This window comes from Diadema setosum, chromosome 21, assembly GCF_964275005.1.
Source record: "Diadema setosum chromosome 21, eeDiaSeto1, whole genome shotgun sequence".
Classification (NCBI taxonomy): domain Eukaryota; kingdom Metazoa; phylum Echinodermata; class Echinoidea; order Diadematoida; family Diadematidae; genus Diadema; species Diadema setosum.
Window position 1 is genome coordinate 19126750 of NC_092705.1, and position 109146 is coordinate 19235895.

Consider the following 109146-nt stretch of genomic DNA (forward strand, 5'->3'; position numbering starts at 1 on the left):
TTCATAAAATCATCAATACCTCCACAACCGAGTACTTTTATGAGTCGTATTATATATGAAATTAAAGCTGAAGAGTAAGGAAATAATGTCTTGTCCCCAATTTTTGGATAATTTTGTTATAGCAGGTCACATATGACAATGTTTTTACAAATTTATGTATTGGTATTGTAATGCTTTAAAAAAAAAAACTAAGTGATTAATAATTTGGTACACTTACAGAAATATGATTTGGGAAGCAGCACATGATGACATTGGAAAGAACTTTACAAATGACACACCAAAACTCCATCATCTTCATAGTAAGACTTATATCTCACTCAATACTGTTTTGAACCCCTTCAAAGGAACATTCAGTATGTTTCTTTCCCTACTCATCATCATTGTAATTGGCAAGATTTGAGGAGCAATGAGGCTTATGAATGATCTCATCACCAACTCAATAATGAGTGATAAATGATTCTGTTCAATCTCTAAAGTTAAATTTCACATTCATGATAGACAGACTATCAGAAGAAAGAAAAGTTTGTATTACCTGTCAAAGCATGGGGCATTAGAACCATATACATATTAACCTACTTTTAGCAATGGTTTCAACAACATACAAACCTTTTTTATGTTTCTTTTACTCTTTAAGTTCACACACGTGCACTATTGTTTCATATTTAGTCCGTATCAAGAAAGAAATGCACATAATCATTCCTAGGAACCAACTGGTAATTGGCACAAAGTCATCTGATTCATGGACCTTCAAACAAGGGACAGATAAATACAGTGAAACCGGTGGGTTGAATGAATTCACGATATGCAGATTACACGGACAAATGATTTATATATACATATATAAATATATGTGCCATTATATGTGGCCTACTGTGTATCCCAAAATTATTCAATGTATTGCTGTCCTGTGATATTTCCTTCCCATTTCCTTGCTCTGAACAGTGTGGTCTTTATTGCCAGTGATCTCTATCTTTTTTTTTCTAGTGCAGCACTAATACTTTGTGTGGTGATCGCTAAAATTATAACATGCTCATTTCAAATAAAGTATAGAGGACCGAATACATATGTTCTATATAACAGTATGTGTTAAATACCTAAATATCAAACGATAAATGGTAGATCTTGGGGTGAACTACGCAGATATTAGACCCAACAAATAGATTTTTACTTGTACATGTACTATATGCGAGTACATACATTGTAAACATGGATTTACATGGATTTACTACATGGATTTCTGTGAGGTTCTGACAATATGTAATCATCCATGATAAATATCATGACAGAATGAACTATGGCCACTAATACATAGTTCATTATCTTTATGAAATCCAATCAATATTGCCTACAAAAAATAGTTCATTGCATGTACATATACATGTCACATTTGCAATTTTGGCAGTGTAGTCATACATTTATGGCATGTACCTGGATTGACATTTGATGGGGTAAAAAATAGCTTTATTAGATACAGAAATGTTCAAAATATTGGGTATGTTTTTGGATCTTTTTTTTAAAATTCTGAAACAAGTCTATTGCCATGACATTGTAGTGTAAATGGTCTTCAGTGAGTTGGTGCAATCAATTCCCTGTGTTTTACTGGTTGGTCAAGATGTTGATTATCACTCATACAAAAGACTTTATTCTCATGTGCAAAGCCTCTACATGCAATACACACTACACTAGGTAGGCATATCAAATATTTCATTAGAAATGTGAAAAGACAAGCCTAACATCAATTGGTTATTCACTGAGCCATGTTACTCATACTCCACTTCAAGTAACAATTCATTACAAAACATGGAAAAATATCAAACACTGTAAAAAAACACATTTCTCATTCACTTCATCATCAACATAACAATGGTGTCCATTGTAACAAAACACATTTCCTTTTAATATGATATCCTGCTAAGATTTTTTTTCTTTTCATTTTGAAAACTCAGAAAGTGTTGATCATAATATTGGGTGGAATTATTCAGCTTTGTTCTATATTTGGAAATCTGAAGCCCTCCCCCTTTTTTTGTGAGTGTGTGTGTGTGTGTGTTGGGGGGGGGGGGGCAAGTAAACCATAGACAAACCTCTCAAGGCACCTGTTAGGGCAACATATATGAAGAAATTCTTCTGACACTAGCTCAACACCCGTAAGCACTGTCGTCTTGGCAACACAGTAATGCATAATAAACTTATTCATAACAAAAATGACAATATCATGGACTGCATGTTCTAATATGAAATGATGCTACAGTGAATCATGTGAAATAATCAATTCTGTCACTTTGGCACTCCAAGATGCACTGATAAATGCTTCTGTCACTGTCATCACACATCTAAAAAGTATTAACTCCAATATGTTAGAGAACATAACTACAAACTCACAAACAAGAAGTTGACTGTACCAATTACATGGAAGGAGGTGCTCTTTGAACTGTTTATTTTAAGCAAGGTGTAGAAGCTGTAAGATAGCATGAGAGCTAAAGAGGTTCATGTAACATACATACATACATGAATAGCTGACTGCTTACAGATTTACAAAAGCATGCTGACAAATATCAAAATATTTGCTCTCTGAACAAAGCATGCCACTAACAATCATTATTTCTGGTGTCTTTGAGCACCAAAGATAACAACTGAATTTCCAGCAAAACCTGATGAAGCCATCCAACAAAACTCATCACACATTTAACACCGACAAGGTTTAGTCACTTGAGAGACACAAAACATCACATTGTCTTGTTTTCCCTAACATACAATTACATCTTCAAATTAAAAAAAAAAGGGGGAGGTATGGAGAGGCTGACTTTTTAATCAGTATTACTACAACTAATTACTATAAAAAGCAAAGGCAAAATAAAAAGATGAAAGCCTCCATTCAACTTAATGAGTCAACCCAGTTTTAACTACGGTCAATGTGGTAAACTTCACACATTGTAATGTATGACTTATATTCTCTGTGTATTATATTCAATTGGCAAATTTGTAAAGAGCACATAAAATATTGGGGTCTGAGGGGAAGCAGTTCTGCATACAAGACGTGATGAAGTTCTGCCTACACACAAGAAATGGATTAGCAGGATCTATGTGCATTCATATTATTTTTCTTGAATATTAACTTTTTCCTCAAACCTTTGAGGAAGTCCAAATATATCTTTGACCATACAAAGACTAGAACATTTTATGCATGTCTTTCAAGAACTTTGCTCTTAAGCCTCAAATGAATAAGCATAAATTCTGTATTTGCCCTATGTATCTTACAATTTCCATTCATGTGAAAATGGACAAGAATTGATACAGTAAAATAAAGTATTATTCTGAGTAATCACGAAGTTCATTCTCATTTCAGGCCTGCTGATCTAAAACAACATTTTATACTTGATAGCACACTTGGCGGGGGGGGGGGGGGGGGGGGGGAATTATTAGAATATTAGCTGTTATGTTCTGCCCAAGATCTGCAAATGATTGGCAGGAGCACTAATACATTTCACAACCAATTAAATGTATCTTGACCTATTTGATAATCTGTACAATCTTATAAATATATGTCACATGGAATGTCGCAAATTTACTAAGAATTACATAGCATAAAGACATATATAGAGACAATCATCTCACACAAATTATACTAACATGAAACAACACATAGCCATTACCAGAACTTCTTGTGACCTCAGAACAACATTGAAGTAAACTTGATTTTGATCCATTGGCTCTCTGGAACAACCTTCTATCATCACATAGTGCTGCAAGAAGCAATTTTCCTTTTTGTCCATGTTTTTCTTTGAAGTTTTTTTTTTTTTTTTTCTATAGATCCAACCTCTGACCATAAAGCACCAAACCTTGCTATGGACCCTGCTCCACTCTCTGCCTGCACAAGTACCGGAGCTTTTCGATGGTTCCACGCTTTAATGGCTGAGAGTCTTCAAACACGTGCTGAGCAGTAGAGAAGAGGAAAAACAAATTAAGAAATGTTAAAGGTTTTACTCATCCCTAGCAATCTTTGTTACCCCAAACCATGAAATGCCAATAGATTTTGCTATACAGAACATAGTATGGATTTCACATAGTAGTACACTTTCCCAGGTAACTAACAATGCACTCACTGTGTACAGCCATACACCTGTATTTACACCAGTTTTTATATGTTATTCTACTAAATCTCAAATATGTAAAGCTGCTTTCCTTCTTCACCATCGTTGTCTCTTTATCTTGAACTATCTTTTTTAACACTCATAGTGTCATAGTCATAGTGAGTAATACCCACGTACAAATAAACCATAGAATTATGAAAGTATATTAATATGCTTGACTACTTTGGAATGTCCATTTTCATACAAGCTAACGTAAAATACTAATTATATGAAATTGCATGTAATTTCACTCTGTTCTGTATTGAACTGTGTTTTTGTGATGAGTTATGAGATGTGCCACATTTACATTGTATTGTACAGTGGTCTGTTGTCTATGTAGAGAGGAGAGTACTGTTGCAAAGCAGAAACTTCCCCTCAGGCCTTACTCTGTACTCACTTTCAGTTGGTTTATTGTAAAATAAGGAAGACATGAATTTAAGAAAATAACATCTAGAAGGGTTCATCAAAATGTTTCATAAAGAAACTACTTCTTGCCATGCTTTTCATCTTCTGCATTTATTCTTTTACACGAACCGAACTGAAGAAAAAAACTTCCCTCTGGCATACTAAATAGGTAGAAAAGTTTTTAACACTAACTGAGCGTCTTGAATTGTTGGCACATAATGGAGGAAGTGATGAAATCATACCAAAATACACGAATGAGACATTTCACTTCCACACCATTAACCCTTTAGCAATCAATGGCGAGTTAACTTGCCGGGCTCCGCACCGCATTCCAGCCCAATGGCAAGTTAACTTGCCGAAATGCACGCCTGTCTATGATCGTGAATAGAAGCTCTGTATACTGCCCTTGCGCGGTGAAAAATCTGCCATTTGCTTGTTCCCTGCATGTGCTTATATGTAGACACCAAATACGATAGGGGATACCATTGAAAATGATTGGGAAAATTGTTAACAAAACTCTCTATCCATTCTAAGGCATCCCTGTGCTTTGCGAGGGTAGCATACTGTATACGCCATGCATTTAGCGAGTCTGAGTTCCTGACAATTTCGCAAGTGGTTAACTTCGAGATTGTGAAGTACAGTGCATGAGGAAAGGAGAAAAATATGCATGGACGTCACATTCAATATGTTTTAAAATTCACAAATAGCACCCAACTCGTGAAATTCGAGAAAAATTCAGCATATACAGTAATTACATGTGAGTCTGTGGGAGCGCTGCAATATCTTAAGTTTAGCTAGTATCAATTCTCATTTGCTAGACCGAATATTTATTTTTCTGTCATCTCCAGAGTAAAATAAAGCTGATAGCATGAAAATATGACTATCGGAGAACATCTTTTATACAGGAACATTTCTCATTCGGTCAACAAAGCTCTCCTTCCACACAAATTCATTGCAAGTCTCGACTCGCTGTGCTTCACGAGTGTAGCGTAATTACGTGTGAGTCTATGGGAGTGCTGCAGTATCATTAAGTTTAGCTATCAATTCTAATTTTCTAGACTGAATATTCATTTTTCTATCATCTTCAGGGTAAGGCCCCAGTCACATATAAACACGGATCCTCAAGGATCTACACGATGATCCGGGGAGTTCCGGGATAGTTTCGACCTCGATGGAGCATCGACGAGCGTTGATATGACTGTACACACGATATCAACATGGCAGCTACACGGATAAGGCCGAAAGAGTGCGGCGTCTACATGGACCAACAAGGCATCTACACGGATCAACACGGCAGCTACACGGCAGCCACACGGACCCTCCCGGATTGCTCTGCCAACAAGGCAGTCCCCAGATGATGCCGGATGTTTTTGACTGTGACTGGGGCTTAAAATAAAGCTGACAAAACTAGGACTATCACTCAATGTGATTAATACCCCCACCTATAATACCGAGGAAGTCACACTGTAGCTCAACCAGCAATAACTTTGTATGCTCTTTACTAAAAAAAAAAAAAGTAGTTACCATGGCAAAGCACTGTTCCAACATTGAATGTATGTTTTGCTCACTGATAGTCACATGTGCCATATCTCAAGTCAGATGCTCAAAACGTGAGGGAGCAAGATAAGAAAATCTGCAATTTCAATGATTTTCATAAAAATGCTGTTACCATGGCAACACAATTTTTGACATGCTAACAAAAAATGAAGTTTGCACAACTTTATATCATAGCCATCACATGTGCCAAATTTTAAGACAAATGCTCAAAAGCTGAGGGAGTTAGCTGAATTCACATTATCGCATGATTTTCATTCAAAATATGCTGTTACCATGGCAACATATTTTTCAACAATGACAAAAGATAAATTTTGCACATCTGGGTAACATAGTGGTCACATGTGCCAAATTTGAAGCCAAATGCTCAAAAAACTGAGTTAGCCAAACCAAAATGTTAATATGATTTTCATTCAAAATAAACTGTTACCACGGCAACACATTGTTCAACAATGACGAATGATAAAGTTTGCACTTCTTCGTACTATAGCGGTCACGCGTGCCAAATTTCAGGCCAAATGCTTAAAGACTGAGGGAGTTAACTGAATCCACAGTATTTTTGTATGATTTTTAATCAAAATATGCTGTTACCATGGCAACACATTGTTCAACAATGACAATAAATTTGCACATGTATGTACTATAGCGGTCCCATGTGCCAAATTTCAAGCCAAATGCTCAGAAACTCAGGGAGTTAGCTAAATCCACAGTATTTTTGTATGAGTTTTCATTCAAAATATGCTGTTACCATGCCAACGCATAGTTCAACAATGACGCAAGATAAAGTTTGCACATCTATGTACTATAGCAGTCACATGTGCCAAATTTCAAGCTAAATGCTCAAAGACTGAGGGAGTTAACTGAATCCACAGTAATATTGGATGATTTTCAATCAAAATATACTGTTACCATGGCAACGTATTGTTCAACAATTACGAAAGAATAAGTATGCACATCTATGTACCATAGTGGTCACATGTGCCAAAATTCAAGCTAAATGCTGAAAGACTGAAGGAGTAAGCTGAATCCACAATATTTCTGTATGCGTTTTACTAAAAAAAAATGTTGTTACCATGGGAACACATTGTTGACAACGACAAAAGATTAAAGGCATAATTTACCATTTGCAGATGAAACAAAAACCGAGCATTAGTGCTTCAAAATAGTTCTAAAATGTGAGTTAGGGATAGAAACAACTAATGTAAAAATTTGAACCAGTATAATAGATCTATGTTAAGTATTGTAACAGTTAAATATACAAAATGTGAGCAATAGTTATAAAAAAAAAATGTATCCAGACTAAACCATCTAGAGTTATAGTTTAATGAAAAAAAAATAATGATATCTCCTTATATCTTAGGCTTTATTGCAAAAATTTTACATGGTAGGATGCTTTGTGATACAGCTGACCTACACATGCATCAAATGTGATATCTTGAACATTTTTTAAATCACTGCTCCCAAAGGTAAACAGGACCTTTAAGTTTGCACATCAACACACAATAGCTGTCACATGTGCCGAATTTCAAGCCAAATGCTCAAAGACTGAGGGAGATAACTGAATCCACAGTATTTTTGTATGATTTTAATCCAGAATATGCTGTTACCATGGCAACGCATTGTTCAACAATGACAAAAGATTAAGTTTGCACATCTACGTACCATAGCGGTAACATGTGCCAAATTTCAAGCCATAGACTGAGGGAGTTGGTTGAATCCACAATATTTTTGTATTCTTTTTTTGTGAAAAAATGCTGTTACCATGGTAATGCATTGTTCAACAACGACAGAAGATGTGTTCTGCACATCTACATACTGCAGTGGTCGCATGTGCTAAAACTCAAGTCAAATACTCAAAAACTCAGGGAGTTAGGCCAATTCACATATTTTTGCATGATTGGTATAAAAACTGCTGTTGCCATGGCAACAGATTTATTCACAAACAAAAAAAGGTGTCCTGCACAACTATACATTACGTGTACATTGATCGTATATCCCAAATTTCAACTGAATTGCTATAAAACTGAGATAGTTCAATCCACATTTTGTAATTTTAAAAAAGAATTTGCCGTTGCCATGGCAACACATGCAATGCTAACGAAAAAGGTGTTTTGCACATCTTCCTTTGATAGTGGTCACACATGCCAAATTTGGGGTTAATTGCTCAAAAAATGAGAGAGCAGTTCGATCAAAAAAGTTTTAGTGAAAATAGAAAGATTAAACGAGAACTGACCGTTCGAAGTTTGAGATTTATTTTAATGAGTAATTTGAGGGGAGGTATAATATGAGATCCCGCTCGCGCATGCACCAATAATATTCAAAGCAACAATGTGCCCACAGTCACAAGAATCAGGAGATAAAACTACGAGAACTTACTGAAGTTTGAGTAATCCCAGGGAGGGAATAGGGGGGCATATTATACCTCCCCTCAAATTACTCATTAAAATAAATCTCAAACTTCGAACGGTAAGTTCTCGTTTAATCTTTCTATTTCAATTTGTAATTCTCCGTATGGCATAATATGAGAATTCAAAGACACTGTGGGTACATTGACATGCAAAAAGATGTGTATCAACTGATACCATCAAAAGAAAGATTAGACACACTATAAAATCAAATCACCTGGTGTGGCTGTTAATCTGTTCAGTTCAACCAGCAGGTAAATGTCTTTACTCTCAGGTAGTGTGTACTGCATACTACATTGTACATCTGTTGGCATTCAGTGCCCTAACACAGCCATATCAAATGTTTGTCTTTCTAAGGGCTTGTTGTAATATTTGCAGAATGTTTTTTCCCCGAGACCAGCCGGCTTTGCTTAGAATCTCATCGACCGGAACCTCACTCCTCTTTGTGGCAGAGGTAGCTGCCGCTCTTGTTGAGTGAGGCTTGAAAGTGTCCGCGTCAATTCCAGCTGAGGACATCGTGGTACGGAGCCATCGCGAAATCGTTTGTCTTGTCATATGCTTGTGTGGTTTACGGTAGCTGGTGCAGATACCGAAGCACACACAAGCGCCTGTCAGCTGGATAGGCTTTCAATTTTATATGTCTGCAACAACTTTTATTTCTTGGCTGGTGTTGCTTTAGCAAAGTGTCAAAAGGAAAAACAATTACAGAAGTCTCTTTCAAAATCATGTTGTCCAGAGATAAAAGAGATAGAGATTGCACCCTTTGTGCAGTGACAAGCGCCATTAACATGACCACCTTTAGCGTCAGTAGCATAAGTGAAAGTGAGTTTGCTGGCGACATTTTTCGGAGATAGTTTAACACCACTTTAACATCCCAGATGTGACTGTATCTTGCTAATGGAGGTCTAAGCTGGAAAACTCCTTTGAAAAACTGGCATATCACGGGATGTGATCCCACTGTGTGAGAACAATCAAGCACCACCAGAGTAGATAGAGCACTTCTGGCTGTATTTAAACAACTGTAACTCGCTCCTTGTTGGTGAAACAACTCTGTGAAGAAATCCAAAACCAGGCTTGCGGTGGTGTGAATGAAGTCAACCCCTCTGCGTCTGCAGAAATCTTTCCATTTTTTGGTGTAGACTCCATATTGTGTCTTGGTTGAGGATCTCCAAGATGCTGAAATAATGTCAACTGTCTTGTCACTCAGGCCTCTGTTTTTGTACTGTCTCCACAAATCCTGCAACATAATAATTTAAGACGGTCATTAAGAGGATGTGGGGTATTGGAGACTGGCAGCTTTAACAGATCTCTGCTCTTTTTCAGGCAAAGGGGCTCCCCAACTATTAGCCCTTTAAGTCGTGGATACCAAGCTTGTGTAGGCCAATTGGGAACAACTACTAGCCCTGTTGCTTTATCTGCCTGTACCTTTTGTAAGCATTTTGCAATTAGACAGAAAGGCAGGAAGGCATAAAACTTCAGTGGACCCCAATCTGTTAGAAAAGCATTGACTGATTCTGCTTCTGGCTCTGGATATCATGAGATATATCGAGGTACTTGTGCATTCAATCTCGATGCAAAGAGATCAATTGTAGATCAAATGTAGAAATGATTTTCCCAATCACTCTGGCAACAATGCGGACTGATGGCTTATTCTGCCCAAGAAGGTCTGAACATGCCTCAATTATCTCTTCCTCCTTACTTTCTGGGAGTGAGATGGTCATTGCATGGGAGTCCAAAGTACTAAGAACTGAATTATTTGAGTTGGTTGAAGTACCGATTTCTCAGGGTGAACAAGGAAACCAAGCTGAGAAAATAAGCTTGAACTGCTTTATGAGTAAGCTCTGCATCTTTTCCTATTATGATGGTATCGTCCAAGTACCCGACAACCACATGCCCTTCCTGCCACAGGGAAGCAGAAACTGGTTTGAGGAGTTTAGTGAATAATCTAGGGGCTGTGCTCAGACCGTTTGGGAGGACCTTAAACTGAAACAACTGCGATTGCCATACAAACTTCAGGTATTTCTTATGGCTAGGGTGGATTGGGACAGAGTAATAGGCATCCTGTAGGTCGACTGAAGAGAGGAAACAATTAGACGAGATCAAATCCATGGCTATGTGAATACCATCCATTTTGAAATGTTGGTAACTCATGTACTTATTAAGATCAGACAGATTAAGAATTATTTTGAGGCTGCCATTTTTCTTAGGCCTTGTGAAAATGTTTGACACAAATTCTCCACTGCCATGTGTACATGGTATGGTTCAATCACGTTCTTAGCCACAAGTTTTTGTATTTCTTCCTGAATGGCTTCTCTTTCTTTGTAGTCTTTCTGATATTCAAAGATAGGTTAGGATCTCGATGGTGGTCCAAGTTCTGGGCCAAACTAAAGTTCATACCCCTTTTGTATAGCTGACAAAATGAACGGGTCGGATGTTATTTTACACCATTCATCATAAAATTGCTTCAGTCAACCTCCAACTTGAGCATTATGCATAGACTGAGAATTTGGATAACTTACCTCTTCAAGGCAAGCTCCTGTTAGACTCTTCTTGGAGCCTGGCCTGGCCCTGGCCTCTGCTGTGAGGGGTGGGGCGGCGGTCTGCTCTTCGTGGCTGGAGGTGCCGCTTGGCGTCTGTGCGTCTGCCCCTGAAAACGTGCCCCTGAAAAAGGCCGATTTGAGGTCCCTGACTGAGGCGTATCCCTGTGGGATGTCCAGCCTGCATCTAAATATATCTGTTGCGTGAATATGGGTGAAAACCGCGACACCCTCGGAAATCTCTGTACTGTCCCCGCATGACACCTGCGGTGGCCTTTTGTTGTTCTTGCAGGTCTTTAACTTGTTTGGGCAAGTCATCTCCAAACAGAAATTTCCCGATTGGTGTTGAGGGTTTGCACAAATGCGTGAATCGTGAATTCATGTCAGGGCGGATGAGGTGTTTTCTGATGCAGCTCAGCTCAAACGTAGCATTGCTGAGAAAAGCAAGAGCATCTTACTGCTGTTCTGAAATATCCGTGGAGTCAATCGTGCGCATGAAGGCAACCAGACCTCTGGAGAGAGAGTGCTGAACCCGCTGGAGTTTCAGGTCTCTGCTTTTTGTGCCCGATTTCAAGTTCTCCCAAATAGGAGGATTGACTCTAGGTACATCAAGCAGGCTGCAATTGTTTGGGGAGGGATATTTCTTGGCAGTCTCTTCCAGAGAGTTTTCTTCCAATTGATGAGTAAGCATGTACGTGACTGATTGTGCAACATTGTCATCAACAGCCTCCCCAACCTCACTTGGGCGTGCAAATTTTGCGGCGAGAGAGGGCACGCTTGCATCAGGATCCATCTCATGTTCATGTTCCCCTCTTCATCATACTGATCATCATAATCACTGTCATGTTCTCTTTCATAGTCATATGCACTTCCTTGATAGGCAGAGCAGTGGGCATCGTGGCCTGCAGAGGCTGACTGACGACGTGAGCTTGAAGCCGATCTGCCTCTAGGCGAAGGGGTAGACAGGAGATGGTCAATTACTTTTGCTAGCTAACCTTCCAGGTTCTGAAGTCTTTTCTCCATACTAGCAGTGTCCGAAGAACCCGCGGTAGCGGTAGAAACGCTCTTTCCTTTGCCAGATTTCTCTTTCCCTTTACTTCCACCAGCTTTTGCCATAGGCACTAACGAATGCGTCGCACTCGATTTGCTCTTTGTGCTGTCCGCGGCCGCGCCTGGCTTTGCCGGCGTCTGGGCCGAAGTTCCGCGGGCAGAGCGCGGCTGTGCTGGCCTCACCTCCGCTGCTGCATTCCCTTCCATGCGAGCTGATAAGTCTGAACAAATTGACAAATATTTTCCTCTAAACAGTAGGAATATAATCAAATCAGCTTCGCACAAAAACTACTAGCATCCAAACAAAAACGTAGGAGCTTAAAATAACGTCGATGTCAAGGGAATACGGTGATTGAACACGATTTAGAAAACTAGTCGGCGAGAGAGATTCTAGAACGGCGCCATATTGCGAGCGAATTGTTGGCGTATGCGAGAGCGGGATCTCATATCATGCCGTACGGAGAATTACAAATTAAAATATGCCGTTGCCATGGCAACGCATTATGTGATAATAACAAAAAAGGTGTCTTGCACATCTACCTTTGATAGCGGTCCACATGCCAATTTAGGGGTCAATTGCTAAGTAGAAATGTCGCTACAGCGACTGGTTATACCCCCGCCAAACAACATTTCATAAGCTTTGGTCAAAACAACATTTCATAAGCTTTGGTCAAAAAACTGAGGAAGTAGTTAAAGGGAAGATAAACCCCAAGAACAATGTGGATTGAGTGAAAGCAGCAACATTAGTAGAACACATCAGTGAAAGTTTGAAGAAAATCGGACAATCGATGCAAAAGTTATGAATTTTTAAAGTTTTGACGTTGGAACCGCTGGATGAGGAGACTACTAGAGGTTATGACGTATGAGTGGACTACAATATCAAGAAAATATAAAGAAAATACTACAAAAATCAATTTTTCATGAAAATTACAAATTCCATCAACTTGATATTGACATATGTTAAGGGTAGCAATTATTCCCCCTGCTTTCTGAAAGCGGTTGGTCCACTGCTCTTTCATAATTCTAGAAAAGTGAATTTTTGTTGAATATCCTTTGTATTTTCTTTGTATTGTTGTCCACTCATACGTCATATCCTCTAGTAGTCTCCTCATCCAGCGGTTCCAACACCAAAACTTTAAAAATTCATAACTTTTGCATCGATTGTCCGATTTTTCTCAAACTTTCACTGATGTGTTCTACTAATGTTGCTGCTTTCACTCAATCCACATTGCTCTTTGGGTTTACCTTCCCTTTAAATCCGCAAGATCTTTCCTTGATCTTCTGCCATTAATATGCCGTTACCATGGCAACGTACTTTCGGGTACTGTCGAAAAATGCGTCTTGCACATCTACAACCAAAGGCACACATCTGTACCAAGTTTCATGGAAATTGGGCAAAAACTGAGGAAGTAGTTTGCAACACAAAATTTTCCATCATTTTGGCTCATAATATGTGAGCTGTTACCATGGCAACATACTTTTTGTCACTGTCAAGAAATGTGTCATGCTGACCTATATCCTAAGACAAACATTCAATATGAAATTCCATGAGAATTGGAAGAACACTGATGAAGCAGTTTTGCCATGAAGCATTTTGCCCTATATTTTACCAATAACATGCCGTTACCATGGCAACGCACTTTTTGCCACTGCGGAAATATGTGTCTTGCACATTAACATATTCAGATGAACATCTGTACCTAATTTCATAAAAATTGATCAAAAACTGTGGGAGGAGTTCGCGACGCAAGATTTGTACCCATTTTTGCCCTAATATGCCGTTACCATGGCAACGTACTTTTGGGTACTGTCAAAAAATACGTCTTGCACATCTACAACCCAAGACACATCTGTGCCAAGTTTTATGGGAATCGGTTGAAAACTGAGGAAGTAGTTCGCGACGCAAGATTTGCAACGGACCGACCGCCCGACCGCCCGCCCGCTGATTCCTATATACCCCCTTCAAACTTCGTTTGGCGGGGGTATAAAAAAATGAGAGAGTAGTTAGATCCACAATTTTTAATGAAAATATGCCGTTGCCATGGCAATGCATTATGCGATTATCATACCAATGCAAAAGGTGTCTTGCACATCTACCTTTGATAGCGGTCTCATATGCCAAATTTGGGGTCAATTGCTCAAAAAATGAGAGAGTAGTTCGATCCACAAGATTTTGCAACCGACTGACCAACCGATCGACCGCCCGACTGACCAGCCATCCGACCTCAGACTGATTCCTATATACCCCCATACACACTATGTTTGGGTGGGGGTATAATAAGAATATAATTATCAGAGGACATCTTTTATACAGGAAGATTTCTCAGTCGGGGCTTGTGAAAAGATGTATTCTCAACTTGAAGAGCAGTTTGCATTGAGCACGCTGCTGCACAAATTTAAAGTGGTCCTGGCAGTGGGGTATGCAAAATAGAATGTGGTCGTGAAAGGGTTAAAGAGAGTGCCTAGCAGAATGGAAAGTTAATGTACATGCAGCGATTCCCTTCAAAAACTACCTCTATGAATGTATGGCAATTGATGTTAGCAGACTGGTTTGTTGCCCGCTTGAAGATGTCGACCAGAGCTGAGATGTTGCTGGCAGCAAGAATCTCCTCCCGATTCCTCAAAATGAGTGACAGGCAGACACGGAACAGAATTTTGGATCCCTCATAGAACAAGCAATCCCATATCCTCAAGGTGGTCTGATATCAATGAAACGAATATGAGCAAAGAGAAAAAGAGTCAAGGAGCATAAAACATAAAGTTGTGCACGCATAATGTACAAGAAGTATGAACAAGAACTCACAAGGCATGATACACAGGCCATCTACTGCTCCTAGTGGGGTCAATGGGCAACAACAAAAGGGCATAAATTCAAGTGTAGGGTACAGTCAAAACAAACAAAATTTTCTGTAGTTATCATTAATAAAAATACCTTGCTTTCTCAAAACTTAAGAGATCAATCAAAATGACACATATATAAACTAGAGCAATTTGCCTGCAACAGGTGGAAGAATTAGATGCCATGTCTTCTCAAGCATCTATATTTTCTACTATAAGTATATGGCCCTCGACCAGTTTACATTTTGAAAGAGTCCTGTGATCTTGATCATTGATCTGGAGGATTGCCCATCAGCCATTTTTGCCTAATACGTCACCTCATCAGTTGTGTGAGTATACTTCACGGAGGTTCAGCACAATATTGGAAGAAGATCTATTTCTATCAATCATATAAAATTACATTACCACTGAACAAAAGTAGAAAGTTTAATAACTCAATCACCTAATTTGGGAAATGCAAGTTCAAAATAAAAAACAATGCTAATATACAAAATATGATGACAATGTATGTACAGAATGGCAATAGTTAAATTAGCTTGACAAAATCTGAATTTGTTTCACAATACAAAATTTGGTAACAGTGAACTTTCAAGTACCTGTAGCATATGCACACAGGCAGCAACAAAAACATGATATTATGTACAGAGAGGTTACAGGCATGGCCTGTAGTTTGTTTGAGCACTAAAACACAAACCCATTTCTTAACATCCAATAACCTATGAGTCAAAGTTGACTTATATTTTGACAGTGTCATGTCCTGTGCTTGATTTTTCCAAATATCAGTGAGACTCAAGCTATCAAGAATTCCTTTCATCTTTTGAATCCAGGGCATGCTATGAGTGCCACTGAGCTTGTTTCTACTGAGCGATGAAAATTCAAAGCGATGCGAGATGATGCGCGGTGACACCTCGGAATTTTTCCTCAGTAGAAACAGATCGGGTAGTGGCCGATGCGCGGTGATGCGAGGTGCTCTGTTGTCCACCTTTTGAGGTGGTCGATTTGCGGTGATGCGAGGGACGATTCTCAGTAGAAACACACCGGGTAGCGAAATTCGCGGTGTACTGGAAGTCTCGAATTATTGGAAGCTTTTGCCCCATGCTTTTCAAATCGGTTCATCGCACACTCCGACACTTGTGTACACAGCGACCGTAGTTTCGCACATATCATGCCTTGTACCAACGGGCAATTCCACGGTAACTGACGTTACACGGAAGGATTTTCTTGAAATTGTTTAAGTTGTAGTTTTGTGAATGAAAGCACCTGGGGCTTGTAATTAGCATTGATGAATGAGTTCATGAGAATGAAGAAATAGCTGGAAAGTTTTTCTCTCAAACTGTATTTCTTATCACATAGCAAGTGAAAATGTGTCGGTAACTGACGTTACGGAAAAAGGACATGGGAAATTATGGTGTAGATTTAAAAGGAAATATCTCATGTCCCTGACTTCTAACCTTAATGTGTTTAATATGGCAATATGCCTAGGTTCTTAGGAAGAGGTGTGTAAAATCATGTGCGCTTTAGATATTTCCTTTCAGCACCATACCACTTTCAGTGAAGGCATGACGGTAACTGACGTTATGATTGGGAATAGTTTTGTGATATTTTATAATTCCGACCTTTCAGAGTGATTGGTTTGATATGGAATCATACCTTGGTTCATCAATTACAAATACACAAATGAAATGAAACATTAGTCCATTTTTTTTTTGTGTTCTATGAAAACTTAAAGGTAAACATGTCAGTAACTGACGTTACGTAACTGACATTACACATACTTTTGCTACAGGGTTTACAGAGAATTACATGTAATTTGTACAACAGGTTATCATACTGCTGCAATATACCAGTAACAATCCCCAGCATTTACTTAGCAACAAATTAAAACAAAATCTAAAGACACAAATGGGGTGGGGCCCTTATGGGGCAAGCTCCCCCCCCCCCTCCATGCCCTAGCACAGTCAGTTGAGCAAAAATAATGTAAATACTCTAAAGGATATTTCTTGACATTTGTCTTAAGATTGAATGCTTATTCAACAGTTATGATTACACAGAGCCATTTAGATTCAGCAGTTCCAAGTATAAATATTGACATAACCAAGGTTTGTTTTTTAAATGAACAGGAAAGTTTCTATCTAGAGTGCCCCACCCATAATATCCTGTAGTACTACACAAAACACAGATATTTTTGTGTGTGAAAAAAAAAATATAAATATCTTTCAGGTCATGGGGAAAAAACACATACAAATATCAACTCATATGTATGAAATCTACTGTGATATCTTCTTTTCTTTATTTTACTCCTTCTCCTTCAAGGCATTATTAGGGCCACAAATAAAAATTTGATCTCCATCATCAACTGATTTAAATGAATAGTGTTACACTTTTAATACTTTTTTTTCTGTGAAGAAGAAACCTTATGCTTTTTTGGTCAAAAGGGCATTATTGGTTTATTCCTTGCTTGAAGTAATATAATTGTTTTTCTTTTCCTCTTCACTGGTATATCAAGGCTTGCAAATACATCCCCAGATACCAAGAAATAGGACTTTGCAACAAAAGAATTCTAAGATCAATATAAACAAATCTTCCTGTTCATAATTATCATGTACATGGATATAAACGTACAGTAACCGACTGTCCAAGGTGACGGTCGTGTATGCATTGTTTCAAGTCTTGTGTGTTTACGTGTAGGATTATGGAAACTTGTGGGAGAGTGGTGACTACAGTAGCTTGTTTTTACCTCTACGGCGCAGATTGGCTTTGTAAAGAATGGATCGCGAGTCTACATGTCGAAAATCTAGACCTAGTAGACGCTCTAGTCATGCAGTGTTACGGTAAGTACGAACGACTCACTGTAATGAACGTTACTTAGGCCTTACGTTAGGCCTACTGGTTAGATCTTAAGTTACTGTCGTACTCGGTGCTATAGAATTAAACTCTTTATTTTCTGTATAGGCCTACTAAACTCTTAGTATCTATTGACGAACCAGCTCTACGTAGGCCTACGCACGTCAGAAATCACTGGCTTCCTCGCATATGGGTTCTTTGGCAAGATATGCATTGCACACAGACACGGTTCCATTTACTAGGTTACTTAGCGCTAGCGATGGCTTGATTGGCGGGCGGGCCGAAGCGCCGGGCGCGCAGGCTGGGATTGAGACTGCTGTCTAACCGTTAGGGTGTTTGCGTGCAGCAGTTGCGTAAGCAATGCGTGCCGATCGTGAATTTCGTGCAAGGAAAAGACCATAATTACATGAAAGAAACGCAACTACATGTTAGAGAAAGTGAGCAGCTAACAGACAAACATTTTTGACAAGACCCCAGCTAGACTAGGAAAGTGTGACAGTCATCTTTCTTCTGTAAATTGCCTCACAATTGAGTCTACCTAGACTGTCTCTACTTAGAGTTAATATTTTATCAACTATAAAGTTATCATGGATTTGGAGCGGTTGAGAAAACTTATATGTTGATTTGGGAGGAAGTTGGAGTTGATTTCAACTCTGGGTGTCTTGATAAAACGGACTTCAAGTGGATGTGGAAGTTAATCATAGATGAAGAGGACTTTGAGTTAATATGAGAAGTTAATCATAGATTATCTTGACTTAACGTTAAATTTATCTTTTGATAAAACGGGGCCCTGTCCTATTAAAAAAAAGAAGCAAAAATGTGAATATCTACCAGCTATGATACCACTTGTAAATTCATGGCATTGGACTATTCGGACTTTACGCAGATTTTACTGCACTAGTAAGTAACAATACAACTACGAATTCCTGGTATGATTACGATGAGAGTACAGGTGATGTGAGCGCCACAAAGATGTGGGTACGTGGGACTGTACCCCGTCTTTTCGTGTGCGAATGACTATGAAATTTCGTGCTTGGAACGAAGGTAGAAAGTGCACCTCTTTCGATTATTACCAGACATATCTGGACGCATGACTTCTCGAATGTGATATTTTAGAGTTCCATAAAGAAATACATACCTAGTAACATACTTGAAAGTTTTTTTGTTGTTCACGAAGTCAAAATGTGCAATTTTAGCAACGATTTCTGACAATTATTTTCTGTTTTGAGAGTTAAGTTATGCTCCATTTTGGAATATTTTATCGTCGCTATTTAAACAAGGTAGCATAATGGCAGGTTAAATGAGGTTTTTACTTTTCATAACCGTTTGGATTATCAAAGAATATGAATTAATAGTAAAGTTACAGCAGTTTTGCTGCGACACTTTCCTAGCGGTTTTCATGCGAAACCTGTTCATTCAAGAGGAAAGCGAGGTCATGTCAAAATGAAAACACCGAGTTAATTGCACCCGTCCGCTGCGACTTTGTTGCCCAGGTGACCACTCTACATGGAAATGGATTATATGTTGTGAAAATTCTCAGAAAACAAGGGGCTTAATCATTCACTTCTAGCCTAGAAAAGAAAGCATTTGTTGAAAATGATAAAGTACTCGTACTAGTAGTGGAAGTTTTAAATAGTCTATCCAAGATTGGATAACAGAGGATGATTCTATGCCAAGGATGACATCAATGCCAAATGAAAGAACTTTGCAGAAATGAAATAAACATACCTTATTTCTTTCAGCTGATAACACTACAAGTAATTTGATAATGGTACCAAACACTTTTGTGGTCCTGTTTCATTGCATAATAAATAATAATAATAATAACAAATTCTTATATAGCGCATTTCAGACTTGAAAAGAATTTCAATGTGCTTTACAACAAACAAATTATACCATAATACAAAATATAGCAACAAAAATTACAATTTACCAAACACGATATATTACTCTACAATAACTATTTCTCAAACATACATAAAAGGTCAGAGATGCCAGTACTACTGAGAAATGACTACAAATTTAACAATCATAGGCTACTTTGTATAAATAAGTTTTGAGTTTTTGTTTGAAATTGTCTATTGGCATCTGACTTCTCAGTGGGTCTGGCAGAGAATTCCATAGAGTAGGTGCGGCACAAGAAAAAACCCTCTCCCCATAAGACTTGCATATTGCATAAAAGTTGCTGCAATCCTGAGTGCATTTTAATGATGTTGTATTCAAATTTCTATTTTATACAGATATGGTTCGTTCTGTTTTCTTTGCCTATCCGCAGATATGGAGACATGGTCTTCTGTGTTGTACATGTACATGCCATTGTGGTACTCTGGGCATTGTACTCCATGTGCTTTAGAGTAGCTGTTAGATCACTGAAACCGGCAAAAAGACTTTTTTTATGTTTTGTTCAAGAACATAATGTAGTTAGCAGTGTGCAGTTATTTTAATCTTTTTAATTTGAAACAAAGGAGTGAAAATATGGTTCACTTTACTAAGGTGTCATGTCCATTACATTAGTGTATAATACTAAGTATCAAATATTGGGCCACAAAGAAAAAAAATCACCATAGTATAAGATAGTTATATGTCCTGTTTTGCTATGGTGGGTGTTAGTAACTGGATATTACTCAATAATTGTAGCTAGCTGGTGCAGGAGCGAATTTGTTTTATATTTGTTTGTTTTGTAAATATATAAAAAGACCAACCCCCCTAACATGATAAAAATATAAGAAATATTACATGATTGCAGTTATGATGTGTGTTCCTATGTTCTAACCTTACTATGTCAACAATTAAATATCTGCTATACCTTGTAATAAAAAAATTCTCATAGCTTACAAAAAGTGGACAAAACTGTCATGTCCATTACACTCAAAGTGTCATGTCCGTTACGCTATATTTTAAACTATTAAAAAAGAATGAACAGCAAAACTACTCTATAGTAGGATTTTATGAGTAAAGCATGACCTAAAGTTTTAATCAAGACCTAAACCAGCTACATCTTATCCAAAAATTCACAGGAATTTTCATAATGGTAAGTAGATCAAAATGCTTTGTCCATTTAGTGTCATGTCCGTTACACTCGCAAAAAATGCAATTTCTCGACAACCACTTGATAAATTTCCATGAAATTTTCTGTGTATGTTACATATATGTAAATGTGTCTGATAAACTCAATTAGAATCTTTTGGAGACTGCCAATTTCACTTTGTGATGGTTTGAATCGCAAAAAAAATGGTCTGAATGTCATGTCCGTTACGCTGGAATTGACCTACTTGTAAAGTGGATATACAGAGAGTAAGTTATGTGACAATACACTCTTTCCTTCTATTGAGTTATAGGCATATTTTGGCAGCCATTTTGAAAATCCAAATGGCCACTTTTATTGAAAAACATAATGATTCTTAAAACTTCAACTCAAGTATTGTCTGAAAATGTATGTTGTTTGAAAACAAATATCATTTTGTATTTTTGGCATCTGTGTCCTATATACCGTGGAATTGCCCCAACTCCTACTAAATACATGAGGCGGTACATGTGAATTGCGTGCATTCATCGTCTATTGTTTGCGTGCCCAGCAGCCTATTATACTATATACTCTGATTTTTACACTGCGTTTATTTTCCCATAATATCGTACCGAAGTTGTAGATTCCCTAATTCGTTTTCACTGGAATACTAACGTTAGTATGTTGGAGCTCTCTAGGAGCCCCTAGAGAGCATTTACTGGACCCTAGACCTGCAAGGATTCCTAATAACCAAGTGGTAGGAAATGTTAGTGAGGGGCATTTTTTACTGGAAACACTAAATGAAATTCAGTGGCCTACCACAAAATGGCAGTGCAGAGGCAGCATGATCCGATCTGTGACCTGAAAATACACGACTTTCGGATTCACCGCATTTTGCACGTCACCTCGCATCACCACATATTTTATTGCTCAGTAGAAACAGCTCGAGTGGTCGTAAAATACAAGGCGATGCAGGGGACAAAATTCGCGGTGATGTGAGGTGATGCGAGGTGCTCTCCGTAGAAACACGCTCATAAACAAACAATGAATAGTTAAAAAGAATACATTAAATGGGATAATTTACCCTCTTTCCGCTGGATGAGTCTGTACCAAAATGATAACATACTAGCAGCACCCGTGGAAATCCACAGGTCTGAAGGATCCATATTTTTAGATTTATATATATTTCTTTCGCCCCGTTTTATTAGTTGAAGCGAAAGAACTTCGTGTTTGTTTATGTTTTTTTTTTTTTATACACAAGTCCTCTCTGGCCCCCACAGACACACATCTTTTCTCTTCATTCGTAAGCTTGAAAGAAGCCTACATTGTATGTCATGATTCATACTTCTTTTACCACATTTTCATTAAAAAAATTATTTTCACTCCCAACGCAATCCCATCTAATAAGTTGTCGTCCGTTCCTAATGTTGATACACCTGTTTGATCGATCATTACACACACATAATAACACATACACACACACACACCTTTTCGGTTCAATAAAAAGATGCAAATGGGTTATATCATCATTTATATCCCTTTTCCGACGTTTTTATTTGAAAAACCCGTCTGTGCTCCTTCCACCCGATGGCAATCTCATCTGAGGGTTATGACTTGTTCCTGAAATGCACTTAAAAGGATCATTCATTGTTCCCCCTTCTCTCTCTCTCTCTCTCATTCTGATGTTCTTTAATTTCCTCTCGAGAACATGTGTCTATATAGACAAAGTCAGACTTTTCATTAAACCACCTATTCATGTGACTCGGATTTTGTGGTATTTTCTTACTTCATGTTTTATACATTTCATGTTTGTTTGTTTTCATCAAAAAATTGTGGTGTTTTGTGTTTATAGAATTGTCACTGGAAGTACGCTAAGTATTCCACTGCTCAGTTGTACAGGATATAAATAAGAGTGTGAGAGAGGGTGAGAGAGGGAGAGGAAGAGAGAGCTCGATAAATTTCCAGAGAATATTTTCTGTCCTCTTTCTCTTTGCCTTTTTTTTTTAATTGATAGCATTGTTTTTTCTCCCCCTTTTGAGAACACGTGTCTGCATCAACGAAATAAGGCCTTTCAGAAAATGACCTGACAATCTGACTCGGATTTTTGTTGTTTTTTGTTTTTGACTTCAAATAATTTTTTTTTCTATTTCCTTATTTTACTAATTTTCGTGTTTTGTTTGTATTGTTACTTTTTTTTTTCTGTTTTACCCCCTTTATGTGGAGGAATAGGATCGAGAGGGTCTGGATGTGCATAAAAATCAACAACACACACAAAAAAAAAAGAGAACAAAAGTATACTAAGGGACGAATGATTATTCTAGGGAAGGGAAGGAAAAAAAGTTCATTCGTCCATGACACATGTCCGAAGTCATTATGTTAATAAGTAGGCACCTGTTGGAATCCATGGGTCTCAGGGCCTCATATTTTTCTTTAATATTTCTTTTCCCACGTTATGGGGGGAAAGAAAAATATTTTTGTCTTCATCTGCTCCCTCTGTTTTATTTTCATCACCAAAACCAGGCTTGATGGACCATAAAGAACCACCCATTTTATTTCCACTTGTACGGTAATTTAAAAAATAGGCAGTCGGCAAAGCGAGGTTTTCCTCTACGTCCGCATATGTCGTATGAATATTCATGTTTACAGCAGCTATGACGTATGGACAGCGGCGCGTGTAATCTGAAATGGAAGGGCACGATCGGCAAGGATAAAAATTGAAGTGGATATTTAGCCGTCCTAAACAGTCTGACAATGATACCCGACGTGAGAGCAAACTAAATGACGTACCTGAGCTGCATAGTATCCTGTAGTTGTGCAAAATATAATAAAATAGCAGCATTCGCCGTTTTCATTTGGGCACGCCAATGGCGAACTGTACGTAAATGCCCTTGTATGACCGAGCCGTGTATATGAGAGCCAATATCACGTACGTGCATGCAGATAGTGTGTTTCGTGTAACCATCGTCAATATATACACAGGCGCAGGCTGTAATCTGATATGGAAAGGCACGATCGGCAAGCACAAAATTTAAGTGGATATTTAGCCGTCGACATCACTGCTAAACGGTCTGAGTACAATGATACCCGACTTGAGAGTAAACTGAATGACGTAGCTGAGCTGCAGAGGATCCTGCAGTTTTGGAAATAAAATACGGCATTCGTAGCTTCCCGTGTACCGAGAACGCATCATGATATGCAATGCAACACAGCGACTTATCAGGCTCAATGCATACACATATCTCTCTGCGATATATTGCCCGTACCCGGTACCCATAGTGTAAGTGTGTCATGTCTCCGCGAACGATCAGCTGGGCGAGCGAGAATGCTCACTGTGCTATGTACCACAGATTGTATAGAGTTCTGTGTGTGCGACCTGAGCCTGCGAGCTGGCGCGAGCTGTATATAACCCGTATACATCGTGTGCGTGTGTGTGTGTCCGCAAGAACGATGATAGAGCTTTCGCCACGCACTGACGCGGGATACCAGCGCGCAAACGCTGCATGTCGGTGTTTGTCTTTTGTTTTTCTTTGTTTTTTGTACCGCTCTCGACGTCGACATGGAGGAGGAGCGCGGACGAAACCCGAACGGGAAATAGAAGAGACCCTCCCGCTGCTGACGGCACCGGTCTCGGGGGCCCGGAGCCGGCGGCTTCGGAGGAGATAGCCGCACAAAATAAAGCACGGGAAGGCATGGGGCCGATCCTTACGCGATTAAGATATAGACAATTTACAATGATATATTCTAATTTATAAACCCCTAGTTCCCCATGAACATACAATTTGGAGTAAAACTCTTATGAACGCCTAATATGATTTTACAAAATTTCAAATAAAAAGACTCAATTTGAGATTTTCGAATCCCCATACCTCACACAGATACAACAAACCCAGTAATATGAATTGGCCAATCAACTTAAGTAACAGAAAGGCATAAATGATCAAGCTTCATTTTCATAGAATTAAAGGCACAGGTTGCCTGACAAACCTGTTTATCAAGGCTTTTTTTAAATATGTTTGTTATAATTGAATGTTATTCCCAAATATTGCTAATAGACACTAAGTTTATCTTCTCCAAAGACGAAAGTTCGAAGTTTCCTTACTTTACCCTTTGAAAAAAATACTACTTTCACCTTGTTAACAGTAAGATGGCATAAATGGCAATAACGAAATCTAAAGCTTTTTGTAGTTCTTGAGGGCTTTCCCCCAAACAATGGTATCATCTGCATCACACTGTAAGGGGGTCAACAGACTATGGCTAAGTTTATGCTTCCCTTTTCCAGGCCAGAATCAGCATTTGAAACATGATTAGTGCAAAATGTGGTTGCATCCTTGCTCATTTTGATATAAATACCATTTCAAAACATTTCAAAATGCATAAAAAGGTGCATTAACGATCTGACTACTCACGTTCCATGGGGAAGCATAAATGCAAAATCACATATACGCGTTTAAATGACGTCACCTCATCGCCTTTCCGGTTAATGTGAAAATGCGCGCGTCAGGCCAGTCGACCTTTCGATAACTGTAACTGGGCAATTCCGCAGTTACAGGGACATGACCCTAAAATTTCAATTTGTTTTTTTCCTTGATTTTTGTGTTTGACTTAAGAGAGGACACATTGATTATTCAGGAAAAACTATTTTTCAGGGTATTTTGATAGTTTTAGGTGGTGAATTCACCGATTTTGAACAAGTAACCTTTCAGAGAAATTTCATCAGCAAAATATCTATAATTGCAAAGAAGATGTCCTAGTCAAATCAAATGCCATTTTCTAACCCCAAATATCAAATTTGTAGAGGTAGTGTAGTGCTTTCATGGATAAATGAGGTAAAATTGACTTTACTGTCTTTAAAATGCAGAAATGTGTGCATATCCCAACCCTCAAAAATGCATGTAACGTTACTAACCAAAAAGTGAAATTATTTACCTCCAGAGAGTATAAAGTGCCTGTGAATGATAATATTTCATTTTTTCCTGCTGTGTCCAACGACTAATTGAAATATAAAAATAAGTATTACTAATCATGATAGAAGTTTGAAATAACAGCAGTCAAAATGTGTAACGTTACTAACCATGTAACGTTACTAACCAGCCTGTGTGTATTGTAACGTTACTAACCATGAAATAAGTGAATAAGACTCGAATGGACAGGTCCTAGTCAAGAAAAAAGTGAAAGTAAGACACTAGAGGGCAGTATTAAAACAATGGGGGGGGGGGGGAGGGGTAATTTTTGGAAACATGTGGTTGATGCATGCTCTATGTTGCAGTGACCAGTACACAGTAGGCTCTATGATGCACAGTGGTGGTTACAGTGGAGCGTACCACATGACCTGTATATCTAGTCAGTACAGAATTCTCCCATGTGGCATAAGTTTTTCGCAAGACCTTCTGCTCATTGTGATACTGAGAAGATCCTTGAGTTCCAGCAGATCAAAGACACATAGTAGGTAAGTACTCAATATTTCTTAATTGTCTTAATATTCAATATCAGTGATCAATTTACTTCCCTGTTGCCAAGTGAACCGTGTTTGCTGTTAAGCTAAATATTTGAAAGAGAAATGTTGTCTGTGATATGCATTCACTTTGTGGAAGACAATTGATACCTTAGTGATTAATTATTCAGTTTTATAAATAAACAATAGTTATGGCTTAATTTTTGGAATTTATGGATTGTTTATGACAGCATTTTGTAATGCAACTGCACATGGTGATTTCGTTTTTTTGTTACATTGCTTCCTAACAGTTCAACATGCCGAAGTTTTTGACAAACAAAGAAAAGCAGCAACGTTACATAGAAAACCTGAAGAGAACTGGTAGATATCAGGAATACCAGCATAAGAAAGCACTGGCCATGAAGAAAAGCCGAGAGAAAAAAAAAGAGCAGGAAAAAGGCCTGCCGAAGAGGGAGAAAAAAATGTTAGAAAAGGAAAGGAAGGAGGCTACTAGACAACGAGTTGCCAAGCACAGGAGAATGAAGAAAGAACAGGCACAAAAATCAGCAAGTGCAGGACCCTTCAACAGTGCTATGGCATTTGCAAAAGCCACTGCTAGAGCTCGTCGAATGCTGGATCCATCACTTCCCTCTACTCCCAGACGAAGAGTAGCTGTTTGTCGGAAGTTGTATGAAGCAGAATCGAGGCAGGGAGCTGATGTTCCATCAACTTCAGCAGAGAAAAACAAACCTGGCCCAGCACGACAACTAGGTGATGGTGATGTGAAAGTCATACATGAGTTCTACGAGAGGGATGACGTCAGCTATCAAGCACCTGGGAAAAAAGATGTGGTGACTATGTGGAATGATGGTGACAAGAAGAAGGTACAAGCAAGATACCTCACATCATCCGTCAAAGAGACTCACGCTTTCTTTCGCGAGGAACATCCAGACATCGAGGTTGGGTTTTCAAAATTTGCTGAATACTGCCCCAAACACATTCTTCTAAGCCACAAAATACCCCACAATGTGTGTTTGTGCAAAATTCATGAGAATGCAATCAATGTCTTCAGTGCATTGCACAAGAGTGTGCCTGCCTTTCCTCCTTATACTCGAGAACTACCAGCTTCCTTTCTCTGCACAGATCCATCAAGGGAGTGTTGGCTGAATGAGTGTGAAAAATGCCGAGAAGGAGCAGGATTTGAAAAAAACTTCAAAGCTGTCTTTGAGGAGTGCATGAACTCTCCAAGTTCATGGTCCCAATGGGAGTCAGGTGATGATGGGAGAATGAAGAAGATTCTGGAGGAAGGAACTGTTGGTGAACTTCTTCATCATGCCATGACCATTCTTCCACAGTTCCTGAAGCACTGCTACGTAAAACGTGAGCAGGCAGCAGTTTACAACGAGCACAGAAAGAAGGCCCCTGAATCTGATGTGCATCATGCAGTCCTTCAAGTCGACTTTTCTGAGAACTATACCTGCCAAGCTCAGGATGAGATCCAAAGTGCTCATTGGAACCAACACCAAGTGTCACTTTTCACTGCAGCACTCTGGCACTCTGGATCCCTTTTCTCCCATGTGCTGGCATCTGACAATTTATGCCACTCAAAGGACACCATTGTGGCATACCTGGATGTACTTCTGGATTTCCTTCCTGACCAAGTAACACATGTGTCAATATGGTCAGACGGTCCAGCATCTCAATTCAAAAATCGTTACATTGCTGCAGCATTCGCATCACTAGAGAAGGCACACAAGGTGCACATCGAGTGGAATTTTTTTGCCACTTCACATGGAAAGGGGCCCGTTGATGGAATCGGTGGGTCAGCCAAGCGTTTTGTGTGGGACAAGGTGAGAACACGGAAACACACAGTAACTGACGCAAAGACCTTTGCAGAAGCTGCAAGTACCATGAAGAATGTATCTGTTTGTGAGATCACTTCAAGTGAGATCACAAAGAGGAATGGCAAGCTGAACCTTAATGTCGTCTTCAGTGAAGCCAAGGCCATTCCTGGCATAGCGAAGATGCATTTCTTCACAGTGGTGAATGACGAGGTGGCAGCCTATGTCCTGAGCAGCGACAAGCATGATGAGGAAACCCAGAGCAGCAGTGAGACCATTGCAGCAGTGGGAGACTGGTTCATTGTTGAGTATGATGGAAAGCAGTTTCCCGGAGAAGTTCTTGCTGTGCGAGATGGAGAGTTCCAAGTGTCAGTAATGGGACGTGTCGGGAAGTACTGGAAATGGCCTTCAACAAGGGATGCTATTTTCTACATGAGACACCAGATGATTGCCCCGTTGGATGCACCAGAAGTAGTGAACAATCGAGGCCATTTCAAATTTTCTGCCCCAATTTGAAAATATCTCTAGAGGGTGATTTGTGAGATACAGTGAACAGACTTTTGTTTTCACAACAATGCAGACAGACACTCAAAATGGTCTAAAAGAAAAAAAAACATACATGTCTCTAGACTTGACTGAACATGAATTCAAATACTATGATGTGAACTACTTTCACAACAATATCAAACGTTGCATTATGCTGGATTCCTGCTTTTGCAATGACTACGCACATCACAATTGGCCATACACTACATACTGCATACTGGTACATTGGTTTTTGCTCTTTGATTTCTTTCCCTTTAAAGGTACTCTTGAATAAGAAACACATACTTGTATGTACTGTTTTGCTCATAATGAAATGGGCTTCTTTTGTGAATTACACTGAGTCATGATGAACTGTGATTTGCATAGTTATGGAACTGTAGATATCACACTGACCCATTCTTCAAAAGTGGTCCTTATTTGTAGTTTGTAATTCATGGAAACTTTTTCTTTTCTTTTTTTAACACATATAACATGTACAATTGTACAAGTACTGCATGAGTTTGATGATTGAAATTAGAGTTTCATGTCTTATTTGATGTTTTTTAGCTATAATTTTGTATTCTCTTGAGGAAGCATGTAATCATTTGAGTTAAAACACAATTCTGTAAGTCATTGCAATCACTGGACAAACTGTAACGTTACTAACCGTAACGTTACTAACCATGATTTTTGTTCCTAATTTTCAAAGAAAGTTAGAATGAGAAAGGATATTTTGGGTAGATACTGCCCTTAAAGCTAGAAATGAAAAAATAGTGTGGATATATTTCAAGCTATACCAGTTTTAGCAGACTTTTCATTCAAAGATGCTCATCAATTTTTCATGTCCTTTTTTTGTAACGTTACTAACCGGCATTAAAAGCAGTTCTTTCTTCTGAAATATTTCATGAAATGATTTCATTCTTTGCTCTGTTCTAGGTCTAGACTAGATTGATCTCTAGTGACATTAATGAGACTTCATATCAATGGATAGAGAAAATACTCTAATCTAAATCATGAGAATGTCCCCAAAATGTAACGTTACTAACCGCGGAATTGCCCAACTGCGCAATATACAATCTGCAGGTGTTGTGCTTTTTAGCTTGACCTCCCAGTTGGTACATTTGTATACTGTTCATACACAGACACGTTAATGCATGAAGAGCCCACAATACAATCCGATTTTGACAACAATTTTGTCGACAAAATAAATACTTGTATTGATGATTGTATCTGTTATGTCAAGCGCATAGAGAATTTTGTTAATTATTAAACGCTTTATAAATGTAATATTATTATTATCATTATTATTGTCTACAGTCCGTACATACATTAGTGAAATAATTGAAATGATATTATAATGTATTTTCGATATATGCTATTAAAACACGTAGCCAGTCGAAATATGAACTATGCACACACTCGAGCCAGAACTTCCGAAAAAGCATGCGCTCCAATTAGGTCAACAAAGCAATCGCAAACGCTCTTTCCAAGCTCGAGGAAAGTGCATATGAGCATGAACAGTGCTCCCATGAACAGCATTTTGAATTGGCATTTCAAAATGCTGATTCTGCCTTAACAAATTGAGCATAAACACACCCTAATAAAGGATGCAGTATCTCCTTGCCCTAACAAGTTGGAGTTGAACTCAGATGAGATGCCTTTCATACCACTATAGTCATTCTTGAAAAATCCTTGACAGTTGTTTAAAAACAGGGCAAACAAAATTTGTGAAAGGTTTTCACCCTGCCTGACACCAATATTACTACCAAAGAATATGGATTTCGGACCAATTGACCAATCTGATGTTTCATGTACATGACCAGAATCAAGAACTGAAATAAATAATTTATGATTAATTTGATTAAAACTGCAGAGCTAGCTTTCAGCCACTTGTTTAAAATCAAATCTATACCAGGAGCCGTATTTTTTCATTTCCAAGCTGATGTGAGGGTAGGAAAAGGATATTTTTAATTAAAAGATAATACAGAGACGTTTAACTAACCTTTTGTCTATCACTATCATCATATTTGTGCAAATACATTACCACTGGACAATCCCAGCTAGTAATGGCTAGATAGTTATCTTCTGACCTTGATCTTTCATTTTCAACCTGCAACATTAGTACTGTTTTCACTGTCTTCAAAGTAAAATATTATTTCAGGTCACAATCAGGATTGTAAACCCCAAATAAAAATTGTACAGTGAGAACAGAAATGTTCTGTTATTTTGCAACATTTGGGTCGTGATCCAAATCACAATACTTTGTGCTACTTTTTGCAAAAAGACGCGAAGTTGTGCATTGAGAACGGTGACAGTAGAAAATTTCAAAATTTTATATTCCACAATACACTGTGCGTGTCGCTCCCTGCTATTTTTACCAGGTAAAATTTCAAATATTGTTAAAGTTTGGCTATGATTTCTTTACATATCAAGCGATCATTTTTTTTCCCTAGGTCAAATGAAACAGTTACAGTGCTTAAGAGATGAAAAACATTAATTTATTTAAACAAGGCAACCGCTGTTAAGCAATCTCTCTTGGGTATTGGTCAGGTCAGATAAAGATATAAGAGACCCAGTGGGTCTGCATGCTCACCTCAGTATTGCTAATTGAACTTCCATGCATTCTTGTAGACTAACTACCTATCAAGAACATACAATTGTAGCAAACTTCAGGGCATTGGGGGCTTCCAAGGGAGCATGGTGTCCATTTGTACATCAAAATGGTGATAATACTTTCCAAGTTTGTAGAAAATTTGGCAATGCATTTTTAAAAAGAAGAACAAAATGTGAAAAGTGACCCCTGCCTGATTTGGTCCCTACCCCAAGGGGGTCACCCCTGGATCTGCCATAAACAAACTGAAAGTACACTCACTAGTGTATTCACTCAAAGCATTTCTCGTCCTATAGAAGATTTTGACAAGATTCTCTAATTTGGGGGCTCTGGGAGCCCCCTGAGCATGGTGTCCAATTTGACGATAAATTTGACCTACTGTACACCAACTGGAGCACTCCTGGATATGACGTGAACAAACTTGAAACTATACATTAAAAAACATACTTACTAATAGTATGTACTGTAGCATTATCACCTCTGGTTTTATAGAAGTTTTTTGTTTGTTTTTTTCCCCCAAAGGATTCTCTCATTTAGGGGTTCTGGGCCCAATGGGAGGTTCCAAGTGGGAAATGGTGCCCATTTGTACAGACATTACCTTTCTAGCGATAACACCTGCCAAGTTTGGTGAAAATTTGACCTTGCATTTTCAAGAAAAAAGATGAAAATGTGAACGTTGGCCCTCAATTTGCTTACTTCCACAGGGCCATTACGTCAGCACCTCTCCCCGCCCCCCCCCCCAATCCACCAGGAATTGAAACTACAGTCAGTAAATGATCAATACTCATTGCACAAACTCTATCACTTTTGAATCAGTGTACATTTTTTAACATTCCTTAAAGGTCCTGTTTACCTTTGGGAGCAGTGATTTAAAAAATGTTCAAGATATCACTTTTGATGCATATGTGTAGGTCAGTTGTATCACAAAACATCCTACCATATAACATTTTCGTAATAAAGCCTAAAATGTAAGGAGATATCACTATTTTTCTCATTAAACCATAACTGTAGACGGTTTAGTCTGGAAACATTTTTATTATATCTATTGTTCACATTTTGTATATTTAACAATACATAACATCGATTATACTGGTTCAAATTTTTACACTGGTTCTTTCTATCCCTAACTCACATTTTAGAACTATTTTGAAGCACTAATGCTGGGTTTTTGTTTCATCTGCAAATGGTAAATTATGCCTTTAATTTGGGGGCTTTGGCTTTGAGGCTTTGGCTCAGGTGAGCTAAAAGGAAATATTCTGAGCTACAATCAAAGTTAAATCTTTTAAATATGTTTAACATTTAAATGTCAAGTTTTTTCAATTCTACTCTTTATTTGCTGAACGGCATATCCAGTGATTTGCCTTTTTTGCCAATGGAGTAAAATGTAATGTGTATTCCTTCATATTCCTTTGTTATCACAATGGCCATAGATTGTCAGACTGCTAAAATGAATAGGTTATCTTATCTGATGCAGTTGAGTTCTGGATGAAATCAACTGCTCGCTAATGTAATAGCTTGGCAAGTTAGTGCTTTGTGTATGAGCATATTAAAGGTTACAAGACAACAAGCCCAACTAGGTTTAAGGGCCTTGTGTGGAGAGACATACATGATAGTACCTGTAATGTATATTAATTGCATGATGTTTTCTGATTCCTGAGTGGCCATACAGACAGTGGCTAAGACCTCACCTCAATGGGCAGAACATCAAGAAAGAGGCAGATGAACCACTTGGTAGTTGGAATAGACCATGGCACTTGCTCCTTTTCCATGTGCCTGGCAACATCAGGACACTTCTCCTTGATGAGCTCTCCCAGTACCTCCTGGTCTGTTTTCAACCCACTCATATGGGGGACATAGTAATCTGTGGGGACACATCAGGTTGCAAGTATTACTCAACAGGTTATATCATCCTTTATAGCCAACAAGTTCTTGGAAGGGGAGGAGTAGGGTCAGGCTCTCCTGCTAACATCCCTCAAATGCATCTCTCTCTCTCTCTCTCTTTCTCTCTCTCTGTCATAGTCTTTATATTAACCTCTCTCTTTAACATGTTACTTCAAAGAAGTCATGATAAATTGTATGCACAGGTCATGAATGCACTACAACAAATGTAGTCCTTAAAACCTGGTGTCCACTAGGGGCGGACAAGACACAGAAAGCAAATTTAGTAATTCCAAATTCATTCAGCAACCTCTCCATGTGTTCTTGAAAGAGTCTGTTCACCGTCTTTATCATTCCTAAACATGTCCCGGTGTTTCCGCACCTTTGGGAAAGACAAAAATTTTGCATCCAAATTTGATCGAGACCAAAATGTAGATGCGACAATGAACTTCCTGACACCTTCAGCAACTTGTTGTGAGGACATCATCAGGACATCCCACCTTTCCCTAACACTCCCTCCCCCTGCCCCCCCCCCCCCTTCTGCAAACGATCCTGAAAGAATCCTGCGGTGTGGCAGCTTCACAAATGAAAGCGGAAGACACCCGGAATGTTTTAGGACTGCATGATGTCAATGCAAATTTGAAAATGCAAGCGCGCAAAGCCGCTGCAGACATTTTGTGGTCAAGACACGAAAGAGTCAACAGGTTCCAACGAGTGAAAGGATTTTGAAAGTCAAAACATGAGTGCAGCATTATGCCTATGAAACACATAAAGACAAAGAAAGGGGGGGGGGGGGCGAGGACCCCATCCTAGCCCCTCAGTTGAACCTCTCTTCCTCTGACGAGGAATAGGTAAATGTCAGCATTTCTCAGGCCAAATGAAGAAGTCAAAACAGAAGGCAGTGGATACTTTGTCAACAGTAACTAGGATGAACTCCCCTCAACTCCTTCTAATTAGGTGATCCGAGTATCCTCTCGGGTCACCTTCTGTATCTGAACGGATTCTTTGTTCGGGTCTAGGGCAATTCCCCCCTGGGCAATTACCCCGGACCCTTCCCCTGTCCCTAATCCTAATCCTAATTCTGAAACTAATCTTAACCATAACACAAACTCCTAACACTAAACCCAACCCTAACCCTAATCTTAACTCTAACCTTACCACCAACCAGTATTTAGCCGGGGGGGGGGGGGGGGGGGGGGGTAATTGCCCTCGGGGGGTAATTGCGCGGATACGGTTGTTCTTCTTCTTTATTTCTTTCTTTATTTCTCCTCAAAAGTTGTGTTAGAGGTTAACTCAGAAAGTCCTCTGCCTATCAATTTCAAAATTATACCATATGTATCGTGTCCCAAAGATGACAGATCTAACAAGAGACCCGGGGTCACGCGCTCGCCTGAGTATCGCAATTTCAACTTCCATGCATTCTTGCACACTCATACCTGAGAACATTGGAAACTTAGGTCTGCATATATGGATCCCCCCTCCTCAACTCCAGGGTGGAGGGGGGGGGGGGGGCAGGCAGCCCTGGATCTGCAATGAACAAACTTGGAACTAAAGTCATCGATGTATAAACTCATGGTATTAACTTTATCATTTCTGGTTCTAGAGTAGAAGATTTTAAATATTCCTTAATGTGGAGGAGGGGGGGGGGGGTGGGCCCCCTAGGGGCCCCCAAGAGGGACATGGCGCCCATTTGAAGGAATTGAGATTCTATCCCCCTAGGGATGCTAACTGCTAAGTTTGGTCAAAATTCATCATGAGGTTTTCAAAAAGAAGATGAACATGTACAATTCAGGTCCCATTAGGACCCATCCCCATCCCCTCTCCTGGGTCCCAAAAGGGGGGGCACCCCTGATTCCGTGATCCCATGAACAAACTTAAAACTACAGTCATCAATGTACTAACTCATAGTATTATCTAAGCCCTGTCACTTCTGGTTCTAGAGAAGATTTTTAAAGATTCCTTAATTTTAGGGGGCTTGGGTCCCCTGGGGGCCCCCAGGTGGGCCATGGTGCCCATTTGAACAAATTGAGATCCTATCCCCCTCGGGATGCTACCTACCAAGTTTGGTGAAAATCAGACATGGGGATCTCAAAGTGAAGATGAAAATGTACAATTTAGGCCCCAATAGGACCCCTCCCAACCCCCCCTCCCCTGGGTCCCAAGGGGGCACCCCTGATTCCCCCATGAACAAACTTGAAACTACAGTCATCAATGTACTAACTCATTGTATTAACTAAGCCCTATCACTTCTGGTTCTAGAGAAGAAGATTTTTAAATATTCCTTAATTTTAGGGGGTTTGGGCCCGCCTGGGGCCCCCAGGTGGGCCATGGTTCCCATTTGAAGAAATTGAGATCCTATCCCCCTGCTACCTGCCAAGTTTGGTGAAAATCGGTCTTGGGGTTCTCAAGAAGAAGATGAAAATGTAAGAGGTTTACGCACGACGCACGACGCACGAAGGGCGATCGCAATAGCTCACTTGAGCCTTCGGCTCAGGTGAGCTAATAAAATCACTGTGATCAGTCGACCGTGACGTCACTATGACGTCATTATATGAAATCACATTTTCATTCATATCTCATTAATGGAATGGAATTTCTCAATGAAATTTACGTCTCATGTAGTTCAAGTCAAGCTCTTTCTACTCATATTCTCAAAATTCATCTCTACACTTAAAACGTACGCGTACGCACACGTTGAAATGTTGAATTGCTCCAATCGAGCTCAAATTTTTTTTTGCACACGTTTCAGATCATTTGGAGCATTTTTCAAAAAATTAAAAAAAATGGAGGGACGCTACACGCGCGCGCATATAAGCACACACAGTCATATGCAATAGAAGTTTTCTGTTTTTTCACACGGATCGGATGTCTGATATGTCAAGGAATAATTCTACCAAGTTTCAAGTCAATTGACTCAATATGACGTCACACGGGCCCATCAAAGTTGACATTCCGCACGCGCGTCAATGGCGATATACAGTGCAACTATGCCAAAAAACCGCCAATTTTAAATCCGATTTTACTCGTCAGGATGGACGGTGACCCCCCATTTTTTTTTTACATATTCTGAAAGCTGATGAGTTCTACATGTAATTCTATGTGTTGGCGATGCTGGAAAAATGATTAAAAGATATCAAATTTCTCAATGAATTAAAAAAGACAAATTTTCAAAATTACTTCATTAAATTTCAAGTTCACTCAAACGTATCTTACGTATCCTTGACCAATTTTCACCCAGATTTCAGTATGTTGTAGCTTATTAAATGGTCTTTCAGTAATATATTATCAAAATTTTGATTTGATGACGTCATCACCTCGTAAAAATGGATTGAAAGTAACCTTTTAAAGGACAAGTTCACCTTCATTAACATAAGGATTGTGAGAATGTAGCAATATTAGTAGAACACATCATTGAAAGTTTGAGGAAAATCAGACAATCCGTTCAAAAGTTATGAATTTTTGAAGTTTTTGTGCAGTCATCGTTGGATGAGAAGACTACTGCAGTGTATGATGTCACATGCGTACAACAATATAAGGAAAATATAAAGAGAATTTCACAAAATTTCATCTTTTGAAAAAAGTACACATTCCCTTGACTCGTTACTGACATATGTTGCGGGTAATATTATTCCCATTGCCTTTAGAAAGAGGCAAGTCAAGTGCTCTTTTATTATGCCAAAAAAGTGAAAATATGTTGAATTTTCTTTACATTTTCTTTATACTGTTATACTCGTATGACATCACGCGCCTTAGTAGTCTCCTCATCCGGCGATTCCAACACAAAAATTTTAAAAATTCATAACTTTTGCATCGATAGTCCAATTTTCCTCAAACTTTCACTGATGTGTTCTACTAATATTGCTGCATTCTCTCAATCCTTATGTTAATGAAGGTGAACTTGTCCTTTAAAATTTGACCAGTTTACGTGTTATCTCTGTGGGAATACAGTTTTTCTGGAAATGAAAATTGACATGACTGTCTTTATCGAGCACTAGCTCACTTATCCTTCGGTGAATTTCTCCCAGTTTTGAATATGTTGTAGCTGAGACTTTGGGCTATCTGTTTGCGTGCCCTCTGTTTTTCCATTGGACATCGGGATCACATCAAAAAACTTGGTTGAAATTGGCACTTGGCTTCGATGTAACATCATTTTGCTTAATACACAGAGCCTACGGGGATGAAATAGGTCAATGATTAGCGCGTCCGACTCTTAATCTAAAGGTCGCGGGTTCGAGGCTCACCCCTGCCAATTCTTTTTTTTTTTTTAACCCTTTTTTTCTTCTTTTTCTTTAGGGAGTCTTATTCTCCCTTCCTAACTTTATATTTTTCTGATTTCTTATGCTTCTCCTTCAAATTTCTATACAATACCTTAGCTTTTTCTTTATTTTTCTTCCTTTCTTCCACTTTCTGTGCAATAGATCAAGAACAAGAAGTCCTATCAACCCCATATTTTGCACGTGTATAGTTCATGTCACGAACATCACTTCATAACATAACAACTAGTTCCTCCGACACCATCTTGGGTAGGTAAATTAGGGTCAAAGGTCAAAAGTGTTTAATCCTGTATCTTGGTAAATACATGTCCACTCTTCCCCACATTTTGCACACGTAAGGACCATGTTGCAAGAATCATTTCACAAAATGACAACTTTTTGATGACATGCCATCTTGGCTGTATAAATCGGGGCCAAAGGTCAAATATACTTCATTCTGTATTCTTATTGGTGTATGGTATCACTGCCATATTTTGCACACACATGGGTCTTGATAAATGGACCATTTTGTAAAATAACGACGCTTCGGTCAGATGCCATTTTGGCTGTGCAAATGAGGTTCAAAGGTCCAATGTTCTTTATTTTGTATCTTGCTTACTAAATGCTCAATTGGGGCCAGATTTTGTACATACATGGAACATGTTACCTGGATCATTTCATTAACGACTTTTGACTCAGATGCCATCTACACATGGGCCTCGATAGACGGATCATTTTATAAAAAGATGACGCTTTGGTCAGACGCCATTTGGCTGTGCAATTGTGGTTCAAAGGTAAAATATTCTTTACAATCGGGGCCAGATTTTGTACATAAATTATATGGATCATGTTACCCGGATCATTTCATAAAACAACGACTTTTGGCTCAGATGCCATCTTGGGTGTGCAAAGTGGGGTCAAAGGTCAAATATACTTCATTTTGTATCTTCGTTAGTGTATACGGAATTCAGTACCAAAGATGGCAAGTCTGACTCCCTTTTCTAAATAAGAATCCAAACATCACACAGCCAATGTCACCTAAACACAAATGAAACCAGTATGGTCATGCCTATTGGGATCAGGACTCAAATCATTGATTTCCGAACAGATCGGATCACCTAATTTGTCAGTGTTGACAAATTCCAAATCTAGTGTTAATCTTCCCATTGTCATAAAAAAGTTCTTTCTCCTTAAATGTTGTGCAGAGGTTAACTCAAAAAGTCCTTTGAATATCAATTTTAAACTTATACCATATATGTATCATGTCCTAAGGACGACAGATCTAATACTTGTATCATTGTGAGCAGTCACTTGTGACGTCACCATGACGTCATTAGTGACGTCATTATCTAAAAACACGTTATAAATCATACCTTCGTAACGGAAGAGCATTTTGCACCGAAATTTACATGTGGTAAAGTTCAAGGCAATCTCAATCTATCCATTGTTTTCAAATTCATCTGTAGACGGTCAAAATTGTTTTGCACACGTTTCAAGCAATTTGGAGCATTTCATAAAAAATTGACGGACGCAGACGCGCGCGCACATGTATGGACACGCAGCTCATACGCCATGAAAATTTCCGTTTTTTTTTTACATGGATCGGATGTCTAAAATGTCAAGACCCCTCATTTTCCAAATCACCTCCTGAAATTAATTTAACATGTGTCTGAAATATTTCTAGTATACTAGTCTAAAGTACTAAGCTCTAAGCTTGACAAATTATTTAACTTGTTAGAATTGAACCATCCCTAACCCATTCAAACATTAATTGAAATAAAAGATTGGAGATGCAGTTTCATAGATTAAAAAAAAAAAAGAGAGAAAAGCAAATTTAAAGACGGGGATTGTTTTAATAGGCATGCTCTGCTGAAGCATCAAAGAAAACATGTATTTCACAGCGAAAGAAGCACATGTCCAAAAGAAAAAAAAATTTGGTCCAGATATTCTGCTAATATCTCAATTTTGGTTTTGTTTCAATTTTAACAGTAGGTAGATAAAAGATTACTCTGGCAGCAATTAAGACAAACTTTTAAAGTTTGAGTCATCACTTGAAATGACAGATTTTAGTCTATTGAGGGCCAGGACCAGTAGTAGCTGAGCGTATCTCTCATCTTGTATTTGAAGCAATAAGGCAAGGTGAATTCCGGCTGGTGTGACCTATGTGCTGGCTAGCAGTCATATGAGAAAAATCAAAAGTCAGCACCGAATTTATAACCTTGCATTTTTTTTTCTTTATATTGCTGCATAGCTATAATGTCGTCGGAAAGTCATCCTGATTGTCCTAGTTCATGATTTTACCACTCCTAGTGTGATCCTAGATATGTCCACGCTGTTCGGCTACAATCAGCATATTCCGAAGTATTTCGCGCCCTTCCTGAGTGATTCCTAGGACACTCCTAGTAATTTCTGCAGTCAGTAGAGATTCCTAGGAATGTCCCAGGACAAGCCAATTTGCACACTTTTTCCACATTTGACACAGAAAGAATACTGAAATGACAGAATTTGCTTCCACAACCCTTCCTAGTCTTGTCGGGGCTCTAGTGGATGTCAGCCCTAAGTGCTCCTTTCTAAAGTGCATCTCATTTCAAAGCTCCCAGTCTCTAAGCCACACATTACAAGGAAAAAGTGCCTCAGCAGTCTGAGACACTAATCCAAAGACAATCAATTACAAGATGTCAATAACAACTTGAATTTACACCTCAAGTAGCTGTCTTTTCAACAATTGCTATCATTCAACTTGTGTCACTTTAACACAATCATACAAGGTGAATCAAAATCAGCAGAAGCAACCATAATATCAACAAGAGCAGTATGATCACAGAGACAATCATTCACGAGAGAATCTATAACATGAACACTGATTTGCAAACAACTAACTTTCCATTTTCACATCAAACATGAAACAATGCCCCTTTGGGCTTAATGTTCATTTGAGCTTCATACTGAATTCAGAGGTGACCTGCATGATGTACCTCTTGATGGTATGTCTTTAAGTAATTGCAACTGCCTCTCCAGGGTCCTTGTAAACAAATCTACTATTTTCTACAAATGTACCTGGAGAATAACCTGCATTGTATACAATACAAATACCGTAAATAATGGAGTATTAACCATACTTTTTTTCCCCCCCCCACTGAAACGGGTCAAAATTCAGAGTGCGGTTTATATATCATTACAGCCAATACCTACTGCGTGTCTGCATAGTGTGCAGACAATGTTCACTAATGAGTAAAATTTACCATTTTCAGCTCACCTGAAGATGGTTAGGAGAGTTGAATGTTGAAATAAAGACACATCAGATACATTCTAATCATTCAAAATTTACTGGCGCATCACAGAATTGATGTTAGCAATACCGCTTGAAACATCCATAGCAAGCAATTCTGTCTACATAGAGCTTAAAAGAAGAAACATTGTACTGGTGGCATCAATTTTCTTTCATGCTCCCTACACTAACAGGAGCCTAGATAAAATCTCTTTTACATCAACTGTTTTCATTGCTTATTCATCACTACCAGGTATTCACCTCTATGCTAAAATGTTTTTTGGTTCCTTGCTTGTCAGCAGCTGATGACATCCAGCTTGATACACCCCTCAAACCTAAACCAGCATGACATCTCCTCTGTGCTATTCATAAAGTTAAAGCTTGCTTGTTATGTTAGGCCCTGGATGTGTTTAAATTCCTTAAAACTCAAAGGTGAAGAATCTCCATTTCTATGTATCAAATCCAGAGCACAAATGAGAAAAATTACTTACCCACACTGAAATTCAATGATGTCACTATCTCTCTCCATCAGAAACTTTTTGAAAACTTGGTGTTTTGTGTTAATAATGGATATTTGTATATTCACCTTTACTGGGTTCTCAACGAGCAGTGCAATACATAATTACAAGAAAAACTACTATCAACAAAAAGTACAACAAAAAGTTAAAGTAAATAAAGTAAAAAGGGTATAACAAAAACAGTGTCCATCATATAGATGGACTATTACTTTCTCATGCAGGTAGATCATGCCAAATATATGATCCAGCATGTGCAAAAGACCTGTCCCCCAAAAAAACAAAACAAAAAAACAAACCAAACAAACAAACAAACAAACAAAAAACTACAATCTAACACAAGTCAGGAAAATCAAAAGCTGACCAGATTTCATCATGAATTTTGTCTACTTCTCTTTAAAATGAATTTAATGGTAGTTTTTCCTGATCCAATTGGGCTGAGCTTTCGCTAATTACATTATTAGGCGTGGCGATTGAATGATCATTCTGCTAAATTATCCAACATTGATTCTGAGTAACCACTGCCCATGGATATGGATTTATACAGAACATCCTACATGCTCAAGCTAGATGAATGATCACAGAGAAAGAAATACATTGGTAAGGCATGCGAGAACAAAACAAAGAATGCCCCCTTTTTTAAAGAAAGTGATAGAACTTTTTAATGCACATCTTTTGCATTCAAACAAAGGTGACAGAAGAACCCAGTTGTGATTACTCTATACCTTTGCCTATGGATGCAAAATCATAGGGGAGGAGGGAAGGGTAGGGGGAGGTGGGGTGGTGCATACAATGTGCACACATGTACAACAACTAAGCACTTGTGTAGTATGTTTCATCGATGCCTTGAGTGTATGGTGTGTGCTCATTGCAAAATCTGGCACCCTGCTTAAAGGGGTCCTTTTTGCTACACCCAGCCTACCCTAATTTTAATATGTGGTGAGTACTGTACTTTTTGAATGTGTTTCCTATCCCTGTAGATAATTCCTGTTCATCTCGTCAGAATACAAATTTCCCTGAAGTTCCCCAGGCAGCTAAACTCTCCAGTTTAGCTGCCTGGGGAACTTCAGGGAAATTTGTATTCTGACGAAATTGTATTCTGAAATGCCATGAACAAATTTTACTTTTCTCTTGAATATATCTGCACACAATACAACTAAGGAATGGAAACTGTAAAACTGGAAATTTATGTGTTGTGGAAATTTGCACTCCTTTCGCTTGACAAAAAACTGGGGCGAAAATAAAAGCATGTGAATATTTTTGCTTGGTATATGCATCACTATTAAATGTCTTGATTCAACGGAATTAAAAACATGCAAAATTCATCTTACCCGACCGTGTGCAAAAACTACTCACACAAAAATATCCACCTTTACAGTACTGCTATACAACCTCTATCAGATGTGTAGTTTGTCAGTGCCTTGGAACAATTTGTTAAGCCCCTGCATGAGCCACTATCATTTGAGTTATTTTGGTTTCCCTGCCCCTTGGAATGACTCCTGCTAAGCATTGATAATATCTGATTGTGAAGTCTTTAGAAGATGTAAAGGTCAATGGTTTCACCCTTACCAACTTTCCAACCTTCTTCTGAATGAAATCTTAACCTGCCTCTTTCAAAGAAGATAAACATGTACACATAATAGGTTATGACCACAAACAACAGACAGATGACATAGGATATTCTTCTTTTCCATCACTTTAGAGGCTGGAAATATACTTTTCTTGTTGACTACTTATCGTTTTTAGAAAGGCAACACAGTACCTGGTAGAATTCTTGTTGTTAGGACCAAGAGCAGAAAGAAACAGTTTTCTTCATCTTGCAGGACAAGGAGCATGAGAGCAACAATGAAGTTGAGTCCTTGGCAGTAGCCAACCTCAGGACGGTAGTGGGCAAAGACTGACAGTACATTGGCCAATGATTTACGTTTGCTAAACTGAGCATCATTGCTGAAGTAGATGTTATCTGGAAATGTCCGGTGCAGATCTGTGGAGATAAAGAAGAGAAGAAATATTAAAAGTCATACTTGCATTTGATATGTATCTGTTTCGAATGAAATGCAAGCATCTATGCAATGGATTTAAATCAAATTTTGCTTGTTTAATTTCTGGCACATTTGCTTGATTTAAATTTTTTTTACTTTTTTGCAAACCAGGACTAAGAGAATGTAAACCAGCTTATTAAATGCCCTCCGCAATACTACATACATGTATTCACCCCACATTTGTGACCACCCAGCTCAAAACCCATAAAAAGTAGGCCAAAATGAATTCTCACTTTTCTACATAGTTTAAAGGGATATTCAAGCTCTAAGCAGGGAGGTGTTTGGGAAGGAGAAGAAACAAGAATCTCTCCTTTGTACCCATGCTCCATGCCACCAAGAAGTTATGTGCTCTATCACAGGTGTTAATAGATCGCTTTGACAAAAGACAACACTGCTGATTAAGTATGCATCATTCCTAAATTACAACATTTAGAATTTTAACATGTTCCAATCAAGCTAAAAATTGTTTTGCACACGTTTCAGATCATTTCAAACATTTGATAAAAAATTGACAGATGAGTACGACCGCGCATATATGCACGCACAGCTCATATGCAATAGAATTTTCCCATTTTTTTACATTGATCGGATGTCTAAGATGTCAAGGAATGATTATACCAATTTTCAAGTCAATCTGCCTCAATATGACGTCATACAGGCCTGTCAAAGTTGAAACTCTGCACGTGTGGCAATGGCGATGTACAGTCCAAATATGCCAAAAAACTGCTAATTTTAAATCCGTTTTAGCTCATCAGGATGGACGATGACCCCCCATTTTCTTTACATATATTCTGAAAGCTGATGAGTTGAAGATATTATTTCATGGGTTGCTGATGATTAAAAGGTATCAGATTCCTCCATGAAATAAAAAAGTACATTAAATTTGTTTCTATATTCAAAGCTCAACAAACTCTATCTGATTTAACATTACACAAATCACTTCAATTACACACACCACTTGCACTTTAAAGGAGAAGTCCGGACGATTTTGAATAAATTTCACCAAAATCTACACAAATCAAGGACCATAATGACTAAGTTTCATAGAAAAATACCCTCCCAACTCGTCACAATCGATTTTTTAGCATCACTAATTTTGAATCGTAACTGTTCGATTTCTGTACGCCGGCGAGAAAGATCACGTGACGGCGTGATGTATTAGCCCCACATTGCTTTTTGTTTGGAGCGTCAGCTGGTTCGGGGAGCCCTGCTTGAGCGACGGCGATACGGGCCGAGCAAGCGGTAGCGTACCGCATGGTTCCGGCCACGCAGCGGATGCACGCGGCATGATCTATTGCTTCACTTATAAAATGCCGATGTGTCAAGTGTTTGGGTGTTCTAATAAACCGGGCGATGGCCAGAAGAAGAGTTTTTTTTTTTACCATTCCGAACCCAGAAAATGAGCGGGAAAGGTGCGCAAGATGGCTCTCCAAAACAAGTTTGTCGTCAAAACTTACAAATACTACTCGATGCAGCCTCGTCATACTCCCCCATCGGCGGCGTAACTGCAACCAGCAGCTCCATACGCATATTGTAGCGTAGTGGGGCTGCGCACTGTAGCATTCAGAATCACGACAAGGTAGTATCGCGGATAAATATCAACTTAAAATTCGAAAAATTTCTTCAATTTGAAGACTCACAAGTAAAGTTGAAGTGTTGACGACAGGCTTCGGGCAACGCTTGGTTCTGCCAATAGTCCCTTTCTGTTCGAATTAATGACTTAATTTGACTCGGTCAAGAGGAACCCGGGAGAGCTACACTGAATTGACGGTCAGCGCATCTTATCTGGTCGTCAATTTGTGCGCGTGTGATGTGTGCGCCTGTGCTGGCCGTCAATAATTCAGTGTATCTCTCCAAGGTTCCTCTCGACTGAGTCACATTTAAGTCATCAATTTGAACAGAAAGGGACTATTGGCAGAACCAAACGCTGTCCGAAGCCTGTTTTCAATACTTTAACTTTAGTAGTAAGTCTTCTAAATTGAAGAAATATTTTGAATTTAAGTTGATATTTATCCGCGATACTACCTTATCATGATCCTGAATGCTACAGTACGCAGTCCCATTACGCTGTGCGTATTGGGCTGCTGGTCGCAGTTACTGGCGGCGGTACTACATAATGAAGCTGGCGCTGGCGTTTCTTCCGCGGTTCAAGTTACATGTATACTGTCGTAATTTACCACCATCAGACATACTCAACAGTCTCGGACAACAAGAGAGGCAATAATTCTGAAATTGACAGACTGATTTCAGATTGTTTACACTCAGAAGTCGAAAAAACGATCACGGATTGTGATAGCATTTGGCAGCAGCAGACGTAAATGTATGCCTGAGCAGCCTGATCACTCTGATGGCAACAATAGCCAATGAATTGTAAATGATGGGGTGGACACTAATAAGTACGGCAGTATTACAATACATAAATATTGCAATTAAATGAAAATGTTATAGCATTGCGACTATTTTACATTAATTTTTGACGGATATTATATAGATATATACCGAGGATAATCTGAATAAAGGAATACAGCATTTGGCAACAGCACTCCTAAATCGGTGTACGGTCTCCTGCGGTAGCGCCAACAAGGCACACCTACATGTAGGCAGGCATGCAGATACTGCGCCGCAGTCAGCAGTGCAATGGGAGATCGATGCGTAGCTGGGCTTCGCTCGCGGTGCTCTCAGCTGAGGAAACTGCGCCTGATACGTCACGCGCAATGCATCCTGGGACAGATAGTACGAAGGGCTGCTTGCGACGGATTCGAACATGAAGAATTACCTTATTTAAAAAAAAAATCATAGTAAATGTATCTGATGGTCTTTTCTAGTCGGGAAAAGGGTAATAGGTTCATGAAATATTGTTCTTTACACAGGAAATGGCTGATAATCGTCCAGACCTCCCCTTTAAATCTTGAAGTGACAGCAGCTAAAATATTTTGCATTTGTTGCATTCCTTAAACACATTTATAAATAAGGCTTGATGATTTAGCACAATATCCTAATACGGATGAACATCTTGCTCTTAAGTCAGGCTTCTCAGCATGTCTACACTACAACTCACATGAACAATTGTAGGTAATAAGATGTTTAGTTTTCAAACTGCTGGGTTACCAAGTATATCTAGGAAAGATTTACATTGCTACTGATTTGGGCAGAAGTTATGATTTTACATCACGACATTCCTCCAATACATATCCAGCAAAGTGATGGCATCAAGTACCCTACCCTGGTAAGTATTTTCTTGAATACAAATTATGATAATGGGAAAGGAATTTGACAAAATTCACACTAAATGCATCCTAGCACACACACTCAACTGCAGTTATAGAAAATGTATACTTCACTACAGAATAAATTAACACTCTTGCTATGCAGTAATATGCAGATGTGTGAACTCCACCTAAATTTGCATAATTTCACATTCATAGCTACTCCTTTTACAGTGGAACTCCTCTTAACACACATAATGACTGAATGCTGTTTGTCTATGAAATTTGATGTTGAAGAAATGAAATCACAAACAGAAAGTGAGCACAATGAATACAAAATATTAAACTTTCTTACCAATATTGATAACTTCTGCAATTTCAGGATCCTTTGGTTCTTCTAGAAGCCGTTGGTAGAGACCGATATTTTTCTTCTTCATCTTGGCTGCCCCACTGACATTCATCCACACCTGTCCCCTGTGCTCTGACGGAATGCCTTTCCTTACATAGCGCTTCACTGCAAAGACAACAAAAAATGTATCCAGAGCATATTGTTAATGCTACCTTTGCATATTTCCTGAACGCAGACATATGCAGTCATACCAAATAAAGCACAATTAAGCATGCTCACTACATGTATGCAATTTAGGCCTGCACTAGTCGTTCACTTGTTTTAAAATTTTCTGAACTATCGCATGCAATTGCAAGCCAAAACCACGTACGAGGGGATACAAGAGGCAATCAGTGAATGCAGGCAAGAGCAAGCAACTGTGAGCGAGAGCAAATAGCATCTATAGGTGTACACAATCATGACAAAATATATGGCCTAAATGAAAACAAAAACAATCACACTGAAAAAAAAAATCAAAGCTGATATATAGTTTATATTGAAATGGTACATAAACCTATATATATATATATATATATATATATATATATACTCCTAGATGGGTCATTTAGAAGACATTTCCATTTGTTTTATATGCAAATTTATTATTACATGTTCAATGGCAGTTTACGCAATGGAGACACGAAAATTGTCTCCTTAATGACCAGTTGTCTCCCTAATGAAGACACTTCCCCCCAATATGTCTCCCTAAGGTGCCAACTAGGGATATATATATATATATAAATGTGTTGTTTTTACTTCCATTTTCCACATCTCTCCTAATGAAAACAATGGTGACAGAAGAAACAACATAGACTTAGTGTAAGATGCTCTATTCACAGCTTATACATCAAGCACCACATTAAAGGCATCATTTACCATTTGCAGATGAAACAAAAACCCAGCATTAGTGCTTCAAATAGTTATAAAATGCGAGTTCTAAAGGGATAGAAACAACCAATGTAAAAATTTGAATCAGTATAATCGATGTTAGTATTGTTAAACATACAAAATGTAAACAATAGTTATAATAAAAGTGTTTTCAGACTAAACCATCTACAGTTATGGTTTCATGAGAAAAATAGTGATGTCTCCTTACATTTTAGCCTTTATAGCAAAAATTTTATATGGTAGGATGTTTTGTGATACAACTGACCTAAAATATGCATCAAAAGTGATATCTTGAACATTTTTTAAATCACTGTTCCCAAAGGTAAACAGGACCTTTAAGGCTGTGTTTATCTAACTTGAGAGAGAGAGAGAGAATCGTGTTTCAAACGCATTTGGAACGTTGTTTACAAACGTGGTTTGAAACGCGATTCTCAGGAAACCATGTTTATCTAACCATCATACAATCACGATTCGAGTGGTGTCACTGCACAGCTGCTTTGTGCCGTTTGACCCGGGAAGTACTGGTCAACTGCATACCATCAAACATACCTCATCAGTCACACACAAATAATGGGTAGAGAGCACAACCGGAAACAGCTGCAATTTGACCTAGAGATATAAACGCATTTCAAAACGGCATTGCGTTTATCCACTCACAGAACAGCGATCATGGTCTCAAACGTGTTTCAAAACGCCCTTTGAAAGGCGTTTCAAAATGATGTCTTTAAATGCGTTTGAAAACACGGTTGCGTTTATGTAACCCCTGAAAATGCCTTAAACGCGTTTAGGATCGTGATTCTGCCTCAGAAATTTTTTAGATAAATGCAGCCTAAGTCATTATGATTCATCACCACCAAAACATTTAATAAAACTAGAAATGTCACTTTGGTGACTGGTATGCCTCCGTCATAATGCATGGTTCTCCTTATAGGTCTATAGTACACTGTCTTGACAATGTGTGATGACTGTTTCACATAATAAGCAAAATGTTAAAATGACAGGTTTGTCACAAATGTGTTGAATGTTCACTTTACTTCAACTAGGTTTAATTGGATGAATTGCTATACTATTGTCTAAGAGTGCAGGTATATCAGGAATTTGAAGATTTTTACTTGACTTTTGACCCTTTTATAAGTTTATGCATTGAGTAATTTTCAAGGTATGGATAAAAAGTGCAACCTCAGTATTAGATAGTAAAATATTTGCATTTTAACCTGGCCTTTGACCCTTGACCTTTGATAACATGACCCTAAAATTCCCAAGAGAATCACTGTCAGGTAGAACATGCATAAATATGTACTAAGTTTCATGATGATACTTTGAGTCACTTTTGAAATATGGAGGAAAAAGTGAAATTTAGCACTGTCACCTTTGACCTTTGCTTGTTTGGCAAGACACTTCCCAGAGAATCTCTATTGTGTAATACATGTTTCCATATTAAATTAAGTTTCAAGAAAAATTCTACAGGCATTGTATAAATACGAGGGAAATAGTGAAATTTTAAGGAGTTGACCTTGACCTTTGAACCATGACCCTCCAATTCCCTAATCACTGCCAGTCAATACATGCATATATACCAAGTCTCCATGAAGGAACAATTGTACCTTAAACCATTTGTGTGATATGGAGAAAAAGGTGAAATTTTAACATCCACTTGACCTTTGACCTCATGACCCAAAACTCTCTCTCTTGAGAATCTTTATTTGGCAGTACAGGCATGCACTAAGTTTCAAGAAAATACCTTCAGGCACTACATAGATATGGGGGAAATAGTCAAATTTTGAGCATTTGACCTTTTGACCTTTAACCTTGAGCATGTGCACCCAAAAGTTGACAGGCACAACTTCACCCACTCATACATATGACATGCCAAATTTCATTAGGATGCTGTTTTTTTTTTTAGTTACACTGCCCACAAAATTGATTACGGACGGAAGGATGGATGGACGGACGACCCGAAAACATAATGCCTCCGGCGACACTTCGTGGTGGAGGCATAAAAATAATGACAAACAAAAGAAAAAAAGCGACACAAGCCGAGGCAGTTTAGGCAATTGCAACATAGTATGTGACTCGACATTGTCATCTCTAATCAAAAAGTGAAAGCTGTCACTCTGGTCAGGGGAAAAAAACCAGGAGTGACTTCTTATTAACTGCATTTGCTCACATTCAAGTTCAGATTAAATTAGATATTCAAAGAACAATACAGACAACACAGACCCCGTTTACAGTGAGTAAAAGGGCCGGGCTTGGCCGTGGCTGAGCCCGCCCTTCATTTCGCTGTAGACGCACAAAAGGCCAAATGCGGTACCAAAATCGGCCACGCATTTGGCCAAGCTCTGGAGGTAGTCTCGTCGGCCATGGCTGAGCCTGGCCTTTTCTCACTGTAAACGCAAACTGGGCCAAATGTGGTACCAAATTTAGTCTGGATTCCTGACCCTCTGCCCGTACTATTTCGCTATTCAAGATATTAATGCCCTCAACGTCGAAAACTAGTATAGTTTAAGGTGGTTTTGTCTTACAGAGGCCTTTGTCTTCAGCAAAGTTCGGCAAAGGCGGCGACTTTGTCGCCACGGAATCCAGTTGGCAAAGGGTCTGGAAACCAGACTATGCCACATTGAAAGGTTTGAATTAAAAGCCCAGGCCGAGCCCGGAACTGTAAATGGACAAAATTGCAGGGCCGAGTGTACCACAATTGAGGCTGGGCTCGGCCGCGGCTTGGCCGGCCCTGCACTGTAAACGGGGTCATAGTCAAACCTGCCTTAGCGGCCACCTGCCACATGCAACCACTGAAAAATAACCCGAGAGAAAAGCCATGTCAAAGACCCTGTGTACAGCTGCCACCTGTCTAACTCAGCCAGCAGCCATCAAATTTGTCTCACACTGTAGATTTTAACCTGTATATAGTGGCCACAGACCCATGCAGAGCCACAGCTAGCCGATTTCATAATTCATCATGTTTTTTTCTGCTCTGCAGCCATGCCAGTCATATGTGGCTAATGTTCAGTGATTGCCACTGCTGTATTCACCTGCCATTCAGCCACAGAAATGCACTAGTGAAACGCTTGCTTGATGTACACCTACTGTGCAACATCTTGATCAATGCTGGCATTGTTCAACGCATGAAACACACATTTGCATGTGCGCAGGTCTCCAAATTAGCAGTGGCCAGGTGGCCTGGGGCCACTAAAAATTAGTGTCAGGCCACCAAATTTTGGTGACCTAATCAGGTAACGAAGATTCCATATGGATTAATACATTTGCTTTTATTTCAGGCCACTACATATCTTTTTTGCACCACCAAAATTTTGCATTTAGATAATTTGGTAGCCCAAATGGGCCACCAGACAAAGAGGCATAAAGTGTCGAGCCCTGGCATACATAATGCATGTGCATGTACGTCCTTTTAACTACCATACGTTGTATGTATACAAATTACAATGATAATACATACTGTACATAGAGGTAATGCACACAAAATGTTGGATAACCTGCCTATTTATAGCGGTCATCTGTCTTTAAAGGCCACTCTTTCACCTCCCTTGGGTGGCCGCTACAGACAGGTTTGACTGTAGTTGTCAGATTTATTATCACAAAGAGTGATCACAATAGCTCACTTGAGCGTTCAGCTCAAGTGAGCTAAAAATGTATGGTCCTTTCCTTTTAGGCTCCTGTTTGATGAAAGTTTGGTTTCTTGCAGTGCAGCAACATTAATACCACACCCTTGAGCTTGTGACTGATGTCTTTCTTACATCCTCCAATCAACCAATAGGAGTGTAGATTTGAAGGCATTGCAACTCTTTACAAAATATGTGCAAAATCTATCAACAAGTGGAACCTGTCACACAACAAAACTGTTGCCTTTGACTCTACAAAAAGGCAAAACATGGAGATCAGCATCAATACAAACTACATAATGTATAGAGATTAGGAGTGTAGCATGATTGACCTGCATTATCAAAGCAAAACTAAACTATCACTCAATGTGATTAATACCCCCACCTAACACTGAGGGAGTTAGCTCAACTAGCAAATTTTACTTTGTATGCTTTTTATTGAAAACAAAAATTAGCATGGCAATGTATCGTTCAACATTGAATAAGTGTATATTTTGCTCACTGATAGTCACATGTGCCATAATAAAGGTAAGTGCTCAAAACATGAGGAAGCAAGATACTGTAAAACGAGGAATATTCGCATGCATTTTAATTTCACGTATTTCGCGAGCGCCAAGATTCGCGAAATTAAAATGCACATGAAAGTTCTTGTCTACACTAAATACAATGAATGCCAGTGGCAGTTCGCGAAAATTTTATGCCGCAAAAAAGGCCGTCAACTCCAATTCGCGAAAAATTCTTGCCGCGAAGAATAATGTTTTACAGTATGTAAATTGGCAATTTCTATGATTTTCATTAAAAAATGCTGTTACCATGGCAACACAATGTTTGACATAAACAAAAAATGAAGTTTTCACAACTACATATCATAGCCATCACATGTGCCAACTTTCAAGTCAAATGCTCAAAAGCTGAGTAGAGGGAGTTAGCTGAAATCACATTATTGCACGATTTTCACTCAAAATATGCTGTTACCATGGCAACACATTTTTCAACAATGAAAAAAGATAAAGTTTGCACATCTTCATACTATAGCGGTCACATGTGCCAAATTTCAAGCCAAAGGCTCAAAGACTTGGGGAGTTAACTGAATCCACAGTATTTTTGTATGATTTTTCATTCAAAATATGCTGTTACCATGGCAACACATTGTTCACCAATGATGAAAGAATAAGTTTGCACATCTTTGTACTATAGTGGTCACATATCAATGCCAAATTTCAAGCCAAATGCTCAGACTTAGGGAGTTAACTGAATCCACAGTATTTTTTTATGATTTTCAATCAAAACATGCTGTTACCACAGCAACGCATTGTTCAACAATGACGAATGATAAGTTTTAACATCTATGTACTATAGCGGTCACATGTGCCAAACTTCAAGCTAAATTCTTAAAGACTGAGGGAGTTAACTGAATCCACAGTATTTTTGTATGATTTTTCATTCAAAATATGCTGTTACCATGGCAACGCATTGTTCACCAATGACAAAAGAATAAGTTTGCACATTTATGTGCTACAGCAGACACGTGTGCCAAATTTCAAGCCAAGTTCTCACAGACTGAGGAAGTACACTGAATCCACAATATTTTTGTATGATTTTTCATCCAAAATAAACTGTTACCATGGCAATGCATTGTTCACCAATCACGAAAGAATAAGTTTGCACATCCATGTACTACAGCAGTCACATGTACCAAATTTCAAGCCAAATGCTCAAAGACTGAGGGAGTTAACTGAATCCACATTTTTTGTATGATTTTTATGCAGAATATGCCGTTACCATAACGCATCGTTCAACAATGACGAAAGATTAAATTTGCACATCTACATACCATAGAAGTCACATGTGCCAAATTTCAAGCCATATGCTCAAAGACTGAGGGAGTTAGCTGAATTGACAATATTTTTGTATTCTTTTTATTAAAAAAAGGTGTTACCATGGAAATGCATTGTTCAACATCGACAGAAGATGTGTTCTGCACATGCTACATACTGTGGTGGTCACACGTGCCAAAATTCAAGTCAAATACTCAACTAGAAATGTCGCTATGGCGACTGGTATGCCTCCGCCATAATGGTTCTTCGAATAGGTCTACAGTATGTATAGCACAATGTCATGACAATGTGTGATGACAGTTTCACATACATTGTAACTGGCAAAATATTAAAATGACAGGTTCGTCACAAATGCATTGAATGTTCACTTTTCTTGAACTAGGTTTATCAGGATGAATGGCTATACTGTCTAAAGAGTGCAGGTATTTGGGGATTTGAGGATCTGTACCCAACTTTTGACCCTTTTACAAGTTTAAAGAAGAAGTGAAATTTAGCACTTTCACTTGACCTTTGACCTTTTGACCTTTTGGCAAGAAACTTCCACGAGAATCTGTATTGGGTAATACATGCATACACTAAATTTCAAGAAAAAAATCCTGCAGGCATTGCATCTTGCATAAGATAAGAGGGAAATAAGACATTTTGATGAGCTGACCTTGACCTTTGACCCCTGACCTTTGACCCATGACCACTTAATTCCCTGCATGATCACTGCCAGTCAGTACATGCATATATACTAAGTTCCATGAAGATACCTTCAAATATTTGTGAGATATGGAAAAAAAAGTGAAATTTTAGCATTTTCACTTGACCTTTGACCCTTGACCTAATGACCCAAAACTCTCTCTGGGGATCTTTATTTGGTAGTTCATGTATACACCAAGTTTCAAGAAAATACCTCCATGCATTGCATAGATATAGGGGAAATAGTGAAATTTTGAGCTTTGACCTTGACCTTTGACCTTTAGCATGTGCACCCAAAAGTTGATAGGCACAACTTCGCCCACTCATACATACAGTTGTAATATGCTAAGTTTCATTAGGATACCTCAAACGGTTTTTTAAATACGCTGTCCACAAAATTGATTACGGATGGACAAACAACCCGAAAACATAATGCCTCCGGCGACACTTCATGGCGGAGGCATAAAAACTCACGGAGTCTAACTCAGGGAGTTAGGTCAATCCACATATTTCCGTATGATTTGTACAAAAAAAACTGCTGTTGCCATGGCAACAGATTTATTCACAAACAAAACTAGAATTATCACTGAAGGTGATTAATACCCCCGCCCCTAGTGTTGCTTTATAGTTTGTGATGTCATGAGGGCAATGACGTTAATACCAAGTTTGTGCACTTGTCGAATTGGAAAGAGAATAATTTTAGTTTACTGTACAATTACAGAGTTGACACTGAGTATAAAACTTACAGCAAATGGAAACATGCTTTCCCGTAGCATCACTACACTTACAGACCATCATACACACCAAATTTGACCTTCATAGCTTGAATGGTTTATTTTGATACAAAAATGAGTGGTTACCATGGCAACACATTTTCCTAATACTAAGACATTGGTGCCTTGCAAAACTACACTTCTAGATCATGATACATACTAAATTTGACTTTAATTGCTTGAACGATGGAAAAGTTATTGGATCTGCAAGGTTTTGGTAAAATTGTGGTTACCCTGGCAACGGTTCGTGTGACAAATACAAAAATTATGTGTTCCACATCTATACCTCAGGGCCATAATGCCTACCAAATTTGGTTTTAATTGCTTGAAAACTGTGGAAGAAGTTCACTCCATATGATTTTGAAAAAAAAAAATGCGGTTACCATGGCAACGCATTGTCCGATACAAATACAAAGGACATTTTGCAAAACTACACTTAAAGAGCATCATACACACCAAATTTCACCTTCATAGATTAAATTGTTCAATTTGATACAAAAATGAGTGGTTATCATGGCAACACATTTTTCCTATATTAACACATTGGTGTCTTGCATAACTACACCTCCCGATCATCATATATACTAAATTTGACCTTAATTGCTTGAATGATGTGGAAGTTATTCAATCCACAAGGTTTTGGTAAAATTATGGTTACCATGGCAACCCTTTGTCTGACAAACACAAAAATTATGTGTTCCACATCTCTGCCTCAAGGCCATAATACCTACCAAATTTGATTTCAATTGCTTCAAAACTGCGGAAGCTGTTTACTCCACAGGATTTCGAAGAAAACATGCGGTTACCATGGCATCGCTTTGTCAAGTACAAACACAAAGAGTGTCTTGCATAAATACACCTATAGATCATCACAGATACCAATTTTGAAACTGATTGCTTAAATACTATGGAAGTAGTTCCCTCCACAAGGTTTTGGTAAAATTGTGGTTACCATGGCAACGCATTGTCCAACAAACACAAAAAACATGTCTTGCACATCTATACCTCAATATCATCATTTACCCAAGTTTCATTTAAATTGCTTCAAAACTGTAGAAGGAGTTCGCGACACAAGATTTTGCAACAGACCGACCGACCGACATCACGTTGATTCCTGTATACCCCCTTCACACTAAGTGTGGCGGGGGTATAAAAAGGCATCCTGCACAACTACAACATCACATTGATTACATATCCCAAATTTCACAATTTAAATTTCAAATTCAAAATTTAAAAATTTGCCGTTGCCATGGCAATGCATCATGCAATACTAACGAAAAAGGCATCTTGCACATCTTACTTTGATAGCGGTCACACATGCCCAATTTGGGTTTAATTATTGCTCAAAAAATGAGAGAGTAGTTCGATCCACAATTTTTAATGAAAATATGTCGTTGCCATGGCAATGCATTATGCGATACTAACGATAAAGGTATCTTGCACATCTACCTTTGATCATGGTCACACATGCCAAATTTGGGGTCAATTGCTCAAAAAATGAGAGTAGTTTGATCCACAAGATTTTTGACTGACTGACTGCCAGACCTCCCCGCCCGCCCTACTGACCACCCGACCGACCGGCCACCTGACCTCAGAGTTATTCCTATATACCCCTGTACGCACTATGTGTGGGTGGAGGTATAATAAAAACTGTCTGAAGGTGTGGCCAGTGGAGTCAGCAATCTTAAAGGGGCATAGTCCCGGTAGTGTAGAGGGCGCTGTTGATGATACTGCCGATCACCGTTAGCATTGATACGAAGATTACCAAAGTTGAGCTGTCCTCAAGAGTAAAGTGTGTAGGCGTTGCTAAGTAATGTTGCCTTCGTTGTCTTCTCTGCGCATCGCGCAGTCTGTAGTAATGCCAGGGTGCGTGCATATGAGCTTGTTATTATGACATCACAAAAGAAGTTTGCTAAAGCTGTCATCCCCCTCAGCCGAATCATGAGCCGAACTGTGATCTGACCACTGACTACAGTGAATCGGACTTCTTCTGACTCGGGGAAGTGGGCCAAAGCGTAAGCACTAAAGAGGAGTCGATAGCGTAGGTCTCTATAGGAAACCTGCGCTGTGCGCCCGAGTACGCATTTGACTAAAACACAGGGACCATGCACCTTTAATGTGACCTATAACATTACAAAGGAGGGAAGACAAAGGGCAGCATCAGCATACACAGGAGTCTAGATTTGACCGTCATATAGCTGGGCCCCGTTTTATCAAAAGATAAATTTAACTTTAAGTCAAGATAATCTATGATTAACCTCCCAAATCAACTCTAAGTCCACTCAATCAATGATTAACTTCCAAATCAACTTCAAGTCCGTTTTATCAAGAGACCCAGAGTTGAAATCAGCTTTAACTTCATCCCAAATCAACTTTAAGTTTTCACAACCGCTCCAAATCCATGATAACTTTATAGTTGATAAGATATCAACTTTAAGTAGAGACAGTTTAGGTAGACTCAATTTTTAAGCCAAATTACAGAAGAGAGATGACTGTCACACTTTCCTAGTCTAGCTGGGTTCTTGTCACAAATGCTTGTCTGTCAACTGCTCACTTTCTCTAACATTTAGTTACGTGTCTTTCATCTAGTTATGGTCTTTTTCCTTGCATGAAATTCATGATCGGCATGCATTGCTTACGCGACTGCTGCATGCAAACAATCTCAATCCTACCCTGCCCGCCCAGCGCCTCGGCAAGGGCAAGTAACCGAATGCTGGAACTACGTCTGTGTGCAATGCATATCTTGCCAAAGAATATGCGAGGAAACCAGCGATTTCTGATGTGCGTACGCCTAGAGCTAGTTCATTAATAGATACTAATCAATAGTTTAGTACGCAGATACAGAAAGTAAAGAGTTTAAATCTATAGCACCGAGTACGACAGTAAGATCTATCTAACCACTTAGGCCTAAGTAACGTTAAGTAACGTTAAGTAACTTGCGCCGTGCGCCCAAGTACGCATTTGACTAAAACACCGGGACCATGCACCTTAAAAAAAAAAAGCTAGTCACCACACTCTCACAAGTTTCCATAATCCTACACGTAACACACAAGACTTGAAACAATGCATACACGACCTTCATCTTGGACTGTCAGCTATACTGTACGTATTTATCCATGCCATGTCAATGAATACTAACCTCAGATCTAAGATCCTACGTGATGTGCAGGATCTTTACGGTACACAGATTTTCGTTGAGCTCGAGATGTGCTAGATCATCGACCTACTTTCGTCATTACAACACAAAACGCGTACAATTTTGGCATTTTGCGGTTCTGTTGCAAACATACTTCTAATTCAGCGGCTGTACATAGTGCTAATCATACTGTGGCGCACTAGCAGACTACGCTTCCATGGCCATGGCATGTATGGCAAACAATCATGCACATTCGTGTTTTTGTTAGTTTGTTTTGCTTTATGTATTTCATTGTTTTTTAAGCAGACAGTACCGGAAACCAGCCTCGTCCTGTGTTTTTTGTTTTGACTAAATCAATAATTAAGTCATGGTGATCACCTATAACTATAATCGACTATTAAGTCTCTTCGTAAAACAGAAACTTAAAGTTGATTTAAAGTTATAGCCAACTTTAAGTTGACCAAAGTTAGAGTTGATTTCACAATCGACGCTAACTTTATCTTGATAAAATTAACTTTAAGTTGACCAAAGTTAGTGTTGATTTCACAATCGACGCTAACTTTATCTTGATAAAATTAACTTTAAGTCAAGATAATCTATGATTAACCTCTCAAATCAACTCTAAGTCCATTAATCAATGATTAACTTCCAAATCAACTTCAAGTGCGTTTTATCAAGAGACCCACAATTGAAATCAACTTTAACTTCCTCTCAAATCAACTTTAAGTTTTCACAACCGCTCCAAATCCATGATAACTTTATAGTTGATAAAAAAATCAACTTTAAGTAGAGACAGTCAAGGTAGACCCAATTGTAAGGCAATTTACAGAAGAAAGATGAGTGTCACACTTTCCTAGTCTAGCTGGGGTCTTGTCACAAATGTTTGTCTGTTAACTGCTCACTTTCTCCAGGGAGTTGTAAGAAAAGGAGAGACAACTCGTTCGTAATTCATGCAAACACATGTTTGGTTTCAAAGCGTTACAATGGGATGTCTAGCATTCTACTATACGCTTTGAAGTCATGCTCTGCACCGCTCAAGTTGCAAGGCGAAGTTCGGAGACGAAGAACGCATTTCACCTTTCGTTGAATTACAAGCTTTATTCCCGCGTAAAATTTTAAATGAAATACTCGAATTGATTAAGAGTAGTTTAGGAAAGAATTCAATATTATAAACATGTATTTCTAGTTTCTTCGTAATGCGCAAACTGAAATGAAATGAAATTTAGGCCCTCTTAAAAACCTAATATTTTTCTATAATGCGCACATTTCCGCATGTTAGTTTTCTATACTTTAATCTGGGATATTTTGATCTTTAAAATAAGGTACTCCGCTAAAGCGTGCACCAGCGTGCTTTTAAACTATTTGCTGTTAAAATTGTCAGTTTTACGCTGCATTTTGATTCGCTGCTCCACTTCAAGGTACACAAATTCATTGTTGCCATCACATTGAAAGAGAGAGAGCGAAATGCAGTAGGGGCAAGTATTTCTAGATGTGAGAGCGCTAGTCCCGATTATTGATGCTCTCTTTTGTCAAAGCACCTGATTTCCACCTGTAGTTAAGCGCATAACTTCTCGGCGGTACCGCGCATCCTTCAAAGGAGAGCAGGAGTTGTCTCTCCTTTTCTTACACCTCCCTGCTTTCTCTAACATTTGGTTACGTTTCTTTTCATCTAGTTGGGGTCTTTTCTCGCAAACCCCCAGACAGCAGTCCCAATCCCACCCTGCGCGCCCGGCACCTCGGCCCGCCCGCCTGCCCATCAAGCCATCGCCAGCAAGGACAAGTAACCGAGCGCTGGAACTGCGTCTGTGTGCAATGCATATCTTGCCAAAGAATATGCGAGGAAACCAGTGATTTCAGACGTGTGTAGGCCTATGTAGAGCTAGTTCGTCAATACATACTAATTAATAGTTTAGTAGGCCTCTACAGAAAGTGAATAGTTTAATTCTATAGCACCGAGTACGACAGTAAGATCTTTCTAACCAACAGGCCTAAGTGACGTTACAGCGGGTCGTTTGTACTTACCGTACACTGTAGACTAGAGCGTCTACTAGGTCTAGAATTTCGACATGTAGACTCGCGATCTATTCTTTACGAAGCCGATCCTACACGTAACATACAAGACTTGAAACACTAATACAAAACATGACCTTCACCTTGGACAGTCCCACTGGAACTGCAGAAAATCCTCTGTGTCAGATTATCCATGTCGTCAATGAATACCAACGTTAGATCTAAGATCCTACGTAGTAGTGTGCAGGATCTTCACGGTACGCAGATTTTCATTGAGTTCGAGATGTGCTAGATCTATCGACCCACTTTCGTCATGCAACGCAAAACAACTGCATATTTTGCGGTTCTGTTGCAAACATACTTCTAATTCAGCGGCTGTAGCGCTAATCATACTGTGGCGCACTAGCAGACTACGCTTCCGTGGCTGTGGCAAACAATCATGTACATTCGTGTTTTTGTTGTTTGTTTTGCTTTATGTATTGTATTGTTTTTGAGCAGACAGTACCAGAAACCAGCCTCGTCCTGTGTTTTTTGTTTTGACTAAATCAATTATTAAGTCATGGTGATCAGCTATAACTATAATCGCCTATTAAGTCTCTTCGTAAAACAAAAACTTAAAGTTGATTTAAGGCTATAGCCGACTTTAAGTTGATTAAAGTTAGCGTTGATTTCACAATCAACGTTCAACGCTCAATCTTGATAAAACGGGGCCCTGATATGAGTGCAAAATTTCAATATCTGTCACAAAATGCCATGTGTCTGGCACACACAAGACATCCAGACAAAATATGACATTTGACCCTACAACAGGCTAAACACTAGGAGCAGCATTAAAAGCAACAATTCTAAATTTTACCCCGAAAACATGCCTGGCCCACAGAAAATCCTGATTTTTTTTGCCTTTCCATAAATAATTTTGTCATGAAATTTAGACAGAAGGTAGAAAAAGCCTTAGACTACACACACTGGGCATAATTATCTCAAAAACAGAAATTCATGAAGCAATTTAAACAGTCTGACTTCAAACCTAATTTCATCACTTTTGGCTCTTTTGTTGTGACACGTTATATTATATCAATATACAAACTTTATGGACAAAACGTTAATCCGAGAGGATTTTAACATCGCGAGATCAAAGGTAACGATAAATGCAGAGAACTGATACATACCTTTTCTGGACTTTGGCACTTTCTCATTTCCCTTCATCATGGGTGCCCATTTGCTGGCTCTCCTGGCCAGAACTGACAAGTACTGCTTCATGAACTCCTCATATGTCTCATAGTCAAAGTCCTCAGGCCTCTTGAAGCCATATGCATCAATCTCACTGTACCAGAGAGTAGATAATAACAAAATGTAACAACAGTTGGAATAAATGTACAGGTAGAAAGTCAACTAGAAATGTCGATATGGTGACTGGTATGCCTCCGCCATGATGCATGGTTCTCCTAGTAAGTCTATAGTACGTCTTGACATTGAGTGATGACAGTTTCACATAATTGACAAAAAATAAAATGACATATTTATCACAAATGTGGTGATTGTTCACTTTCCTTGAGGTAGGTTTAATTGGATCAATGGCTATATTGTTTAAGAGAGCAGGTATCAGGGGATTTGACGATTGTTACTTGACCTTTAACCCTTTTATACGCATTGACTAATTTCCAAAGTATGGAGAAAAAGTGTAATTTCTGCATCAAATAGTAAAATTTTAGCATTTTAACCTGGCCTTTAACCCTTGAACTTTGACCCCATGACCCTAAAATTACCCAGGGAATCACCGACAGGCAGTACATGCATCTATAGATATGTACGAAGTTTCATGATACCTTGAGCCACTTCCTAGATATGAAGTGAAACATAGTGTTTTTAAACATTAGTTCATTAACCTTTTGACCTTTCACCATGTCTGATTTCACCAATATTTCAACTTGACTGGCATCTTTAGGTGATTGTACCTGTGGTGTGAGTTTTGTGGTCATAGCTCAAAGCTGTGGAAAGTTAAAAGATCACACAATTTATAATGCTTATCCGGGAAGGTTCATTGACATTTTTTCCTTTGACCTTGCCAGAACTCACCAATAGTCGAGCTTGACAGGCATCTTTAGGTGATATACCTGTGAATTCACCAATATTCAATCCTGAGTGGCATCTTTAGGTTATGTATTTGTGATGTGAATTTGGTGGTCAAAGCTCAAAGCTGTGGAAAGTTATTGAGAGTACAGCACAATGCTATGTGTATAGTACTTATCAGTTCATTGACCATTTGACCTTTGACCTTGTCAGACCTTATCCATATTCAAACTCGACTGGAATCTTTAAGGTTATGAACCTGTGATGTGAGTTTGGTGGTCATACAGTCTGTAGCTCAAATCTGTGGAAAGTTAGTAAGGGTGCATCACAATACTGTGAGTACAGTGCTTATTAGGGAAAGTTCATTGGCATTTTGACCTTTAAACTTGTCAGACGTCACCTACATTCAAATTTGAATGACATTTTTTAGGTTATGTACATTGTATCTGTGACGTATGAATTTGATGGTCATAACTCAAATCTGTGTAGACTCCCTGTGGTGTATAGATAGAGCATAAACTACAAGAAATCTTGTCATGTTGATAATAGACCAATCAAATTTTTGCTAATTTTTTAGTGTGTCTACACTGTACAGTTACTATTTAAAACCAAGTTTAACAAGACTAGGAAGTTAAGAACATCATGTGAACCTAACTAATTTGCATTTTCTTACTTGCGAGTATTTATCTAATTTTTCTAAAAATGTGAATTCAAGTGAAAAAATCTGAAAATGCCTCTAGAGGCTTCTTATAAACTTTTTTCTTCAATATGTTTATCTGCACAGGACAAATACCTACAGCTGTTTACACAACCTCGGCTCCAAGTGATGTTATAATGTTGGGAACATCTACAGAACCAGATTAAATTGTCTTCAGCCCTTACAACACAAGAGTCTGAGAACGGATGTTTTCATCCATCATATTCACAAATATCTGCACTTCAACATGTATGGCCCACTGTCCGGAATTGCAGTGCTTTTGAAAAGAGCTTTAGACCCACATAACAAGATGAAGAAGTGCACTCAGCTTCTACAAAATGGGACGTGACTATCCTACAAACATGCTGCTGAGTATCGTCGAGGTGATGCCTTGACAGAGTAAAACTTTGCTTCACATTGCAATTCAATATACATAAATCAAAGTCAACGCAACGCAACGGAGGTCGTTGAAATAAAATCGACCACACGCTTTCTGGAATATCGTCAACACTTTCCGAACAGATGAAAGGCAATATTAAATAGATGTCAAAATGCTTTACATATAAGTACAATTTCAATATCACTGCCAAACTTTTATGATGAAAACCAAGCATTCTGAGCAAATGAACATATATGCAAACACTGTTGTAGTCTTTTTTAATAATGATATATAATTATTTAGGAAGCATTCTGGAATATACAATGCCTTTCTAATGGAAAAGATAAGGGCTGAGACACAATACATCAGTAAATTTCCTAAACCTGGTGCAATATCTCCTTAAGGTATATATTATCATACAACTGCAACATAGCTGAAGAAAGAATAATCAATCAGACAGGAAGACTGATACATCCACTCCAGAAGAAGGGAAATCCCTAAGCTCCTCACAATGGTAAAACCCTGTTATAATGAGATTATTTATAATGAAGAACTGCATTCAATGAGGTGATTGTGTTGTTTGAATTTTCCATTGCCTGCCAAACTTATGGCAGACCTGCTCAGTTACAGCGAGCTCGGTTATGACAAGCTTGGTCTTTATTCACCATTCAAAAGGAAATATATGGGAGTTTCTGGTTTTGGCATCTATTTTGGAAGCCATCTTGAATATATTACAAATTCCTCAGGGATGAAAGAGATGCTCTGACCAGTTTAGGATTCAGCATCCTTGAAATTGGGAAAAACAATTTATTTTTAATTTTTCACTATCTATAAAGGAAATACTCATATTGGAATTTCATTTTTTTTTGATAGCCATTTTGGCAGCCATCTTGGATATCTCAAAACCATCACAATCTATTTTCAATTAACACCATTCTCTGCTGCTTCCGCCACACTCTGTATTGCATTTGATTGCCATGCTAGTTGTTTTTGTATTGTTCATTCTTTTTTTACTCGAATTGTGCAACTTGTGGAAATAAATGCAATGAAAGGTAAAATCATCAAAAAAAAAAAAAAATAGGTCAACAGTAAAACTAGGTTCAGCCTTCACCCAGATTAAAGTGACACTGAGACGAGACAAACGTTAAACTAAAAATGTTGGTATGGCGACTGGTATGCCTCCACCATAACGCATGATTCTCCTCATAGGTCTACAGTATGTCCCCCCAAAAATTACAATCAGATTTTCACATTGATAATACCCAATATGATTAAACTGTCTAAATGCTACTTCAGAGTCTTAAAATATAACATCTTAGCCCTATTTTGCAGAAAACCCCATTCAATTTGGTGAGGTGGTCACAGAGAAATGTGGATTGTTGTAAAGCATGTCATGAGTCTGATTCTTCCAAGTTTAGCACTTCGATGCTCTTGTGTGTGAATACAATAGACAGAACTTGGAGGGAAGAGATTTCTGACATCCTCTACAAAACTCTTCATTTCTCTTTGACCACTTCACGAGAAAGTTTTGAAATGTAGGGCCCTACCAAACCTATATCCCTTGAATATATTGGTTTAGGATGCTGCATCCTAAACTGTAAGATGTGGGCAATGAGTTATAGTTTCATACCCTGAATTTGTATTTAGATTGATTCACTATTTTTAAAGATATCATTGTGGACGGTCCCGCTGTAATTTTTTTTTGAGGGGGACATACGGTATACATGTAGTATGGCTGGACAATGTGTGATGACAGTGTCACACAATTGGCAAAACATTAAAATGACATGTTTGTCACAAATCTGCTGAATGTTCACTTTCTTTGAACTAGGTTTAATTGGATGAATGGCTACATCTTCTAAGAGAGCATGTATTTGGGGATTTGAGGATTTTTACTTGACTTTTGACCCTTTTATAAGTTTATGCATTGAGTATTAAATTTTCATGGTCTGAAGAAAAAGTGTAATTTCAGTATGAAATAGTAAATTGTTAGCATTTTATCTTTAACCTGGCCTTTGACCTTTGACCCTAAAATTCCCAAGAGAATCACTGTCAGGCAGAACATGAACAAATATGTACAGTTGAACCTCTCCGCAATCTCGCCGTGATTTTTTTATCTTTTTTTAATAATTACGGGAGGAAACACACATGAATTACATATACTTGATACATTTCTTAATAATTATTTAGGTAAATCATCCCAAGAATTTATAAAAGAAAATGATTTCCGCTTGCAAACACGAACCTCTATTTTGGGGTCTGTTACTGAGTGTAACAATGAAAAGGTCACAGTATACACATTACTACATGTGGTACTACAATGGGCTACATCAGTACATGTGTACATTGTATGTGTATGTACCATAGAGCTCTATTATACGGTATGTACATGTATAAAGCATTGAGTCTCCCATATCCGGCCAAATCCCTTATCCGGATGAGCCCCGGTCCCGACTTGTCCGGATACGAGAGGTTCAACTGTACTTAGATTCATGATGATAGACGTTGTACCTTGAGCCACTTCAGATAGACTATATGGAGGAAGAAGTGAAACTTAGCATTTTCACTTGACCTTTGACCTCTGACCTTATTGGCAAAAAACTTCCCACTGAATCTCTATTGGGTAATACATGTATATATACTAAGTTTCAAGAAAAATCTTGCAGGCATTGCATAGATATGAGGGGAAAAAGTAAAATTTTGAGGAGTTGACCTTGACCTTCGACCCCCTGACCTTTGACTCCATGACCCCAAAATCCCTAGATAATCACTGCCAGTCAGTACATGCACATGTACTAAGTTCCATGAACATACCTTGAACCATTTCTAAGACATGGAGAAAAACTAGTGACATTTTAACATCTTCACTTGACCTCATGACCAAAACTCTCTCTCGACAATCTTTATTGGGTAGTATGTACATGTCTACACTAAGTTTCAAGAAAATATCTTCAGGCATTGTGTAAGATACAGGGGAAATACCTGTAGTGAAATTTTGCGCGTTTGACCTTGAGCTTTGACCTTTCAAGAGCATCTGCATCCAAAAGTTGATAGGCACAACTTCATCCACTCATGTATACAGATACATGCCAAGTTTCATTAGGATACCTCAAACGGTTTTTTAGTTACGCTGTCCACAAAATTGATTACAGACAGAAGGACAGACAGACGGAAGGACAGACAACCCGAAAACATAATGCCTCTTGCGACACTTTGTGGTGGAGGCATAAAAAGGCATGAAATACAGAGTGCGCACAATTCAAATGATTCTTCAGCCAGGATTCAGGAAAATGCACGATCATATGACACATGCAGCACACACAGCCAGTATTTAAATGAGACCCGGGCCCTGTTTTATCAAAATATATAATTGATTATAAGTCCCGAAAATCAATGAAAACTCTCCTAAATCAATCATAAATCCATAAATCAACAACTTCTCAATCAATTATAAGTCTGTTTTATCAAGAGACCTACAATTAAAATCAATTATAACTTTTCAAAATCCATCACAACTTCTCAAATCAGTTATAGTTATTGTTGATCCAAATCACCTGTAAGAAGAGACCATCTAGGTACACTCAATTGTAAGGCATTTCAAGTTAAAAAGGCTGTTGTCATGCTTTCTTAATCTAGCTGGGGACTTGTCACAAACATTCATTTGTCTAACTGCTATTTCTCTCTAATATTTAGTTTCATCTCTACCCTTTAGTTATGGTCTGTTCTTTAATTCATGATCGACATGCATAGCTCCTGCGACTGCTAGACGTGACCAGTACAGCAATAGCATATTAATAGTAGTGAGTATTCACAAAAACACCAGCGTTACTACAAACACTGGCCAGGGGAAAAAAAATGTTTGCTCTTTAAAGATTGACTTGATCAACTGCCAGAACAGTGCACTCCTGTTACAACGAACATGGTTATAACGAAATTTCGTTATAACAAAGCAAAACTTCTGGTCCCAAAATTATCAGCACTTAAATCTATGGTTCAAAATTCGCTTATTATGAACACGGTTATAGTGAAATTTTCGCTATAACGAAGTCTTTTCCGAGCACCACTGACAAAGAAAAACAAAAGAAATGTGCTCCGTTATAACGAAATGCGGATCGCTTTCGAAAATATGTAGCGGAACAAGCATTTATAGCGTCTCTGCATGGGCAAACGCTTTACATCACTGTGTTTTCGCTCCGTGTATCATGCACAGTTTCCGAGAGGAACTACTGTATAATACAATAATTGTTCCGCAGGTTCTTTACTACAAAACACACAGATTCTGATACACCTAAATGTCTGTTAATTCTGAAATGAAATAGGTTTTTTTTTTATTACAAACATTTTCGCGTTTCCAAAGGTTCGTTATTAATAAGGTTCGTTAATCCGACATTGAAATATGGTTCTTATTACAACTCTTTGTTAGTCTGAAAATGATAGGAATTCTAAACGTTCGTTAATCGGAATATTAAAAAAAGTTTCGTAAATCCAAAAGTGAAAAATGTGAGTCCACTAACAAAACTTAGGAATTACAAACCTTTATCGTCTTAAGATAGCCGAACCTTCGAAATAACTAACCTTTTTCATTTTTTTTTTATTAACAAACCTTCTTCGGAATAACTAACCTTATTTCATTTTCGGATTAAAAAACCTTCGGAACAATGAACATTCGGAATAGTGAACCTTTCTCATTTTTTTTTTTTTTTTGATTTACAAACCTTCGGAATGACGAACCTCATTTCATTTTCCGATCAACGAACCTTCGGAAAACGAATAATATATTTCTCTCTAAATTATGAACTTTCGGAATGACAAATCTTTGGAAGAGCGAAGCTTCAGATGAACAAACCTTCGGAATCCCGGGAATGGCGAAAGTTTGGAATAAGGAGCCTTCGGAGTAACAAACTTTAGTAAGAACCGAACCTTTGGAATACCAAACTGTAACCGAATCCTAAAGCATCATTTTTCTATACATGTGTGATAATACAAACAACGTATATGCTCTCTTTTAAATGTAAAATTTAAACGAAATTAAAAAGGTACCATCCCATTTCACATAGCTTTCCAGTGTATGATGAGTATTCAACAAACAGAATATGATATATGCATGGCTTCCTTGTTTTCGTTATGTTGACTATATTGTATTTATTCGGTTATAACGAAATTTTGTTAAAATGAAAGAAAACTGCCGGTCCCGAGCATTTGTTATAATGGGAGTGCACTGTAATTTGTAACTTACCCAAAAGATGGCAAAATGGAGTGAATACAATTGCAAGAAAATAAAGTTGTTGAGAATGTAAGAAAATTCAGGTTATTTTCTTCTTGTAATGGCAGTGCACACTGCCATTTAAATATTAATCATTGTAACAATCAATCGACACTGCAATACATACAGTGATCATCAAGTTTGCGTGCCCAGTGCCCTGGCAGGCACAACGCGGCCAGCCCATCATGCCATCAAGGGCCAGCAAGGGCCAGCAAGGGCCAGCAAATGAGCACTAGATCAGCCTGTGTGTGCAGTGCAATGAATATATGATGAAAACATCACATCAAAGATAATAAAAAGTTTTGGTACCTCAAAAGTTTCCCTGAATTTCCTTGCCTTAGTTTGTGTTTCAGGTTAAAGTACATTGTCTGTGAGACTTACTTGCCCCAAAGTGCTCTCATGTCTTAGTAATCATGCAATAATGGTTTCGTACAATGTAGTATTGTACGAAACCACTGACTGCGACCAGCAGCGTGCAGCCCCATACGCATAGCTAACTGCGACCAGCAGCCCCGTACGCATAGCGTAATGGGGCTTCGCATTGTAGCATTCAGGATCATGACAGATTTAGTATCGCGGGTAAATGTCAACTTAAAATCCAAAAATTTCTTCAATTTGAAGACTTACCAATTAAGTTGAAGTATTGAAAATAGGCTTCGGACAACGTTTGGTTCTGCCAATAGTCCCTTTCTGTTCAAATTGATGACTGAATGTGACTCGGTCGAGAGGACCTTGGGAGAGCTACATACACAGAATACTATGGCCAGCGCATGCGCACACAAACATCTTATCCGTTCATGGATTTGAAATTTGTGCGCATGTGATCTGTTCGCATGCACTGGCTGTAGTATTCCGTGTATGTAGCTCTCCCAAGGTCCTCTCGACCGAGTCACATTCAGTCATCAATTCGAACAGAAAGGGACTATTGGCAGAACCAAACGTTGCCCGAAGCCTGTTTTCAATACTTCAACTTAATTGGTAAGTCTTCAAATTGAAGAAATTTTTGGATTTTAAGTTGATATTTACCCGCGATACTAAATCTGTCATGATCCTGAATGCTACAATGCGAAGCCCCATTACGCTATGCGTATGGGGCTACTGGTCGCAGTTAATTGCATGATTACTAAGACATAAGAGCACTTTGGGGCGAGTAAGTCTCACAGTGTTAGTTATATGAAAGGTACTTTAACCTGAAACACAAACTAAGACAAGGAAATTCAGGGAAACTTTTGAGGTACCAAAACTTTTTATTATCTTTAAAGGACAAAGAACGCGAGATTTAAATCAACAATATTGTATAAAAAGCTGTCAAAGCAGAGGGAAATGTCTCCTAAAACGGATCTTTAATGTGGCTTATCAAAAGATAAGATGAGAAATTGCGAGTTAAAACTGATTGATTCACTTCAACGATTTTCGCCCGGAACAGCTGTCTTTTTTGAGCCCTAAATTTTGACATCACGAAAGGCGCAAAACCCTTTACAAGTGCAGCAAGACATTGAGGCCGTCATTCATAAAGCACGTATTCCCAGGCCAGCGGATGTAATGTCTGGCTTGTCTTTCTTCACATTGGCTTTCTCGGCTGAGCCCAATAAAATGTCCAATTTTTACCTTATACTGTATGATAAGACTTTGAGGTTGATATCGAGAGTGAATTGAGTGATGAAACTGACAATAACACTGATAGCGACAGTGGCAAAGTCGGGGTGGTAGAAGAAGCGGGGGTGAGGCGACGGAGCTCACTGTCTGTACTGCGACTGTGTTGATGTGTTTTGCTATGGTGCGCCAAAAGGAACCATGTCTGGTTCTGTTGGAACAGTATCACTTCCCCGCTAATAATTTTGTGGAAAAAAAAATCTTCAACTAATGATGTTGACTTGTTGCTCTTGATTTTGACATAAGAGTAACATTTGGGTGATTTTGTACCAAATTACTGATTTATCTCCAGCTAAATAGTTACCGCACGTAAGTGGCATGCACATGTAGATGTAAGAGTCCATAATAATGTATCTGTCTAAGTTCGTATATTACGACATGAAGTAAAACCTAAATGAAATATTGACCTTGCATGTCTAACTGTTGGCGTTACATCTAGATCATGTAGGTCTACCTACCTACCATAGCAGTCACATGTGCCAAATTTCAAGCCAAGTGCTCCAAGACTAATGGAATTAACTAACTCTACAGTATATTTGTACATTTTCATTCAAAATATGCTGTTACCATGGCAACACATTGTTAAACAATGATAAAAGATTAAGCTTGCCCATATATGTACCATGGCGGTCACATGTGCCAAATTTCAAGCTAAATACTCAAAGACTGAGGGGATTAGCTAAATCCTCAATATTTTTGTATGTTTTTTAGTGAGAAAATACTGTTATCATGGCAACACATTGTTCAACATCAACAGAAGATGAGTTGAGTTCTGCACATCTACATACTGTAGTGGTCACATGTGCCAAAATTCAAGTCAAATTATTCACACAAACGAAAAAAGGTGTCTTGCACAACTTCACATTACACTGATCGTATATCTCAAATTTCAAATGAATTGCTATAAAACTGAGAGAGTAGTTTGATCCACAATATTTGGAAGGACTTTTTTTTTTTAAATTTACTGTTGCAATGGCAACGCATTATGCAATACTAGGAAGTGCAAGGTGCAAAATGTGCAAGGTAACTTGCCAAGGCAACATGCCAAATTTGGGATTAATTGCTCAAAAACTGAGAGAATAGTTTGATCCACAAGTTTTTATGAAAATTTGGTGTTGCCATGGCAACATATTATTTGATACTAACAAAAAAGGTGTCTTGCACATCTTCCTTTGATAGCGGTCACACATGCCAAATTTGGGGTCAATTGCTCAAAAAAGGAGAGAGTAGTTCGATCCACAACATTCGGTAGGATTTTTTTCAAAATGTCGTTGCCATGGCAACACATTATTTGATACAAACAAAAATGTGTTGCCATGGCAACACATTATTTGATACAAACAAAAAAAGGCATCTTGCACATTTTCCTTTGATAGTGGTCACACATGCCAAATTTTGGGTTAATTGCTCAAAAAATGATAGACATTGACAATGCACACTAACCCATTTTTTCTGCCGGTCCGACCTGTCTCTGTCAGACCGGTAAATGCCCCGTTTTACCATTTTTACTGGTCCGAACAGAAAATTTACCGGTAAACAACGACAACCTAAAAAAACATTAAATGACTTGCAAACTTATTTTCTTCTTTTCTATGGACGTATCCCCCCCCCCCCATGTACATTATACAGATTAATATTTTTTTTAAACTTGCATTATTTATTGCACAAGAAATAAAAGAAAAAAAAAGAAAAAAAAAATAGAATGTTTGTTTGTGAATTACAGTGTAAAATGATAATGAACAAAATCAGATTGTATCAAATGCGTTTGTGACTTTTTCTGAACATCGGTGCACGAACTTGCTGCGTAACCTGCTCTTGGTGCTCAGTTGGACTGCGATGATTTAATGAATTATTTTAGCTGTGATATTTTCTGATGCACGCGCTACAAGGGGTTCTTTATTTTTCTCCCAATAATCTCTTCGCATTTGTGCATGCGTTCTTGAAAGGTACACGACATGCAGGGCCGAATTCGCAATCCTTTTTGCGCCCATTTATACCTCAAATATTAGCGGGATTGTGACGATTTCATGAATTACTACAGGTGTAATATTTTATGATGCACGCGCCAAAAGGGGTTGAAAATGTGTCCTTTATTTTTTCCCGATAAACTCTTCGAATTTTGTAAGTGCGTTCTTAAAAGATGTTCCACACGGCCGAATTCATGATACTTTTTGCGCCTATTTCTACCTCAAATATCAGCGGAATTGTAGCGATTTCATGAATTACTTCGGATGTAATCTTTTGTGATGCACGCACCAGCTAGAATGGTTGAAAATGCGTTCTTTATTTTTCTCCCCATAATCTCTTCGCATTCCGTACATGCGTTCTTAAAAGGTATACGACACGGCCGAATTCACGATCCTTTTAGCGCCTATTTCTACATCAAATATCAGCGGGATTGTGGCGATTTCATGAATTACTTTGGATGTAATCTTTTGTAATGCACGCACCAGAAAGGTAAAAATGTGTTTTTTATTTTTCTCCCAATAATTTTGTCGCATTTGTGCATGCGTTTTTGATAACCAACACGGCATGCAGGACTGAATTTAAGATCCTTTTTGCGCCTATTATTTCCTCAAATTTCAACGGGATTGCGTTGATTTCTTGAATTGTTATTTGGCTGTAATCTTTTATGATGCACGCAACAAATGTATCCTTTATTTTGTTTTTCTCCTCTATAATCTCTTCACATTTCGTACATGAGCTTTTGAAAGGTGTACGACGTGACCAAATTCATGATTCTTTTTGGGACGATTTCCACCTCAAATATGTAAGCAGGACTGCGATGATTTCATGATTTTTTTTTCTCCCTAGTATTATCTCTTCACATTTTGTGCATGCGTTCTTAAAAAGTACACGGATGGGTTGATTTCGTGATCCTTTTTGCGCCTATCTTCATTATGAGACCATTTTGAACGAATGAAAATATTCATTTGTGAAATGACTGTGTAAAATGAAAATGAACGGAATCAGATCCATTTACTGTATCGCTGAATATCGAATATGTTTTTACTTTTTCTAAAAATCGGCACAAGTAAATTAGTTCTAACATGTCAACTGCCATGCTGCTGCGAAGCCGGGATCGGATCGACCTTGCGTTAAAAAATCATGAGTAAAATGACCCAGAAATGCATGCGCTTCTATCAATGCTTCTTGTCTGGCATGACCGCCGCTCGCAAGCAAACGAACAAACAAAACGGGGATCGGGGAATTACATGCATTTCAACAGTTACATTGTACATGTTTTGAATGTGTTGCATGGCATGGCAGCGCGTGAGCAGCACCAATGCGCAAGCGAGTGTGAATCCGGTCGACTGCTAGTGCTCAAAATATATGTTTACTGTACAAATTGCACCGGTAGACATAAACGAAAACTTGCGTAAAACTTGTTGAACAGTGCGATATCTTGCATTCTGTTTCTCCCTGATCGGGGCTGCTCTTTTTCTTTCTACTGACCCCGCCAATGCTTTTTTTTTTTTTACTGGTCATGTCGGACCGGTAACTTGTGGATTTCCTGAAAAGTCACTGGTCCGACAGTGACTTTTACCGGTCTTTGACCGTCAGACCGGCGCCAGTGTGCAGCCCTGTGATAGAGTAGTTTGATCCACTGTAAGTTCTTATGAAAATTTGCCATAGCCATGGCAATGCATTATTTGATACTAACGGAGAAGGTGTCTTGAACGTCTACCTTTGATAACAGTCACACATGCCAAATTTGGGGTCAATTGCTCAAAAAAGGAGAGAGTAGTTCGATCCACAACATTTGGTAGGATTTTTTCAAAATTTGTCATTGCCATGGCAACACATTATTTGATAAAAACACCTTGTACCTTTGATAACAGTCACACATGCCAAATTTGGGGTCAATTGCTCAAAAAAGGAGAGAGTAGTTCGATCCACAACATTTGGTAGGATTTTTTCAAAATTTGTCATTGCCATGGCAACACATTATTTGATAAAAACACCTTGTACCTTTGATAACAGTCACACATGCCAAATTTGGGGTCAATTGCTCAAAAAAGGAGAGAGTAGTTCGATCCACAACATTTGGTAGGATTTTTTCAAAATTTGTCATTGCCATGGCAACACATTATTTGATAAAAACAAAAGAAAGGTATTTTGCACATTTTCCTTTGATAGTGGTCACACATGCCAAATTTTGGGTTAATTGCTCAAAAAATGATAGAGTAGTTCGATCCACAAGTTTTTAAGAAAATTTGCCAATTGCCATGGCAATGCATTATTTGATACTAACAAAGGTGTCTTGCACATCTACCTCTGAAAACGGTCACACATGCTAAATTTGGGGTCAATTGCTCAAAAAATGAGAGAGTAGTTCGATCCACAAGATTTTTTGCAACGGACCGACCAACCACCCTGCCACTCACCATCCAAGTGATTCCTATATAACCCATACACACTATGAGTGGGTGGGGGTATAAAAAGGAAAAATGTAAGGATCAGTAAAAAGAAACAAAATATCAAGATTGAGTATCCAAGACCTTGATCCTTGAATCCACTGAGCCACATCACCACAATGAGTAGTGTGTAATGTGCAATATCTCCCTACATCGAAGATAAGTTTTAATTTCAACCAAGTTTTTCGACATGATCCCTACATCCGATGAAAACTAGAAATGTCGCTAAGGTGACTGGTATGCCTCTGCCATAATGCATGATTCTCCTAATAGGTCTATAGTACATATGGACAATGTGTGATTACATTTTCACAAAATTGGCAAAATATTAAAATGACAAGTTGGTCACAAATGTGTTGAATGTTCACCTTCCTTAACCTAGGTTTAATTGGATGAATCGGAGAGCATGTATTTGGGGATTTAAGTACTTTAACTTGACTTTGCCCATTCATAAGTTTATGCATTGAGTAATTTTCAAGGTATGGAGAAAAAGTGCAATTTCTGTATTGAAAAGTACATTGTTACCATTTTCATCTGGCCTTTGACCCTAAAATTCATAGGATAATCACTGTCAGGCAGAACATGCATAAATATATAGAAAGTTTCAAGATAACTTGAGCCACTTCATAGATATGGAGAAAAAAGTTAGTTCAGCACTTTCCCTTGATCTTTGACCTTTTGACCTTTGAGGTAAAAAAAAAAAGAAAGTTTCCAGAGAATCTCTATTAGGTTATACATGCATACACCAAGTGTAAAAACAAAAATCCTGCTGGCATTGCATAAATATGAGGGAAATGGTAAAATGTTGAAGTGTTGCCCTCGACCTTTGACCCCTGACCTTTGACCCCATGAACCCTAAATTCTCTAGATAATCACTGCCAGTTAGTAAATGTATATATACTATGTTCCATGAAGATACCTTGAACAATTTCCAAGTTACGGAGAAAAAAGTGAAGTTTTAATATTCTTACTTGACCTTTTGACCTTTGACCTCATGACCCCAAATTTTCAGCAGAGAATCTTAATTTGGTAATACATGTATACACTAAGTTTCAAGAAAATATTTTCAGGCATTACATAGATATGGTAGAAATAGTGAATTTTATGTATTTGACCTTGACATTTGACCTTGAGCATGTGCACTTAAAAGTTGATAGGCACAACTTCACCCCCTAATACACATACATGCCAAGTTTCATTAGGATACCTCAAAAGGTTTTTGTAGTTACCCTGTCCACAAAATTCATTACGGACGGACGGAAGGACGGACGGACGGACAACCCGAAAACATAATGCCTCCGGCACCACTTCGTGGCGGAGGCATAAAAACAGAGGGCACAATGCCAATGGTCCAAAGTGTCCTACAACATACAGTTGTATTGAAATCTGGGAGAAATTCACCGATGGATACGTGAGCTAGCACTCGATGAAGATAGTCAAGTCAGCTGGTATTTCCAGAAAAAATGGACTGCTATAAAGATAACACATAAAATGGTAAAATGATACACAGTTACCTTCAATCTTTTTGATGTTGTTGAGGTGATGACATCATCAAATTTAAAATGTGAGGTTACTTATCTGAAAGACAATGAAAGTGGCTACAACATGTACTGAAATCTGCGAAGGACTACACTGAAAATCGGCGAAGGACAGGTAAGATGCGCTCAAGTGAACTTGAAATTTGACGAGGTCATTTTGAAAATTTACTTTTTTTCTTTGAGGAATTTGGTACCTTAAAACATTTCACCATCAGCCACCCATGAAATGATATCCACGACTCATCAGCTTTCAGAATATGTAAAGAAAATGAGGGGTCATCGTCCATCCTAACAAGCTAAAACGGATTTGAAATTAGCAGTTTTTGGCGTATTTGCACTGTATTTCACCATTGACGCACATGCATAATTTCCAGTTTGACGTCATACAGAGTCAGATTGACTTGAAACTTGGTAGAATCATTCCTTGATGTCATAGACAGCCGATCCACGTAAAAAAATGGAAAAATTCTAATGCGTACAAGCTGCGTGTGCGTATATGTGCGCGCGTTTACGGGTCCATCAATTTTTTATCAAATGCCTCTAAATCGTCTGAAACATTTGCAACAAATTTTGAGCTTGATTGGAGCATGTTAAAATTTCAACATGCACGTACACGCATGTTTACCGTGTAGAGATAATTTTCCTAACATGAATGGATAGACCTTGACTTGAACTATGTGACATGTAAATTTCATCGAAAATTTCCTTTGATATGACTGAAAACATGATTTTCGACGGTAAACGCGCAAAAGGCCAAATGCGGTACCAAATTTGGCCGCGCATTTGGCCAAGCTCTGGAGGTAGTCTCGGCCACAGCTCGGCCCGGCCTTTTCTCACTGTAAACACAAACTGGGCCAAATGTGGTACCAAATTGCAACCCGCGCGCTCCTAATAATAATCGTTTGTTTACAAGCAGAGCGCCACTACAACAAAATATTGAAAGGTTTGAATTAAAAGCCCGGGCCGAGTCCTCCACTGTAAATGGACAGAATTGCGGGGCCGAGTACCGCAAATGAGGCCGGGCTCAACGTGGGCTGGGCCCGGGCTCGGCCCAGCCCTGCATTGTAAACAGGGTCTTGGATCCAGAGGTGTTTCAATTGAAACATTTCAACAACAACAAAAAAATTACCCGCGTGATTGCCATCACACACATGATGGGATGCATCGCGCTAATTTCTTGAGGCGATTTCACATTATCAAATAGCGCGCTAGTTCGCAAATTAACTATTTCGGAAATTTCTGCGAGTTAAACTCGAGAAATTTTCTCGATCAGAGCGATAAAATTAGCGTGCTAACTTGTATTCACATTATCAAATAGCGCGCTATTTCGTGATCGGGTTATTTTCCCAAGTCAGAAAATAGCGCCCTATTTCGAAACATCGGGCTGATGTGAAAATGCCTAGTGTTGCCTAAACCCTCAGGAAGGATAGTTGTGTTGTGTAGTTGACAGAAATTCAGTGCATCTTGGATCCAGAGTATGTTTAAATCGTCAACTTTGATGGCAAAGATGCGACTCAGAGGAACTGATGCATTTTTTTTTAAAAGCACCAAAGCATTAAGAAGATGATGTTTGTTCTTTAGTGCTTGTCCGGAACAGGTACAGTACGTAATCATAAAGTGACAGGATTTATGTTATCACACACTGTACAGTCAATCCACGCTTTGGTCAAGGGCATGTAATTTAAGGTCTGCTGCTAAGTTAATATAGTGTACATTCCACATAAGACAAACTAAGAGATTAATATTTAAACAAGAGACCCGTGGGTCTAGCTCTCACCTGAGTATCGCAAGTTCACCTTTCACGCAGTCACTAATCTAAAATATTCACAGCTCTACCAAAATTTGACCAGGCATTCTCAAGTAGAAGATGAAAATGTACAATAAGGGCCCAAATTTTTAAGATTCCTTAATTATTGGGGATTGGGGCCCCCTGGGGCCCTCTGGGTGGGGCATGGTGCCCATTTTGATAAATTTAGATCCTGACCCCCTGGGGATGCTACCTGCCAAGTTTGACGAAAATCCATGATGAGGTTTTCAGGAAGAAGATGAAAATGTGCAATTCAGGCCCCCATTTGGACCTTCCCAACCACCCCCCCCCCCCACCCCTGCCCCCAAGAGGGGCACCCCTGGATCTTCTATGAACAAACTCAAAACTACAGTCATTAATGTACTCACTCATAGTATTATCTTAGCTCTATAACTTCTGATTCTAGAGAAGATTTTTAAAGATTCCTTCATTTTGGGTGGGGCATGGTGCCCATTTTAACAAATTGAGATCCTAACCCCTTAGGGATGCTACCTGCCAAGTTTGGTGAAAATGGGTCATGGGGTTCTAAGGAAGAAGATAAAAATGTACAATTTAGGCCCCATTGGACCCCTCCTCACCCCCCTCCCCTGGGTCCCAAGGGGGCCACCCCTGATTCTGCCATGAACAAACTTGAAACTACAGTCATCAATGTACTAACTCATAGTATTAACTTAGCTCCATCACTTCTGGTTCTAGAGAAGAACATTTTTAAAGATTCCTTAATTTTGGGGGTTTTGCCCCCCTGGGGGCCCCCTGGGTGGGGCATGGTGCCCATTTTGACAAATTGAGTTCCTGAACCCCTAAGGATGCTACCTGCCAAGTTTGATGAAAATCGGTCCTGGGGTTTTCAAGAAGAAGATGAAAATGTAAAAAGTTTACGCAAGACGCACGACGCACGACGGACGCAGGACGAAGGGCGATCGCAATAGCTCACTTGAGCCTTTGGCTCAGGTGAGCTAAATAGCCAATAACTACAAATAGCACATACAGTTGTAGTCTAATGTCATCTGAGGGTGAGATCGAAGTCATTTCAAGATCAAGGTCAAACTGCACTTCAGTCAAGTTATCTTGCCTTTTCAGTTTCAATTTCCAATGTTTTAACACGCACAACTTATGTATTAAAGGTTCCACAACAATGTATTAAAGGTTCCATACCCATTTTACCAAACACTTTGTAAACAATTTGATTGCTGTCACCTCCTGAGTCCTGAATGGATACTGCTAAACCATTTTGATAGAGACCATGATCTCTTACATTTCTTGTATACAAGGCGTACTGGAGTATAAGATGCATTTGGCATCAAGAAGAAATTACAGTGAAATTTTAGCATTAATAGCAGTTTTACTTGATAAGACCCCATGTCCCATTTTTTTTTTTTTTCTGTCCAGAATTATTGTGCGGTAATGTGTGTACAGTGTACTTGTATGTACATGACAGGCTTGGGTCTGTCTTCGGAGGACCAAAGAAGTAAAAAAATATATGTATGACATTATAAAACTCCTCCGGACAGACAAATTTTTTCTGTCTACAGTCAGCATTTAGCAAGATGACATCACCTTGCTGTTTGTAGCTGACTTTATGATTAACATTTTCTTCAATTACCGATAGTATTACATTCTGCAGAAATTAGAAGAAAAACTATCTTTACTGAAACTCATTTTTCACATATTAGTAACGAATTGACCTGATCCTTGGGACAACTGGGTGAGTTTATACTGCATTAACATTTCTGGAGAAGGTCTTCATACAATGCCTGTTACAGTGTACTCATCACTCATTTCATGTTTTCAAAATTATCTGTGGAATGTTACCCTGTGTTTTGTCAAGTTGCAGAACACCCAGACAACATCTTAAGTAGTAAAGTGCGTTAAAGGTAGGGAATCCCATTTGCATGCCTTAAATGAAGAGTTGTATAAACACAGTGGTATGTTGAAGAGAGTATCATTTTAGAAACTCCCATAAAGTATTGAAAGTGGAAGGTAACATTTAGTACATTTTTATTGACCGTTAGATTTTGAACTGAATTTTTTTCGGGGCTCACCGTAAATTCCAGTACATTACTAGGCTACCTTTGCAGACCCATGCACTGCATGTGTGTCCATCATGTATATTTTGTGAATAAAGTTCACCAAAACTTACAAACATTTCTATAATACATTCTTGCCACACACTCTATATGTTATTACATCAGCTCTTATACTTTTAGATTTGCGTTTATAGATAAAAAATACAGAAGACTGCAACAAAAAGGCTTACAGTGTAAGTGTGGCTGACACACAGAACTACAGAGTAGTTGAGTTTTGTGCATTATTCAAATTGTAGATAACTGTTGACTTCCAAATTTCTAAGCAGTGGCCTAAACAAGTCCACTGAGGTTCATATTTAATGTTTTGCTGCATTTTAGGAGTTCTGTAAAAGGTATCCCCTACCTTTAAGCGGGATATATAAAACGTTAGACATTCACGTCATTGCATGACAGATTGAGATTGTAACATGTGTCCTATACAGCCTCAGTAATTTCTCACTGCAGCTTATTGCCAGGCCTACTACATAGGCAGAGTTGCTATGCCTATTCTCCTTACTTTTACTTACTGTACAATAAGGAAATTTCTACAGATGTACTTTACTTTTCCAGAATGATGATGTACTGTAGGTCAGAGCCTGTTGATCAATTAGGATTGTACAAGTATCCTAGCTCGACTGCTCTTGATCCTTCCAATATAAAGCCTAGGCTAATCTCATTTAAATATGTACCGGTATTTTAAAGTGATATTCTAAAAATCTATCGGACCATACACATGGCAGGGAGGTGTGAAAACTGCTTGAGACCATGGACCTAAAATGTAGTAGTTACTAGTACGTAGTAGTCAAATACATAATTTTTCCAATGCTCGTCCAGCTTATTCTTAAAGGGTGTGTACAGTTCTGGTCGAGGTGAAGATTTAGCTTTTAACGTTTTGTGAGATATTCAGAAACCACTCTATGAGATGTCAAAGAGCATGCGGTTCTAAGGGGTATCAAAAGTTTATTCGATGAAAATCGGTTTTGAAATGGCTGAGATATCCAAAAACAAGGTAAAACAAAGAGATACTAATAAAGTTGGGGCATGTCGCCTTTTATTATTAGCACTTTTTTGGATATCTCGGCCATTTGAAAACCAATTTTCATCAAATAAACGTTGAATCCTTCTTAAAATTACATGCTCTTCCATGTTTCATAAAAGGCTTTTCATTATCTCACTTAGGAATGTTCAAAACATGAATCCCTACCTCAACCAGTACTGTACAGTCCCTTTAAAGGCATTCACAGGGCACGCCGAGATGTCTTCTTGAAGAGAATTACACACAACGACCACTCTGTTGGCAAAAAGTACTTCCTCACATCAAATTTAGCATAACATTTTCAAAGCTTCATTGAGTGACCACAATGCACAAGTTCTCCCACCACTGTTACGACACGTCAAACTTAGTGTGATACAGGTATTCTACACATCAATCATGTCCCTTCCTTTTCGCCTGTAAGTGAGAGATGGTAAGGATAGGTGACGTAGACTAGAGACGGAAGTAGGACAAATGTTAGACAGAAGGATCCGTCTGTCCGGAGGAGTCTTTTATTTTTTGACATTATCGCTCTCCTCCACAGACAGATGGAAGTTAATAGTACACATCGCTGTGTGGATGGTCTTAACCACTGTCTCTATGGAAAATTGGGTGAAGTACACTATGTCACCCTTCTCGATTGCGTCTAATTCACGACCCTAGGTCGGCAAATTTAAGCTTGTATAGCAAAATCAACATTTCAAGAATGCACTATACACTCACCAGATTAATGAATAATCCAACATCTTGGTAGAATTTTCAACATAAAACACACATCAACCAGCCCATCGCATCGTAACGTTCAAACTGCAGAAACATATGAATCCGTTAGCCAATCACATGCAAGGTAGTTAACACGTATCTCGCATGTGATTGGCTAACAGATTCAAAATGGCGACTTACAGCTAGCGAAGGGCGATGTTGCGATATGGATAAAATTTCTGCGTTATAACCTACTACTGTATTTCGATTGCACAATGTGAGAAATTTATCCTAAATATTGCTGCATAATATGTCATGTCATATCAAACTTGTTTGAATGTAAAAAAGCTGTCTGAAATTTGGTTTATCGTAACGTTTGATCTGTGCGCGACCACTGGCAGCGCATCCACACAGGAGCCGGCATCATTGTCTTCAGTCTGTAGAAGGAGGGGATCTGTGAAGCCAGACGCAGTCTCCGCGGAACATTTCCCCGACGACCAGATACAGACTGATCTTTCGGTCAAGACAAATGTCTAATTCCTGGAATAAAAATTTAGTGGCTGCGGCCTTCTTTGGACGCTTTCAAGTCTCCTTCGATTGCTAACCTAACTTTAATGGTGACCATACAGCCTGAGCATATTCCAAGATGGGTCTTACATAAGTATACACAGCCCAGTCGCTGTAAGTAGAGCGACAGGCCTGGTCGGGCTAGTTCTTACAATGCCTTAAAGTTTTACATTATCCTCATTCAAATGTAGGCCTATAGGCCTATGTACAAATGACCTTCTAACTCTAATTTAGTATGACCAAGCGTTGTTGGGACCGGACAGGTTGTGGGACCGGACGCGTATTGTAAGTGCATCTGTAATGAAAATGACGCACCCAGGAATTCTCACGCCGTTTTCAGAGTAGTTGATGTTGTCTAGACATCTAGTATATTATGAGGAAGATATATCAAGTCTTTTGAGGTAAAGAAGGGTGCATATTCTATGTAAAATAGGTAAGTCTTCACGTGCGAACGGGCGAACTTAAGTGTCCGGAAACACAACCCCCCCCCCCCCCCCCCATGGATATATTATAGTTTTAATGACTCCTAACACTAACAGTAACAGTAAACACTCACAGTTTGTTTGACTTTGCAACAGCTTGTCAAATGTGATCCTTAAAAATGTCAAATGTGAGAGTCCACTAAAATGTTGAGATCTCTCTCTACCTTAGTTACAGCCAAGACGACTATGATTTCACACAATCAATGCAAATGATATGACTTTTGCTTCAGAAAATGCTTATGTATGGTGAGGCTGCGTATGTAATCGATGGTCGAAGTCCATAATGACCACATCTCCCAAGCGCACACACCATCGCGCCACTTCGCCGGTGCAGTGGATGTGGCAAATGCCTAACGTTTGTTTGTGGAGCAAGCCAAATACACCCTCAGGCAGCGCATGACTGACAGCAGAATCTAAGTCTTAATATCACATACTAGTAACTGAGAAATCTAGCTCAGTGTCACACAATATGAGGTGTCAATTTTTTTTTATTTTTTGAAATACTACCTGCGATATAGGGCGTGATCGTCCCTTGTGTTGTTACTATCGTTAGCTGAGCCACCTGCTGCTGCTGCTGATGCTGCTGCTGCCATCTTACCGCCCCGACCGCGTACCGCCGCCGAAGACAAACACGCCTCCTCTCAGGTAAGCTTTACTAGGCTCGGGCAAAGTCAAGGGGAGGATCACGCTGCAGCTTTGACGGGCGCGACTTGTTACGGGTAATAACTTGATGTCGGCTGTTCCGCTTCCCCGCTAGCTGCTAGTTGAGAGGATGTAGATTTACGAGATCATTGTATAGATCTACTCCCCAAAATACCTGTCCCAGTGACGAATAGTTCTCATTGATTTACTTTCAAATCACGCTCCCCGACATAGGGAAGTACGCCCCGTCTTCTTGACATTGAGAGGAGTCAGCGCTTTACAGTACACTGTAACACTAGTAGCCTCAGCTCATCAAATTTCAGCGACCTCTAGTTTCTCTCTGAGCTGAATCGATCAGAGACCAAGACACAGCCGATCGATCCACACTGACGATTCTGTCCGATTGTACGACAGATGGCGCTCATTAGAAAAACCCTGTCCGAAACCCTGAAAAAGACGCGCGACACGTCGAAGATTTGACTCTAATAGTAATACAGTAATGCATTCTTCTTTTCATCTTTTTTTTTGTACTGACCAACACGTTGGCTAAAATCCTCATTATATATACAGATCATACTTTGACTTGAGAGTTTTGGGCAGAGGTGACTCAAAAATAGCTGGCCTACACTATTCACTGGAGGGCACCGATCGAGAACCATTGGTAGATATACCAGAAACTCGAAATTAGGCAGACTATATATTTTGGTATCAACAGAAAGAATGGGAAAATGTGAGCCGAGAAAGTGGAATGGAAGCGATGTTGTAACACTCTTTATTTTTAGATAGATTGTTGTGGTAAGCGTGGACTTGTGGTCGAGTGTTACTGTATCGTTGTCACCAGAATGTATATAACACTTCGCTGAGTGTTACTAACGTATCAGTCAAGTAGAACTTACGATGACACAATGATAATGATGATGAAGAGACGCAATTGAAGTCCAGTTCAGCCAGAATGTATATTTTATTTGTAGTAATACAGAAACGCTTGGTGAGGTACAATCTCAATATATGAACACTTGACACTCCCTGGTATGCTCCCAATCGGGGCTGGAGTGTGTCGTAGATGAACCCTCTGCCGGGTGGCAAGAGGACTGGCCAGCAGAACCAGTGGTTCGGCTGAACAAGAACTAAGAACACAGTTTTACAGGGACATTTATACTTAAACTTGTGAATACATTATTATTGACACTTTGCATAAAATGAAAGGGGAGATTATTGTTTACTAATACATATGCTAAATATTTCTAAGAAGGGCAATCCAAATTTGGGAAGGGGAAGTTCTTATATCATATTTGGTCATTAGATTTCATGAATGAACTCACTACTCAGTTGTAGTGGTCGTCAGCACAGTGGAATGTGCTGGTCAAGTGTTTAGGCAGAAATCTTTTCAAGTTCAAGTTCAAGTTTATTCAAAGTTTCCACAATACAAAAATTACATAAGAACAATAGTATGCAACAAGGAATACATTGTTGAATATATGCGATTAAAAACAATTTGCAGAATATTTGAATATAAATTGACAATGCATGTAGATGCATTATAGATGTAAAGTGGAGGGGTCTTAGAAAAGCAAGCTTGTATAATAAGACCCCTGAAAAGGTAAGTTAAGACATGTAATAAAACAACTCACTAATATATATACAAACATATAGGTTTTCCCGGCCAATTTCGCACTTTTGTCAGTCCATTTGATAAAAGGTTCATTCAATTTAGCGAAAATCCTCGTCACTGCACATTCTGTCATTCAAAATTGCAACTTGTTCGTTCAATTTAGCATTTCGGTCAATGAAATTCGCACATGTGCCTTTCGAATTCGTAAAACGGGCATTCAAATTGGCACGTGCTCTTCAGTCATTCAAATTCGCCAGCACTGGCGGAAAATGGTATTTCAGTCATTCAATTTCGCGTATGGGCAGTCAAATTCCAAACATGTTCATTCAAATTGGCGTAATGTTATTTCTATTTTGAAAAAAGGTGGGAACCGTGATTTATACGTATTTAAATGTGAATTTTTGTTTCATCCACACACTGTTAAGTATCGTAAAGGTATCTTTGACCGTAAATAATTCAAGTTTGTTGTTCTGTAACGCCCCTCTTCTTTCATATATACATGTTATCAGAAGTATACATGCCATGCTTGCACCAGTACCATAGATTCACTTCACTTTCTTATGTCCAATCATGGCAGCACGAGTTAGATACAGGCGTATCTCTCAAGAAGACAGGGAAATAATCATAAAAGCATATGAGGGTAATAACCTTTACTTATTGATGGCTAGAGCTGATCCAAGAACTTTTATTTATTCCTAATGATATATAATAAACGCAATCTAGCACCCACCACATGAACACGACGAAACATGCAGATGAAAGAAATAATCACGATGTAAACTGAAACCTCCTTCTCCCAATTAAGGTCAAAACAAACTTAAGATCAATGTACCTGTGAATGAAATAATGCTACCGAACATTATAAACACATACACATACTTTGAAAGTACTGTTGCAAAGGTGATGTCAGAATAAAAGCATAAACGTGTCTGCTAAATTGACTGCAGTAAATGCGAAATTGGATGCCCAAGAATGAATTCGAATGAACGAGCGCTGCGTATGCGTGATCACGTGACTATCTCGTGCTAAATTGAATGAACGATTTGCGAAATGGTGCTTGTCTTACGAATTTGATTCGAATGATGTAAAAGGTAATTTGAATGCTCCAAAATGAATTTGAATGAAAGGATTATAAAATTGAAATACCGAACATGCCGTCTAGGCTAAATTGTGCTAAACTGAATGCAGCAATTAGGAATTGGACTGGAAAAAGTGCGAAATTGGCCGGGAAAACCTATATTAAAGCCATAGAATAATTTTAGTGGAATCCCTCAAGAAGCGCAGTAACCACACCCCAGAGACAAAAAAAAAAAAAAAAAAAAAAAAAAAAATTGACACCAAATTTATTGCCCCCCCCCCACGAGTCAATTTAAAATTTATTTTATCGGCTAGTGATATATGACCACAAGAGGGAGCAGCAATTCTTTTTTTAAACTTTAAAACTTTTTAACTTAAAAAAAAATAATCTAAAACAAAGGGGCACATAATCGGTGGGTGAAATGGGTCAGCGGGGACTGACCACTTTCCCTATAAACCAGTGCGTCATGCGTCATAATGCACTGCAAGGACATCTACAGTGGGAAGTGAGGAGTGGGGAGAAGGACACAATTTTGGGTCTTACATTTTGGAGGATCGATTCTATACAGTGGCCGAATGATTGCTTTGTGATGTAACAATTGCTTTGTTCATCGCGCGATGTCAGAATTGCTTTGTGATGCCACAATAAATGCTCTGTTAAAATTAGTTACATTTCGCAGAGTGCGATGTCAGAATTGCTTTGTGATGTCACAATTGTAATTGACGCGTATAACTACTCCGCAGGAGGTTGTTTTCGTAGAGGAGGTTATGTTTTCATTACAGTTGGTTTGTTGGTTTGTTTGTTTGTTTGTCCGTGTGCAAAATAACTCGAAACGTTGTGCACGGATTTGGATGAAACTTGCAGGAATGGCTGAGAATGATACAAGGAACAGAAGATTAAATTTGGTAGTGATCCGGAAATTTCTATGGATTTTATGAAGGATTTTGATATTTTAAACATGCGCAGCTTGAACTCCCAAGTTCATTGACCGGTCAATGAACTTCAAGTTCAAGTTCAAGCTGCGCATTTTTGAGGTTTTCATACGCGCACTAAAGTGCGTGCTCTAGTTTCTGCTAGGACGAGGCGCGCCGCGCAGCTGAGGGTTTATGATGTAACAAAGGCTTCTATATTGGGAAATCGGGCGATTTTCGGCATGCATACGTAGTGAAAATCACTGATCTCTATGGAAGAGCAAGATCATCGGTGGAAAATACAGTATGTAGCTGCTTGGCTGAGGTCTGCGCTCTCAGAGTGCTTTTCTAGTTACCTCCGCCAAGGGCAGAGGTTATGTTTTCTTTACCGTTTGTTTGTTTGTTTGTTTGTCCGTGTACAAAATACTAGTTACTCAAAAAGTTATCATACGGATTTGGATGAAACTTGCAGGAAAGGTTGAGAATGATTCAAGGAACAGATGATTAAATTTTGGTAGTGATCCGGAAATTTGTATGGATTTTATGAAAGATTTTCGATATTTTGGCAACGAACTCGGGAGTTCATGCTGCACATTTTTGAGGCTTTCATACGCGCACTGAAGTCCGTGCTCTAGTTTCTACTCAAAGATAGGCGTCTTTGGTTTCTGCTAGGGCGAGGCGCGCCGCGCAGCTGAGGGTTTATGACGTAACAAAGGCTTCTATATTTGGAAATCGAGCAATTTTTCAGCATGCTATCGCATACGTATGAGTGGAAATCACTGGTCTCTATGGAAGGGCAAAATCGTCGATGGAAAGTAGCTGCTTGGCAGAGGTCTGCATGCTCTCTCAGAGTGCTTTTCTAGTTGTTACATTTTACGATATAATCGTACGAAACAGCGCGCGATGTCAGAATTGCTTTGTGATGTCGCAATCAGTTTTGTTATTTTTACCTCCGCCAAGGGAGGTTGGTTGGTCATGATTTGTCCATGTTCAAAATAACTAAAAAAAAGTTGTTGAATGGGTTTGGATGAAACTCACAGGACAGGGTGAGAATGATTTTCAATACTTTGGCAGCCAGGGTCAATGAACTTGGGAGTTAAAGCTGTGCATTTTTAGATGTGCATACGCGCACTAATTGTGCGTGCTCTAATTTCTGCTACGGCGACGCGCGGCCGCGCAGACCAAACAGAAGGCTTTTATATTGGGTAATCAGGCGATTTTCAGCATGCATATATAATGGGTGGAAATCACTAATTTCTATGGAAGAACAAGATCAGTGGTGGAAATGAGCTGCTTTAATTGGTGGAGGTCTGCGCTCTCAGAGTGGCTCTCTAGTTTCACAATGTAATCATACGAAGCAGAGTGCGATGTCAGAATTTGCTTTGTTATGTGACAATCATTTTGTGACATTATTTCACAAATGGCGCATCATTTGGAAAACGTCGCAATAAACAGTGACGTCACTTTCAAAATAGTATACCATGGAGTGTCAAACAGGCCAACATTCTAAAATAGCCGAAAATACGATTAATCATGTAAAGCTCTTTAAATCAATTCACAGGAGGAAAGATTTTTTTTTTTAGAATCCAAAATACAAAGACATATATACCTTGTTCATTATTAACTACCACCCGTTAGCAACTGAGAAGACTGTACTGTAGTTAGGTTTAGCGATGATCCCGTATTCTCGTGACGAGCATCATCCAATGTGAGGTTTAGCGACGATCCCGTATCCTAAAGTTACGCGCATCATCCTCGAGTTCCAAGGCACAGAGCGCATCATCCCTGGGCATGGATGCACGCAACAAGTTCTACATTCAGCGAATATCAGTTTCAGTAATTGTAACCCGCCGTTACAGTACCTTGTTTCAGGAGATCAGTATAGGCAAGTTACACTTGTCTACATCATAAAACCGACAAAAAGTACACTTGTAGTCTACAAGTTACACTAGCATTATAACCTAGCAGAAATTTTTATATCTACATCGTTATAACCTTGTATCATAGAAAGTTTAAAAGAGAATAATAATTGCTAACGTTCTTTTAGACGAGATACAAAAAAAAGTGTTAGTGTAAAAAAGGTTTTATGGGCGATCGCTAGGAATCGAATAGGAGGAAATTTCCAAGCAGCGTGTAGGTACCGGGTTGAGGTGAATCGTATCAAACCTCTTTGAACTGGTCACATAAATGAAATTTATACGTTTATTGAAATTCAGTTATGGGAAAGTCAATGTCAACTAAAATATCAACGAAATGTACTGCGACCATATGTGATTGTGCATCACAAAACCAACAAAAAGTCGCACGCTCAGATTTTACATGAGGACTCAAAATATAGGTGAAACGGATCGACCTTGTAAATCGTCAGTTTTTCATGAATTATTTTCTGAAAGAGCACTTCTTCTAAAGTATGGGATCATCAAATAAATGGGAAATTGTTTTTAGCAGTTTTTCTAATACATTTTTGTTAAAAAAAGTGTCATTTCTGAAAAACCCTTTCACACTCTTCATTTTCAACTCTAATAACTTTTGAAAGAATGCGACTACTGCTTTGAAAGTTGGTATTAGTATAATCGATGGAAAGAGCGTGCTTAATTTCAGCTTATTATAGTTTTAAATTCCTTTCGATATTGTTGCTGAGGAGTTTACCATCCAACTTTTGTCCCATTCACTGCACAGCTATTACGGTTTGGCAAGGTTAAGCGCTTGAAGAGACCCTATATTTCGGAGCTTCTTTTCTCATACACACCTTTCCAGAGCGTACGTGTGTTTCTTTCCAATATTCAAATAGGTTAGGAGAACCATTTGAATTGAGTTATAGGCCTACATCATTTTAAAGCTCAAGTCAGCTCTTTCAGGATAATAATAATGATAGTAATGATAGTAATGATAATATAGGTTTTCCCGGTCAATTTCATACTTTTGTCATTCAAATTCATGAACGTGCATTCAAATTCACGCAGCGCACGCACGCAGAAGTATTCGGGCATTCAAATTCAGAATCTGAGCGATCAATTTCATTTATGGGCGTTCTATTTCGTTTTCGTGAAATCAAATTCACGATTGGGGGTTCAATTTCTAAATGCGAGCAATGCATTTCCTACTCGTGCATTCAAATTCACGCGATAGTCATGTGATATTCCCGATGAGCTTTGGGAGCGTTCAATTTCATATTCAGGCGATCAAGTTCCTACTTCGTGCGATCAGACAGAAAGAAAGGAGAAATGGTATACACAACCACTGAATGCTTGCATATAGTGTAATCATTATTGTTTAAAGGTTCTACATTGTTTCTGTTCATGTATTCTTTGTTTTTCATCTAAAAAAAAATTCTAAATTGTAAGGTCCAATCAGCAGTGCATCGAAACAACGCAATGACAATCTAATATTTCTTGATGATACTGCATACGTGCTGACAACGCCCAAACACTAACCACATAATGGTAATGCATCAATTTAAAGACAAACTGACACACAATGACCGCAATAGTCCCGCAAAAGTAAACCAATAAGATAGCAGTGTTATCAGTTTCAACGTAGGCCTAGTCGAAATTGTTGTTGTTGTTGTTGTTGTTGTTGTTGTTGTTGTTGTTTTTTTTTTGCTGAAGGTGTCAACTAACCTTCCGTATCATGCTCGTCTGTAGGCATATAGGTCCTACAATGCTTTGTTTCATTTTCCATCTAAGAAGATGGCTGCAATACAGCTTGTCTTCTATGGGGTCCAGCTGGATATAAGGTGGGAACACTTTACCGGGTTAAACACTGCTCTTTGCGATAAATAAATGAAGTGGGATCTTTTGCGTGCATGAGTTGTGACTCTGTCACACATAGGACCTCCATTTTACGTCCTATCAGAGGGACATGTGCCTGTATATTCCTTTTCGTGAAGCCCGAGTTCATATTTGTCAATGAACAGGTGGACCTCTACTGCAAAATGAATAATATTCATCATAAATCCCGATATATTCAAAGCTAAAAATGAAACACACACACACACACACACACACACACACACACACGGCCCTAAAGTAACTACATTCCGGCCTTCTTTTAAATTGGATGCAGCTATTTGGAACATGGTTGCCTATTCACGAATTTGAATGACCGACGAGATTCCGTCGCCAGCTTGACATGAATTTGAATGCTCACTGGTGAAATGCGTGCTCCTCTCTTAAATTTGAATGCTCCGATAGTGAATTTGAATGCTCCAACAGTGAATTTGAATGCTCCGATAGTGAATCTGAATGCTCCGATAGTGAATTCGAATGACCGGATTTTGAATTTGATTGCTGATTCAGTGCTGCGAGCGTGGAATGCGTGAAATTGAATACTCGGAATAGGAACTTGAACAGTCAGTCCGCAGCACCCGATAATTCCCTCGTATTTATTCAACTCGTATGCAAGCCCGCTCTAGGCTTGCATACGTAATAAGCTGCGTAAGGGGGTTTTGTCCTTGGTTTTTCGGCAACAAAAATACACCTTATGTTCACAAATTTGGTATCAAATTCAAGGAAAATATGTAAACTATCGTCACATGTTACTCAAATTATTGTAAATGAAAAATATCATAGCGTAATTTGAGCTTGAAAAATGATTAAAAAAGTAATTCGTGCAGTACACGTTCAAGACGTCAAAAAAATACCAAATTCACCTTGCGTCTCAATGAAAATGCTTTATTTTGTAGTCCATCTCCTAGGCTTTGTATCCATGTAAATATCTTGACAATTTGTTGCTTAATCCGGTCAGGAACCAGTAAAATATATACATCGATGTCAGTGCTGATCAGCTTGAAAACGTGCAATCTCAAGAGTAAGCTCTCTCATTGGACAGCGCTTGCATTCAGCGCTTGCATTACGTCATTACGCTGCTACATAACGGTTTCATGCCACTTGCGGTTTCTTGGCACGCGTGTAGTCCAAGCGCTGAATGCAAGCACTGTCCAATGAGAGAGCTCTTTCGCGCCACTGTACACTTTGTGTGGAGCATACTTCCGGCCTAGGAGTGAATTTTACAGACATTTCAAAACGGAAAAACTAGTATAAATCATGCTTGCGTCTCCTTGACTCCAATATATGATGAGCATCTAAGTTTCCCCCACCACCCATTCCCCCCCCCCCCCACCCCGCAGTCATTCCGGGGAGGGAAGTCGCCCCATCTTCCCCTCCTCCCCATCCCCCGATCGCCGCCTATGCATAGGCCTACACTGTGCATGAGGTAGCACGAGGCACAACATTCGCTTATTACATACGTGAGCGCAGAGGTCTTTAAAGCTACACATTTCTTCGTCTGATACATTGTACTATGTGAGTGATACAAGCTGTTACTTTTTAGTAGGTTCCTCATCTTATACACGTCATTCATAATTATGTGCTTACACTTTTTTTTTAAATTTCCATCGCAAACTGACTGTCGAATGAGGTATCGTGTTGAACTTCTATCTTGAATTCAAATGGAATGCAAAATTGTGTGAAGTGAGGAACATGGAACAATGAATGAGTAAAAAAAAAAAAAACAAAAAAAAACAAAAACAAAAACAAAAACAAAGTTACACAAATATTACTAGTCGTATGTGATGATGCTTATCATTTAAAGTACTTTTTTTTTTTTGGTTTTTTTTTTGGAAAGAGTGGATCTCTCAGATTTCCCGCTTCGCTTTCGTTATCGAAATCGAATGACACAGAAGTTGCCTATGTTATATATACGGACACTTACGATTTGCAGGCACTTTTTTTTTTTTTTACATCAAAACAAAACAAATACAATCACCCTCAAGGGCAGGTCCCCCAGGACAATTACTCCAGGATAATTCCCCCGGAGAACTACCCCCTGGAAGGATGATTAATATCCTTGGGGGGCGATACTTTATTCCCCGGAGAACTATCACCTGGAATAATTTCTCCCCAGGGCTATTCCCCTAGGGAGATAACAGCCGGACAACAACCCTCCTTGGGCAATTACTCTCTGGGCAATTTCCCCTAGAACAATTACCCCAGACACAACTACCCTCCCAGGGCAATCACTGTCAAGGACAGTTCCCCCAGGACAATTACTCCCGGATATTTCCCCCGGAGAACTACCACCGAATAACTTCACCCAGACAACTACCCTCCAAGGATAATCACCCTCCAGGGCGATCTCCCCAGACAGCTATCCCCGTATATCACTACCTCTTTTCCCGGATAACTACCCCCGGATAACAACCTCCTAGGGCAATTACCCTCCAAGGCACTTGTCTCCTAGGAGAACCATCCTCCGGACAATTCCCCTTAGGCAATTACCCCGCAGAGAAATTATGTTTCCGGATTTTAAAAGTTGACAGAAAATTCTCGGAAGTAAAATTCAATCAAACTACAGTGTAAAACAAAAATTATACTATGAAAGATTTTATTCAGTTGTCTCCCTCTGTACAAATGTATAAACTTGCAAGATCGCAACTGTTGATGTATCTTAACGAACGTATCGGAAAAAAGGAACCAGCGGGAATCGAACCTGTCATCTACTCCTCTCCGGTCTCCGGGCAGCAACACTATCCCCAGGCTATCCATGGTTGCCGGCGGTGACATGATGAATTTAGAACAAATACCCTCACTGAGATGAAATTCCGACATTGTTATTTTAAGTAACGAGGCTTATTGAATAAAATCGAGAGATTGTTAATGTAGAGGAGTAAAGACAAGTTTGTTAAAGTATAGATCAGCAGCAGTTGTGTTCTTACAAATGCATTTGTACAGAGGGATACAATAGATTAAAATCTGTGTCATAGCACACCTTCACCTCTCTCATGCTTTAATAACTTCTTGATTTCAAAGATTATACTACATACGCGTAAGGGGAAGGAGTTATTAGGTTGCAGCGCATGAATTCAAGGCGAAGTGGTTATTGCGTTGCAGCGCATGAATTCATTGAGGGGATTTTTATTAATGTATGCCTATTATTTAATATTTGTAATCAGGCCCTACACACTAAAAAATAGGAGAGTAAATATGTACGCCTAGGGGTACAGATGCATGTCCCTATATACAAGGAACCCTAGCGGTACTTATATGTACCCCATACAGGGTTACATATAAGTACCCCTACCTGGGGTGCAGATATGTACCCTATGGAGTACTTATTTGTACCTTTAAGGGTACTCATTTGTATCATCATAGGTACTTATATGTTCCCTTAGGGGGTACTTATATGTTCCTCTGTATGGGGTACATATAAGTACCCCTGTATGGGGTACAGATGAGTACTTCTAGGGATCCTTGTAAAGGGACAAGCATATGTACCCCTAGGGGTACATATTTGTACTCCTATTTTTGGTATGTGACTGCCTAAGTAAACAATATGACACACACACAAACACGCACACAAACACGCACACAAACACATGCGTGCTATCTATGAGAGTAAGTTTACAGCATACAACTATATGTATAAGACATGCTAAGGTGTTTTTCCTTGATATACAAATTATACGCTTTATTTACTGGAAACTTATAACAAAGCAAAAGCATCCACGTGTTGAAATTGCACTACAAACACAGAGAGCTATACATACGAATAAGGTTGTTGCATTGAAAAATATACATGTACACGATGTATAGTAGTGCACTGTACAAAATAAGTTGCCATTTTTGTGAATTTGTGAATCATTTTTGGTTTGCAAATTTAACAAGCAAAATTCTCACCAAGCGCTACTGGGGTATAATATTTCGTGCATTTCAGAGGGTCTCAGTGTCAATTCACGAAAACAAGATCTTGTGACAATTCCTGTGACTTTCTCATTCACAAAAATATATTTGTACGCAAAGACGAACAGCTTATGCAGTATATGTAGTTGAGACTGCTTATCTTTGGCAGAATGTACAACCGTGTAGGTACCTACAGGAATACATAACAATTGCACAACAAAGAAATATGACACTCAAATATTGAGATTACACAGCCATGAAATCCATACATGCTCAAAATTCACATTTCCATAATTTCTCATCAATCATAAGTTGGCTTGAAGAACATCTTTCACTGGTCCACACATTGAACATCCTACACAATCATATCAAATGAAATATCACTTGATTTAATTTGTTTGTAAATCACTTCAGTTAACTTATAGAAACAGCCGTTCATAATCTTTAAATCAAAGGTAAAATCTTTGACAGAAAAACACTGTAGCACTAATAGGTAAATATGGAACAAAATTTGGCATCAAAATCGCAAAACGAAATAAGTATATCAGAATTGCTCTGAATTAAGAAGGGTTTTGTTTTTGAAATGGCCTTTTTAAACCTTTACCTTTGAATTTCAAGAGAAATGGAATACATGTAAAACTAGAAATATTGCTATGGTAAGTGGTATACATCCACCATAATGCACGCTTCTCCCAATAGGTCTATGTTACGTCTGGATGTGTGGCGATAGTTTCACATAAGTGGCAAAATAGTAAAATGACAAATGTTACAAGTGTCACAAATGTGCTGAGTGTTTACTTTCCTTGAACTAATTTTAATCGGATAATAGCTAAGAGAGTCTTATAGTCTAAGAAAGCAGGTATTTGGGGATCGAGGAAAGTTTTTTTGCTTTCATAATGCACATGAACAGATTTTATGTCCCATGTGTACAGCCACTTCTTCGCAGTAACAGATACCTACTGTCAATACACTGTAAATGTCTGTCTACCTGTGCTTATCAAAATTCCTCTTACTCTGTCACGAAGAAAACTACATTCAACTTGACGCATTATAACACAATGTACAGTGCGTTTTGATTAAACCAAAGTGATACCCCTTGCTCTTCACACAAGAAACACATTTGTATCTCAGAAACAAGTAAACAGATTATGCACCATTAATAAATGGGTAAGCCATAGATTTGAATTGGATGGCGGTAGTATGTACATGTATTATTATCACACTGTTTGTCACCGTCAATTATGTTTTAAAGTATACGATATACAGCAATACAATCTTCATTATTGTATACATACATGTTACAATTACTTATATTCAATATCTACATCACATCAACAATTCTAACAAAACTATGATAAAGTTAATACACAGTGAGCCAGAGGGTGGGCCAGCGATAAGAAAAGCTCACGATTTAAATTAGGAAAAAAGTGAGAATTGCTGAACTATATGGTCACATTCAAGCATACACATGAGAGTTGACTTCAGTAAAAGCGGATCAAAAATGGTTGGAAGATAAACAAATCAATATTACTAAACCGCCGAGAGCAATATGAGCTTCTGGTCTGATTTGAAAGTTGACCGTTGCACGCATGTGTCATAGAGTTCATGTCACATCCGCTTTGTGTAAAGTGTATACCGTGTGAGTTTGAGGGCTTTGTGGAGACGTGAAAATTAATGTGCAAAACCCAAATTTGTGCGAACAATTTTTTTTTCATTATGTTTAAACACTCTACCCTCAAATGTGGATAACTTTAAAAATGCATCGACCACCATGTGCAAACATGACATGAAATGTGCAAAGATAGAATTTTGACGTGAAATGTCCAAGGATTATGTATACATGACTTCATAATACAATATCAAAATCATACTTGATTACGAGTGGAATGTGCAATGTTATTGATATTCTCGGCCAAAAAAAAAAGCCAAGATGTATTATAGTGTTTTAAAAGAAATGAAGGTTTCAGAACCTAATATGATTATAATTTGGCAACGTATATTTGCGGTATACATCTGATTGGGTACCAGTGTTAGAATCTAAACTGTCGAGATTGGAATTCAATAAGATAAAACAATTTAGTTTTGAAGTGATAAATCATATTTTACCTTTCAAAGATAACTTACAGAAATTGAAAATACCAACAAACGCACAGTGTAAATATTGTAATGAAAACGAATCTTTGATGCATAATTTGTTGTACTGGTATTGTTCAAAAAAAAAAAAAGAAAGAAAGAAAAACTGGGTAAGGATTAGTGAAATTATTTTTTAATGTAAAAAAAAAATCATTTTAGATGAAACAATTATACTGGTAGGGTATAGAATTGGAAAGAATTATTATTTGTTCATTAATTCAATAGTTCAGTTTATGGAATATGCAATTCATAAGGTATATGTCATGGAAGAATACAGAAGTCGGCGTTATACTGCATCATTTATTGCAAAAGAATTTCAATATGAGTTCCAAATATACTGTACAGATATTGCCACAAAAAGAGGTATTCGAGCAATAGACGATGACATTCATTATGTACAGAATTTTCACTTGATAAAAACTAAATTATGATTGTAATTGCTTTACGTCTGTATTATTTTTTTGCATTATTTTGAAAAGTTGATCTTAAATAAAATCCCTTAGATCATGGACAAAAAAATAAATGTGAAATCTAACTACAGAAATGTAATACAATATTGTATTGTACTGCAGAAATGTAATACAATACGCCGGCTTTCAACAAAGACAGTAAAGTTTTATTGCGCCTCATATGGCAACATTTCTAAGCGTCGCCCGGAATCACATCATTGGTCAATTAAACTCAAAAACATAGGTCTTAGTAGGGTCGAAAGGTCCATGATATCATAGGCTTATAATGAAAACCCGTTTCAGAATAGTCTTGAACTATTGCACATGACCACAATAATAATGCAATGCAAATACTATTATTATTATGCTACGACTACTAATAGTGTTACTACCAAAATCACTCTGAGAATGATCGCACAAAAGAAACAATCAACTACTGTTCAGGCGGTTTATTAACAGTGATATTGTGGGTACAGACTTGTAATCGGTTTTTACATCCGTACAATAATGATCAATAAAAACAATTATAAATCAGTAATAGAATCACTTACACGCATTACATGCAATATCCCTGGAAATGTCCAAATACGATGCTCGATGCACAAATGAATGATCCGCGATGCACCGATGAATGATATACCTCCGACGTAAATTTAGAGGCGCAGGTTACAATACTCCACGGTATAGATCCAGGGTATATATCCACTTATAGATCCACGGTATAATGTTCACAGCGGAATGTGCAGAATCCAACGTTATGACGACCATGTCCAGTGGATGCGTTGGATGATGATTCAGCCAATAATATCTAGCTAGGAATCCAGCCCATCACAGCTTTGCCGTAGCAATGTCCGTTGACATTAAAATATGGAGTCTATCTCCAATGAAGGCAAATTAATTCTCTGCGGGCAAAATGTCTCCCAGACCTTATCTCCGCAAACATAACAAGTCAGCAGGTAACACAGGACTGACTATAACAAGTCGCTTCAGAGCCAGAAGTGACGTAACTCTCAGAGCAGAGGTGTTGGGTACTCTGCCTACTGCAGAATTTCTCCGGCTTTTATGTCCATTCACCCCTTTCTAGTACATTCTGTAACTCTCTAACTTGAACATACTAGCAAGTCCAAGTTCCAGGAATCCTGGATGACTCACTGCCTAACTATGTGCATAACATCATTGCCAAAAATAACTACCAATCACATTGGGCTACAAGGACAGTGCCTCACTCAGCCAAATGTGTTAGCACTTCCCAGAACATTCTAGACTGGCTGAGAAATCATTCCAGTTTGAGTGAGCTATAATGTATTTCCTGTCACATGTATGTACTGTAGTTACATTGTATGCCACCTAGAAAATTCTCCACTGATCTGGTCAGCTTGTATGTATCATATCTATATCATATAGAATGTTCTCCATTAATCTGGTCCACCTGTGTACATACACATTAAAACAACCATGCATGCAGTATATCATACATGTACAAAACTACTAATGTGTACATTTGTGACAATAGTGTAATGATAATAATGAAGATAATAAGATACTACTACCACTATTACGAATTGCATAATGATAATGATAATTATAATCATAATGATAATCACAATCATCATTGTAATAAGACAGACAGTAATTACTACTATATTACTACCTCCACCAGTACTACTACTACTAATAATAATAATAATAATGACAATGATAATGAAAACAAAGAGGATACAATAACTACTGAGGCATGGGTAATGGGAAATTAAGGCCTGTTAGACATAATTTGATGAAGAAACAGCATTTATATAGCGCCATTTATCTGTAGAAACATTCAAGGACGCCCGGCTGCCACAATGTGTCACACATCATTCACAAAGTTGCTGGAAAAGATAAGTCTTCAGTTCAGACTTGAAGGTATTGAGGCTGTTGCAATTCCAAAGCGGGACTTTTTTTTTTCGTTTTGGACTTCCTGTCCAAAAGGGAAGTCGGCATTATAAGAAGGTAAATAAGAATTCAAACTGCAACAACATTGTTCCGCGTAATTTGAATGATAATAATGAAATAACAATAATCATCATCATTATGATAATAATGATAATGATAATAATAATAATGATAATAATAATAACAATAATGATAATAATAATAATAGATATATAACACCTTATACATATGGCGCATAATACTGGTGGTTCAAGGTGCATTAATGTACGGGGGAAAAACATACTTCAATATTGATATACATTATATAATCCTCAATATTGTGATGTACTTATAACCCCCCCCCCCCCAAAAAAAAAGAAAAAGAAAAAAAAAAGAACACAACTGATTAGATAAAAGCTAACAATTACCTCAAGCCACGAATGATGTGTTGTTTTCGCTAACAGTTTTCTCTTCAGAACAATGATACTTTGTGCAGCGTTACCAGAGGACTGCGATTAATACATGTATATAATTTCATGCTATATTGATCAAAGCTTGATGGCAAACACATGCACATAGACAGAAATCACTGAAATTACAATATTTACAAAGTGTGTATCCAAATTAGAATCATGAATTCAAAACTCGTCATTAAACTGCTCTAGACGGCAATTCGTCATTGAGTTGGCCAGGAGGACGATAACTGCCCTATTCCATAGGAGGGCACTTGTCCGGGGGTAGTTGTCCCAGGGGAATTGCTCTGGAGGGAATTGTCCACCTTCTTCCCCGTCGAGACTTCTGAAGAAGGTGGAGGCCACCGAAAATTTGAGTTGCTCAATAAACTCATTCTTATTGGCGAAATAATGCATTACTAGTTTATTTCTTGATTCTTCGTTTTATTAGCATGCAGACGTATACCCTTGTGTGTATGTCTGCTTCAGAAACGGATTTTAATCTAACATCTCATCGCATCCTGGTCGCTGATGAAGAATGCGATGACTAACCTGTTTGGTGTCTTGTTTCTATCATGCGCTTTCCTCGCCAGGATAAAGCGTATTTAGTCTAATGCCTTTTCAGGTTTTTATCTCATATATATGTTGATTAGGTTGTCCACGTGTTGGCAAGATAGAAAGATAAGTAACAAAACTGGAACAAAGTTCATGCTGTATTCACCAACGGTTTATTTCTGCACACATATTTTCGAGCGTCTCGCCGCCCTTTCTCAAGTGTTGATACTGAGAGAACAATAACAAAATTAAGTCATAACAATATACTAGTATTGCAACCGCTTTAACGCATCAATGCTAGGCATCCTAGCACCCAGCGCTCATCCTGGCAACAGTGCAATGTTACGTCATAATGAAATGACAATGAGAATAAAGCATACATAAAAAAACAAAACAAAACTTGGCACGACTGATACCGAAGTAATTCCTCTGAGGACGAAGCAGTACATTATTCCTTACAAAATTCAACATGCACATAAATCAACCTTAATTCTAGTGTATAGAGTGTATAGATAATCTTTGCATAATCTGAAATTATCATGATTAATATAAACATTCGATTTTTTTTTATATATCAAACTGAATCGTCACGCTGTGATGGTAATGTAAAATTTGTACAAGCAGTTTATTGTTCCTTTCAAACTTCCGCATACACATACCTTAAATTCTGGTGAATAGATAATCTTTAAATAATCTGAGACTAGCATGACTATGAAACATGTGAAAAATCAATTATTTGTAATTAAACAGATACGTCACAATACGTCTCGGAGTGAAAACAAAACTGGTTCCAAGTAAAAAGAGAGCGTGTTTTTGTATATTCAGCATTATATTACTCAATTATAGTGATAAGACCCATTGCAGCGGGGTAAACGGGGGAACATACAACAGTAAGCGGCGCACCTACTTGTAAAAAGTGTAGTTCGTGAGCCATGATAGATCTATGTTCATGCCCTGTCCCTGGAAGCTCCTTGTGCGGATGATTGTTTTTAGTTCTTTCATGTGTCTTTCTTCAAAGGCTTCCATGTCCTTGTATAAAATGCAACATTGCAGATCTGTTAGTGTGTGATTTGTTTTGTTGAAATGTTGTGCGACTGGATGTTGTGTTTGACTTCTGATTATGGTGCTTTTGTGGTTGTTGAATCGTTGTCTCCCTAACAAAAAAGTCCTGTGGTACTCCCTGTGGTACTTGTCGGTACCACACAATGTACCACACACTTGCAATATTACCACAGGAACTGTGTGGTACTGTACCACAGGCTTGTAGGGTACTCCCTGTAGTACTTGTCAGTACCACACAATGTACCACATAAACAAATGTTACCACAGGAACTGTGTGGTACTGTTTTACAGGCTCATGTGGTACTCCCTGTGGTACTGGTTGGTATCACACAATGTACCACACAAATATATGTTAACACAGGAACTGTGTGGTACTGTGTCACAGGCTCGTGTGGTACTCTGGGATGTACCACAGGGCAGTACCACAGGACATTACCACAGGAAAGTACCACAGGACAGTACCACAGGACAGTACAACAAGACAGTATACACACAAATTGTCCTGTGGTATTTTGGGACGTATACCACACAACAGTACCACATGAATGGTCCTGTGGTATTTTGGGACATACCACAGGAGAGTACAACAGGAAAGTACCACAGGATAGTACCACAGGACAGTACCACACGACTTGTTCTGTGGTATTTTAGGACGTACCACAGGACAGTACCACAGGGCAGTTCCACAGGACAGTACCACGTAGGAAAGTACCACAGGATAGTACCACAGGACAGTACCACAGGAATTGTCCTGTGGTATTTTGGGACATACCACAGGACAGTACCACAGGATAGTATCACAGGACAGTACCTCACGACTTGTCCTGTGGTATTTTGGGACGTACCACAGGACAGTATCACAGGACAGTACCACAGGATAGTACCACAGGATAGTACCACATGACAGTACCACACGACTTGTCCTGTGGTATTTTGGGACGTACAACAGGGCAGTACCACAGGACAGTACCACAGGAAAGTACCACAGGATAGTACCACAGGACAGTACCACACGACTTGTCCTGTGCTATTTTGGGACATACAACAGGGCAGTACCACAGGACAGTACCACAGGATAGTACCACGGGATAGTACCACAGGACAGTACCACACGACTTGTCCTGTGGTATTTTGGGACGTACCACAGGGCAGTACCACAGGAAAGTACCGCAGGATAGTACCACAGGACAGTACCACACGACTTGTCCTGTGGTATTTTGGGACGTACCACAGGGCAGTACCACAGGACAGTACCACAGGAAAGTACCACAGGATAGTACCACAGGACAGTACCACACGACTTGTCCTGTGGTATTTTGGGACGTACAACAGGGCAGTACCACAGGACAGTACCACAGGATAGTACCACAGGACAGTACCACACGACTTGTCCTGTGGTATTTTGGGACATACCACAGGAATTTTCCTGTGGTATTTTGGGACGTACCACAGGACAGTACCACAGGATAGTACCACAGGACAGTACCACACGACTTGTCCTGTGGTATTTTGGGACGTACCACAGGAGAGTACCACAGGGCAGTACCACAGGACAGTACCACAGGATAGTACCACAGGACAGTACATGACTTGTCCTGTGGTATTTTGGGACGTACCACAGGACAGTACCACACGAATTGTCCTGTGGAATTTTGGGATGTACCACAGGACAGTACGACAGGAATTCCTGTGGTAATTTTCGATGTATACCACAGGAGAGTACCACAGGAACTGTCCAAAATCCCACAGGAAAATCATAATATGGTGCTATTCCACACAGAAGTACCACACAGCAAATTAAATTTGTGAGTACCACATAAAAATGCTACAGGATATTTTTTTTTCTTAACATTTTATACCAGAGGACTATCACCTCAGAATATCAAACAGCAGTACCACACAGGAGTACCACACAGGAAAATTGTAAGGCAGAATCAACTGAAATCTATAACAAAAATACAAACAAAAAAGCACATATTAATATTTCTCAATTAATTGATAGATGACTTATGCTGTGAATTATAACAATTGATTTGCCATTACTTATCCTGTCCTGTACTCCTACAGTATTACCTATTTAGTGAAAGTGCTGATGTAAAGCATGAGAAATTTCATAAGGACTTCTGTGGTACTCCTGTGGTACTCCTGTGGTACTCCTGTGGTACAAATTTTTACATAGCTCATGAATATTCATAAAAAGCACTCTAGATTTTAGAAAATACATATATGACTTAAAAAGTCAAAGTATTAATGATGGAACTTACTTTGAACTTTATGAAAGATTGTCTAATTATGTTATGTTATTCCAAATATCATAGATATCATCATGAAAGTGTAATTTCATATCTTGATAATAAAGTATAATCGAGTTAGTAACCATGCCTTAATGCTTTACGGATAGACGGCCATATATATGTGTACTGATACGGTTGATGGCTACCTAGGAATAGAATATGACTATATAGATCTATTATAGGACTAGATTGGCACTTGGCCATCAGACTCTCGTTTGAGGTTATATGTTAGGAGTAGGACAGGTTATTAAGTAGGGCCATGTTTGTCCTGAAATCCATCACTCACCTATCACGAATATTCCTTGATATATGTGGCTAAAATTCTCCCACATTTTTTTTTTTTTCGATCTATCCTGTGTGGTACTCTCCTGTGGTACCATGGAAATGCTGTGTGGTACTGCCCTGTGGTAATGCTGTGTGGTAATGATCGACCTGTGGTACTGTCCTGTGGTACTGTCCCAAAATACCACAGGACAGTTCCTGTGGTACTGTTCTGTGGTACTAGTCCTGTGGTACTGCCCTGTGGTACGTCCCAAAATACCACAGGAATTCCTGTGGTACTGCCCTGTGGTACGTCCCAAAATACCACAGGAACTCCTGTGGTACTGTCCTGTGGTACTGCTCTGTGGTACCGGTCCTGTGGTACTTTCCTGTGATACTGCCGTGTGGTATGTCCCAAAATACCACAGGAATTCCTGTGGTACTCTCCTGTGGTATGTCCCAAAATACCACAGGACAATTCCTGTGGTACTGTCCTGTGGTACTGTCCTGTGGTACTTTCCTGTGGTACCGTCCTGTGGTACCGTCCTGTGGTAATTACCACAGGAGTACCACAGGACTTTTTCGTAAGGGCTGAAGTTTGTTGTTTCTCCGATGTAGACAGCCAGGGGACATTGCTTGCATGTAAGGCTGTACACTACGTTCTTGCTGTTGCAGTCCCCTGACGTCGGACGGAAGGTGTGGCCGGATCCAAGTTTGATATCTGTATCTGTGATTAGGTGATCGCATATCTGACATCGATTGTTTCCACATTTATGATTTCCAGTTGGTCTGATTGTTTTGTTGACTTGTGATCGTGTAAGCAAACTTTTCAGGTTGCGTGGCTGTCGTTGTGCATGTAGGGGATGTGCTTACACAAGCACTAAAACCGTTGGTGAATACAGCATGAACTTTGCTCCAGTTTTGTTACTTATATATGTATATATATTAAAAAAAAAAAAATATATATATATATATATATATATATATATATAAACGTGACACAAAAATGTTGCAACTACATATATAATATTATACAGGAATAGGTGGTAGACGTAGATACAGGATTTAGGACATTAGGAGTAGAGTAGGTTAGATTCGTATCATGGTTGTACCTTGAGTTACAGCTTTATTACATCTTTGAATGAGATACTACTTAGCCTTGTGGTCACAACTTAAAAATGACATCAAAATCACGTCCATTTTATTTGTTTATTGTCGTCAAAAAGGCGACTTTAGGACGTCTTACTTGACTTCTTTACAAATATACGTTAGAAAGGCATGAATTGACGTGCAAACGACGTGTAAATGACGTGACATCTTGTCTTTAAAATGGTAATTTACACGTCATTAAGAGTAAAATCTCTATATGACCACCAAATATGACGTCTTTTGGGCTACTTCTACACTTGGACTACACGTCAGAACGACATCTATTTCACTTCAGCGCTGTCGTCAGAAAGACGTCGTAAACTGTCGACAAAAATACGTCATTTTGCTCAAATGGAAGACGTACAAAGGACGTCATATTTAGACGTCGGAAAGACGTTTAATATGTCGTAATAACGACGTAAATAAACAAAGATAATGGACGTCATTTAAACGTCTTAGACCGACGTCAAAATGTCGTGTCTTTGCTCAAATGGAAGACGTCAAAAAGACGTCATATTTGTAACGTCTGTCTGACGTCTAGGTGGTCGTACAAAGACGCCTTAATGACGTTTAGATTACTACTAGAAAGACAAAATATCACGTCAGAATAACGTCATAAACATGTCGTTTACACTTAATTTACACGTCATTAAGAATTCTCTATAATATGACCTCCAAATATGACGTCTTTTGGACTACTTGATCTACTTGAGCAAAAATACGACATATTTCACGTCAGTTTAAAACATCTATATGACGTCCATTTTGTTTATTTTCGTCAAAAAGACTTTTTTTTTGGACGTCCGATCTTGTCTTTAAATTAAAACTTTACACGTCCTTATGGAGTCATTTTATGAGCACCAAGCCGTCAGAAAGACGTCACAAATATGACGTCTTTTAGATACATCTTCCATATGAGCAGAAATGCGATTTTTTGACGTCAGCTTATTAGACGTCTAAATGGCGTCAATCTTCTGTGATTATTTATGCCAAAAAGAGGACTATGACTTCAAATTGACGTCATTCTTACGTGTCTCTAGTATCAGGGAATACGTCGCTAGGATGACGTGAAAAACACCTTAAAGAGCAATGTAAATTTGACGTCATTTTCGGTGTTAATATGACGTCATAAATATGTCCTGAATTGACGTAAATTTTACGTCTAGTAATACGATAATTATATGACGTCGTAAGTACGTCGCAAAACTGACGTAAACTTTATATTATCAATTAGTCACTAATATAACGTCAAAAATACGTTGCAACTAGACTCGGAATTTGTCAACGCTGACAAATTAGGTGATCCGATCTATTGGGAAATCAGTGATTTGAGTCCTGATCCCAATAGGCATGACCATACAGGTTTCATCTGTGTTGAGGGGACATTGGCCATGTGATGTTTGGAGTCTCATTTAGAAAAGGGAGTCAGACCTGCCATATTTGGTACCGAATTCCGTATGCACTAACGAAGATACATAATGAAGTATATTTGACCTTTGACCCCATTTTGCACACCAAAGATGGCATCTGAGCAAAAAGTGGTTATTTTGTGAAATGATTCTTGTAACATGGTCTTTGCGTGTGCAAAATATGGGAAAGATAGGACAAGTATTCACCAAGATACAGGATGAAACATTTATGACCTTTGACCCTAATTTGCATACCCAAGATGGTGTCCGATCAAGTAGTTGTTATTGTTATGAAATAATGTACGTGACATGAATTTAACATGTGCAAAATATGGGGGTGATAGAGGCTGTTTTTCTTGAGTTATTGCAAAGAAAGTTGCAAAAAGAAAGAAATATCTCAATACATCGAAGATAAGCTTTAATTTCAACCAAGTTTTTTTAGCATTATCCCGACATCGTATGAAAAAACACAAGGCACATTAGCGATAGCGCAAAGTCTCAGCTACAACATATGAAAATCTGGGAGAAATTCACCGAAGGGTAACTGAGCTAGTGCTCGATAAAGACAATCATGTCAATTTTCACATCTAGAAAAATTCCCTCCCATAGAGATAACACGTCATAACGAAGGTACAGAAAAAAAGTACATATGACCTTTGAACCCACTTTGCACAGACAAGATGACATCTGAGCAAAAAGTAGTTGTTTTGTAAAATGATTCTTGTAACATGGTCTTTACGTGTGCAAAATATGGGAAAGATAGGACATGTATTTACTAAGATACAGGATGAAATATTTATGACCTTTGACCCTAATTTACATACCCAAGATGGTGTCCGATCAAGTAGTTGTTATTTTATGAAATAATGTACGTAACATGAACTAAACATGTGCAAAATATGGGGGTGATAGGGGCTGTCTTTCTTGAGTTATTGCAAAGAAAGTTGCAGAAAGAAAGAAATATCTCAATACATCGAAGATAAGCTTTAATTTCAACCAAATTTTTTGACTTGATGCCGACGTCGTATGAAAAAACAAAGGGCACATTGACGATAGCCCAAAGTCTCAGCTACAACATATTAAAATTTAGGCGAAATTTACCGAAGCATAAGTGAGTTAGTGCTCGAGAAAGATAGTCATGTCAATTTTCATTTCCAGAAAAACTGCACTCCAATAGAGATAACACGTAAACTGGTTAAATTTGACAAGATTACTTTCAATCCATTTTTACAAGATGATGCCGTCATCCAATCAAAATGCTGTTATTATGTTAATGAAAGAGCATTTAATAAGCGTATCCGGGCACTTACCCCCTGGGCAACCACCCTCCGGATAACTACCACCCGGATAATTACCCACCAGGTCTATTCCCCCTTAGGGCAACTACCCCCCGGACAACTACCCTCCTAGGGCAATCACCCTGCAGGGCCATTACCCCCTAGGACAACTACCACCCGGTCATCTACCCTCCTAGGGCAACTACCCCCAATGGCAATTACCCCTAGGACATCTACCCCCCAGATAAGTACCCCCTTGGTAACTACCCCCTGGATGACTACCCCCCGGATAACTACCCCCCAGATAACTACCACCCGGATAGCTACCCCCTGGATAACTACCCCCCGGATAACTACCCCCTGGAAAACTACCCCCCGGATAACTACCCCCTGGGTAACTACCCCCCGGATAACTACCCCCTGGATAACTACCACCCGGATAACAACTCCCCGGATAACTACCCCCCGGATAACTACCCCCCGGATAACTACCCCCCCCCCCCCCCGATAACTACCACCCGGATAATTACTCCCCGGATAACTACCCCCAGGATAACTACCACCCGGATTACTACCCCCCCCCTAACCATACCCCGAACCCCCCCTAACCATACCCCGAACCCCCCCCCCCCACCCCGAAAGTTACCACACGTTGTAATTTTTCCATAAGTTCATAACACCATATCAGAAGATGCACCTTTCTCTTACACTGTCATCATTTACTCTTTTGGCTTGCCATTTTCTACCGTTATAACACATTAGACGATAAACATAAGAAAAGGAGAGTTGATTGCACTGCAATTCATATTCCCTTAACATTAGCGAGGGACCCTTCGATTAAAGTCATAATTTCTGATAGGATCCGGGCACGGTTTTATAAAAGTTATCAGTCCTGATAAGCTGTCAGTTCCACAGAATTACCAATCGTTGTAGGTCGATCAAAGCAGGTCCATGGTAACAAGTCAGTGACTCGAGCTTATCAATCAAGCAGAACCCATGGTTTTATTGAAATTATTAGAGACTAACAAGATGTCATAACTGGCAACTTTTATCAAACGGTGCCCTAATCTGTCATAAGAGTAAAATTACAGCTTGTTTTACATACAAGTAGAATTGTGCTAGTTTTCAAATTAAATGTTCTCGACACTGAAATCAAGTTCAAATATAAGTTAGCATGTAGCAAAAAAAGCTGCTGAAAACTGCTTATCCAATAAGGGCGAGCCAATGGAGTAAAATGGAGTCAAAAGGGGCCTGAGCTTTCGATCCTAGCAGAATCTTCGTCAGAGGCAAAATGACAAACATGCAGGGAAAGCAATCACATATAAGGACTTTACATAACAAGAACAGACAGGGACAAGTTGGGTACACAGAACAAAGAAACAAAGGAGAGGGAGGTCATGGGCAAGGAGCCCAACAGGTAAAAGGAGGGGGATTAAAGCAGGAGGGTGGACAGACAATAGGCAGAGGAGAGGGGACAGACAAAAGGCAGAGGGGGTCAGTGATGATCATGAGGATCAAGGAGGCAACCAATGAAGGAAAAGGATGAATAGGGAGGCAACATCAAAGAAGATAGGGAACACCAGAGGGATAAAGAAAGGGAAAGAGTGAAAAAAGCAACAGCAAGAGGAAGGGAGGGGGGGGGGGGGGGGGGGGCTGAGCAAACAGTGAGCCCTGAAAGGTGTACCAGGAGGAGGCAACAAGGGGAAGAAATCAAACATATCAAAGTGTATACATATGCACACACAGTAATAATAATGACAATGAAATAACAGTAATGAAAAGAATATTGATAAAAGAAATAAAATAAAGCACATATGAAAAACTGATATAAGTTAGTCTGATTAGAAAGAGTAAAATATTACGAGTTTAACACCCCTAGTTGTTAACGAAGTCTTTTGTCCTGCACCCTCTTTTTGAATAGATCTATAG

At 38.8% G+C, this 109146-nt stretch overlaps 2 protein-coding genes across 2 annotated transcripts; one reads left to right on the forward strand and one right to left on the reverse strand.

Annotated features, from left to right (window-relative positions):
* Positions 1-3518: 3518 nt before the first annotated feature.
* LOC140244592 (growth hormone-regulated TBC protein 1-A-like) lies at positions 3519-82976 on the reverse strand. The gene is made up of 7 exons (XM_072324214.1): positions 82851-82976; positions 60838-60992; positions 46690-46848; positions 42849-43070; positions 32861-33033; positions 14592-14777; positions 3519-3930 (listed from the first exon to the last, which is right to left on the reverse strand). Exons 1-7 carry the CDS (start codon positions 82934-82936, stop codon positions 3841-3843), a joined length of 1071 nt encoding a protein of 356 aa, XP_072180315.1. The 5' UTR covers positions 82937-82976; the 3' UTR covers positions 3519-3840.
* LOC140244786 (uncharacterized) lies at positions 26513-28552 on the forward strand. The gene has a single exon (XM_072324405.1). The coding sequence runs from the start codon at positions 26513-26515 to the stop codon at positions 28550-28552; it is 2040 nt and encodes a 679-aa protein (XP_072180506.1).
* Positions 82977-109146: the final 26170 nt, after the last annotated feature.

What these genes read in the sequence shown, in the direction of transcription:
- LOC140244592 (XM_072324214.1), bottom strand. Translation starts at nt 82,936, where the DNA reads ATGGCAGCAGCAGCATCAGCAGCAGCAGCAGGTGGCTCAGCTAACGAT. An exon ending in GATCACGCCCTATATCGCAG is followed by an intron (nt 60,993 to 82,850) that starts GTAGTATTTCAA and finishes TCTCTGGTACAG; the next exon opens with TGAGATTGATGCATATGGCT. An exon ending in AACAACAAGAATTCTACCAG is followed by an intron (nt 33,034 to 42,848) that starts GTACTGTGTTGC and finishes GTGTCCCCACAG; the next exon opens with ATTACTATGTCCCCCATATG.
- LOC140244786 (XM_072324405.1), top strand. Translation starts at nt 26,513, where the DNA reads ATGCCGAAGTTTTTGACAAACAAAGAAAAGCAGCAACGTTACATAGAA.